The sequence below is a fragment of the Chiloscyllium punctatum genome, chromosome 6 (genome assembly GCF_047496795.1).
Source record: "Chiloscyllium punctatum isolate Juve2018m chromosome 6, sChiPun1.3, whole genome shotgun sequence".
Lineage (NCBI taxonomy): Eukaryota > Metazoa > Chordata > Chondrichthyes > Orectolobiformes > Hemiscylliidae > Chiloscyllium > Chiloscyllium punctatum.
The window spans coordinates 76129144-76273322 of record NC_092744.1 but is presented as its reverse complement, the minus strand read 5'-3'; the positions used below and the strand labels follow the sequence as shown (position 1 = coordinate 76273322).

General features: G+C 43.0%; 3 protein-coding genes across 4 annotated transcripts; 1 reads left to right on the top strand and 2 right to left on the bottom strand.

The window, feature by feature from the left end:
• Positions 1-23413: 23413 nt before the first annotated feature.
• LOC140478437 (probable G-protein coupled receptor 148) lies at positions 23414-24433 on the bottom strand. Its single transcript, XM_072571701.1, has one exon. The coding sequence runs from the start codon at positions 24431-24433 to the stop codon at positions 23414-23416; it is 1020 nt and encodes a 339-aa protein (XP_072427802.1).
• Positions 24434-33583: 9150 nt separating this feature from the next.
• On the bottom strand, positions 33584-109392 carry klhl6 (kelch-like family member 6). Of its 2 annotated transcripts, XM_072572976.1 has the most exons (9): positions 107844-109392; positions 94354-94440; positions 81162-81230; positions 68458-68623; positions 60232-60681; positions 50683-50920; positions 46858-47060; positions 44839-45052; positions 33584-35395 (listed from the first exon to the last, which is right to left on the bottom strand). In XM_072572976.1, the coding sequence occupies exons 4-9, from the start codon at positions 68617-68619 to the stop codon at positions 35094-35096; spliced, it is 1569 nt and encodes a 522-aa protein (XP_072429077.1). In that variant the 5' UTR covers positions 68620-68623; positions 81162-81230; positions 94354-94440; positions 107844-109392; the 3' UTR covers positions 33584-35093. The 2 variants fall into 2 exon arrangements, with proteins under 2 accessions (XP_072429077.1, XP_072429076.1); XM_072572975.1 differs by lacking the exons at positions 81162-81230; positions 94354-94440; positions 107844-109392 and adding an exon at positions 79199-79567.
• A 79-nt stretch (positions 109393-109471) lies between these two features.
• On the top strand, positions 109472-141691 carry klhl24a (kelch-like family member 24a). The gene is made up of 7 exons (XM_072572977.1): positions 109472-109768; positions 114319-115257; positions 116153-116337; positions 122134-122252; positions 129383-129571; positions 131561-131749; positions 133766-141691. The coding sequence occupies exons 2-7, from the start codon at positions 114338-114340 to the stop codon at positions 133961-133963; spliced, it is 1800 nt and encodes a 599-aa protein (XP_072429078.1). The 5' UTR covers positions 109472-109768; positions 114319-114337; the 3' UTR covers positions 133964-141691.
• The last annotated feature ends 2488 nt before the right edge of the window (positions 141692-144179 follow it).

Sequence of the window (144179 nt, the reverse complement as noted above, 5' to 3'; positions counted from 1 at the left end):
CATATTACGTTCTTCCTGGAAATCTCTTAACAGCTCTTTTCACCATTTTGCTGGACATGTTATCAAGCACTATCTTCCCCATTCAAGTGAGGCAGGGATTTATAACTACCTGTAAATCACCTAATATTCTGAATTTAGGAACCAACTCTTTTGAAACCATCAGGGAATACAAAGGCACCTCCCAAAAATATGAACATGTGGCTCCTTTACAATCACCCTTGAGGAAGCTGTTGCACTCGCGCAGTCCTCGCCCACACTGTGTACCTCTCCAAAGATGCTGAGCTGGAAGTTCTGCTTGCTTTTTCTCAATTAAATAGCCATGAACCTGTAGCCCACTCCACACTGAATTTCAGTCACAAATCAGAACCATTTGTCCATCATAAATATGAGGACATACAGGGAAGTACAGAGTTATCACAGGATGGGATATAGCTTTTATATAGCTTTTATACCTACTGTGTGATTTTTGTTCTTTAAGGACTGGTGGACTGTTATTCAAAGTTGACAAAATTCAAGGACACCCCATTGCAGCATAAATTGGCAAGGTTGTAATTGAAATCCAGGAATTGAATTGTCGAATGACTTTGGTGCACAAATGGTGCAGGCGTGATTTGAAAATTATGTTCCCAGGCAGCAGCATTGGATTTGGCACTCCCAGAATGCAACACCATATTGTAAAGTGAGCATAGTTTCAGGGATGTGTGATTCTGAAATCTACAACAACTTCAGTCAGATGCTCCTTGAGCTCATGGTGTTTCTCGCAAAATGTACTTTATGAATTAAACTTCTCAACAAATGCATTCCAAAAACATTTCAATTTGAAAATGACAGGATTTGCAAGAAAATTAACTATGTATGATTTGTAACAGCCTTCATACTGAGCAAATACTAATATGTAGCTCAAGGGCAAAACATTGCGAATTACAAAAAATGCAACAGATGTAAAATTCTTGTGACAATATGTTTTACTCTGTGGTGCCTGAATACATCTTCAACACTCTTGAATAACAATGTACACTCTTTGGCAGGCACATGGCCCAAGGGATGCTACAGTTCATAGCTCCTCCATGTACTATGGCTGAAAGGATCTAGGAAGCAATCTTTCACTATTGAATCTTTGCAGCTGTTGCTCCAAGCTTTAGCACATCCCTCAGCATTATTGGGCTTTGGAGTGTGCCAGTGAACAAGACAATGGACCGGAAGACCAGCAGGTTTCGGGGAAACCAAAGAACATCTTTCACTAAACAGATAGTCCTGCAGGTGCAGTTGATGTTCATCTCAGTGAGCATCCCTGAGAAGAGCCCTGAGTCAGAGTTACTCAGGATGAACTGCGATAAAAACCATTGCAGCTTTTCTCTAGTCCTTCTTCCCACTCCACAAAGAGGTGGCTAATAGTCTCTTGCTCACCACAGCCACCTCAAGGGCAACAAGCGGAGAGTGTGCAAAAGAGATCTGACAGGAAGGGCCTTTCTCACCACCAGCCAAACTACACATTGGTGTTCTGTTGTAAGTTCTGACAAGGAGGCATTTTGCTAAATGACCTTGATAGTCTGCTCATGGAACCATCCATAAGAAATCCTTCCACCACAGGGTCTTGAAGACATTAGGTGCCTACCATGGCCTGACAGACTTGTCAAGGAATTACTGCATAAACCTCTCCATGAGGGACAGGTAGCATTCAGGAACAGTGTGGCCTTCACAATCCCAAGGACGGGTCGAACCTCACCACATATTGAGATTTGGTGCCTCTGCATAACTTGATGTAGCCGTGCACAAAGTGGCCATCAGGATGAGGCCAATGCTGGGTACGTGCTTCCCCTCTTTACTTAGAGATTTGCACATCATGTCCCTGTGAACATAGCCTGCTTTCGAACTCTGGATAAACTTGAAGAAGCTAAGGTGATCACCACAGTGCAGGAGTAGGCAATAGGTCAGACCTGCACCATGTCCAGTAACACCGAGATTGCCTCTTTCCAGATTTTAACACATGGCACAGATCTTTTGAATTATATCCTCAACATCTTCAGGTAATCTGATCTGTCAGACAAGGGGCAAATGTTTTCTGAGCCCATTTCCCAAAGATAGTGGCCTCACTCTTCTTCTGATTTGCCTTGGCTCCCGCTGCTAGATTGAATAGATAGCAGATGCTAACCAGACTTTGCACAACAGCGGAAAATGGTGATGTTGTCCATGTTGGGGATGCATTGACCTGAGAACCTCCACTCCTTGGGATCGTTATTCCTTCTATGCTCATGTCCACTCTGAGAAATTTGACAAAAAAAGTTCTAGACACCGTGCAAACACAAACACACAAATCAAACAAAACAGGGGCAAGATGGCAACTCTGTCTGAATCTAGATTTGATTGGAAAATATTCAGATTCCCACCCATTGCTTGAAAATGTGCAACACCTGAATTTTATTCCAATCCTGACTGCTTAGCATTTCATTGAAAATCACTACTGGGGAGTTTTAAATAACAGCAGCTCTGCTGCTAAGGATCTCTTGTCTTTCTGTAATCAGAAGAAAAATTAGCAATAATCTACTTGGAGCTGTGGATGGCAGTTACTCATCATTTAGCTACAAGCTACAAGTACATTTTTTTTGGAGATGCTGTCTTTGGCTCACTGTTCAAGAAAAGATTTCTGATCAATGGTCTTTCTCAGCTGCATGGTTGTGCAGATGGTTTGAGGGACTGTGTGTGCTTATTGGCACACCAATGCCATTCCCAGCATTGACCTGTGGTTTTGGGAGTTGCTGCCACATTAGATCTCAAGAGAGCTGCACATCAGAAAATTAGAGAGAATGTATCTTTTGACCTCTTAGAAAAAAGTCAAATCTTTACAAAACTGAAAGGTAAAGTCCATTTTTCCTCCACTTTAGAACCTAAAATCTCAAACAATCATAATACATTAGAAAACCTCATCAAAAGGCAGCTTCCCTCCTTTCAGTGGACCCCCACCCCTGCAGTTTAGGTGACACCATCACCCTCAGGCCATTTTTCTTATACATTTCAAAATACCTTTGTGGCATTGATGCTAGTGTGAGGCAGAACAGAATCCAGAACCCCGAGATTATCTGAGCATCTGATTCCCATGATTTTGAAAATTCTGCCCTTTGTCAGTTCCTCGACACTGTTGGTACAGTAGACTCAGAGCTTTCCTTCTGCTTCATGAGAGAATTGTGTCTTTCCATTGTGAAGACTAAAGTGCAATTCTGGTCCCACAGACATAAAGATGGGGTTGCTTCAGACACACTGTGTGTGTGCAATGTTTATGACAGAGACTGCTTGTAGCTCCGAAAACCTCCTACAAACTGTGGCAGGTCCATTGCTGTAGCTTTGCAGCAAGTGAACAGTTTTCTAGTAGAAATAAAGAGATGGAAAGGGAACAGCATGAGGAAAGTCAGGCCATGTATCATCAGAAATCCTAATACAGCACCTTGGAAAGCTAATTGATTTTAATGAGTGAACACTAGGAATATTTGCATGACTTCCTGAAGTTTATTATTTGTGCCAAGTATAATCTTCACAGTAAAACTGGTAAGCACTTTAAGGAAAGTAATAAATAGATGAATGTCATGAAGACATTGAGTATTTGCTTATAGTAATCTCTTGGCTTTGCTTAGCCTTTCTTTACAGTGAATATAGAAGTGGACTCTGAAAACCAAAGTTGATTGGTTCAATAATGGGAAGAATGGCACCTCAAAAAAAGCCTCACTTGCTGTGGAGTTTCACAAAAATATTTTTAGACCTTAACAGAACAAGTAACAATCAGCTCAATTAGCAGGTAATAAATGCATGTTTTGTCTTTAAATCGGATAGCCGGTTGTTGTCAGGAAAACATTAGGGAAAGCGGAATGTGTGCGTTATCAGAGGTTGAGTTGTTTGTTTTTGTGTGACTAATCCATCTGTTCACTGCCATGGACCTAGCATGAAAACACATCCATCAACTGTAATGAATTAAAGAGCTCCACTTACGCTGGAGTTTCAGAGAGAAGAGGACGTTCCTGAGGGGTCTGCAGCTAATTGAGTTTGGATTGGTTGGGGGGCTTCCATGCTGTCATATTCAGAGTGAAAGTTGGCACACGATATTGGCTATTTGGATTTTGAGTGCAGTTATCCAGAGAGGTGCAGTTATCCAGAGAGGTGTAGTGTGTGCTATGTCTTCTCTCTCATAGTAAGACGTTTTGGACATCACACATCTGCTTCCCTTGGGAAATATGTGCGATATGGTTTGGAGGTTCATATGGAATGAATAATGTAACTGAATGAAGTTTGGTAAAGAAAAGAAGAAATTCTAATTATGTGGGATCACTTTCCCTTTGTCTAAAGGATAAAGAAGATAACTGATGTTTGAGAATTCACTAAATGCAGCAGGATGTCTCCACTTGACGCTGAGTGTACTTATCATTTCCCTACCAATGTCTCGTCAACAGGGCTCTCAAACTCTACCATTGCCTCTGGTGCAATTGCTGAAATATATTTACAATGGATTCAGGTTTTGCTGCACAGCCGAGCCAGGCTGATCATCATCCCTGCAGCTATCTGCTTCTTTGCGTCTTTGGTAGCCAGTCCGCTAATTCTGGTGGCCATTTTTACCAGCAGCAGCCTCTGCCAAGAACCCAGATACCTGCTGCTCAGCAACACCTTGATCAGTGACTTGATTTACTTGGTGATAAACTTCTGCATCCAGCTTTGTAACATTTCCCAGCTCAGCGCTCCCAAGTTGGTGTGTGAATTGCTGCTTTTTACTTTAACGACTGCGAGCTGCTGTGGCTTAATGACAACCACAAGCATGGTAATAGATACCTATTTAGCTATCAACTGGCCACTGCATTATATTGCACTCTTTCCCCCAACCAGGGCTGTTAGAGTGGTCATCTTTATATGGATTGTGGTTGCATTTCCGCAGTTCATCATCACCATAGTGATGCTAACAACTCAACAGTCTCCATTTTGCAAGCTGACATTCTGCGAGATAGACTATGTTTTCTTGATAATCCCACATGGTGCAATCCTCACCCAACTCTTTTATGGCTTGCTCATTACCCTGTTGTTATCGTGCGTGTGCTTGCTGCTGAGCTGCTACTTCATGTTGTACTGGAAGACGAGGAATTCTGGAATCTGGACAGGCTTTTCCTCCAGGGCAAGGCTCACTTTTCTCATGCACTCCATTGTCTTTGCCTTTTACTTCTGTTCGATGTTACTGATGGTCGTGGAAAGGATTTTTTATAATTGTGGCGTGGTCAAATTCAAGATGGTCATATTCATCACCCGCACCATGTCTAATATAATAATGATGGCACCAAAAGCCCTGGCTCCTTACTTGTATGGAATGAGGTACAGAGAATTAGCAAAGGTCATCAAATCTTTCTTCTTTTTAAAATATGTCAATCAGGTGGGACCCATACATTAAACCCACAAGAACACAACCTGTAAAGCCCCCTCAGGCCTGTCAGAGTGGAGCGAAACCCAACTATGATTGTCATGAATATTGTACAGTTATACACGTGTCTCATCGTCTGTTTTAAACACATTTGTTATAACTGATAATAAGTGATTATAAAACATACCAGCATCATCAAAAATGTAAGCTGACTCATATACCAGTGAATGTCTCTTGGCTTTGCTCATGGTAAGTTAGATTAAAAGAAAAAAAACTTGCATTTATATGGTGCCTTTCATGACCTCAAGATGTTCCATCTTACTTTATAATCAACTAAAGTCCCAAAACGAAGTTAATGTTGTAATGTCGTTAAATGAATGTCAATTTGCCCACTCTAAGCTCTCACAAATGGCAATGAAATAAATTACAAGATAATCTATTTTGGGTAAAGATAAAGTCACCATTGTCCCCAGCAGCCACAGGCTGCTGTCTCATCAGGAAGAGAGATGATTGGTAGTGGTTTAGCCTGAGAGTCGCCATGCCTCAGGCAATGGGTGCGTTTGGGAAGGTGGGATCCCTATGGTAACCTCAGTCAAGACAGAAACCGAACCCACACTGTAGGTATCATTCTGTAATAATGGACCAGTCATTCCTGATGATGGGCTTTTGCCCGAAACGTCAACTCTCCTGCTCCTTGGATGCTGCCTGACCTGCTGTGCTTTTCCAGCACCACACTCTCAATTTGATCTCCGGCATCTGCAGTTCTCACTTTCACCTAATCTAGCCAACTGAGTCAGCCAACCTCCTGTACTGTTTTAGGTATTGGTTGTGGGATAAATATTGGTAGCACACCAGGAGCACATCCCTGCTCTTTGAATATTCCCGTTGGGGGCCAGGGTGGTGACAATGTAAGTTATGAGCCACTGGGGAAAATAACCATGATATGGTTTGCCGTTTGTGGGGTTACACCATTTAAAAGGCATCTAGATGGGTATGTGAATAGGAAGGATTTAGAGGAATATGGGTGCTGGAAAATGGGACTAGATATAGGTTAGGATATCTGGTCAGCATGGATGAGTTGGACTGAAGGGTCTGTTTCTGTGCTGTACATCTGTATGACTCCAAGACTCTATTTGACCTGATATTTGTCAGAGAGATGCGTTTATAGTGTGTCATATAGTGTGTGAGATCCACATTGTGAAAGAGATGAGAGGTTGCTGGGAAAACAACATTGAACAGAAAATCTAGACTCGAAGGATCATTAGAAACCTGCTTAAGCAGAGAAGCGACTGTGATGGAAAATAATTTCTCTTGTTTGAGCATCAGACTTCCGTAGAGCTCCTAGGTAGAAACAATGACTGCAGATGACTGCACTAAACCAGATTAATGGTGCTGGAAGTGCACAGCAGTTCAGGCAGCATCCGAAAAGCAGTAAAATCGATATTTCGGGCAAAAGCCCTTCATCAGGAATAAAGGCAGAGAGCCTGAAGCGTGGAGAGATAAGCTAGAGGAGAGTGGGGGTGGGGAGAAAGTAGCATGGAGTACAATGGGTGAGTGGGGGAGGGGATGAAGGTGATAGGTCAGGGAGGAGAGGGTGGAGTGGATAGGTGGAAAAGAAGATAGGCAGGTAGGACAAGTCATGGGGACAGTGCTGAGCTGGAAGTTTGGAACTAGGGTGAGGTGGGGGAAGGGGAAATGAGGAAACTGTTGAAGTCCACATTGATGCCCTGGGGTTAAAGTGTTCTGAGGCGGAAGATGAGGCGTTCTTCCTCCAGGTGTCTGGTGGTGAGGGACCGGTGGTGAAAGGGGCCCAGGACCTCCCTGTCCTCGGCAGAGTGGGAGGGGGAGTTGAAATGTTGGGCCACAGGGCGGTGTGGTTGATTGGTGCGGGTGTCCCGGAGATGTTCCCTAAAGCTCTCTGCTAGGAGGCGCCCAGTCTCCCCAATGTAGAGGAAACCGCATCGGGAGCAACGGATACAATAAATGATATTGGTGGATGTGCAGGTAAAACTTTGATGGATGTGGAAGGCTCCTTTAGGGCCTTGGATGGAGTTGAGGGAGGAGGTATGGGCGCAGGTTTTACAGTTCCTGCGGTGGCAGGGGAAAGTGCCAGGATGGGAGGGTGGGTTGTAGGGGGCGCGTTGACCTGACCAGGTAGTCACGGAGGGAACGGTCTTTGCGGAAAGGGGTGGGAAGGGAAATATATCCCTGGTGGTGGGGTCTTTTTGGAGGTGGCGGAAATGTCGGCGGATGATTTGGTTTATGCGAAGGTTGGTAGGGTGGAAGGTGAGCATCAGGGGCATTCTGTCCTTGTTACGGTTGGAGGGGTGGGGTCCGAGGGCGGAGGTGCGGGATGTGGGCGAGATGCGTTGGAGGGCCTCTTTAACCACGTGGGAAGGGAAATTGCGGTCTCTAAAGAAGGAGGCCATCTGGTGTGTTCTGTGGTGGAACTGGTCCTCCTGGGAGCAGATACGGTGGAGGCGGAGGAATTGGGAATATGGGATTTTGTGATTCATGCATGAGGACACCCAGATCCCTCTGTATTCCTGAGCTACAGAAAAAGGCTCCTGTCATGGTTAGGAATACTGTGGTGACTGGCTTTCATTCTAGCTTCCTGAAGCATCTGCACTAACCACAAGCACCATGAGACTGGATTGTGATGGAGTACCATTTACAACTCAGATACTGAAGCAGTCCAACTCCAAATTTAGCCAGACTTGGACAATATCGAGGCTGAAAAGTGGCAAGTAACATTTGTGCCATGCAAAATACCAGGCAATAACTATCTCAAAATAAAGACAATCTACCCACAACCCTTCGACATTCAATGGTTTTACCATCAATAAATCCGCCATCATCAACATCCAGGGGTTAGCATTAACTAGCAGAGACAAGGAAGAATGAATTGTCAATTTGTTACAATCCTGGTCACAATAATTTATGTCATGATTTAGCCAGGGGCCAACATCTTTCATATTTAAAGCAGACAAAGGGTGAGATCAAAGTACCTGCTGAGGGAATGAAGTGGCACAATTCCAGGGTTTTGAACAAACAATAATAAACGTTACTGTACAAAGTTAGAACGGTCAATCTACTATTTATATAACTTATATTCCAATATTGAGAATTAACTTGAAGCAGATTGGGGGAACCTAACAAAATCAGCTGAATAAGCAAACACACAGATTCCTCAGTAAACCCCTATGTAACTGGACATGTTCTAGTGGTTCATCTTCCTTTCCCATAACTACACTGCTCTGGATGTTTGACACTACACTCCAACACTTATTCTTTTGCTCGAGTCCAGTATTCCTAAAAGCAGCCAGCTTCACAAAGCTAGTACCATCCCTGTATTCTGTTCCCTGAGCTCCAACCTTACTGATTTGCCCCAAGTAAATATTGTTTGAGGACTTTTGAGTGCCACTCTTGAGTAACTGAACTGTTAGTGGCACACACCCTGATCCTAACACCTAGCTCCCTATTGACTCAGAACTTCCCTGTGAATTTGGACTGAGCCAAACTATTTAATTGCTCTGGGACTGCTTGCTGAGCCCCAACCACACAGAATCAGTGTATTCATTTATCTTCTCAGCTGACCAGTAAATTATTTCTTTTCTTCAGGGAGTTTGCTTCTGTCTTCTAACTCTAACTGTGGAATTTGAACTACTGTTCATGGCCATTGAACTGTTTTCAGTAACCGATGAGAAACACAGCTACCTCATTGCAATGAAGGATTCAATGTAAATAACACATCTTGGAACATTAGATCCATTGTTCATAGGTTTCTGGCATTCACAGTATGAATTGGATCCAAAGAGACAAAGATTCCCTCACTTCTGTTCCCTTGGATGAAAGAAAGTTTTACTATAGTGAAGATTTCTTTACAGTGACTTTGAAAATACAACAGTCCTTATTATTGTAATCTTTCAGCAAACCGCTTGCAGGCTGTCCAGATAAGGCTTTCATTTATATATTTGCGTATAGCAAATTAACAAAATTCCAAAAACCTAACGCAAATAAAACCATGTACAGGTAGTTCTGCTATTAAGCGATAGTTGTGTTCTTTGCAACCTCGCACTAAATAAAAATCGCACAATAAAAATAGCACTTACAGAGTTAGCAATGCAATCGCGTTATAGCCAACATGTGTTTTAAAGGTTTGTGCTTTAGAAACAGCATCGCCTATTGATCAATCTCATTACAGCTAATTTGCATTGATGAAACATGCGTTATAGCAGAAATGACCTATATGTGTAGCAAGTTGGATTAGCAAGATTTCAACATCACAATATGAATATAACTCAATGCATGCATTCTTTTTCTTATACCCTTTCCTGGAACACAGACAGTGCATCAACAATTAAATTGACTTTCTAGCTAAGAGTTTTTTTAGTCACATATATCTAGAACAGTAATGAAAAGTAATTTATCACTGCAACCTGGGGTGCAATTTTGAGTTGCAAGAAAAGAAAGAAGTTGCACAAACAGAGTTCATCTTCTGTACAAGAGGTCCTCAAAAATAGTCCTAGGGCTTCTGCAAGGTCTCTGCGAGGATGTCCCAATCCTAAAGGAGTCCCCACCCTTCAGACGTACCACAGCCAGGAGTCCCCACTCTGGGCACCATCACTGCTGCAGCCAATGACCCACTGAGCACAGCCTCGGCTTCCCCACCACGTCAGAAGACAAAAGAAAAGAAAGAGAAAAAAAAGACAAGAAAGAGAAGGATAGGGCCAGCCTGGAGCAGACAGTTTGAGGAGCCTAAATACTGCTTACCGAGCTGGCAACCTGCAGGTTAGTTCCACCAACAACAAAAAGGGGTTAGTTTGATTAGTGTAGCATTCCTTACATCACATGATGTAGAGCTAACGATGTTCACCCTGGCTGATAACTGCCCGATGACATACAGGTTTTCCCCGCTGTCCAAAAGTAGATTGTTCCTATGAAGCCTTTTATAAGCTGAAAGGGCGTGAAGCAAAGAAGCAATTGCTTTTTTTTTTGTACAAGCAAAAATCCTCTTCGGATTTCTTTCGGTTAGTGAAAACAAATACTAATGTCGGTCTTTTATAAAAGTGAACTGGCGTAAAATGAACTTTCGAAAAGCAGGGGATACCTGTATATGTCATAAGCAGTTCAGCTGTGTGTCCCCAGCACTTCTCTGGAATGTGTTGCAACACCTTGTGTAAATTTCCTAACCCCCTCATACTGGCTAATGTTGTTTTGGAGGATGGTGGTTTGATTTGTGAATGAGAACTCTCCAGCTGCTAAAGGAAAGATGTTGTGAAACTTGAAAGGGTTCAGAAAAGCTTTACAAGGATGTTGCCAGAGTTGGAGGGTTTGAGTGAAAGGGAGAGGCTGAATAGGCTGGGGCTGTTTTCCCTGGAGTGTCGGACGCTGAGGGGTGACTTTATAGAGGTTTATAATATCATGAAGGACATGGATAGGATAAATAGACAAAGCCTTTTCCCTGGGGAGGGGGAGTCCAGAACTAGAGGGCATAGATTTAAGTTGAGAATGGAAAAATATAAAAGGGACCTAAGGGACAACTTTTTCACACAGAGAGTGGTGCGCGTTTGGAATGAGCTACCAGCGGAAGTGGTGGAGGCTGGTACAATTAAAACATTTAAACGACATCTGGATGGGTATATGAACTGGAATGGTTTAGACGGATGTGGGACAAATGTTGGCAAATGGGACTAGATTTATTTAGGATATCTGGTCGACATGGACATTTTGGAACAAAGAGTCTGTTTCCATGCTGTACGTCTCTATGACTTTATGACTATGACTCTGTCTCCTTATGTGACATCTCATTGTGTCCTTATTATCATCTTTCCTTTTTAATAACTGAAATATGTTCACTAATGTACAAGCTTCCTGGTCGCAATGGGTTTTCAGCATTTTTAAATGACAATCCCATTGACATTTACTTCTGTCTGCAGCACTAATTATATAATTTATCTCCTGGAGCCCCCTTTAGGTCCAATAAACCTGCCTTCTGGGACTCCACAAACAATGATAGAGACAACAATTTTTCATCAAACAAAACAGTTTGTGGTTTGGCTCAGCTACCTGTTTAGAAAGTCATTATTAAGAAACTGTAAAATGTTTCTACACTAAAGTGTAAGCTTTCAAAAGTCTTCCTTCAATCTTGGACACATAATCCAAAGAAATATTATTTTTTCTGGGCGTGATTCTTTCTTTATTGAGCTTTAATGGTTACAGCACTTAACGCCTATGGACTGGCTCAAAGGGACTAACTCATTAAATATAGAACAGTACAGCATAGGAATAGGCCCTTCAGCTACCATGTCCGTGCTGATCGTGATGCTGTATCAAATGTAGTGATTGGAACCAGGTGGATCTTATTGACTTTGAGATCCTGACGGGGCTGTTAACCTAGGCTAATCAGGGAGCCCTGGCTGATAGATATAAACAGTGGCTTCAGAGTCTCCTCACATCGGGAACTGACTCTGAGCTGGCTGGACACATGTAAATAAAGGGTGTGCACATGTAAATGAAGGGTGACTTGGTGACGGGATACCAGACTCTGTGCAATTATTTCACCAAACTAGTCCCATCTGCCTGCCCATGGTCTGTGTCTGTCAATCCTTGCTTGTTCATGTGTCTATCTAAATGCCGCTTAAATGTTGCTCCCTGATCTGTTCCTACCACCTCTTCTGGCAGCACGATGCAAGCACTTACCACCGTCTATGTAAAAAAAATTGCCATGCACAGCTCCTTTAAATTTTCCCCTCTCACCTTGAACCTATGTCGCCTAGTTTTTAGCAAGTCCAGCCTGGGAAAAAGACTCCGAATATCATTCCCATCCATGTCTCATTTACCTTTTCCATTCACAATAGGATTATCCCTCACTTTAGTAAATAAAAATGTAATTTAGACTATGGCATTTCATGATCAGCTATAAAGGAAGCAAGACCATTTTTCTCATCGTTTATGCCGTTCCAGCCTACAATCTATTGTTCATGCCTGTATTCTACAGTTGTGCTTAAGAAATGTTTCCAGAACATGTCAGCCCAGATTTGGTGTTACAGAAGGTCAGAAATGAGCATTTGCAGGGCATTCCAATTCATGTGATTTCACAGGATGCTGGTTTCCCAGTCTGCACTCAAACCTGTGATGGTGAAAATCTCTGATGCTGGAAATGAGGGTTGGACTTCCACATCCGGTTTATTTTGAGACATTAAATTCCAGCCCTTAGTCTTCATCTGAAGTGGGCAATAATTAAGCAGGGTGCATGGTCATAATTCCATGTCTTTACTAAAATCTCACAATATCCTGATTGAAATGTGATACATTGATATTATGTCATTAAGTATTAAATATGAAATCATATGATAGTTTGGTAAACAGAGACTAAGCTTTAGAGCACTTTTCCTATAGTACAGGTTGAGGATTATTGAGATGCAAACTGAGATATTACAGTGTTGGCAAAGGCAGAAAGCTGTAATTGTAGGTGTGAAATTATTATTAAAGTGATATTGTTGCCAAACTAGTAGTCCAATGACCAAGGTAAATGCCAGTCCAGTCAGCATCACCCACATCCCATGAGTGCATTAAAAATACCCAACAGGAGATGAGCAGTGACTTTCCTAACAATGTTTCAGAGGATGAAGTGGAACTGCACCAGCACCTTGTGGCCACATTCTGTGTTTAGCATGTAACTGGACTCTGCTTGGAGAGAGAAGTCCCATCATAACTCATTACATCGAACATAGAACATTACAGTGCAGTACCAGCCCTTCAGCCCTCGATGTTGCGCCGACCTGTGAAACCAATCTGAAGCCCATCTAACCGGCACTATTCCATTATCATCCATATGTTTATCCAATGACTATTTAAATGCCCTTAAAGTTGGCGAGTCTACTACTGTTGCTGGCAGGGCATTCCATGCCCCTACTACTCCCTGAGTAAAGAAACTCCCTCTATGCTGGTGTGGAGTGGGATTGTCAGCAGTCAGTAGGCTGGTGTAGAGTGGGCTGGCTAGCAGTCAGTGGGCTGGTGTGGAGTGGGATGGTCAGCGGTCAGTGTGCTGGTGTGGAGTGGGATGGTCAGTGGGCTGGTGTGGAGTGGGATGGTCAGCGAGCAGTGTGCTGGTGTGAAGTGGGATGGTCAGCGGGCAGTGTGCTGGTGTGGAGTGGGATAGTCAGCGGTCAGTGTGTTGTTGTGGAGTGGGATGGTCAGTGTGCTGGTGTGGAGTGAGACAGTTTGTGGTCAGTGGGCTGATGTGGAATGGGATGGTGTGGAATGGGATGGTCAGCGGGCTGGTGTGGAGTGGGATGCTCAGCGGTCAGTGGGCTGGTGCAGAGGGGGATGGTCAGCGGTCAATGGGCTAGTGTGGGGTGGGATAGTCAGTGATCAGCGGGCTGGTGTAGAGTGGGATGGCTAGCTGTCAGTAGGCTGGGGTGGAGTGGGATGGTCAGCTGTCAGTGGGCTGGGGCGGAGTGGTATGTTCAGCGGTCAGTAGGCTGGTGTAGCATGGGATGGCTAGTGGTCAGTGGGCTGGGGCAGAGTGGAATGGTTAGTGGGCAGTGTGGAGTGGGATGGCCAGTGGTCAGTGGGCTGGTGTGGAGTGAGACAGTCTGTGGTCAGTGGGCTGGTGTGGAATGGGATGGTCAGCAGTCAGTGGCTGGTGTGCATTGGATGGTCAGTGGGCTGGTGTGGAGTGGGATGGTCAGTGGTCAGTGGGCTGGTGTTAGTGGGATGGTCAGTGGGCTGGTGTGGAGTGGGATGGTCAGTGGGCAGCAGGCTGGTGTGGAGTGGGATGGTCAGCAGTCAGTGAGCTGTTGTGGATTGGGATGGTCAGCGGTTAGTGGGCTGGTATGAATTGGGATGGTCAGTGGTCAGAGGGCTGGTGGGCAGTGGGATGGTCAGTGGTCAGTGGCTGGTGTGGAGTGGGATGATCAGCGGTCAGAGGGCTGGTGTGGAGTGGGATGGTCATTGGTCAGTGGGTTGGTATGGAGTGGGATGGTCAGTGGGCTGGTGTGGAGTGGGATGGTCAGCGGTCAGAGGGCTGGTGTGGAGTGGGATGGTCAGTGGGCTGGTGTGGAGTGGGATGGTCAGTGGGCTGGTGTGGAGTGGGATGGTCAGCATTCAGAGGGCTGGTGTGGAATGGGATGGTCTGTGGACAGAGGGCTGGTGTGCAGTGGGATGGTCGGTGGTCAGAGGGCTGGGGTGGAGTGGGATGGTCAGTGAGCTGATGTGGAGTCAGATGGTCAGTGGTCAGAGGGCTGGTGTGGTGTGGAATGGTCAGTGGTCAGAGGGCTGGTATGCAGTGGGATGGTCAGTGGGCAACGGGCTGGTTTGGAGTGGGATAGTCAGTGGGCTGGTGTGGAGTTGGATGGGCAGTGGTCAGAGGGCTGGTGTGGAGTGGGATGGTCAGTGGTCAGCTGGCTGTGTGGATTGGGATGGTCAGAGGGCTGGTGTGGAGTGGGATGATCAGTGCACTGGGATGGTTAGCGGTCAGCGGGGTGGTGTGGAGTGGGATGGTCTGCGGTTGTTAGGCCCAAGCTTAGCGAAGCTGCCAGCGGTTGCAGGGTGGGGATAGAACAGCCAGCAGGCTGTGGGCCTACTTGGATTGGCCAATGGACAAATGGCCCAGTGTGGTCAGTCTATCTCAGCTCTCGAGCCCGGCAATGCTGGGAGAGTGAGAACACGTGTGGAAAGCCAACATCATGAAGAGACTGCAGACTATGGCAGGACTGTAAGCTTTACCTTTTAACTTGATTTCTTTTATCTTCCTAATTTACATTATGAAGAATTGTAATAGAGAATGTTTTAGCTTTTCTCTTTACTTCACTATTTTTGTACCTAATCTATTTTAGTACAGTCGGTTCTGCTATGACGCGTTTCTTCAACGCGAATTGGCTTTAATGCGATTGAAGAATTTATACTGCTATTTGGAGAATGTGAACCTCCTTACCTGTACTGGTGATAATGTGATTATTGCCCCATTAGTTTCAATGGGGTGACTATTGTGTGATTTTCTTATAACGTGAGATTGCACGTGAATGGAACTGTTGCGTAATATCAAAACCAAGATTTGTACCTAAGATTTGTACCTAGGTACTTTGTATCTAAGATGATGCCTTGGGTGGTGATGTATGTCACTGTACTTGTACTTGAGCACACATAACAGTAAACCTAATTCTAATTCTAATTCTACAACTTGTCTTTTGACTAACAGTGGAACAGTAATTAAAACCATGCTTCATGTGAGTAGATCACTTTGTTCAACTTAACTTAACTTTGAATTGTCTAGATCATGTATCCTTGACACAATTATCATATGGCCACTCAATTCTTCTCAGTTTTACCTTTCAAAATCCAGTCTAGATGGTCAAATACCTGCATTTTATCTCATGCTGTTACTTTGCCAAAAGAGAACAAACAGTTTTCCATTGCAACGGAAGTGAAGGGATTGCTCGTGTTTTCATTTACCAAAACAAACTGATGGGTTTCCTATCTCCAGTTTATGATGCTACACAATTAAAGACAACTCATTAGAATTCTAATAGCTTTTATCTCTGTATTTTTTAATGTGCATTAAAGAACATTTAATACAAAACATTTCCAATACCTTCTTGCCAAATCCATCTTGTGGAAAACTAGTCAAAAGATCCGAAAACCTAACATTGATATACTGTGTATTTAAGGAGAAAGTGAGGACTGCAGATGCTGGAGTATCAGAGCTGAAAATGTGTTGCTGGAAAAGCGCAGCAGGTCAGGCAGCATCCAAGGAACAGGAGAATCGACGTTTCGGGCATAAGCCCTTCTTCAGGAATGAGGAAAGTGTGTCCAACAGGCTAAGATAAAAGGTAGGGAGGAGGGACTAGGGGGAGGGGCGTTGGAAATGCGATAGGTGGAAGGAGGTCAAGGTGAGGGTGATAGGCTGGAGTGGGGGTGGGGGCGGAGAGGTCAGGAAGAAGATTGCAGGTTAGGAAGGTGGTGCTGAGTTCAAGGGTTGGGACTGAGACAAAGTGGGGGGAAGGGAAATGAGGAAACTGGAGAAATCTGAGTTCATCCCTTGTGGTTGGAGGGTTCCTAGGCGGAAGATGAGGCACTCTTCCTCCAACCATCGTGTTGCTATGGTCTGGCGTTGGAGGAGTCCAAGGACCTGCATGTCCTTGGTGGAGTGGGAGGTTATTTAGTCAACACTTACCATATGCCCAGCATCAATTATGTAATACTCCTTAACTGAGTACTTAAGATGCACTGGGCTTGTGTCTGCATGGCACAATATAGTCCAATTTTATTTGCATAATCACATAATGAGGCATTTTAAAAGATATTCTGACTGAGTAATCAATACATATTGTACTCTATTGTACCATACATCCTTGACTCCCACTACCCAATATGTTTTGATCCAACGCTGTATAACAAGTTGATCAATAACAAATTTGACATTGAAGAAAACAATGTTGTTGGTTGTCGAGTGGTAAATCTGTAATAACTGTATTATTGATGTCTTTACATTAGTATTGAAACAGAAAGACCTCTTGATGTCTGCCAGAAATGTCACAACCTGGAAAAGAATAACACAGAACTAAACCTTTCCTTTGAAGTTTGCAATCTATTTTAAACAAACAAAATCTTGAGGTGGGTTTCAGATTTTAGACAGATGGTATCCCTGACATTTCCCTCTCAGGTATTGTAGCATAACCCAGGTCAGTCATTTTTATTACCACCTCATGATCACTCCAATCTTTTCAATTTCTGTCTGGAATTACAAATGGAATCTTTTAGAAAGGCAAAATTCTAAACCTTTCAAAGGTTTCAAAGACTAAAAATAGACAAATAAAACCTCTCCAATGAGGCAGGAATGGAAATACCACAGTGTTGTAATAAAGATACATGGAAAAAAAAGACATTCAGCCGACTGTAATTGTCTGATCTTAGCAAGAGTTATTTTATCTATCTCACTCTCCTAAACTTTCCACGCAGATGTGAAATATTTCCTTTTAAAGAGTCTATTTAATTCCTTTTTGAAAGTCACCAATGAATCTGCTCCCAGAAATTCCAGATCATAGCTTAAAAGAATATTTCTCATTATTTTGCCCCTGGTTATTTTGCCAATTGCCATAAAACTGTATCTCCTGGTTATCAAGACCCTGTTCTCTCCACATCGCTGGAATCCCTTCATCCCTTGCACCATCTTCTCTTCAGCCACTTAGATTACCCCTCAGTTGTCTAACATCAAAGGGATACTAGCCATGTTTATGAAAACTTCCCTCAGAATATAACCTTTACATTCTGGTACCAGTTCATACTGAATCCTTCTATGGGTAACAATATCATAACGGCCTTCCTCAGGGAATGCTCAAAACTGAACACAGCACTCCAAGTCTGGCCAAGGCTCTATGGAACTGAAGTATAGCTTCCTCCCTTTTGAGTTGTCCCTTAAAGTAAAGATTCTGGCGATAAAAGAAGAATGAAGGAGAATCATTTTAATATATGAATAATAATGAAGGTGGTTTAACCCACAAATTCAGATGAAGTAGCGTGCACTCTCATCCTGCTGTCATGGAGGACATTCAGCCATCATCATGACTACAGAGCACAAGATTTCTTTAGCCTTCTCCACCTCTCTCGGGATTTCGAATCTGACAGCCCAGTTACCAAGAGAATGGTGCTTAGTGAATGGTTAACTGGACAAGAACCCAGCGACAGTTAGCTCACACACTGTGTGATTTAAAGTCTGTAGCGCAAGGTCTCTTTGTGCAGACAAAATGTGCACTAAACACTAACTAATGCAGAGATACCTCTAATGAACAAATAAACAGCTCAAGTAATCTTAATTATCTTCTTATCAGCCTGTTTTCCAGCAAAATAATAAAGATTTCAGTTTCAACCCAGGTGTGCTGCAAAGTATGTCTCTCCTTTTTCTATAGATCATCTAGTCAGCCATGAAATGTGATGGCCAGACTGCTAGGAAAGAAGGGAACTTGCTTTAAAGTGAGACAATGAAGGAGGATATTTGGAATAACAAAGACAAAGTGACCCCAATGAGAGTACACCCGTCTAAAAGAGACATGAGTAACAGAGTGACCCTGGGATCATGGAAAGAGCAGAGAATCTGAGATAACGAAGCACACAGAGAGTCTTGGATAACAGAGAGAGAGAGAAAGAGAGAGAGAGAGAGAGAGAATGCACATGGGATAAGAGTGAAAGAATGAGTTTGAAATAATGGAGCAAAAAAGGCTATGGTAAAATAGGGTCTGTGATCATGACGTGCAAAGTTTGAGATTATAGCAGAGATAGAATGAATCTGGGATGATAGAGAGTGTAAACTGAGGGTCAAAGAACTAGATGAGCCATCACAGCAGGAAAATTGAAACTGGAGTGACAGCAAAACAGATGGCAGATTGATCTCGAGAAAAGAAGAGGCAAAAAGCAGAATAATCCTGAAACAACAGAGAAATGAGCAGAGGTGAATCCAGAATAACACTGCGCAAACCTGGAATAAAAACAACAAACCTGGGTTTATGTTGTGTCTTTAATTAAAACAAAGGCCTCCAGGATGCTTCACAGAATTCAGGACTGAGACACTTACAGTGATATTAAAGAGATGAACATACTTCAAGTTAGGCAGTAACTGTCAAGAGAAACTGAGTGAACATTTTCTTTTAACAATGACATTTCATCAGAACTAGTTAAGATGATATTAACTCAGATCGCAAAACATTTGTTGAAAGAGACTGTTATTATGCAGTAAATTAACACCCAGAAAGGGAGATGGAGATTCAAGGAAGAAATTTCAGAACTAAAAGAACTGATGGCATTGCTGCCACGGTGGAAGCAATTAAAATTATAGAAGCCCAGACAGCTTCGAGGGTTGTGAGACTGGAGGATATCATGGAGGATCATGATGATAATGGAGAGATTTGAAAATGAGGATGGAAACTTTAAAACTGAGATATTGCTTAACTTGGGAGCCAGTGTTGATCAGCGTGCACAGGAATGATCATTTGTTTAAGTTGTTGTTCATTGTTCGAGTCGGGGGGCAGAGTTGAGTATGGTTGCCATTACAAAAGAGAAAGTGCTAGAAAAGCTAAAAGGTCTAAAAATTGATAAATTTCCTGGCCCTGATGGGTTACATCCTAGAGTTCTGAGGAAATAGCAGAGGCGTTGGTTGTGATCTTTCAAAAGTCACTGGAATCAGGATAATTGGAAAATCACTGTTGTAATCCTCTTGTTCAAGAAAGGATCAAGACAAAAGATTGAAAATTATAAGCCGATTAGCCTAACCTCAGTTGTTGATAAAATTCTAGAATCCATTGTTAAGGATGAGATTTCTAAATTTTTCGAAGTGCAGGGTCGGATTAGAACAACTCATTGGATTTGGTAAGGGAAGGTCGTGCCTGATAAACCTGTTATAATTCTTTGAAGAGGTAATGAGTAGGTTAGACTAGGGAAACTCAGTGGATGTTATATCTAGACTTCCAAAAGACCTTTGATAAGGTGCCTCATGGGAGGCTGCTGAGTAAGGGGATAGCCCATGGTGTTTGGGGTGAGTTACTGGCATGGATTGAGGATTGGCTGTCTGACAGAGGGCTGAGAGTTGGGATAAAAGGTTCTTTTTCAGAATGGCAGCCAGTGACAACTGGCGTCCCACAGGGTTCAGTGTTGTGGCCACAGCTGTTCACTTTATATATTAATGATCTGGATGAAGGGACTGGGGGCATTCTGGTGAAGTTTGCCAATGATACAAAGTTAGGTGGACAGACAGGTAGTACTGAGGAGGTTGGGTTGGCTGCAGAAAGATTTAGACAGTTTAGAAGAGTGGTCCAGGAAATGGCTGATGAAATTCAATGTGAGCAAATGCGAGGTCTTGCATTTTGGAAAAAAAGGATACAGCCATGGACTATTTTCTAAACGGTGAGAAGATTCATAAAGCCAAAGTACAGAGGAGTCTGGGAATGCTGGTCCAGGATTCTCTCAAGGTTAATTTGCCGGTTGTGTCCATGATTAAGAATGTAATGTCATTTATCTCAAGAGGGTTGGAATATAAAAGCACCAATGTGCTTCTGAGACTTTATAAAGCTCTAGTTAGAGCTGAAAATGTGTTGCTGGAAAAGCGCAGCAGGTCAGGCAGCATCCAAGGAACAGGAGAATCGACGTTTCGGGCATAAGCCCTTCTTCAGGAATGAGGAAAGTGTGTCCAGCAGGCTAAGATAAGAGGTAGGCTTATGCCCGAAACGTCGATTCTCCTGTTCCTTGGATGCTGCCTGACCTGCTGCGCTTTTCCAGCAACACATTTTCAGTTCTGATACTCCAGCATCTGCAGTCCTCACTTTCTCCTCAAAGCTCTAGTTAGGCCCCATTTAGAATACTGTGCCCAATCTTCAGCCCCACACCTCAGGAACGACATGCTGGCACTGGAGCATGTCCAGCAGAGATTCACACGAATGATCCCTGGAATGGTAGGCCTAACATAAGATGAACGGCTGAGGATCCTGGGATTGTATTTGTTAGAGTTTAGAAGGTTGAGGGGAGATCTAATTGAAACTTACAAGATAATGCATGGCTTAGAAAGGGTGGATACTGGTAAGTTGTTTCCGTTAGGTGGGGAGACTAGAACCCGTGGGCACAGCCTGAGAATTGGAGGGGGTCAATTTAGAATGGAAATGAGGAGACATTCCTTCAGCTAGAGAGTGGTGGGCCTGTGGAATTCATTGCTATGGAGCGCAGTGAAGGCCGGGACGTTAAATGTCTTCAAGGCAGAGATTGATAAATTCTTGATCTCGCAAGGAATTAAGGGCGACGGGGAGAGTGTGGTTAAGTGGAGTTGAAATGTCCATCAGCCATGATTAAATGGCGGAGTCGACTCGATGGGCCAAATGGCCTTGCTTCCACTCCTATGTCTTATGGTCTTATGACACAATTTAAATGAGGCTTCAAGGCTAGACAGGTGAGGCTTGTATCCTCTGGAGTTCACAAGGGTCAGAGGTGACTTAATTGAAATGTAAAGGATCCTGAAGGGACTTGACCGGGTGGATGTTGAAAGGATGTTCCCTTTTTTGGGTGAATTTAGAACTAGGAATTTCAGTTTAAAAATAAGGCACGTTATTTTTTAAGACAAGGATGAGGAAACATTTTCTTTCTGAGGGCTGTGGGTCTCTGGAATTCCCTTCCTCAAAAGGCTGTAGGTGTGGAATCTTTAAATATTTTCAAGGCCAGAGGTAGATAGATTCTTGATGACCAAGGGGACGGAAAGATCATGTGGGATGTAGAGTTGAAGTTAAAATCAGATCAGCTGTGACGTTATTGAATAGAGGAGCAGGATCGAAAGGCAGAGTGGTCTACACTTGTTCCTTTGTTCATACATTCGTGAGGTTGATGTCGGATAGTGCTTTGGAGGTGAAGATAAGCAGTCTTGGCGATGGCGTGTATATATGGTTGAAAGCTTGTCACGGGGTAAAACATAGAATTGGAGTTGCAAACAATTTGGTTCAGAAGCAGAGTTGTCAGAGACATGGATAGAGTCGGTGAGTAATGAATGGAGGCTCATGTACACGATTTGGGGACAGCACTGTGGCTCAGTGATTAGCACTGCTGCCTTACAGCACCAGGGACCCAGGTTCGATTCCCGCCTTGGGTGACAGTCTGTGTGGAGTTTGTACATTCTCCCCGTGTCTGCGTGGGTTTCCTCCGGGTGCTCTGGTTTCCTCCCACAATCCAAAGATGTGCAGGTCAGGTGAATTGGCCATGCTAAATTACCCATAGTGTTAGGTGCATTAGTCAGAGGGAAATGGGTGTGAGTGGGTTACTCTTCGGAGGGTCAGTGCGGACTTGTTGGGCCAAATGGTCTGTTTCCATACTGTAGGGAATCTAATCTAATCTGCCAGCTGGGAAATGAATATTTAGTACACAAACTTCCAAGGGAAGTATGTGTATGAGACCTTTCAGAAGTACAGTGTAACAAATGTAATAATGTATCAATTATTCTTATAATCTAGTAAATTCTGCCTCCCATAGATCACTCTGTCTCACAGGTGCAATGTTAAAATGGCATGTGATTCCGCTCCCACTCTCCAACAGCATTCACATTATATAATGTCAACAAATTCCTAATTGAATTGTCAATCAAACAAATCCAGCATTCAGATACTGTGACCTCACTGAGAAGTGACTATTATTAATTTCAGGGATGCACATTAAGTGGCCTGTTGGCCTGTACAACATGATACAGTTTTCTCACATTCACATAAAACTACTCACGTTCGAATTTGCCATGAGCATCGTGACAGGTGGTTTGGAGGAAGCATGTCTACCTTTGTCTATAAACAAATGAACCATATCTCCAGTAATTTACAAAACATATTTACATTTCAAGACCGTTCTCAACAATACTTCCAGTAAGGCATCGACTAATCTGTTCCGGACCTGGCCTCTGAGCAGAAGCACATAAGGCAGAATGGTTTCTGAACATTTCAACCCAGTCTGAATGCTGTCCATATTGGACTTGGCAGTTGTCCCAGGTTTTAAAGGCATGTTCCAGTTTGAAGAGAAGGCAGGAACAACAATATTAATAGGCAAACAAACAAAGTTGTTGGCCTAAAATGCCACTTGAGTCAAAGTAGAATCTCAAGAACATTGAGCACCATTATATGTTTAAAAACCTTTGCCATGGAAAGATAATTGATAATGGGGAATTGATCACCTGCTTTACTGGGCTCACTTGCGTCATTGACTGTCGATCTGAGAAAGATGCTATTACTTGGGCTCTAGCCAGACTTTCAGTCTCCAATTCAAGTAGCACAATGCACCTCATCATTCTGATGGTGGACCAGGCTATACACCACTGAGACACATATGCAGCAATGCGCAACCCATTCACGGCCCCTTTCCTGGCATTAGTAAACTGTATGGGACACTTTGCCACCCTTGAGTCAGCAGGGGTCTAAAGTTGAGACTTCTACAAAGACAAGGACAGCAGGTGCAATGGAAACAGCATCCCTTCCAAGTCAGATGACATCGACTATTCCCTGGAGGTACTTTGGGCTCCTATGTGTTTATCACATGTACGCGATGGGTTCTTATTGTAAGTAGCCTCTTGACTGCTTCTGCCAATTCCCTATACCTCAAACCATAAAGGTAAGGGCACAGCAATCGTGGGAGCATCATGAAAACATGAATGTTGATGGAGTGGAGCCATATTCTATCACTGAGGCTGATAACGTGTGAATTTCTGAACACAATCTCAAAGCTAAAAATCAAACAGGGGACGAAATACAGGAAGAGAACTATCCCATGTATTAGTAGAGTCATTCTCGCCCTGGATTTGACACTGTCCCAGATGCCTGAGCTCCTTGTTTTGACGTACAGCATGACGTAGCAATACAGTACCATTGGGAAAAAGAGCAAAATGATGCACAGAAGGAAAATGTTCATTTCGAATATCAGGTGGCGGTCAAAAGAGCTCGATTGTGGGAGCGGCAGCATGAGGCACATCTTGTGACCGTGAGTCAGAGCCGGTTGCTTTGCCAGGATTGCAGATAGCAAGATGAGTGGATACATTGATGCTAGAATCCAAATCAGGATTATAAGCTTGATGGTTCGTGACGGGGATATGAGAGACAAATAACGTAGTGGGAAGCTAACTGCCACGTAGGTATCAATCGCCATAACTGTGATGGTAATGACACTGCTCAATTCAGATACGATTCGTCCAATAACTGCGACATCACAGAGCAATGTGGGCATGCACTGCTGCGCTGATACGCTTATGGATATAAGGCTGTTGAGGAGTAGGAAAATAAGGTCTGCCACCAGTATGTTGGCCAGAAGCACGTATCTTGTCTCCTGGCGAAACCGTTTTGTTAACAAAATAAGCACCACCAGCAGTGGGTTAGCCAACAATGTACCCGCGAGACACAGAGTCACAGAGATGAGAAACATGTTTAAACGCTGTTGAAGCATGCTTATAACGGAGAAAGAGCAGACCTGGCTGGCATTGGTGGCATTGAAAAGCCTGCCCGGCAAGTTCACAGTGAAATTGGAAACACTGATCCCAAGGAAAACCATTGTGTTTCCAGTCTGATGGAAACAGCATTGGGAAATGCCAACTTCTCAGCTTGATGCCATAATCTCCTGCAGACTTCTCTATTGCTGATTCTTAATGTATTTTCTCCCAGCTTTGGGGCTTGGGTTACAAATTGGAATTTCAGCCATTTGCCATGATGCCCTTACATTGTTTGTTCCACTGTGCACTATTTTCCTTTCTTCGGGGGTCGATATCCAGATCTCATTCCATCCCAGATCAATAGGTGTATGGACATCTTCTGGCACTTGATTCTCACCTCTTGATTGCTGTAAATAAGCATTGGTTGAAATTTAACAGCAAAGTCGTAAGTCATAGAGATGTACTCTTTAGTCCAACTCATCCATGCCAACCAGATATTCTAAATTTGCCAGCATTTGGCCCAAATCCTCTAACCCTTTCCTATTCATAGACCCTTTTAAATGTTGTATTTGTACCAGCCTCCATCACTTCCTCTGGCAGCTCATTCCACACATGCACTACCCTCTGCATGGAAAAGTTGCCCCTTAGATCCTTTTCAAACCTTTCCTCTCTCATCTTAAACCTATTCCCTCTAGTTCTGGACTCCCCCACCCCGGGGAAAAGACCTGGTATATTCACCGTCATGCCCCTCATGATTTTATAGACCTCTACAAGGTCACTCCTCAGCCTCCAATGCTCCAGGAGAAACAGCCCCAAATCGGTACAAAATGCTCTCAAATTTCAAATCTTGTGGAAATTTTAAAGAGAGAGACTCAAAGACAAAATGGTAACGAAAAGTCAAAATTGCCTAAGTCATCTTGCCAACATGTTTCAATTGATTTATGTTCACTACTTATTTATAATTTCTGTTTAAAAAGTGCAATGATGAATCTGAGCACAGTACGTGAACTCGGTAGATCTTTGAGAAAGCGAGGACTGCAGATGCTGGAGATCAAGGTTGAAAAGTGTGGTGCTGGAAAAGCACAGCAGGTCAGGCAGCATCCAAGCAGCAGGAGAGTCGACATTTCAGCATAAGCCCTTCATCAGGAACTTTCATCATATAGATCTATGTTTATCAAGAGAGTTCGGGCAAACAGAGGTCAAGGTGTGCAGTGGGTGTGTCAGGACCTGATGGCCAAGGGAGGTATGATGAAACATGTTGAGCATTAACGAGCAAATCCTTCCATCACGGCCAGAGGTAGGTGATCAGAGGAGGAGTTTCCTGGTCGCACATGTAATAGAAAGAAATTGTACCCTCTATCCTCACTATCCATTGCTCCAGGCGACAATATGCTTGTACAACTGCATGTTGCTATAGCACCTTGGACTGCCAGACAAACTATAATACATCAGAGAGAAGAGGTGAGTAAACAGAGTTACAGTGGCTCAGTAGTTAGCACTACTGCCTCACAGCACCAGTGACCCGGGTTTGGTTTCTGCCTCAGGCGACTGTCTGTGTGGTGTTTGCACATTCTCCCCGTGTCTGCGTGGGTTTCTTCTGGGTGCTCCAGTTTCCTGCCACAATCCAAAGATGTGCAGGTTAGCTGGATTGGCCATGTTAAATTGCCCATAGTGTCCAGGGATGTGCAAGCTAATTGGATTAGCCATGAAAGGTTACAGGGATGGGGGAGGTAGGCGAGATGCTCTTCAGAGGGGCAGTCAATGTGGACTCAGTGGGCTGAGAGGCCAGCTTCCTCGCTAGGGATTCTAAGCACAGATCAACCAAGTGCTGAATGAATAATAGAACAAGCTCAAGGAGATATATCAATGACGTAGATTTTTACCAAAGGTTAGCAGGTTGACGGGTTATCATGGTCAGGTCAATCGAATGACTCACTGACTACCCCTGCCAGATATGACATGCATCAATCATTGGAAGCTCACTGTTTGTTAAAGAGACAAAATGGAGACCTGATGTGGGTAGCAGGAATTTAAACATCAGTTGTAACAATCTGGAGCAAGGTGACAGTTCACTGGCCTCAATGGCTTAGACAGGCCCCTCAATTTGCAGAAGCCGAACAGTCATTGCCAAGATGCGTTAATACTTACAGAGGGTGCTCAGGAATGTGCCAATAATGTACCTGGTCCTCAGGAGTCTGTCAGTATTTCCAGGGCATCCCAGAGAGTGTCTCAGTATTTGCAATTAGTGGAAGATGCCAATATTTTAAATTAACCAAAGTAACTGTTTGTTTATTTCTAGAGCATCTTTTCCATACTTAGGGCATCAAAATCCCATTTGACAGTCAATGAAGATCTAAGGAAGTGTTGAGATTAGTGTAATGTAGGAAAACAGCAGTCCTCAAGAGTAAATAGAAGAGTGAGTGGGACAAGCAGTCATTTACAACATGGCCAATGTATTAAGAAACTTAAACAAGGATTGATTTAAAGGATAATATATTTAACGTTCAACAATTTTCAAGTGTAATACTGTATATGCTATACACAGCACTTCTATCTATAGATGTAGGAACATAGTACTGCAGACGCTGGAATCTGTACTGAAAACAACAAATGCTGGAAGTCACAATGGGTCAGATAGCATCCATGGAGAGAAAGCAAGTTAACATTTCAAGGCGATCTCTGATGAAGAGCCCTCTACATTCAAAGTGTTAGCTTGCTGTCTCTGCATGGATGCTGTCTGACTCACTGCAATCTCCAGCATTTGTTCTTGACTGTATAGATAGTTATGTTTTGAAATCACCACATTTTAGGGGTGGCAACATTTCTCCAACACTAGTTTGTTAGTTTTTTTTTAAACTCTTTACCGTGCAGACATATGAAGTGTTTATCAATAAGCTATCGTGAATTGAAGAATTGTTTCTGGAAATGCACCATTTTCTAATTTCTCTGGATTTTGCTTTTCTTCATTTCTGGAATTCTAAAGTTTGATAGGATCCCTCTTATTTCAGTATATGTAATAATTTTATGTTGAATCCAAAACTGTGAAATTTCCTTCCAAAACCTCTCCACCTCTTAACTCTTGAGACGCTCCTTAAAATCCTCCTTTTTGACTGCCTGTCCTCACATCTCTTTATTTCACTTGGTGCCCAATTTTGTTTGAACACCCTCCTGCAAAGCACCTTTGGGCATTTTATTGTGTCAATGGGCACTATATAAATGCAACCCGTTGTTGTTGGGTCTTGTTTATTTGAATAACTGCACAATGAGTTTAGCTGACCGGATAGACAATCTCTCTTACTTTATCCTGAGCGTTTTGACAGGGCTTAAGTGAGGAAGTGGATGAAAGTTCAATAAGTGATTGAGTGTACACACAGGTGAACGAGAACTTTTCCAAAACTGGCTTAAGTTTTTCACCTGAATTGTTAAAAACAATTTTTCTCTCAGGTACATCTCCAGCTGCAAAACATGTTTGCATACAAGTGGAAAAGTAAGACAAACTTAAGAGGTGTTGAGGGGCATTGTCCCACTAGCGTAGCAGAAATCCAGGAGATTCTGAAATTCATAGCTTAGCAGTTGTTCATAGGAAGGGATAGTGACAGTAAAGAACTGACTTCCTCACTTCCCCCAGCACTCCCTCTCCTTCCCTATCACTTTCTGATTTCCAACTCTTAGTTAGTCTTTTCCACACAAACTTGCTGTTCTGATGAAGAGTCGCCGGACTGGAAATGTTAACTCTGCTTTCTTACCACAGATATTGCCAGACCACCACAATTTCTGGTTTTTTGTCTGCCACAGAAACTGTTGCGCTGACTGGTCCATAATTCGCACACGTTCACATCTCATTCCATTTTAAGCAGTAAGGTTATTAAACAAAAAAAAAGCGAAGCCCATTAAAAATGGAATGTTTCCAGCCAGTGCAACCATGCATTAACTGTACACAGAATAAATTAAGGTTTTCACTCACCTGACTGAACTGAGCTGGTGCTAAAGTGCTTTTAGAAATGGAGTCTTTGCTAAGTAAACCTCCCAGTAGCCAATCATCTCTTGGGTGGAAATGGGGCTACTTCAGTAAATATTGCTGCTATTGACACATTAGGAAATGAAGTGATAACACTATTGTCATCACACCTGAATAACCAGGCAAGGCTATCTCTGCCATAGTTACCAAGCAAATAAATATTACACCAGGTACCATTATGCTCATGTAAATTATTGCCACTGATAAGCACAGTTACAGGTGTGGAGGACAGCAAGGAGGAGTGGGATGGGGGAATTACAGACTTTAAAGGAATTGTGCAGACCACCAGTACAGCACCAACACTGCAGGAGAAGACAACCATTGGCAGCCATCTTAAAAACTGGTCATCTGTGCAAAGGTTCCCATGAAGATTTGTCAAACATTGACCAACAGGCAGTGAATAACACTTGGCTCTTTCAGCGATATTACCATGGAAATGTGTTTCCTGGGAAAAATAGATTTCAATACCTCTATTTCAACAACAACCTCTGTATTTGAATCTTTAACTTTGTGATAAATATCCATAATCCGAATTTGAAATAGCTAATGTTGAAGGTGTGTTGATTAAGGTTAAGGATATACAAGTGGAAGGCATCGATTAAGTGCCTTGAGCACATATAAAGAGCGACATGGTGGCACCGTGGTAGTGTCCCTACCTCTGAGCCAGGAGGCACAGGTGTTTTGATGAAGGCCATCAACCTGAAAAGTTAACTCTGTCCCTTCCCTCACCAATGCTGGCTGACCTGCTGTGTATTTCCACCACTTGATGTTCTTTTTCAGATTTCCAGGCATCTGCAGTGAGGGCAGATTGGTGGGTCAGGAGTGAGTTCTTACCAGTATCAGCTGTGAATCAATCAGTCACACTCTTGTCTCTAAATGAGCATATTGTGTGTTCAAATCTCACTCCGAAACTTGAGCAGAGAATGTATTCTGGTGAGAGTATTGCTCTGTTTAAGGTGCTGTTCTTATACGTGAGAAATTAAACTGAGATTCCCATCTGTCACCTCAGGAAAATATTAACAATACGATTCTACTGTTTTAAAGCAGAATAGAGGAGTTTTCCTGGTCTAATGTTTGTCCCTCAATGAGCATCACAAGAACAGATTATCCAGTCATCGTGGGATCCTGCTGTGCATAGACTCTCTGTTGGGTTTCCTCTACCGTCTGAGTGACCGGTACTCCGTTTATTGTAAATGACTTTGAGACATCACATGGTTCTGGAAAGCTTTGGAAAAATGCAAACTTTCTTCTTTCTTTACATTGAGAATGTTCAATATGTAGAACAGACTCTTCCACTGAGGCACAGAGGTCATGAGAGGTCATGGAGATGTGAAGATATTCAAGTAAGATATAGAAGTAGGGAGGTCTTGCTAAAACCATACAAAACACTATTTAGACGACAGCTAGAATACTGTGAGCAGTTTGGGACCTCTTATCTAAGAAAAAAATGTGCTGACTTTGGAGGCAGTCTGAGAAGGTTCATTAAGGTTGATTCTGAATATGGAAAGACTACATTTTGAGGGGAGGTGGAGTAGATTGGGTTTGTCCTCATTGGCGTTTAGAAGAATGAGAAGCAACCTCTGGGGCTTGCTAGGATATATGCGGAGAGGTTGTTTACCCCTATGGGAGCATCTAGGACCAGAGGTCATAACCTTAGAATAAGAAGTCATCCATTTAAGCCAAGAGATAATGAGGAATTTCTTCTCTCAGAGAGTGGTGAATCTGTGGAATTCTTTACAGCAGAATACTGCTGAGACTGGGCCGTTAAGTATATTCAAGCCTGGGGCAGAGACTCCTAATTGTTAAGGGAAATAAAAGAGTTGGGGGGAATGGCAAGTAAAGTAAAGTTGAGAATTAGCAGCAGCCATGCTCTCATGGAATGGTGGAGCAGACGTGATGGGTCGAATGGCCTATTTCTGCCTCGTGGCCTTATTGTCTCAATAACACGCTTATTCTCCATTTTCTGTTTGCCAAGTACAGGACAAGATTCACATTTATGTTAAAAATCACACAACACCAGGTTATAGTCCAACAGGTTTAATTGGAAGCACACTAGCTTTCGGAACATCACTTCTTCATCAGGTGATTGTGGAGGGCTCAATCTTAACACACAGAATTTATAGCAAAAATTTACAGTGTGATGTAACTGAAATTATACATTGAAAAATTGATTGTCTGTTAAGCCTTTCATCTGTTAGAATACCGTGATAGTTTCACTTCTTTCATGTGTAAATCATAAAATCTTTTTTTTAAAAGATTCTCGGGTTAGCTGTTAACAATGGTGATAGCTAGACAATATGTTGAAGGTGTGGGCCCCCTGTGTTCTCTGTCTATGCCATGATGTTTAGATTGATTCTAATCTAAAAAGTGAGAAAATGGAGTTTTACATGAATTCATGCAGTTTTGAGCAAAGTACAATGTAACCCTGCAAGTACAAATTCATCCCACAAAATATATGTGTGCATGTGGGTCTTTGTCTGTGTGTGTGTGTGTGTGTTTGTCTGGGTTGAGGGTTGTGAGTGTGAGAAAGTGTATGTGTGTGTGTAGTGAGTGCAGAGCATCTTAAGTCTGTGAGGGTGGTATTACGCATGGGGACACCTCCTACCTTGTACATGGCAGGTACTCATATGACTCAGCCAACATTGTCTATCTTAAACGTTGCAGGCAAGGATGCCTGGAGGCGTGGTACATTGAGGAAACCGAGCAAAGGCTACGACAACGGATGAATGGGCACCGCACAACAATCAACAGACAGGATGGTTCCCTCCCAGTTGGGGAACACTTCAGTGGTCCAGGACATTCAGCCTCGGACCTTCGGGTGACCATCCTCCAAGGTGGACTTTGGGACAGGCAGCAGAGAAATGTGGCCGAGCAGAGGCTGATAGCTAAGTTTGGTACCCATAGGGAGGGCCTCAACCGAGACCTTGGGTTCATGTCACATTACAGGTGACCACTATTGCACTATACACACACACACAGATACTCCTGCACACGCACACTCTCTCTCACACACACAGGCACTCCTATGCACACATACACATGGACACATAATATACACAGACGCACACACAGACAACTGCACACACAGACACCTACACACACCCTTACAGACACACACACTCCTACACTCACACATGCACCCTCTCATAGACTTAAGATGCTCTGCATTCACTACACACACACATACACTTTCTCACACTCACAACCCCCAATCCAGACAGACACACACACACAGACAAAGACTCACATGCACACATATATTTTGTGGGATGAATTTGTACTTGCAGGGTTACATTGCACTTTGCTCAAAAATTGCATGCATTCATGTAAAACTCTGTTATCTCACTTTTTAGATTAGAATCAATCTAAACATCATGGCATAGACAGAGAACACAGGGGGCCCACACCTTCAACATATTGTCTAGCTATCACCATTGTTAACAGCCAACCTGAGAATGCAACTTTTTTTTAAAAAGGTTTTGTGATTTACACATGAAAGAAGTGAAACTATCACGGTATTCTAACAGATGAAAGGCTTAACAGACAATCAATTTTTCAATGTATAATTTCAGTTACATCACACTGTAAATCTTTGCTATAAATTCTGTGTATTAGGATTTAGCCCTCCAATACCACCTGATGAAGGATTGACGCTCCGAAAGCTAGTGTGCTTCCAATTAAACCTGTTGGACTATAACCTGGGGTTGTGTGATTTTTAACTTTGTACACCCCAGTCCAACACCAGCATCTCCAAATCATCACATTTATGTTCATAGTGTCAGACAGCACAGAAGCAAACCCAACCAGCCCATGCCAACCATGTTCCCAAACTCAACTAGTCCCACCTGCCTGTGCTTGGCCCATATCCCTCCAAACCCTTCTGATCCACAAACCACCCAAATATCTTTTAAATGGTTGTGAGGGTATCTGCATCTGTTACTTCCTCCCACACACCCTCTGTTGCCTTTCATGTCCTTTTTAAATCTTTCTCCTCTTGCCTTAAAAATATGCCCCTTAAGTTTAAACTCCCCCACCCTTGGCAAAAGACTTTTGCTATTCACCTTATTTATGCTCCTCGTGATTTTATAAACCTCTATAATGTCATCCCTGAGCCTCCTATGCTCCAGCGAAAGAAGTTCCAGTCTGTCTAATCTCTCTTTATATCTGAAACCCGATCTCCTTGAAGTGTTGGGAGGGGGCTCCACCAGCCCCACTCTCCCCCCAGCAGGAGAGTGTTAATTGTAGACGTTAATAGCCAAAAGTAAGCCTGTTAGCTGGCCTTCTATTTCCAACACGCTGTTTGTATGTAGGTGGTACCTAATGTGTTTCACGATGTTTTTGCCGAGGGGTATCATCTGATGAGAACTGGAAAATGCCATTTCACGGAAACAGACCCTTCGGTCCAACCAGTCCATGCTGGCCATAATCCCAAACTAAACTAGTCCCACCTAATTGCGCTTCCAAACATTTCCTTTTCATGTACTTACCTAAATGTATTTTAACTAGAGCCGTACCTGCCACTCTCGAACCACTCTCCATGTAAAAAAATTGCCCCCAATGTCTTTTTAAAATCTTCCTCCTCTCACCTTAAAAATATATCACCTAGTCTTGAAATCCCCCACCCTCAGGAAATCCCCCATTCACCTCATCCATACCCCTGATGATTTTATAAACCTTTATAAGGTCACCACTCAACCTCCTACGCTCCAGTGAAAAAAGTCACAGCCTATCCAGTCCTTCCTTATAACTAAAACCCTCCATTCCCAGCAACGTCCTGGTAAATCTCTTCTGAACTTGTGAGGAAGGGTTTTGACAGGCTGGACATGCATCAGTTGGAGTCTAGACCTGATTGAAATATATATGATCCTGAGGGAACTTGGCAGAGTGGATGCTGGAAGGATGTTTCCTCTTGTAGCACCAGGGAACACAGTTTTAAAATAAGGGCCTACCATTTGAGATGGTAATGACGAAAAATAATTCCTGTCAGGTTTTGGCAGCCTTTGGAACTGTTTTTCCAAGAAGGAAGCAGAGTTATCAAATATATCTAAAGGAGAGATAGTAGATTCTTGGTGAACCAGGGAAGGAGAGGGTCTCAGCGGTATGAAGTTCAGTGGAGGTGAGACCATAGTCAGAGCACCCATGATCTTATCAAATGGTGAAGCAAGCTTGAGGGGCTGAATGGTCTACTCTTGTTCTTAACTCTTTGGTTCATGTGTTTTTGCATATGTCATCAGATGAAGACACAGCCGTCTCCTCAAAGGTAGGCAAGTTGTTTTCTTTATAAATACTTTTAAAAACTTTGAGCACTTTTTAAAACTTTTACAAACTTTGAAATACTTTTAAACACCATAATACTTTGCAAAACTTTTAAAAAATTTTCACAAACGTTGATCTCTCCCGGAACTTTCCAGATGAACCCGTAATTCTTCTCTGGTAACTGCTTGTTTACCAGCCCAGTTAGATTGCCTTTGAAACTTCATTAAAGTATAATGTTTTATATCTCTTGAGATGCTTGCACGCTTTAATTTTAATTCTATTCACTGCCCATGGTTTTTTAAATCTAAACTTCAGCCCAGCTGAAGTGGTTCCCCCAGGAAGCTCATGTCTCCCTCCTTCCTTCTCCCAGCCTCTCATCCTTTTTCCCCATGGTTGGGCTGCAATGGACCGATGAAGAGGACCAACAGCATGGGAGTCACTTTGGGCATCAAGTGCCGCGAATTGGGGCAACCGGGCACAAGCAGTGGAAATGGCTGTTGCTGTTAGACCAGGGCTGAGGCTGATCAAGAATCTAATGAAAAGATACGACTTCAACCCTTGCACCCAGACTCAACCCCACAAATCATAACCTGTGTGATAAACTCCAGCTGGGGTTTACAAGAACAGAGTCTGCGGTGCACAAGTAAGTCAGAACTCAAATTCACATGGAACCACATTGGTAATGTGTTATTTAAAAGGATCTGAAGTCCAATTAATCAGAAATTTAAAAACAAAAGTTTGGCAAATGGAACCGGAGGGAACATGTCACTGAGATATGTAACGTGTTAGAGGGTGTTATAGTATCTAACACATGGCTAATCCGTTCATCATCAAGTTTTACACCTGCTTATTTAAATAGCGTTAAATCCAGTGTTATTTGTGGGCAATCAGCCTAAATTCATTCAGTATAGGTCCCAGACACTTTCCAAAATAACTCAGCAGGGCCATCACCAGATGCTCTAGAGGAGCTGCTGAGTCTGTACTCTCCCTTTTCCACTCTTAATAGCTTCACTCTACTTAGCGTCACATTATATTTGACCCGTACCTTTTAGTTGAATTATTTCCCCACCTTGGTTCCTTAATACCTTGCCTACCAGCTTAGTCTATCCAACCTATCCCCATAATTTATCTCTTTTAGTCAGTGTTGACCTTCTCAATATCTCTCTGCTCCTCACATATTGACTCTACATCCCACAGTTTCCAAAGTGTTTCCATTACATCATATTGCTTATCCAATGTGCATTTTCTAGATCTAGTGTGTAGCTGCTTTCCAAACCAAAAATCTGCAAAGAATCTTTTCAAATTCCCAAATATTTTGACAAGACAGTGTTTGTCCCACAGAGTTCCATTGCAAAAATGGTGATCATTTCCCCAGTAACATCCAAAGAGAATGGACCATCAGAACAGGAAATTGGTTCTTAGAATGCATCCAAGTGGTGGGGTAGAAATTCAGGACAGTGTGGATTTTTGGAAATCCTTGAGTCAGGAATTGAGTAGGTTTCCTGCTGTCATACAGAGACGGCTCCAGGAACGATGCGGCGAATGTGTGTGTAGGACTTCCGAACAGTGACACTACCATGGTGCGAGACCCCACGGGGCAAGACACACTCCTCCGTCAGCTTCTGCTTCTCTGTGTCCCAGCACAACACAGTGGCAATCACCTCATTCTTTTCATCACGCCCTCCAGTAATGAAGAGCTTGTTGTTGCACGCTGCGATCCCACAGCTGGCACGTTCATGGCCAAACTGGGTGACCAGGCTCCACAGGTCTTCCACAGGGTCGTAGCAGTAGAGAGCCTTCATTGCGCCACCTTGAGAAAGAAAGAGAGAGAGCAGTTAAGAACAGCATATTAGAGATGGCCAAGGCTGAGCTTCCGAAAACTGAGGAAGGAGACTTGCTCCACAGATACTCCAGCTCAGTATTCAATAATGACAGTGCAATGAAAACTCAAGGGAGATCAAAGGTGCCCCCTCATGTACCACTTATCCCATCCATGATTACACCGATAACTCAGCTCATTCTCCAACTACAACCCCTCATCTTCTGACCACACCTCACCTTCAACTACCCAGTTCACCATGTTCCCTCACTCTCACTGACCCAGTTCACCATATCCCTCACCCTCACTGACCCAGTTCACCATATCCCTCACCCTCACCTACCCAGTTCACCATGTTCCTTCACCCTCACCTACTTCACTGTATCCCCCACTCTCACCTACCCACTTCACTGTATCCCTCACTTTCACCTACCCAATTCACCATAACCCTGATCCCCTTTTCTCACCAGAACCACATTAAACCCTGTCTTGACTCTATCCACACTGTCCATTTCAACGTCCTTCCGGGGTGACTTATTTATTAACATGATTGCCCCTTTTTGCTCTCTTCTGTCCTTTTGAAATTAGAAGTTACACTCCTGCAATTCAAAGTCGCCTTGTGAAAACAGTTCATACCGTCAGCCTGTTTTGGTTTACGAACCGATCCATCTGACAGTCACAAAGGAGTGAAACTGAGCCCATGAGATCGTTAAGAAGAAGATTCTTCAGGGACCGGAGATTGTCCACAGGATGGCGCTATTGTTCACACTAAACTGAGGTCCCATAACAAAGGCCAACTTTTCCAGCACTTATGGCTAAAACTGCCATTTTCACGATTGCCAAGTTCGGAAACATGGAAAAGCTGACATACAGCTTCAGAAAAATCTGATACAGCCCAAAAGGTCTGGCAGAAGGAAATGCAGGCAACTTATTAAGACCAACACAGGCTGAATTTTTCCAGCCCCCTGACAACAAAGAGTGAGACAAGACACCTTATACAATGGGGCCAGAAGACACTGGAGCAAGTGAGGAGCCCAATGTCTCCTCCTCCCTTACTCCCACCCCTCCACCACGGTATGATATTCTGAAGTAAAAGGCCAGAGGTGGGTGGACAACCTACAGCCACCAAATCCCCCAGTACCATTTTACCATGGACAGGATGGGCTCTTATCAGATGGGAACACCACTAAGTAAGACTGGAAACCTTCCAGATGGTATCCAGAGGATGGGGTGGGCAATGCTGAGCTTCCTTAAAGGCTACTCCATTGCGAATGGGGGAAGACCGAGTTCCCCCACCCTGACCTCCTCTGAGTGACGGTGGCTATCTCTGGGGCTCCTTTCGATGGAAGTTTAGACCGCCTTAATTGGATTATCCCTAAACTGTCTAAATGTAGGAGAGTATAAGTCAGGTTCATGAAGCCTGCCTTCACAATATCATCCTAGTATCTGGTATCTTCTAGTGGGTTCCCATCAAGTACTTTCCAAGGCTAAGATATTTATCTCAAGGTGAGACATCCAGATCTGGACCCACTACTTCAGATGAAGTCAGATCATGGCTCCATGCAACAGAAGCATCATTTCAGTCCATAAACACTGAACGTTAACACACTGGGGCAGCAGTTAATCAGGAAAGCTAATGGAATGTTGGCCCTTATTTCAAGGGGGTTGGTGTATTAGAGTAGGGAAGTCTTACTGCAACTGTACAAGGTGCTTGTGAGACTACATCTGGATTCTTGAGAAACGTTTTGTTCTCCTTATTTAAGAAAAGATATTATTCAATTGCAGGCAGTTCACAGAAGGATCCCTAATATGGAAGGATTGGCTTATGAAAAAACATGAAATGGATTTAGACTCTAATCATTGGAGTTTAGAAGAATAAGAGGTGATCTCATTGAACTATATCAGATGTTTGTAAGGAGTTTGACAGGGTAAATGCTGAGAAGATGTTTCCCCTCATAGGACAGTTTAGGACAAGCGAGGTAAGTGTCAGAACAAAAGGACACCAAATCTAAGACTGAGATGATCAGACATTTCTTCTCCCAGAGGGTTGAGAGTCTTCAGAACCGACTTGCCACAGAGAGCTGTGCGGGCAGAGTGCAGATATAAGACTGAGATAGATAGATTCTTGATCATTAAAGAAACCAAAGATTATGAGGAAAGGGTGTCAAAGTGGATGTGAGGACTGGCAGATCAGCTGTGATCCTACTGAATGGCAGAGCAGGCTCGAGGGGTCAAACGGCCTACTCCTGATCCTATTTGTTCTGGTTCTACGAGTCTTTGCATTCCAGCTCCCATGAGACAAGGATCACCATCAGAACCGTAGAAAAGGTATGGCACAGAATGGGACCATTCAGTCCATTGTGTCTGGGTTTGTTCCAGTGGGTTGTACTTCAACATGCACATTCTTTTCCACCTTCACAGTGTATCTTACCTCTCGGAAAATATTCCTGATAACCTTTGTTTTTAATGGAGCCAGAAGGGCATAGCGTCATGCTTTCTCACATTGAACACCATCCGCCCAGTTCTGTCCACATCTCAAACATGCTTCTTTCACTTTGCAACCTTTTGCTTCCAATTCCCTCTGTGGCCTGGACCTACTCATAGGCACATTGGCAGGTAGCAGACCCACAGGGAGCTGCTCTCATCTGTCACTCAATCCCATTTTGCTACAGCAATCTGAAAAATGTATACTATAGAGCTTGGAAACCTTAAGCATGTTTAACCTTGCTTGCAATAGTCAATTAAAATATATTTCACCAAATGGGTGTTCTGTTTGAGATATTGAATTAAATTATAAGGAATTCTGTTCACTGGAGAAGTAACATATTGACAATTAATATTCCACACTTTGCTCAGAACAGAGGCTCTGGTATTTTATCACAGAATATAATATCAAAGTTTCTGAGAAATGCTTACTTGACTGTTTATCAACTGCCCTTGTAGTTTTTTTCAGGTTAGAGATTTAATCTCTAATCTGCATGCCTCAAGCTATCTCTATTTTCATGATCACAGTCAGTCAAATGTGATAAGAATGATGCTCCCCTTAACAAATAGGTAATTCCTTATGTCAGTTCCACATCTGATACATGCAGATACAAATATCAGCAGAGGAACAGTCTGAAACCATTGTGTTGAGTAATGGCTTAAAGCCTCTTGTATTTTGACATGGATTTGTATGGGTTGTGATTTTACTTGTTATTTTAGTTAACAAGTACTTATCTACAACCCCAAGAGGTAGGATCCTTATTTGTTGAATTTGTCTGTCATTTAATCCGTAAGGGGCACACCTTATGAAGTACAGCATTGTTTGTGTCTCTCTCCACAAGAGCAGGAATGGTTTGCACTGCAGTGCCAGGGGTGGGTCTTAGTGGCGTGGGACCTGTGTTGTCTGCAACCTCTTTCACAAGAACCAGTCTCACTATGGGTCACCCTTGTCAAATGGGATTCATCACAAGGAACTTGTTAGCAGCACCCTGCATTTTCCACTGTTTGATCCAAAGGGTGTGGTTATCAACACATTGCCCAGCCATGAGTCTCTATTAGCAGGAGATAGAGAGGCCGTCATGGGGTCTTTTCTGCCACAGGCTTCAGGGTGGAAGTATGAAGGCAGTGGGGTCCCCGTAGCCAAAGTCTGTCCTGAATAAATTTCAAACGCACAACAGGGTGGAGGCCACTAATTTCTGCCCAGGATTGGAAATATTTGCTGAGTTTGAGAATGAGTTTGCCATCAACAACTTGCATTGAAATTACACCTTTAACGTACTGTCAGAAGATTAATAAGACAGAAAGTTGACACCAAGCAGGGAACAAAGACCCAAAGTAATGCATAGTCACAGTGATAGAGGAGTATGTTTTAAGTAGCACCTTAAGGGAGAAGGAATAGACAAAGAGGTTTGGGGATCCATCAGCGGACAGCCAAGTTTAAAACCAAGAATGTTGGAGGCACATCTGCCAATGGTAAGGATGAAAACGGCCAGAGTTGGAGGACTATAGAGATCATAACATTTGAAAACCACTTGAGATAGGACAATCCTTAGTCAGATGATTGTGCATTTTAGGAATTCTGAACCTCAGAGTACTGTAAGTGCTCAGCTGTTCGATTTGGCGATGAATAGCTTTCGGGGAGTGAAGGGGTATGGTTATGGGGTGACCCAGCAAAGTTAATGCAGAAATTCAACCGTAATCTCCCTAAACAGTGAGGCAGGTTCAAAGGTCCATGTGGTTTGCTCCTGTGGCTATACCTTCTGGTCTTACCTCGGAGGAGGAGGTCACAGGGAAAGGGTGAGATCGTGGACCAATTTTGAACCTGAGAATGCGATTTTTAAGTTCAAGATGTTGCCAGACAGGAAGTTTGCAAGTATAAGTGGTGATGGGTGAATGGACCTTGCAGTGTTAGGATACAGGCAGTAGAGATAGGGATGAAATCAAGCAAATGGAGGGGTGGTGATTGTGGAGTGGGGGGAGGCCAGAGAGAAGAACATTGCCTGAACAATGCAGAGCTAGGTTGGAATTATCAATCACTGGCTGATAAAATAAGCCTATGGTTGGCAAATGTGGCTTTCGAGTGTAATGGATGAACTGCTGGTGAGAGGTGATGGGAATTTCTGCATTACTAAAGGGCCACAACAGCCACTGAGATAGAAAGGAGAAGTGAAAGTGATTGAGCAAACAATAATATGCAGAAGAAATGTGATGAGACAATAATAATGTCACCGCAAGACAGATGTCTAAAAGTATTAGTCAACTCCGGCTTTAAGGCAAGATGTTCTGCAATGAAAACTGTAGAAATTAGGAAGTGACAGATCAAAATGGCCAGAAAACAATGAGGAAGCAGAGCAGTGTGACACATTCATCTTGCAATAAATGTCAAAGAGGCCTAAGTACGACTTGAAACTTTCAAACTTTTCCTCTGTTTGTTATTTATTCATTCATTCACAGGATATGGGTGTTGCTGTTTGGGCCAGCAATTGTTTCCCACTCCTAATTGACCTGTAGGAGGTGCTGCTCGGCCACACTCTTGAATTTCTATAATTTCTTTGCTGTTGGTGGTCCCACAATGCCTGTGGGGAAGGAATTCCGTGATTTTGACTCAGTGACACTGAAGGAATGCCAAATATTTCCAAGTCAGGATGGTGAGTGGCTTGGAGGAGAACTTATAGGAGTGGTGTTCCCAATATTTGCTGCTCTTGTCCCTCTAGATGGTAATAGAACATAGAACAGTACAGTACACGAACGGGCCCTTCAGCCCATGATGTTGTGCTGAACATGACGCCAAATGAAACTAATCCCTTCTGCCTGGCCTTGATCCATATCTCTCCATTCTTTGCATATTCATGTGCTTATCTAAAAGCCCCTTAAACACCCCTATCGTATCTGCCTCCACTATTTCCCTTGGCAGCACATTCCAGGCACTTACCACTCTCTGTGTAAAACACTTGCCCTTACATCTCCATTGTCTCCCTCTCATCTTAAATGCCTACCCTCTAGCATTAGATATTTCAATTCTGGGCAAACGATTCTGACCATCAACCCTATCTATGCATTTCATAATTTTTTAGACTTCTATCAAGTCTCCCCTCAGCCTTTGCTGCTCCAGAAAAAAAACAACCTGAGTTTTTCTAGCCTCTCCTTATGGTTCACAGCTTCTAATCCAGGCAGCATCCTGGTAAACCTCTTCTGCACTCTCTCCAAAGCCTCCACATCCTTCCTGTAACGTGGCAAGCAGAATTGAATGCAACACTTTTAAGTGTGGCCTAACCAAAGCCTTATAACGCTGCAGCATGACATCCTGACTCTTGCATTTAATTCCCCAACCAATAAAGGCAAGCATACCATACAATTTCTTTACCATCCTATCTACTTGAGTGGCCACTTTCAGGGATCTATGGGCTTGAACCCCAAGATCCCTCTGCATATCAATGCTGTTCGAGGGCCTGCCATTAACTGTATACTTTTCCTTAACATTTGATTTCCCAAAGTGCAAAACCTCACATTTATCCAGATGAACTCCATCTGCCATTTCTCAGCCTATACCTGCAACTGATCTATATCCCTTTGTATCCTTTGACAATGCTATCCATAATTCCACCAATTTTTATATCCTCTGCAAACTTACTAAGCCACCCATCGACATTTTCATCCAAGTCATTATATGTATCACAAACTGCAGAGGGTCTTATGTTGGATCTTATGTTTGGAAGGTGCTGCCTAAGGAGCCTTGATGAATTTCTGCAGTGCATCTTTTAGATTGTACACTTTGCTGCTACTGAGCATTGATGATGCAAAGAATGAATGTTAAAGGTGGTAAAGGGGATGCCATTCATGCAAGCTTCTTTTTCCCGAATGATGTTTAGCTTCTTGAGTATGATTGGAGCTGCAATCATGCAGGGGTATTCCAACACACCCCTGACTTGCATTTCACAAATGGTGGACAGATGTTAGGGAGTGAGAAGGGGCAGAATTTCCAGACTCTTGCAGCTCCAGTATTTACATGGCTGATCATGGCAAATCCAATATATTGATAGTGGGGAAATTCAGTGATGGTGGGGCAATGGTTAGATTTTCTCTTGTTGAAGATGGTCAGTCCTAGCACATGCTTGCAGTGAATGTTATTTGCCAACTATCAGACCAAGTCTGGATGACATCCAGATCTTGCTGCACATGGACAACATTGATAGCTTCAATATCTGAGGAGTTGGGAATCATGCTGAATATTGTGCAATGAACAAAGTATACCCAACACTTCTGACCTTATGGAAGGTAGATTATTGATGATGATGTTTGGGCCTAGTATACTCCCCTGAGGAACACCTGCAGAGATGTCCTGGAGCTGATATCTTTGACATCCAACAACCTCAATTCGAGATGCTGATCCCTGCATGCCTGTCTGCCCCGTTCATTGAATTCAGGGTTGATCCCAGGTTGATGGTAATGGTAGAGTGGGGGATATGCCACCTTGTGGCTGAACTATATTCTGTTACTGCCAATGACCCACAGCACCTCATGGATGCCCAGTTCTGAGTTGCCAGATTTGTTCAAAGTCAATTGCGTTGAGCACAGAGGTAGTGCCACACAACACGATCCTCAATGTGAACATGGGACTTCATTTCCAAAAAGACTGTGCATTGTTCATTCCCACAATTACTGTCATGGACAGATGAATCTTCAACAGGCGAGTCAGTGAGGTCAAGGTCATGCTGGCTTTTCCTTCTTGTTGATTCTCTCACCACTTGCCACAGACCCAGTCCAGCAGTTATGTACTTGAGGGACTCAGTCAATTTTTTAAGTAGAGGAGCTACTGAGCCACTGTGGGGGAGTCCAGATCTAGAGGACATAGGTTTCGAGTGAGCGGGGAAATGATATAAAAGAGACCTAAGGGGCAAATGTTTCACACAGAGGGTGATGCATGTATGGAATGAGCTACCAGAGCTAGTGGTGGAGGTTGGTACAATTACAACATTTAAAAAGCATCTGGATGAGTATATGAATAGGAAGAGTTTAAAGGGATGTGCCAGGTGTTGGCAAATGGGACTAGATTAGGATAGGATATCTGGTCGGCATGAACGAGTTGGACCGAAGGGTCTGTTTCTGTGCTGTACATCTCTATGACTCTATGACTCTAAATGGCTCACTCAGAACACATTCTGTAATCTTTCCACCACAAATGCTTCTCCCAATTGATATTCAACATGGGGAACAGATTCATCAGCTTACAGAAGCTGTGGGGGTGGGAGTGGGGGAGGTGGAACTGTAGGTGGTAATCAGCAGGTGGATTCCTTCCTATGTTTGACCTGATCTATGAAACATCATAGGATCTGAAATCAATTCTGAATACATCCCTGGGCATTTTATAGCTTTATTTCAACTGGAAATCAGTATGCTGCCAACTTCAGCAAGTCTGTCCTACTGGTGGGGCAGGATATATCCAAGAATGGCAATGATACTGTCTGGGATACAGAGCCATAGAGTTGTACAGCAAGGAAACAGATCCTTCGGTCCAACTTGTCTGCTCTGAATAGACATCTTAAATTGATCTAGTCCCATTTGCTAGCATTTGGCCCATACTCCTCAAAACTCTTCCAATTCAGTATACCCATTCAGATACTTTTTCCATGCTGTAATTGTACCAGCCTCCACCACTTCTTGTGGCAACTCATTCCATACACACACCACCTTCTGCATGAAAATGTTATCCCTTAGGTCCCCTTTAAATCTCTCCCCTCTCACCTTAAACTTATGCCCTCTAGTTTTGGAATCCCCTACCCTGGGAAAAGGACAGTGACTATTCACCCTATCCATGCCCCTCATGATTTTATAAACCTCAATAAGGTCATCCCTCAGACTCCAACATTCCAAGGAAAACAGCCCCAGCCTGTTCAGCCTCTCCCTGTAGTTCAAACCTTCCAACCCCGGCAATATTCTTGTAAATCTTAAATGTAGTCATGCTCACGGAATCATATCTTACAGACAATGTCAAGCTGATTATTGTTTGACTGTTTAATACAAGAGCTGCCCCAAATTTGGCCCCTAGATGTTAATTCTGAGGGTGTTAAATGGTCAACAGGGCATTTAAGAAGGAAATCTGCTGTCCTTACCTGGCCTAGTCCACATGAGACTCCAGACCACCATCAAGTGTGATGGACTATAACTAACCACCTTCTGAAATGGACCGCTCAGTGAAGAAGCATGACAAAAACAGGACTTTCCAGCAATGCCCATATCCCATGTAGGGATAATAAAAAACATACTGAGTATAATGTATCCACAACATAAAACATAGAAAAGTACAGCACAGAACAGGCCCTTCAGCCCACCATGTTGTGCCAAGGATTAATCCTAATCTAAAATAAAATAACCCATGCACCTCAATTAACTGCCGTCCATGTGCATGTCCAGCAGTCGCTTAAATGTCCCTAATGACTCTGCCTCCACCACCACCACCACTGGCAACGCATTCCATGCATTCACAACTCTCTGCGTAAAGAACCTATATCTGACATCTCCTATATACCTTCCTCCTAACACCTTAAAATTATGACCCCTCGTGGCAGTCAATCCTACCCTGGGGAAAAGTCTCTGGCTATCAACTCTATTCATGCCTCTCATTACCTGGTACACCTCGATCAGATCACCTCTCTTCCTCCTTCTCTCCAGAGAGAAAAGTCCGTCTGAAACATTTTCTTCCAGAAAGTGTCCTTTTGAATTTTAAGCTTGATAGATTTTTAATACCTAAAGGTGTCAATACTTATGGATCAAAGGTGGGAAAATGAAGTTCAAGTAAAGGTCAGCAATGATCTAAGTGAATGGCCAAATGCGCTTTTCATCTTCTGAAACATTCTCCTTAAACAGAAAGTTGCACCCAATCTCTTTATCCAGGTCCGAACACCTGCACTCACCACCCACCATCCCACAGTAAAGCAGCACAGTCCACATACCTACAACATAAATGTGATCATTGAATGTAACGGCATTGATGCACTTGGCTTCAACAGGCATTGGTGACTTGAGGCTCCATTTATTTACTGTCGGGTCATAGCATTGGGTTCTGTCAGTGGCCAACTTCCCATTGGGTCCTCCTCCAATCACGTAGAGTTTCTTCTTATAGGTGGTGGCTGCAAACGAACTCACATTTACAAGGAGTGGAACTACCTGCAGGAGAGGAAATCATTTGAGTCTTGCTTAACCAATGCCCAGAATGGAAGGACCCCTTTGGGAGTGAGCGTTGTAATTGCTCAAGAATACTTAAAGATTAAAAAATATTCGGTCTTTCTCTCATTCCTTCAGCTTCTTTCCATCACGCTTCTTCAGAGCCAAGTATTTCCCTGCCAAACCTCGTGACCACTCTACCCCCTCTCTCCCCTGCCAGGTCTGAGCGAAGTGGAGAAATGCCACATGATAGAAAAAAAAGTTTAATGCTCTGGCGCTGCAGAAGCTGGGGGCCACAAGAGAATTCTGTCCATTTGGGGCTCATGCCTTAAGTTACAGACTCAACCAAAGCCCCAGATAAGCTGTTCCAGTACAACTGCAACACTGGACTCTAATGAACAATGGATGTAGGTTTGCTCACTGAGCTGGAAGGGTCATTTTTCAGATGTTTCGTCACCATACTAGTTAATACCTTCAATGAGCCTCCGAATGAAGCACTGATGGTGTAGCCCACTTTCTATTTACATGTTTTCCAGGAAATGGCATCACCAACCCTAGGAAACTCAAACATATAAATAGAAAGTGGGCTACACCATCAGTGCTTCATTCAGAGGCTCACTGAAGATGTTAACTAGTATGGCGCCGAAACGTCTGAAAACAAACCTTCCAGTTCAGCGAGCAAACCTACATTCAGAACCTCAATCTGAGCTACAAATCTTCTCAAAACTCTAATGAACAATGATGAAAGCTACGTGAGTATGTCCTGTTCACAAAAAAAAAGGAAAGATCCAAATTCTACAAATGCTTAATCAATTTCCTTACAAACTTTGTTTCCACGGATACTGCCTAACCTGTTCTGTATTTCTATCATTCTCTGTTTTTATGACAGTACGTTGTTCGGTACCAACATCTCCTGATTCTCTGGTCTACCTGTTCAGCTACGGGCTCCACAGTGTGAAGTCTAGGCCTGGAAACAGGCCCAGACTAAATCCTGACCCACATCTCGAGAAAGGTTACAGAAGAGGAAACACTATTCTCATGTAACTCCAGTTTGTTGTCTTTCAGTGCTAGCAAAATGCTTTGGGACATCTTAAGATCACACTTAAAATACAATTATTATTACCTGAAACTGCAAACTAGTCACAATGTGTACTTTTGAACAACTTATTGATTTTATTTTCAAGAAACTGTTCTATTTTGTTTCAGGACAGTTGTGTTCACTCGGTCATTTCTGGGTCAAACAAATTGTAGGATCAAGTCTCTTCCCAGGATGTGTACACCTAATCTAGGCTGACACTTTGGTGCTGCATAGTCAGAGGTACTGTCTTTTGAATGAAATGTTAGACTAGGGCTTTAACTACCCTCTAAGCTGGACATAAAATATCTTGACCTACACAATTTGACTGCTGTGGCTTAAATTACTTTGCAATAGTGACTAAGAGGTACACCAATGGTTGTGAAGCACTTTGGCACATTTTTGAGGAAGCCTTGAATCTAATGATCCAAATGCGACCAAAGTAGCACAGCAGAAAAATTGTCATACCAGGTATAATGGGTGAAATAAACAGAAAGTGCACAGTCCATGAGAAAAATCGCATTATACTCAAGACTGATATTAACATTGACAATACGGCAGAGATGAAAACAAAATACTATAGATGCGGGAGAGCTGAAATAATAACAGAAATTGTGAGAGAAACTGAGCAGGTCTGGTATCATGTGAGGTCAGAGAGGAATACAGTTAACTTTTCGAGTCTCGTAAGACTCCTCGTCAGAATATAACACAGTTGTGGGGATTTTATAGATACCTCTGACCAGCAGTTGTGAAAGGGGTCGTATGCTTCCACACTGTTGAGACGTGAAATACCATCAAAACCGCCCACTGCATACACTTTGCCACTCAGAACTGCCATCTTGTGCCGCCACCTTCCAGTGTTTAAATATTCAACCTGAATCCACTTATTTAAGGAGGCATTGTACTTCCACACTTCATGCTGTGTCTCTTTACCACCTGCAAAGTGCCACAGAAAGAGAAATTTTAGTCTTGCAAACACTTAATTCTTGTCCTTTCTCTTTTCCCAAGATAATTTCTTTATTTTTCTATTTTATTCATAAGATCTATAATGCTAGGTTTTTTTATTTCTTTATTTTTCCAACCTTTTTCCCCCAAAATTAAGAAGCTGTACCTGGGTACCTTGTACCTAAGATGGCACCATAAATGGCGACTTGTAAACTCTTCCCCATTTGAGTACACGTGACAGTAAAGCTAATTCTAATTCTATTTCTGATTTCTCCTGAAAGGAATCTCTGGCTGTCACAGGTCTCGAACTTGGGGCCTTGTGGTTGAAAAATACATTGTATCCCCCAAAGAAAGTGAATTTCCTGGCCTGGCAATCACATGCTGAGAAATATCAGGCTCTTTCAACAGTCTACCACAGTGCTCCCCAATCACTTCCCACTGCGACCTTATTATGAGGTTTGAAAATTGTTGCAATCCCTCCCTGAGAGTGGGGCCTGTTAGAGAGAGAGAGAGAGAGAGAGAGAGAGATAAAGAGAGAGAGAGAGAGAGAGAGAGAGGTTGTTATAACTCAGTCAGGAGCTGCATAGTGGCTATTGCTGCCTCAGAGTTCAGGACCCCAATGGTTCAAGTCTGTTCCTCACTTTGGGTTAATCCAGTCCACCACCATGGTGCATCTTGAAATACCCACAATGCTGAAGACAAAAACCTAACTAATGTAGCTCAAGACAGTTGGACAACGCTTAGGATGTGGGTAATATCAGTGAAGACTTTACTGTTCAGTTGGAAAATATGCATGTTGCAGGTTGGGTCTGCGCAGATGCCTCTCCCTGTCCCCACAGGCCCTTTCCACCCACCCAACAATCAAGGTGCTAAAACTGACACAAACCCCACGACAATGAATCACAGAATCCCTGCAGTGAGCAAGCAGGCCATTCAGCCCATCAAGTCCACACTGATCCTCCAAAGAGCTTCCCACACAGACCCACCCCTGCATTTCACATGGACATCTGTGGAAAGGATGGGCAATTTAACATGGCCAATCCACCGAACCTGCACATCTTGGGGCTGTGAGAGGAAACCAGAGCAAATCCACGCAGACACAAGGGGAATGTGCAAACTCCACACAGACAGTCACCTCAGGATGGAATCGGAACCTGGGACCCTGGAGCTGTGTGAGGCAGCAGTGTTCTATCAAAGAGTTGACACAGGCAAACTAAGCTGAATAGCTTCTTTCTGTGTTCTATCATGCCGTGATTCAATAACTGATTGCTTGGATACCTAACCTTCTGTTTAGGAGGTTGTGAGTTGATCTGATTGAGGTGAGTAAAATGATGAAAAGATTTGGTTAGAGTAGATGCAGAGAAGTTGTGGGCTGGATTTTGATGCATCCCAAATCCAGCTAATTTCGCAGAGTTAATATAACCCTCAATTTCTTCCAGTGAGAGAACATAACCTTCAATTGAGAGCTTGGACATTCGGGAATGTAGTCAGGCAATACCACTTCACGCAAAAGATAGTGGAAATCTGGAGCCATCTCTTCAAAAGGTTTGAATATCCAAACATTGTCAAGAATTAGAGCAATGGATTTTTATTAGGCAAGGGTGTCAAAGGTGGATAAATAAGGTAGAGGTACAAATCAGCCAAGATCAGATTAGCAACCGGTTGAGGCTTGGTGTCATACTTGATCTTGAGGTGAGCTTCTGGCCACTGTACAAAGCCCTCCCAATTCCACCTTGTAATATTGTCCATCTCCACACATGCCTCTGCTCATCTATTATTGACTCCATCACCAGGCCTATGTTGACTTTAAACCTGACCATTATAAAATATAGCTGAGTTTGAACCCACTTCCTCCCTGCATAATTTGAATGTCATCTGAAGTTTTCTGTGCCAAACGCTGTTCACCCATCACCCCTGTGTTCACCAGTCTACATTGGCTTCCTTTTAATCAATGCCTTACTCTTAAAGTTCTTTTCCCTGTGTTCAAAACTATCCATGGCCTGACTTTTGCCTCGTCTCTACATTGTTCTCCAGTCCTACTACCCTCCAACTACTGTGCACTCCTCTAACTCTTGCCTTTCTCACATTCCTGATTTTTTAAGTCCCATCACCATTGGAGAAGTTCCCTCTGGTGCATGGAATTACCTCCCTAAAGCCTTACACCACTTTTCCTCATTTTCCTACTTCGAGATTAAATCTGCCGCTTTGACCAAACCTCTGGTCATCTGCCATGATATGACTCGGTGTCATATCTCCTTTCTCTTTGTGAACTCGTCTGTGAAAAGCTTTGCAACCTTTAGAGGGCATTATGGAAATACAAGTTGTTGTTGTTGAGTAGTAGAGCGGCACGGTGGCACAGTGGTTAGCACTGCTGCCTCGCAGCGCCGGAGACCTGGGTTCAATTCCCGCCTCAGGCGACTGACTGTGTGGAGTTTGCATGTTCTCCCCGTGTCTGCGTGGGTTTCCTCCGGGTGCTCCGGTTTCCTCCCACAGTCCAAAGATGTGCAGGTCAGGTGAATTGGCCATGCTAAATTGCCCGTAGTGTTAGGTAAGGGGTAGATGTAGGGGTATGGGTGGGTTACGCTTCGGCGGGGGCGGTGTGGACTTGTTGGGCCGAAGGGCCTGTTTCCACACTGTAAGTAATCTAATCTAATCTAAATCTAGAGCCAGATCAAGGAGCTGAATGATATACTTCTGTTCCTGTGCACTCCAAATTATAAGGGCAAAAGAAACTAGGGGATAAAGATAACTTTGGAAATGCATGGTGCCTAACAGCATGATGAAGGAGACTGTTAACAGTAAAATTCAGCTTTGGTTCATTAATATGTAAAATAGTGTCCTAAGCCAAATTTCCTTCTGTATTTCCATTTTCTATGTTGCTCTCAATGTTTTCCATCTCTGGCCAATTTGTTTGGAACAGCCACTGGCTTCTTTATTTTAAGAAGGCAGTTAAACTATTCACAGGGTTGCTGGAAACAGGAATCAAATACATGTTGCCTTTTTAATTTCTGAATCATTTTGTTTGTTGAGATGCGGGTTAATACTGGCTGATACAGAGTGCATCTCCCACTGCATTGTCCCACCAAAGACTGATAATGGAGCAGTGGTAATGGCACTTGACTAGCAATCCATTAATTCTAGACCAATGTTCCAGGAAGATAGGTTTGAATCCTACCAAGGCACATGATGGCATTTGAATTCAATTTTTAAAATCTGAAATTTAAAAAAAAAGTCTAAACAATTGCTTTTTCTGGTTTGTCCTTGAAAGAAGGAAACTGCCATCACTACGTCTGACCTACACATGTCTCTGGACCCACAGCAATATAGCTGACTTTTAACTGCCCTTTAGGCATTACGGATGGGCAACTAATGCCCATATCTCTGTGAGCGATTTTTAAAAATACAAACCAGGGAAAGTGCAGCTTAGGTACAGAGAGAAGCTCCTTCTATACCATCCCATCTAATCTGCACTGAGATTGGTCACAGGTTTGGGAAGGCTGGAAATGTGGTGATCCTTCCCCAACGGCTCACCTTGGTGAGGGCAAAATATGCAAATGTAAAGGGCCAACCCAGCAGGGGGTGATGAGCAGAAGGTTTGAAACTCATGGCTCACCTGAGATGTAGACTTCATTCCGAAATGTGATACAGGCAAACTCCACCCACTTCTTGTTCTCACTCTCTATCTCCAGCTCTGTAATGGGCAGCTTGGCTACCTCCAGACGGCTTCGTCGGAGTGGGTCTAAACAGGTCACCTCCGACACAAACTTCTCATCCTTGGTGCAGCCACCGATTATCATGAAGACCTCTGACTGGAACTCCTGCATTCTGGGTTTCGTCCTCTCTGAGATAATCTGCAAACCATTGAGAGGAAAGGCTGAATGTAAAAGCAGGGATATGCTTTGTTCAGACCCAGGTTACCATGAAACTGGGTCACTCTTCACTCTCCAAATCAGAGAGTGTATTGTGTATTGTGTGCAGTTTTGGTCTCCAAGTCCGAGGAAGGACATTCTCGCTATCGAGGGAGACCAGCAAAGGTTCACCAGACTGACTCCTGGGATGGAAAGGCTGACATATTAGGAAGACTGAATCGACTGGGCTTGTACTCGCTGGAATTTAGAAGAATGAGGAGGGGATCGCATAGAAACATATAAATCCTGATGGGACTGGGCAGTCTCAATGCAGGAAGAATGTTCCTGATGTTGGGCAAGTCTGAGACTAAGGGGTAAGCCATTCAGGCCTGAAATAAAGAAGAATTTCTTCTCTCAGAGAGTTGTGAATTCTCTCCCACAGGAAGTTGTTAGGGATAGTTCATTAGACAGATTCAAGAGGGAGCTGGACATTGTCATTGTATCTAAAGGGACCAAGGGATATGGGGGAGAGGGTGGGAATGGGATGCTGAGACTGCATGATAAACCATGATCATATTGAATGATGGTACAGGGTTGAAGGGCCAAATGGCCTACTCCTGCACCTATTTTCTATGTTTCTATTTTACAAAGGTTTCACCTTTAATCCCTGAGCTGATCACCTGAATAGCCTCAAGTATTGGCATCAGAATCGGTCTCGTGTCAAAGTCTGGTTCTGCCTCTGACCCAGAAGGCATGAGTTCATGTCCCACTCCAGAAGCTTGAACACACAATCTAAGCTAAAGACAATCATTTTGAGGGAGTGCTGCACTGTTGACAGTGGCATCCACAGTCAAGTACTAGACTCTACAGCATGTCTATACCAGAGAGAGAGAGAGAGAGATGTGCTGCCTCACAGAATGATATGTTTTATGATGCAAATAAAAGGAACTTTGCAGAAACCTACCAGAGTCAGATCATATCATTACTCTTAGGTAAAGGTAACCTTCCTCATACAGTCCCAAGTCTTATCCCTAGAGACATCCAAATAGTGGAACCAAAGCACATATCTTTAGCCTCGCTACTACTGACTATTCCAATGTTCCCCTCACCAACCTCACACCTAAAACTCTCTGTAAACTACAGATCCTCCAAAACCTTTGACCATTTCCAAATGCTTTTGAAATCCTCTCGCCTGTCACTCGCTGTGCTGGCTGAATTAATTGGCTCCTGCTGTATAGCGATCCTCATACTTAAATTCTCAAACAGGTTTTCTGTAATGCCAGCCAACTCTGAAGAAGAGTCAGACTGAAATCGAAAGATTAACTCTGTCTCTCTCTCTCTCTCCCCCCACAGGTGCTGCCAGACCTGCAGATTTTCTCTGTTTGTTTTCTCATCCCTCAATGGCCTGGTGCCTCCCTATCTCTGTAACTGCTCAAGTCCTATCTTAGGACTCTATAGAAATCCAACCATCCTAAATTTTCCTTCTTTAATCATACTATGTCGAAATTCCTTCCTTTGAAGTATCTTAGGGTATTTTGTGATGTTAAGGATGCTGTATACATGCAAGTTGTTGCTGTAATATCACACCGTACCTAACAGAAAACACATCCAACGACTCGAAAAAGAAAAGCAATTCTCTGGTGCACTATCAATGACAGTGCAGCCTGCAGCTAGGAAAGGACAATGCTGCATTATGGAGCATTTCCATCAAAAAGAGGAAATGTGTCCATCCACATCAATTATCAGTGATTACAGATGGGGCCAGAGATGGACCTGGGTGGAAAACATCTTCAACAATTTGTATTGGTCAATAATTTAAATGATTGTGAAGTCCCATTGCATAAGATACTTTCAGCATAGTCTCTCTGTTTCTATATCTTCACCTTCTTTTGACTGACTCTCCCTCTCTCTGTCTTTCTCACAATCTTTCCATCAATTGTTGTAAGAATTCCTATTCTGGGTTTCTCTGTGGTTCTCTGTACCTTTCTGTGATTGGCTGTGCACAGGGGTTGTTTCAGGGCCATGTTTTTAGGGCTTCCTGGTGTTAAATTAAGATAAAACAAACAAAGACGCTGTGGATTCTGGAAATCGGAAACAAAAACGGAAATGGCTGCAAAAGCTCAGCAGGTCTGGCAGTGTCTGTGGGGAGAAAGCAGAGCCAACGCTACAGATCCAGCGGCCCTTCTTTCAAATTTGAGAACCAGTTCTGAAGAAGGGTCACAGGACCAAAATGTTAACTCTCCTTTCTCTGTTCAAGTTAAAATATCCTGTTATTTTTTAAGGCTTGCTGATTATGAGGCTTTGAGGCGTAACACGAAGCCGTTTCAGGTCCCCACTATATTTAAGGCTATGCTGGTTTTGAAGCTTTACCTCTTTTGAGACTTCTGATTGTCAGCATCACAGACTAAAACCCCTATTCCAATGTGGTTAGTATCAGTTGAACAGCGTGACCTGCTGATATGGTAGTCATGCTAATGAAAATCTCATGCAGCCTTTGCTAGTAGGCCCTCAAAGTGCTGCTTTGAAATATTGTTGGTTGAACTTACTGTTTAAAGGCCGTGCTTGTTTTGAGGGTTTTTTCAGGTTTTGCCCATTTTGAGACATTGCTGGGTTTATTTTTACCAAAAGTCCAGTTTTGAATAACCCCAAATTTGTGTAATTTAAAATGTGTAGCTAAGTATCCTAAATAACCTGTGCAACCAGATATTTTGTTTACTCACTGATATCAGGAACACAAAATGGAGTCTAGTCAATACATACTGCGGCCAAACACCAAGCAGGGATTCCCTATATGAGGGAGGTCTGATGAGGAGTGAAGGCCAGCGTCCACAGGAGCACTGAACAATTGGTTTAAGAGCATCTGTACACTCATAGGCTTGCGCTGAGATTAATTTAAACACAAGAATCCAACTCTGTCCCGCTGTTCCATTTTTGTCCCTTAGCTGCTGGTTTTGAGCTCACATTTCATGCAGGCCATGATCCTGCCCACAATAGTTGACTCCTGCACTGCATCAGGAGTGATGTGGGTCTCCAGGGTTGCCCCTGTGTTGTTGGAAGCTCCTCTGCTTTATTGTAATCCCTCTTACAACTCCAAACAGGTCTTTAGATTTGGCCACAGATTTGGCCCAGCTAAAGGGATTGTAAAAGCTCTGAGTCTCGTCACTACCTGCACCATTTTCCAAACAGGGCAGAAACAAGAATTCAGCTTCTGTTCGGTGAAATCATTGCTATGGCATGGGAGAAGCAGTATAGTGATGTTGCAGCAAAAATAAATGTCTGATTGGATTATGGTTATCGAACTAATCTCCTTTAATGACACTTACTAACACCAAAGATTTTGCACACCCAAAAACAGGAATGAAGCTGGAAACTCATATAATAAATAATTTGCTGTTGCACTAAAAAATGACCCATTATGTTCTTTTATCTCTCATTTCTAGATTAGATTCCCTACAGCGTGGAATCAGGCCCTTCGGCCCAACAAGTCCACACCGACCCTCCAAAGAGTAACTCGCCCAGACGCTGTTCCAGCTGACTAATGCATCTAATACAATGGGCAATTTAGCATGGCCTGCACATCTTTGGACTGTGGGAGGAAACTGGAGCACCCGAAGGAAACCCACGCAGACACAGGGAGAATGTACAAACGCCACACAGACAGTCTGTCCGAGGCTAGAATCGAACCTAAGACCCTGGTACTGTGAGGCAGCAGTGCTAACCACAGAGCCACCGTGCTTTGTTCTATCACCTTGTGTCATACATATAAGGAGACAAACTGACATGTATTATCTTTAGTTTTAGGAGCTTGTTTTGGTTCAACCAATATCAATTTCCAGGCATGAGGTTCTGCTCTCAGTTTGTGTCAGTGTTTTGGCTTTTGACAATTGATCTTTATTTTCTGGTGTCCCTAACACTGGGTTAATTTAAAAACGCAAAGCAAGGTCGAAAGTATTGCTCAGGACCCTTATGCAATATTCATCTAAACGTAGGTGGACTGTTCAAGCCTCATTCCTGATGAAGGGCTTTTGCCTGAAATGTCAATTCTCCTACTCCTCGGATGCTGCCTGACCTGCTGTGCTTTTCCAGCACTACACTCTTGACTCTGATCTCCAGTATCTGCAGTCCTCAGTTTCTCCTGGTTGTTCACCATGTGTGTTCAAACTAGCTTTCGCAGATCCACATGATTCTAACCTGCGATCCTTAATTTACTGACAAATTTATTTGAATGTGTGTACAGAACATAATTTAGTTAGGATAGCTTGACATATACAGAAAGTATTGTTAGGATTGCTTGACATAAGCCAGAAATCTTCTGGATGAAATTGAGAGTTGCCACAGTTATAAAGAGATAAATTAATTCAAATATATTGGAAAATGTGAAATCATGAGCTCATCATGGTCAAGAAAAATATCCCAGAGAGATTTTAAGACAAAAACTAAACGTATCCCATAAAAATATAGTAAGAACAAGAAAGACAGATACAGCAATTGAGTAAAAATCAAACATGACTCAGTTCAGCTGCACTTGTGATTTCTCACACATGTCAAGTCAGATAATTTTCCTACTAGTAAAGGACCTCATAGCAGCAAATATGCAAAGGTATTTTAGGCTCGTGTGGTACAGTGGTAGTGTCTGAACCTTAAACCAGGAGGCCTGAGTTCAAGTCCTACATGCTCCTGAGGTGTATAATAACAGCTCTGAATAGGTTGATTAAAATAACAACAAAGATATCATTTGGTGTCTTGTTGCACCATTGTAGTGCCCCTACTTCTCGATCAGGAGGCCTGGGTTCAAGACTCACCTGCTCCAGAGATGTGTCATTACATGTCTGATAGGTTAATTAAAAATATCCCTAAAGGTGTCATTTACTTGGAATCTCAGTGTATTGTCAGTGATGGTATAGTGGCAAGGCTCATTCAAATGCACATGAGCTCAAAGCCCATCATTGCAACCAGCAGAATTTAAGTTCAATTCATCATTTTAGAATGTAAAGTCAGTCTCAATAATAATGGCCATGCAATTGTCACTGACTTTATAAAAATCCATCCATGCACTCAGGAAGGAAATCGTCATTCCGTATCTAGTCTGACCTACCTGTGACTCCAGACTCTCTGAAATGGCCTAACAAGCCACACAATCCAAGGGATAATTAGAAATGGGTGGTAAATGCTCACTTTGCTAGAGGCACTCATCCATATGCCATGAAAGAATATAAACGAACAATACTTCTTTGCTAATATATCACTGGTTCGAGTTTCTTAATATTTTGATAACTGTAGTTTATGCAACTACTTCCTCTAAAAGTTGCAGGAGCCCTTAGTCCCATGGTGCAATTATTAAAATTAAGCACAATGGCCAATTCTGGAAGATCATTGGACTGACCTCTTAGGCTGCAACAGTACCTTCTATTTCAGGTTTATAGTCAGCATTAATTACCCCACTTCCTTAATATCAAACAAAAAACTGCGGACACTAGAAATCCGAAACAAAAATAGAAATTATGAGAAAAATGCAACAGGCCTGTTGAGAGAAAGCAGAGTTAATGACCCTTCTTCAGAACCCTCCCTTTCTTACTTTCTGTTTTTTTTTCTCTAGCTCATGTATTCTCTCACAATTTTTTTGCTTTCTTTCTGTTTCTTGCTTTGTGCCTTTCTCTTACTCTTCCTCTCCAGATTTCCCATTGTCATTCATTCCTCATTCACCTACATCTTTTGTAGTTTCCCCAACTCAGTACATTTTCATTCTCATTTCTTCAAGCTGACCAGGCTCTTGAGATCGCAACCTAGCTTAGATTGGACACCTGATGAAGAAGCAGCACTCCGAAAGCTTGTACTTGCAAATAGACCTATTGGGCTATAACCTGGTGTTGTGTGACTTTTAACTTTGCCCCCCCCAGTCCAACACTGGCTCCTCCACATCATGACAATCATTCCTGACAAGCCACAAGGCAATATGATGTTAGTTTAGCGCTGATTTTTAGATTAGATTAGATTACTTACAGTGCGGAAACAGGCCCTTTGGCCCAACGAGTCCACACCGACCCGCCGTAGCGCAACCCACCCAGACCCGTTCCCCTACATTTACCCATTCAACTAACACTACGGGCACCTGAGGCGGGAATTGAACCCGGATCTCTGGCGCTGTGAGGCAGCAGTGCTAACCACATGCCACCGTGCTGCCCACTTCTGTTTTAACAAATTTCCTCCCAGCTTTCCTGAAGGTCCCTCCTGGATAACAACAGCCTTCAGCGATTTGTGAGCAAATGAACATTGTGTCTATGATGACAATGCCTTCAAAATAAGAACGTTATAAATTCTCAACAAATAAAACAATTAAGGGGTTCAGATATTAAAAACTAGTCACTGGAAGTAAGATATGTTTGAAAATCTAATGGAGTACCAGAAAGTTTAGACCAAGAGTCCTTTCAAATATCAAAGCTGGGAATCTTACCAATGAAGGCAAAAACTTCGGCTAAAATCTGATATTGATTCAAAGAACAAAGAAAAATATAGCACAGGAACAGGTCCTTCAGCCCCACCAAGCCTGTGTTGATTCCTAATCCTTATTTCGACCCACTACTTATTGCCCATATGTGTTTTTTATCCCTATGTTTGTCTCCTGTTCATGTATCTATTAAGATATGCCTCAGCGCTGCTAACATGCCTGTTTCCACCAATGGCAGTGCATTCCAGGCACCCACCACTCTCTGTGAGAAAGGTTTTCCCTGCACTTCTCCCCTAAACTTCACCCCTCTTGCCTTGAACCTGTGCCCTCTTGTAGCTGACCTTTCCACCCTGAAAAAAGCCTCTATCTTTGCCTTTCATTATGCTCTAGACCTCTATCAACCTCTGTATTTCCAGGGAAAACAACCTGAGTTTATCCAAACTCTCCTCATAACTAGAACCCTCTCGATCAGGCAACGTCCTGGTAAACCTCTGCATCCTCTCCAAAGCATCCACGTCCTTCTGGTCGCGTGGTGACCAGAAGTCAGATTGCAATCTAAGGAATCTACATTTCCAGCAGAAAGCTTCACCTTTTGGAAAATGGTCTTGGGAATTTGAGCTTGCACCCACTGTTACTTTTCAGTCTATGCTTCCTGATCACTCTGCATGATGGTGGCAGAGTGCTAAAGTCACCCTCCTCACAATGCTGAGAATCAGGGGTTCAAACCCACTGCAGCTGGTGGTGAAAGTAACATTCACTTCACGCATCTGGAACGAATTTATTCATGTTAATATCAATATGCAGGTGGACTGGGAAAATTGAATTGGGACAGCATATCACAAAAAAAGGAATTTGTGAGATGTCTATGAGATGGTTTTTTTGGAGCAGCTTGTAGGACAGCCCATTAGGGAACAGGCAGTTCTGGATTTGGGGATGTGTGATGAGGCAAGTTAGGGAGTTTAAGGTGAAGGAATCCCTATGGAGCAGTAACCATAATATGCTAGAATTCACTCCATAGTTTGAGAGGGAGAAGCTGGAATCAGATGTAACAGTGTTACAGTTGAGTAAGGGTAATTACAAAGACGTGAGGGAGGAGCTGGCCAGAGTTGATTGGAAGGGGAGCCTAGCAGGGAAGGTGATGGGAGCAGCAATGGCAGAATTTTCTGGAGTAATTTGGGAGGCATGACAGAAATTCATCTCAAGGAAGAAGAAATATACTAAAAGGAGGATGAGGCAACCATGGCTGACAAGGGAAGTCAAGGATTGCGTAAAAGCAAAAGAGAAAGTGTGCAATCTAGTGGGAAGCCAGATAATTGGGAAGCCTTTAAAAACCAGCAGAGGATAACTAAAAAAACAATAAAAGGGGAGAAGATGAAATATGAGGGTAAGCTAGCTAGTAATATAAAAGAGGATTGCTTTCAGTATCTAAGAGGTAAGAAAGAGGCAAGCATAGACATTGGGCCATTGGATAATTAGGCTGGAGAAGTAGTAATGAGGAGTAAAGAAATGTTGGAGGAACTGAATAGGTACTTTGCATCAGTTTTCATGGTGGAAGACATCATGAGAGTCAGGGGACAGAGCTGATTGCTGTGGATCTCACTAAGGAGAAGGTGCTGGGGAGGCTGAAAGGCCTGAAGGTGGATAATCCTTTAGAAGTGAGATGAGGAGGAATTTATTCAGAGGGTGGTGAATCTGTGGCACTCATTACTCCAGAATGATGTGGAGGCCAAATCATTAACCGTATTTGATACAGAGATAGATAGGTTATTGGTGAGTAAGGGGATCAAGAGTTAGTAGTCTCATGGCCATAGGAACTCAGGTTTGTAGAAACTTCCCTGCAGATTGAAGGACTGATGAAACTGGAACATTTGCTTTATTCTCTTTGGGGATGAGGGGTGTTCAAGAGGAGATATGATTCAGACATTTAAAGCAATAGAAGGAGCTAACAGGCTCTGAGGGGCTGACTTAATTTAGAATGGGGCCAGCTAAAATGGACCATTCTCCAAATGTTTCACCAGGCTACTCAACTGTGGAAGTCATCACTTTCAGGCCCACTCCTTTTCTGAACTGTCCTGTGCCAATGGGCACTGCCAGAACAAACCACCTAATCATGATCAGGAAGAAGCATACATACTTTGTCAAGATATATGGAAGTCAACCATAATCCTGCATCATTTATTCAGATGGAGTCAGTTTAGTCAACTCAGCATCCCATTTGGTGGTGATTTTACAACTGGACCATGGAGGGAGCTCATTTTAAGTCACCTCAGCTGACTGAATCCAGTTATTAGACCAGCCTTAAGCCTCGGGGTCTTGTGGTAAAGTGGTAGTGTCCCAACCTTTTTCTCAAAAGACCTGGCTTCAAGTTCTATCTGCTCCAGAGGTGTGTTGTAACATCTCTGAACAGGTTGATACTTAAACCTCTGTGGTTGTGGGTTCAAGTCCCACTTCAGAATATTCAACACACAGTCCAGGCTGATGCTGCAGTGCAGTCCTGAAGGAGTGCTATCTTTTGGATAAAGATTAAGCCAGGGGTCCGTGACGTTCAGGCAAATGTACAGATTCTAGGGCACTGTCTGGAAGAAGGAATTCTCCCTACTGTCCTATTTTAATACTTATCCCTTGGTCAATCGCACTAAGACAGATGATCTGGTCAAGTTTCTCACTGCTGTGCACAGTTGTGTTACATGATTCTTTAGTTGACTACATGTCAGTAACTGGAAAATGCTTTGGGACTTTCTGAGGTTGTGAAAATTGCTGGATAAATGCAAGTTCTTTATGTTTCCTTTCGACAGCCAACATCACAGACTAGCGCAATCTGAAAGTAAAGCGTAGGAATGACTGAAACAATCGTGGGGAAAAGGCTAACCTCATTGCCTGACAGGTGGTACATCCTAGCTTCTTGCAACAAATGGAAGACATCAGGGTTTTGCCGAACAAGTTCATCGCCCTCCACTTGCTCCACAAAGTACCAGGGGTCCAGGAGGGGGAGACGTACATGCCTGAGGACTTGGGGGAGCTGATGGCACCTCTCAGACTCCCGATAGCGCACCCAGCGCATCACTGTCTCAAACACTTGCTCCTCATCCGTCACGTACAGCTCGTCGCTCCTCAGGATATCCGAGAGAATCTCCGCTGGCAGTTCCAGGAACTCCTCGTGAGTCAGTACCTGAGGGAAGTTCTGAATGATGTAGCTCTGAACGCGTCTCCGCAGGCTGTCCAGGGAGTGAGTGTCGGCGAGCCGGAGGATTCCCACGCAGTTGTCCGGGTGCACTGCATCCATCAGGAAGCTGGCACAGGCATCCACCATCCGCAGGAACTATTGGACAAGGAAACAGCCACATGGTCAGTGGTAACAAAATTTCTCCCTTCCTATACCACCCTCACCCTGTGGACCAGGCTTTTCTTATCCTTAAACCTCTTGCCTCTCCTCTCCATACTCTGGGTGTTCCACTAACATAGAATCCCTGTAGTGTGGAAACAGGCCCTTTGGCCCAGCAAGTCTATGCCGACCCTCCGAAGAGTATCCTACCCAGGTCCATTCCCCGACTCTATTACTCCACATTTATCCCTGACTAATGCACCTAAACTACACATCCCTGGACACTATGGGGCAATTTAGCATGGCCAATTCACCTAACCTGCATATCTTTGGATTGTGGGAGGAAAACCCATGCAGACACAGGGAGAATATGCAAACTCCACACAGGCAGGCACCCGAGGCTGGAATTGAACCTGGGTCCCTGGTGCTATGAGGTAGCAGTGCTAACCACTGAGCCACTGTGCCATCCTCCTCCCTCCTTCACTTTGTCTTCAAGTTATGAACTCAGACTGTGAGGTGAGTCCCATCACAAATCAAACCTGATTCTCATGGCTATACAATATACAAGAGAGTGGAAATCCTTGTTGACGTTACTCCCAACCCCTGGTCTCTGAGGCCAACTAACTAACATGACCTCTCCCGTTTCACCTCGTCTCACAATGGCGAAACAAATCTTATTTGTTCAATAAAGCAGCAACTTCCAGCTTTACACACCAGTGGGGTACGCATTGAAAAGAAACAAGAACTTGCACTTTTCACTAGCTCAGTATATTCAAAAGGTGCTAGATAAAGACTTAAGGATTTAGGAAACACCAATTTAAAGCCTCTATCTGGAAAGCAAGCACCAACATTCCAGTCTTGAATGGAAGGACTGTTGCACTGTCAGAGGTGCCATCTCTGAGTGAAGACATTAAACTGAGGGTCAGTCTGCCTTCTCACACTATTTGATCAAATACTCCCCCAGTGCAGGTATATCATGGGCATGTGCAAAATATAACTTTCTCTGTATCAAATGTTTACTGCATCCAACCTGGGAATACATGACAGGCAGAAGAAAAGGAGTCTGCTTTGCACCTACCTGTTGCTGAACCTGCTCTGAAGTGCATCAGGTCTTGGTTAAAGCACAAACACCAATGCAGGTCAACTCTGTTAGAGGACTCTCCTCCAGGTGATACATTTAATTTCCAAGTGATCACAAAAGACCCATTGCACTATTTTGAAGAACTGCAAGGGAGTTAGCCCCAGCATCCTGGCCAATATTTATCCCTCAAGTAACATCACATTAATTAGTTTTCTGGTCATTAGCTCTATGCTGATTGTGGAGTTTGATGTGTCCATCTTGGCTGCTGCATTTCTGACATTACAAAGTTTTCGAAGTATTTCATTAGATGTAAAGTCCTTTGGAATGTCCTGCAGTCATGAAACATATTATCTAAATGCAAGCCTAACTATCTTGACTCTGTAGTAATCTACACTATACCTGCCCTGACAGTTTGATGGAATTATGGTAGTTCTTCTATGTTCCACGCACCCTGTTTAAAGCTCACTGGAATAGAAAGAGTTGTAGTCCTCGCCATTAACTTTTGCTGCTTCAAAATGTCACACAAACAAACCTTTAAACAAGAAACAAGGTGCAAGAGAAGGGAGGCATTGTGTAAAGTACTTGTTTCTGATCCAAAAAGCTAGCTGCTTGGTTTAATGATGAGAAGAACTGGAGGAGATGTGACAAGTACGTTTTGTAGAACGTTGAGGGAGGTGTGGTCACAATATAATATGGACTTGGAGTGGAGGATCCATCTTGACCTACTCCTGAGATTACCCAGCATCACGGATGCCAGTCTTGAACCAAATCAAATCACACTATGTATTGTCATGAAATGGCTGAAAGCAATGGATACTGCAAAAGCTATGACCCCAACAACATTCCAGCAACAGTACCAAAAAATCTGTGCTCCAGAACCTGCCGTGACCCGAGCTAAACCTCTCAGTACAAGTACATCATTGGCATCTACCACCAATGTTCACAAAAAGCAGGACTGGTGTAGTCCATTATCACTGCATCAGTCTAATCTTAATCGTTAGCAAATTGGTGGAAGGGGTAGTTGACAATGTTGTCAAGTAACACTAAGTCATTATTACCCACACTAAGTCATTATTAACTGGCTTAGTGATGCTCAGTTTGGGTTCTGACGGGGCCACTTAACTCTTGACCTCATTACAGCTTTAGTCCAAACATGGACAAAGACTAGCTCATATAGTGATGTCAGGATTAATGACCTTGAAGGCAAGGCCGCATTTCACCAAGTGTGGCATCAAGAAGTCCAGCCAAACTCAAGTCAATAGGATTCGGGGGAAAGCTCCTTGCTGGTTGGAATCATACCAAGAACAAAGGAAAATGATTGTGGTTATTGCTGGACAATCATCTCAGACTCAAGGATATCACTGACAGAGTTCCTCGAGGTAGTGCCATAGGCCCAACCATCTCCATCAAAATCCTTCCTGCTATCATAAGGTCCGAAGTGGGAAACATTTATTGATGATTTCACAATGCTCAGCATCATTCACAGCTGTCCAGATACTGACCGATGCAAAAAAAAACAATTTCAAAACACAAACCATTCAAATCCCAGAGCAACTTAATGGTATGTAATTGACAACAAATTACTATAAACTTAGCATAAAGGATCCATTTGTATAGTTTCTCTATTATACCTCAGCATCAAACAGAGTGCTCTAATTGGTCTTAAGGATCTTGTATCCCAACTTCAATCAATAATTGCAGCTCATCTCTTCAGTATTCTCAATGTTGCAGCAACTATGTTTACACACAAGGACTCTACTTTAAGATCAGCGTTTAAACTTGAAAATTGATCTGTACCCATAAACACCTTGGGCTACTAAGTGACAAGTAACATTCCCACCCCACAAGTGCCAGGCAATGACTTCTCACCAATAGATAGAGTCTAATCATCTCCGTATGACATCCACGGCATTACCAGTGATCAGAAACTGAACTGGACTAGCTCTATAAATAATGTGGCTACAAAAGCAAATCTAACTAGGAATTTTGCATGGGACACCTGACTCCTGATTCTCCACTTAACCTGGGTGAATGCAGTTCCAACAACAGTAATAAAACTCAGCACCATCCAGACATAAAAGTAGCTCACTTCATTAGCACCCACTGTCTTCTAGACGCACTCTTTTCAATGCCAACTCACAATGGCAGGAGTGTATACCATCTACAAGATGCGGTGTAGTAATTAACTATGGCTGCTTTGACAGCAGCTTCCAAACCCTTTCCCACTGAGAAAATCAAAGGCTGCAAATACATGAATGGAATGCCATCACCTGCAAGTTTCCTTCCAAACCACCCAGCAGACTGATTTGGAATTGTGTCAGCCTACTTTCACTGTCACCGAACCGATATGCTGGAACTCTCTCTCTCCTTAATAGTGCTGGCGGTGTATTTACAGACTAAGGACTGCAACAGTCAAGAAGGTGGCTACCCACTACCTACTCAAAAGCAGTTAAGGATGAGCAGAAAAATGGTAATATCGTCTGCAATTCTCACATCCCATAAAAGAATAAATGAAAATAATAATATTGGATATGGCCAACTATGAAGGAATGCGAATAAAACTTTGGTGAAAATGATTAACAAAGAAGCAGAGCAACGATGTGTCAGTTTTAAAGGAGCAAAAGCAACATTTAGAGTAAATATTTTTCACAAAGTAATAAGAAAACACTAGTCATGGATACGTACATTAATAAAGGGGTGAGGATAAAAATGAACCTGAAGATTTGGACAAATGCAAAGTGAAAAAAAACAACACAGGGAGGATGACAACAGGAAATGTGATAATCTCAGGAAAAAGACAAAGAGGAAATAGGAAATGGAAATATCCCAACTAATTTTTTTTAAAAGGCATAACACATCCTAAAGTGACCACAGTAGAGGAAAGATAGTGTCGAGCTACTGGAGACAATATGGGTTGTTAAATAAATACCATGCCCCAGTTTTCACTAAAGAATTTGACAAAAAGGAAATGTTGGGAGTAGCAGGAAATGAGCTATTAGAAAAGTTAAGGTCGAAAGAAAGGAGTTTGTTACACAAATATAATGAGCACAAGATGCTGACAATGACTGCATCTGCAAATAATCGAAGAGGAGATAGCAGAGGTAGTAACATAAATGTCCTGCATCAATATTCAATAGGACAAGTAATAGAGCCTAAAGACAAAATTGCAAATATAATTTCTGTCTTCAAAGGGGAGATAGACTAATTTAGAGAACTTTGGCCAGTTAGCTTAATGCCCATTGTGGGAAAGATATCCTGTCACTAAAAATGAACTATACTGTGTGCAATAATAATCAGTATAGATTTCAGGAAGCTCAGAATCAATCGATCTTATTGCCTTGTCTGAAGGAATAGCACAAAGTGTAGACAAGGCAATGTAGTGCATGTGGTGGGCATGGGCCAACATGATGCCTTTGATATTAACAGCCGCATGATAATTGTTCTGGGCTAGCCAGTTAAGGATAATTTAGCAGACAAGAAGAAAGTGAAGAGTCATGTCCTGCAGAAATCCATGCTGACATCATTATTGTTCACCATATCCAACAAAGATGTTATTTTCATTCATTCACAGGATGAGGGCATCACTGACTGGGCAGCATTTGTTGCCCATCTCTAATTGCCCAGACAGCAACTAAGAGTCAACCACATTGCTGCGGGTCTGGAGTCACATGTTGGCCGGACGGGATAAGGATGGCAGTTTCCTTCCTTAAAGGACTTTAGTAAAGCAGAAGGGTTTATCTAACAATTGATGATAGATTCTTGGTCAAATTTTAGACTCTTAATTTGGCCTCAAAAACTTGAGAATTGGTGCAAAATTTGAAGTTGACACCAAATTCACTAATAAAGTGGAGGAATGTACAAGAAAAGAAGACTTAAACTGGCTTGCAGACTGGATAAATGAAGGGGACGAATAAACAGGTAGGCACTGATAAAATATAGGGAACCTTAGTTAGAGTACATTTGTTTGCTGTTCTAATCTCCATACTGGAAAAAGATTATTAGAAGTGGAGAATGTGCATGAAAGATTCCCAATGATGCTACCACATTTAAGAGGTTGCAACAATCAGAGAGTTTTGAGCAGGAAGCTCACTTTTCCTGGAGGTGATATAAAAGAGCAGACATTTCTCAAATTATTAAGAGTTGGAGAAGATGGATTTTGAGAACTGGCTCCCCCATGACTATGACTATGTCTGCATTGAAGAGGCATGTATATATGGAAGCCACTAACAATGAACCAAAGCATTTCTTTATGCAGAGAAATGTGGTAAAGTGCAGGCCACTGTCATATGAAAGAGTTCAGACAGATGACATTGATGCATTTGAGGGGATGCAAACAGGAGGGAGAAGGGAATGAAGGAACATGGAGACAGAGATAGAAAATAGTAACTTGGGCGTGGGACTCTCATCTGGAGAACAAATATGGGCACAGGCTAATTAGACTAAATGTGTTGATACTGTGCTGCTGAACTGATGTGGGTTTCAGAGTAAGAGAACTACAACAGAGACAGCAAAATGCACTGGTGTGAAAACCACACCATCCTGCTGTTTACAGACAAATCTGGACACGTGTTTCTGTGTTTTGAAACCATAAGGGAATAGCTTTCTCAGACAACTGATAAATAACAAACAAGCTGTGCTCTTCAGAGCTGCAGCACCAGCTGCCCAGCTCATACGGTAAAGATAGTATCAGTTTCAGGGTAATTTGAGAGGCCTGAACCCATGTTGTATTTTCAAATCAAATCAGAGTGACTGCAAATGTGGAGAGGGAGAAGCTGAGATGTTTATCGTTGATATCTGTAATATGTTTTATTGCTCCCCATACAGACAGAAAGTGTATAGTTTGTGGTGAGATGCAAATACTTCAGTTGGTGTCTTAGATTCCGCATGTTGGAATCAATCATGTGTACACAACAGATATTTTGCTTTAAAATTGGAGTCAATCACTGCCAATGGGAGATGTTGGGTGGGGGGCATGTTGGGGGATCTGCCAGCCTGTGCCACCTCACTCCTCATGGGCCTTCAAACTTGATGATGGCAATCAACTATTGTACTTGATAATCAGCCATCAGTTCATTCTTTGAGGCAAATGAGCTGGCTTACATCTTCAGTCTCTCTGACGAGTAGAGATGGTTCCAGTTCTTTAAAAGACTCTTCAATGACCACTCCAGCTTCCCTTAAGGTGTTGATGAGAGTTGAACCTTTAATGATGCCTTTAGCTGGCTTTACTTCATGGATATAATTTGCTTTTTATGCATTGAGAACTTTAGCAGGTTCCCCCTGACGGGTCAAGTGTGACCAGTTTTCTGCTCTAAGGCTTATTTCATAGTTATTCATAATGCCAGATGCGACATCAAACTGGTGCCAAAAGAGAAAAACAGCAGATGTCTGACTTAAATGAATGAACTGTGAATTAAGTGAATGAAAATTGGGAAATACATATTAGGAAGCTTACGGAATACTGTTAGAAAGGGATCACAACTGCTGGTTTGTTTTCAGTAAGACTGAGGGAGCAGGTGAACAGGCCATGAAGAGATCCCTAGAGGCAGGTACATGTCTGGCAAAGTACAGGAGTAGTCGAGCCATGTTTTGTTACTGTTAATGTGGAGGCGGTGTTGTGGGAACTGCATTGCAAGGAATATAATCCTCCATAACACCCCACGATAATATTTTCTTCAGTCAGCATTGCAGGAAACCTGCAATGAAATGCACACTGGGCTTAGGTTACATGGTGGCTGTAGGAATGATCACAGTGAATGATGCAACTCAGTCAGGCTCTCAGCTACCTCAGTTGACTGAACTCTGTGGGCTTTGCCATAGGAAGATGTCCCAGCATCCCCAGAGGTAGGCGGCAACACCTTGTCAGCTGCGATTGTGGCTACAGGAAAATTTGGAATGGGATTCTTTCTAAACATATCATGGGAGGTAAAGCACAACCTGTTGTGATAGAAGTGTACCTCTGGAAAACAATGTAGGTCAGATATTCACACATCTTCATGATAGCTCCCACGTTCTGTTGTTACATTTTACTTTGTGAAGGGGAAGTTTCCGTCGGTACGTGTGTGCTAGCTCTGGCTGCAGATGTGGGTGTCCGACAGACAGTGTGAAATCTCTCTCAAGCAGCCTAACCTGGTGCAGATTACCCCCCTCTTCTGAGCAAAATTATCCCCAAACTTCAATATGGACTATCTAATGCATAGTTTGATGAAAAGCAATCTGTGGAATGTGTGCAATTCAATAGCATCAGTTCCAGTAGACGCTTGAGGCAACAAACCACAAATAATAATTTCGAATAACTGTCACGAAGACTCATTGAAAGCATCAGTGACAGTTAGAAGAATGAAACAATAGGGGAAATTCGGTTAACAATGAAGGGCTAAGGAAAGTTAAGCTATCCAGTCCTGAGCAACCCTTTGGTTTCATGGGAACAGACTGTTCTTGACATGGTACATCTTCACCTCCGGCACCCTTTCTCAACATCAGTTTTTCCATCCGTTTTAATATGGAAGTGAAAGCCCGGGCTTCTGACGATGGGAACTTCCAACACCTCCCATTACCCAACTCCTCCATATCTCCAAGGGCTCAAATAGAAATCCCCTCCAATGTAACACCATATAATATCATGTTGCCCCAGAGTACAGTGACAAAACATGGAAACAACTGTCCCCACAGTGGAAGGTCCGTTAGCTGCTAACCTGAAAGAGACTGGCAGCTTCCAAGGTCGCCTGGACATTCTGTCTGGTGATAGAAACTTTGCTGGTGTAAGTGTACTCCAGTAACATCTGCATGGTATCTGCATCGACCCCCTTAATCACTATCTTTTCTTCATGCTTTTCTTTAAGATCATTGCAAAACATCGCCCTGGGAGAGAAAAGAAACCTTGCATGAGACAATGAATCATTAATTTCCTTTGTCCTTTGCCTGCTCTGTCTTCCCTCTTGTTGAAAGCAGATCATTTGGAGAAGGTGAGACAGGTTCGAATATAGATTTCTTCCTGGGTATTGTTAAATTCCACCCTGTGATCAAACAGCATATCCCACAGCACACAAGCAGCTCTTCAGGTCATCCTACCTGACCCACGGTTTGATCAATCTGCTCAATGAGTCCCACATCCAATCCTCCTTTCTTGTAGAGCTGTACATTTCTCATTTTCAATATATATCCAATTCTCCTTTGAAAGTTATAATTGAATCTATTTCTAAATCATCACCATGGCTGTGTTAAAAAAAACTTCCTTTCTTTTGATTTTTTTAAGCTAACTATCTTAAATCTGTGACCTTTGCTTATCAGCCCTCCAGACAGTGGAAGCAATTCTTCTGCCCTTATCTCATGATTTTGAACACTTTTATCACATCCCCTCCTGACCTTCTCCAGCTGCTGTACGGCAAATCCCAGCTTCACCAGTTTTTTATCCCCATGACTGGAATTTCTCATCCCTGATATGCTCGTCCTCTGCACTCTTCAAAATGTTCAAATAACAAACAAGATGGAAAGAACCCAAGGGGACACAATTTACTCTTAGAAATGAAGATCAACTGCCAGATCTCCCCTTCACACACCAGCCAAAATGAATGCAATGTAAAATATGTTTTGCAGAAGACTGTGGATTTGATCTCCCTCTGGGAATTGAGTGCAAAAGTCAATACTGCCCCTCCCCATCTCAGAGCTCCGGTGGAAGAGTGTCGGAGGAACAATTTGGGTGTTTGGCTAAACAACTGGATCCCCACAGAAAAGCTGCCTTGCTAGAGTACCAATAAGCAGACCCGAGCCAACTAAAAGCATTCTGGGAGAAGTGAAGTATTTTACAGGTGACCTTATAACTGCCTTTTGAGGTGATACCTTCAGTCTGGGAAATCACTTGTATTTTTAGCACATGGACATTTATCTGAGTTTGTAATTTACTGGCATATTTTCCATGGACTGGAATATATATGAAGGATCAGTGGCAACCCAAACCTTCTGGAGTCCTTAGTTGCCCTAGGTCTGTGGCACTTTATTTCAGCTGGTGCCATCAGCAAATATTAGGCACTTTGCCTGCTCCCCATGTTGGAATCCCAGAGGACATGGCCTCTTGAGGCGAGCACCTGCCAACCACAATTCTTCCCAAGCCTTACTCCTTCTGATTTGATGTAGTTGTGAGCGACAGACTCTGTTGTTGAAATAAGTCTAACTTTGAGTGAAGGCATGTACAGTTAATGGGCTGCATTTTAAAATATAACAGGTCTTCCTGTCCTTTCCCTTCTTCTCATTTCACTCTAATGTGTCCTCAGTGAACATAGCAAATCAATGAAGTTCTAGATTGAACAGAGAATGGGATATTTTATGCTGGATTATTGTGAGTTTGATGAGTATAACGTAAATTGTTGGTATGGTAATATCAGAGTGGGAAATCAATTCAATCTCCCTCAAATTATTGTATTTGATTTTCAACTGCTGGTAGTCTCTGGCTGAAGAAATCCAATTGTTTTTAGTGTACTGGCTGCCTTGCTGTAGTCATGTGATCTCCTCCTCTGCAGCAAGTCTGTGCTACCATTTCACACATCACTTGAAACATGGAGTCAGGAATGGTGCCACTAAAAATGTGTGGATTTTCAGTGCTGGAAGAGAGCGATCTACCATAAAACAGAAACAGCCATGAATGTCGACCTACAAATGTGTTTTCAGCCTGAAAGAAAAGATGAATGCGCTGGAAAAGAAGGCAGCAAGGCTGGTACAATTGCAACATTGAAGAGGCATTTGGATGGGTATATGAATAGGAAGGGTTTGGAGGGATATGGGCCGGGTGCTGGCAGGTGGGACTAGATTAGGTTGCGATGTCTGGTCGGCATGGACAAGTTGGACCAAAGAGTCTGTTTCCATGCTGTACATCTCTATGATTCTATGACTATGAAAGTGACAACCCCTACAGACAGGATGATCAGCACGGCAGCAGCGATAAAACCTGGAAAACTGACACTGTGTGTTATTCCAATGGATCTCAATAAAGCTAAGAGGGATCATACCACTCCCAAGCCACCCACTGAAGAAATTCTGACACAACTTTATTTCTCTCAATGCAAAGGATGGTAGTGGCAAATGAAGCTGCAATTCTTCAACTACATTCTGGACCCATTCCGGAGATACGGATGGTTAATGTGTTGTTTGGTGTTTCCATGACAGCATCACTGCAGACAGCATGAGGTAGTCAATGATCTTCCCGGAGTGGAAGATATTGTGAGTGATTTGTTGATCTATGAAGGAGGGGACATAATGAAACAAACTATCATAGACCATGGCCAGAATCCAGTATGACGTCTTAACAGAGCTCCCCGGCTAACCCTCAATCTGAACAAGAAAAAGATACGATTGAAAATGACAAACATCAAGTACATAAATCACGTATTGACAGCAAAATGACTTTGCCTGAATCCCGACTCAGTAATAGCTGTAGTACAGATGCAGTGACCAACAAATGTGAATGCAGCATAATGATTTGTTGGAAGATTGAACTGTTTTGCAAAGTTATTAGAGTGTGAGCCTCCATGCAAGCTCACTGCTAAGGCTGTGCAGTGATATTGAGGCACAGAACAAGATGGCGGTGGTGACTGGGTAGGTAGTGTTTGGGCTCCTGTGGCAGCAGTTTGAGCGATGGTTTCAGTGTCGGCAACTTGGTGGGTCTAGTCTGTCCCTCCTTGCCATGGTGACAATGTGGCAACTTTGGTGTTGGCAGTGTGCTGGGTCTGATCCGGAAATCCCAGCTTTGGCTGCTTCGGTAGTGTAGCCACTTCAGAACCCAGGAGCCGTGGAGGAAACAAAAGATGAACTTTACCTTAACTTTGTCTCAATTATTTCTTTTATAATTTCTCTAATTAAAATGGAAAGCGACTTATAGACATCTCACTGTATTTTCATAAATGCAAGTGACAAATTGCTATCCTGTGGTATACTAAGAAGCAGAATTTACTAGCATCAGACAATTACTGACAACAATGCCAATGCTGAGAAACATCAATGTTTATGATGAAGTCACCTTGGCATAATTACCTACATCAGGCTTCTACTTATTGACTACAGCTCCACCTTTAACATTATAATGCCAATCCAAACTAATCTCCAAACTCTGAGACTTAGCTCTCTTCTCTGCCTTCTGCAACTAGATCCTCAGCTTCCTGACTCATTGACCACAATCAGTCGGGATAGACAACAGCACCTCCTTCATGATAATCCTCAGTACTGGTGCCCCGCAAGGCTGTGTACTCAGCTCCTTATTGTACTCCCTGTACACCCATGACTATGTGACCAAATTTCATTTGAACACCATCTACAAGTTCAATGATGACATCACTGTTATAGGCCGGATATCAAACAACGACAAGACAGTATACAGGAAAGTGATAGAGTGCCTGGTGGCATGGTCTAAAGATAACAATCTCTCCTTCAGTGTCAGCAAAACTAAAGAGCTGATCATCGACTTTAGGGAGCAAGGAGGAGGACATGCCCTTATCTACATTAATGAAGCTGAGGTGGAGAGAGTCGAGAGTGTCAAGTTCCTGGGAGTGACAATGACCAAGAATCTGTTCTGGACCACCCACATTGATGCGACAGTCAAGAATGCACAACGATGCCTCTTCTTCTTCAGGAGGCTAAGGAAATTTAGCATATCCATGAGGACTGTCACCAATTTTCATAGATGCACCACAGAAAGCATTCTATCTGGATACATCATGGTTTGGTATGGCAACATCTCCACCCAGGATTGCAAGAAGCTACAGAAAGTTGTCTGCACAGACCCAGTCTATCATGCAAGTCAATCTTCCATCTATTGACTCCATCTACACTTCTTGATGCCTGGGAAAGCCAGACAACATCATCAAAGACCCCTCCTACCCCAGTTATAATCTCTTCCAAACTTTTCTGTCAGGCAGAACATACAAAAGCTTAAACACTTGTGCCAACAGGTTCAAGAACTGCTTCTTCCCCAGGAAGGAACATCACTGTAGGACCGAGCAAGTGCCAGAGAAATTGCAAATGGCAAGATGCATGTGTGCCATTAGAAGACATCCACTATTGAACAATTGTGTATGCAATAGTTGTGGAGAGACTGACAGAAGTGGAACTGACTAGAGTTAGCACACAGCTAACTCTATGAATGATCATATTCTTTGCCTGTTGCGCAACTTGGGTAATTACCAACTGCAATAGTACATTTTTCGTTTTGTCTATAAAGGTGGTTGTTTGGAGAAATGCAATTTCACTTAGTGCATAAGCTGGTTTCCAGTGCCTTAAATTGCTCCACAGGTCATTGTAAAAAATCTCGTCTGCACATTTATTTCATGAAACACATTCTTGGGTGAAATATACTGCAACATCTGGTATTGACAAAATGTTAGAAACCACAAATGTACATTCCAACATATGGGGCAACATAGTGATTCAGCGGTCAGCACTGATGCCTCACAACACCAGGAACCCAGGTTTGATTCCATCCTCAGGTGACTGTCTGTGTGGAGTTTGCATATTCACCCTGTGTCTGCATGGGCTTCCTCCAGGTGCTTCAGTTTCTCTCCCACAGTCCAAAGATGTGCAGGTTATTAGACATGCTAAATTGCCCATAGCATTCAGGGATGTGCAGGTCAGGTGGATTAGCCATGGGAAATGCAGGATTACGGGGACAGGGTGGAGTGTGTCTTTTTAGAGATTTGATGTAGACTTGATGTACTAAGTGGCCTGCTTCAACACTGTAGGGATTCTATGAAAACTCTAACTCCTTATAAACTAGCCATCAGGAAAACCTGACATGGAAAATCAGAGTGAGCCCTTAATGGGTACATCTTGCTGTCTCCTCTGAGTTACCTTTATCTTTCCCAGGAGCCAAACTGTGGAGCAGAGTGTGATCAATGTGCCACATACACCGTTCCACTGCAAATCCTGGCATCAAACTTTCAGTGACCCATTGCATCACCATAATGTGTTGGCAGTGTGCTCTGCAAGCCCAGACTTGCAACATTGCACCCCTACATTGAGTACGGTCAGCAGTCCATGTAGTGGATCAGGCCACCTCCCTGGGCTACTGCCTTGCACCTGGTGCCTAACAGTCTGCTCACAACATCCATGGCCCTAGCTCGCCCTGCTCTAACTTGCATTTGTGATTTGGTGCAGACACACAAACAGACAGATGGCCATGCTAGTAACCCAATGTTCAGTCAAGGGTGTCTGCATCATGAAATATATCAGTGTGCCATGTCTGTCTAGCACCTATACCACATGGCAGCAGCGCTGGCAACAAATATCCACCATCTGCAGCAATCAGGGATGGGACATATCTGAAAGTCTTAGAGGAGTTGACCTGAACAAAGTCCAGTAAAGTCTGTTAGTATTTGGGGTGTCTGACCCACATGCTTAGTATCACACTGACGATGGAATTTATATTATACATTGCTTATACATGTGAAAAGCAGAACATCTTTTTGACTTGTGGATCATATCAAACAACAAAACCTTTTGGCTGTTCACAATAAGTAAGGTACTGACTGTACACAATGAGCCTGTGCTTGCAGCACTCCTAGCAGAGTGTCCAACATTAGATGTGATTCTGCAATTGGACAGCATGTGTTGGATAATCATCAGTGTGTGATAACTGGTTTAGGATTGTCAGCTGGGTTTGCAACGTGACACTTTTGCATGTACTGAAATTGTATATAACAATTCACAGAGCCCTGTGCTTTGCACCCAGATGGAACATGTACACTGTGCTTATTTCAACTTAACAGAGTAGTTGATAGATGTTTCCTGGTTCAATTTTTAGGACCTTGACCAATTCGAGTCAACCTGCCTAGTTTAAAATTTAAACAAAGTTTGGCAATTAACAGTCAGTCATAATTACCTGGTGTATTCTTCATGGCAATACCTCTACCAATCAGAACTCTTCTCTCAAACAGAATAAATATTGAGTTCCCTGACATTGGCATTTTTTGTGGATTGTCCTGATGAGTGCAAGATATGAAACATTGTCAAAGCGTGCCTTTTATATCTAGTTGAGTTTTTTGAGAACATAAAAATTATGATTAATAATGGTGAACCAATAGATGTAGTATATTTGGATTTCTAAAAGACAATCAATAAATGCCCAAAACATTGACTGCACAGGCTAACAGTTTGTGCTGTAAATGATATTTTGGCATATAAAATGATTGGCAAAGACATGGGAAACAGAATGTCGGTATAAATGGGTGATCTTCACACTGATAAATGTAATGCTGCAGGGGTCAGAGCTGTGGTCTCAGTTACTTACAATCTAGATCAGTGGTATGTGTGAAATTTGCTCAGATAGAACAGCAAGCTGTGAGGAGGGTACAAACAGTCTACAAAGGGCAGTAGATAGGTTAAATGAATGGGAAAAAAAATGTCAACAGATGAAGTATAATGTGAGACAATGTGAAATTGTCCACTTTAGCAGGAAGAATAAAGAAACAGAATATTGTTTAAATGGAGACATATTTTAGAATGCTGCAAAACAGAGGGTTCTGGGTGTCCTAGCACATGACTCACAAAATGTCAGTGTGTAGGTATAGTAAAAAATTAGGAAGTCAAATGTCCTTTATTTTAAGTGGGATGGAGTGTAAAAATAGGAAAGTGTTGTGGCACCTGTACAAGACATTGTTAAGACTGTACCTGAAATAAAGTATACAGTTCTGGTCTTCTTCCATAACGAGACCAGACTTGCAATAGAAGCATTTTAGAGCAAGTTCAATAGGCTGATTCCTTGGCTGAAAGGGTAGTCTCATGAGGAAATATTAAATAGGTTGGGCCTATGCTCATTGGATTTTAGAAGTATGAGAGGTGGTCTTACTGAAAATAAGATTTGGACGGTGTTGACAGGTTCTTGCTGAGACACAGTTTCCTCTCATGATGACATCCAGACCAAAGAAGCAGCTCTAAAATAATCATTTGAGACAGAAATATGAAGAAATTTCTTCTTCAGAGGATAACAAATCTTTAAATTTCTCTTCCACAGAGAGCAGTGGAGATTATAATTGGAAATGTTTGAGGCTGAGTTAGAGAAAATTCTGATTGACAACTGGGAAATCAAGGTTTACAGGGGATGCTGAGACATGTGGAGTTAAGACCACTGTCAAATCAGCCTGATCTTATTGAAAGACTGAGTAGGGTTGGTGGGCTAAATGACTGACTCTCACTCTTAATTCTTATGATCTCAGGTGTGACCTACAATTCTGAAGTGGCACTCTTACCTGTGAGTCTGAAGTCCATGAGGTGAAACACTGCAAACAGTGTGTATACTGGGCTGTCACATCAATGTATTACTGTTGGGCTGCTGGCTTTTGATTGAGATGTTATATTTCTTGGGTAGACATAAAAGATCCCACGATGCTATTGGAAAAAGACCAGGGCAGCTCTTCCGAGAATCCTGATTAATATTAACTAACATTATGAAAATAGTTAACCAGATCATTATCACATTGCTATTTGTGGGACCCTGATGCTGCATTTTCAACATTTTCAACAGTAACAGCATTGACTGTACAAGGATGAGGGCATTTTGAGATTGTCACAGGAACTTTATAAAGGCAACATCTCTCTTTCTTTCAATAGTGACTCCTAGCATTACAACATTTCCCTTTAGGTTTCCTTACAAAGCACTCTATTTTCCACTTGCAGGATGATTCTGCAACCCTGTCTAATGAAGTCAAAAATCACACGACATTGGGTTATGGTCCCACAGGTTTATTTGAAACCACAAGCTTGTGGTTTTCAATAAACCTGTTGGACTATAACCTGGTGTTGTGTGATTTTATTTTACTTTACCCACCCCAGTCCAATACCGGCACCTCCACATCTTGTCTATTAATGTGTTGGGCCTGGTCCTGTACTGAGAATGGTATTGAGGATGGGGTTAAGCTCTTTCTTGAATGGTTTCCCACGAACAGGAATAGGCTACAGAAGATGCTAACAAATTTGAGTTCTGGGTCACGGCACTGCAGTGTGAATTTAGATTCGCTATGACTTGTATTTTCTTTTATTGCATACAAAAGTACTTTGGTATGGGCTGCACCACTAATAGGTTTTACATCTTTCAGCATCTTTTAGTAATTTTAGGAGGTTCCAGTGATTTATGATGCTTGTTCCAGTGGAGCTGGGACAGGATTGTGTTATTGATCTTGTCATAGTGTACCATGCAGCAGTAACTATTCTCCAGATAATGAATACCTGGAGGTCTGTAACCCACACAATAACCCACAGGGAATTACTCACGAGTCAACATTCACCCCAAAATAAGCTGCTGAGAGTGCCATGTAAAGAATCAGTGGCACCATTTGACTCTGAGTCAAATGATAAGGGGTTCAAGACCTAGTCTAGGTTTGTGGCCATAAACTGTGTGCAGTACAAAGGGAAACAACATTAATGGAAGTGCTACCTTTCACATGAACTGGTTCAACTTGAAGAAGATTGAAGGTGTCCTCCAGGTGCCCTGACCAATATTCATGCCTCAACCAAAACCAGCAGTGACTTCTGTGTGAAATTGGTTACATCAATTCAATTGCTAATTTTTAACACTTTCCCAGACTTCAAATTTAGGAGTAATTTATAATTTGTGCTTGGAATAAATATGGATATTTATTTTTTGTACGACCTCGCAAAGCCAAAGATTGTCTCTCAAAAGTGAATAAATGAGTCATTATCACATTCGGCCTCTGTTTATTTGACAACAAAGTTCTTTGCAAGTTAACAAAAGCCTAAATGAATACAGCATCTGTGACCACTACGTTTCTATATGGCAGGGGGACCTGGACATTCCATCAACAAAGAGTTCACCGCATTCTCCCGATTTAATGGGAGGACCATCAAAGGAATGCTAGTGTCTCTCTTGAAGCTAGTTCCACAAGCATTCAGAGGAAACCTCTTGCAAGATGAACTGAACACTGTGTCCACCCGGATGGCTGAAATTTTCTCACTTGCCAGGAGTCTTCTTAACTTTTGAATGGTCGGTGTTCCGGAGAGGGAAAAGAACACCCTCCAAAGCCTGTCTGAAAATCTCCTTGAGGCACAGTAACACTAGCATCAATGACATGTAGAAACTTGTTTCCATGTATTCCAAATGGTGACTATCTGTCTCTCAAATTGAATCACATTTTGTATCCAAACACCTCAGTGATGAGGCAAAGTGGTGGCAGAGAAGGAAAGGAAAGACAGTAAATCCTGCACTCCAGATCCCGCTGTCTCATCTGACCAATGTACCCAAAGATCTGCAGGTTGACAATTGGCCTGTGAATCATATTAGGACCCAGGCCAGAAACCCACAATCATACATTGACATCACCCTCAATTTGAGGAACAGGTGGCAATGATCTTTCTGTGCGCAAATTAGCTTCTTCGTTTGCATACACACCAAAACACTTCGCAAAGGTACATCATTTGGCATTTTACTGCTTTTGAAATTTCTGATGATGTAAATATTTATTAGGCAGATTATTTATTTATAAATTTAAAGCAAAAACAGAACATAATGCATGCAGTGAAAAGGTATGAGTCGGCCTGTCAGCTAGATGCCTGTACCCAAACACACATCTTCTTAGGTGCTCACTCCCCACAGTCTTTTGCATCTTTACATGGGCCTGTAATTTTTCGCACATTTTGAGTTGCCAACTTTATTTGCACATATTCCTGGATCTTTTGTCACACAATCGTCACCTTCCAATAGCTCTATATCACCATACAGCCTTTCTTTCCTTTTTAAATGTCTCTGCATTTAATAAATGCAAGTAAATGAATGAATTGATGAAAATAAATGAGGCGTTTTTTATTGTTGCTTATTGCAGAGTCTGGACATTAACAAATTTTGCTCATCCTCCCATTTCCTTGATGTTCTGTCCTAATAATCACAGACAACAAGAGGAGACCACAGTGGGACACCAGGAACAACCTAGTAGCTGAAGCCATCCTTATTTGTCAGCCGTGGCAATTAAACAGCGAACAGAAAGAAGGGTACAGAGTTTCACTGGGTAAAAGAAAGTTAGTCACACAACATTGAACATCTGGAACATCATTAATGCACATTCTTTACCTCTTTATTTTAGTCTACAGGCTCCAGCTTAAAGAAGAGATTGTTATGGAATGTCTGTGGCGACACTTACCTCAAATATCAATGACTTACGTTTATGTAGTGCCCCCAATACAGTAAGTAAAGATTTGGACTCTCCACAGGAGAATTATCAGACACAGATTTAACACAAATGAGATATTAGGGACAGTGAGTAGAAGTTTGGTCAAACAAGGAGGTCTTAAGGAGCTTTCTAAATGTCAGTGGTGGACAGGCAAAGGCACTTAGAGATGGAAATCAGGACTTCGGGCCTAGATAACTGAAAGCTGATGCCAGGCCGAAGGAAATATCAAACAGTCTCGGCAAGTAAACAAAGAAATGATGCTGTACTTTCGGCCTACCTGAAGTAACTGCTGGCAGCTGCCAGGACAACCCGGTGGCAGGAAAATTCTCTTTTATCCACACACAGGACAACATCAGTGAGGGAGCTGTCCAGCCGGAGGTCATCCAGGCCGCCCTGCAGGATGGTGGAGAAGCCAGCATCGTCGAACGTCACCGTCCCATCAGATGATCCTTCCCTCAGCCCCTCAACGGTCCAGCTATGTTTCCCAGCCTGGCAGCTCGAGCCCTTGTCAGTGCTGTTCTCCACCACATCGGCCATTTCGCATGCTACTGTCTGATTGCTCCACTCCTCGCAGGCTGAAGCAGCTTTTTTGTGGTTTCAGAGTTGGTTGTAATGTTGCCCTTTGACGGATTTCCTGCTCATGACTCGCTTCTTATCAGAGACCAACACACATGTAGAACAGGAAGAGCTGCACTTTCTCATTTTTTTTCATCTTCGCCACCCTCCCCACCCCATCCCCCCAATTGCTGTCACTGATACGCAGTTAACTTAGCACACTGAATGATCATAATTAAATGCTTTGCAACTCTTTCAAGTTTCCTTTCTGCTGTACAGGGAATTGAATGTTACTTTACTGGATGCAGCTCTAGTAATGTAAGAAAGTTAATAGCAATTGTGTGTTAGAGTCAAACAGGGGCTTGGATGACATAAAATAACCATGGAATTGCTTAATGAGAGTATCTAATCTGAATCCTCAATGTGACAGTCAGTTCCTATCCTAGGATGCCTTCCCCAGAGCAAATTATTTTCCAATCGGGACAGTCCACAACCAGATAGCAATGATTTTCCACCATGCAATTCCTTTAATTTTCTGCCATTTCTCCCAGAGGACAATGGTGCTTGTTGATGTTTGATGTTATGGGCATGGAAAGTTCACTCATTGGTGTTCCAAGGTGCAAACATGCCTCGCTCTGTGAGTTCACAAATTCTCACAGTTAGTGCAAAGCTGTATCACTTCAGGATGAGGGGATCTAGTGCAGCAAATGTGACCAATAGAACAGGTAATAGATCCCATTGAAATACAGTCATTAGATTGATGGGCGTATCAGCATTAATCACTCTCATTATATGTAACTTCAGCGTAACATGGCAGTCTCTTGAAGCCATCAGTGCAACCTGAATATCGCCACTAGAATAAAGTGAGGCAAGTCTACCAATAAATGATGCTTTTTGGGTTATAGGATATCAGGTCAAATGGAGGAATTTTCCACTTTTTAGCACTTGAACTTTATCAAACTGTCCCAAGCCAGGAATCACATGTATGGGGGTTGAGGAAAGCTTCTTCCACGCTGTGCCAGCAAACATTTCCAGAGTGTTAATTACAGCGTAAACCTCTCATATAGTCTCATCAAACACTACCTGGGCAGTTACAGCCAAGGTTGACATAAAATAAAACTCCTTCTCTGCCTTGTCATGTGTTGCCAAGCTAAGTATAAAATTAAAGACAGAGTAAAGCTGACTCTGTAAAATTGAAAAGTTCTCAGGTCATGCGCATCACTGTTGGGTACAAAGTATAAACTGTTCTATCAAACTCTCCCAGAGGAAAACAGCACAGGTTGAATACAGAGTAAATCTTCCTCTACAGTGTTCTAGCAAGAAGTAGAAAGTGATGAACAACATCAGTGAGGTGCTTTACACCAATAATTCGATCTCAAACCAACCTCAATGTCACCTCCTACTAAACAGTTTATCATCATGACTTTTCCAAGGGAGATTGTCAACTGCAAGACCATTTTGAATTTGTACCAAAATGTAATTTATTGGCCGATGATGTCCATTAGAAACTGTTCTAATACAGGGCAGATTAAACTTATTAAGCATTTACAAACATCTATCAAATCGGCCTGGTCTATATTTCCAACGTGGAGTGAAGGGAGAGATCTAATGAACTGTGGCAATAAATTTGCATTGGTTGTTTCAGTCCTGCTCATTCATTAGAGCATTTCCATGACGCCACATACCTTTTTGAGGGCAATGATTGCCAGGGAAACAGCTGCGAGTGTTTGAATGTTCTGTGTATTTAATTTTACCTGCAAAAGCAGAGAAAAGAGTCTATTTATTTTAAGCAAATTGTGACATGAAAATAAGGAAGTAGTGCAACACTTACAGAGTCTTGGTCAGATTCCTTCCGGAGTATTGTGTTCAGTCTTGGAGCACTGCTTCTCAGGAAGAATATATTGGCTTGATTGAATGTACACAAACACTCCCAGAATGATACCAGGTCTTAAATGATTAAATTATTAGGACAGTGCTCATACAAAAGGCACACTCTCTCAAATCCCTCAGCCTCAAATAGTGAGGCCATGTCAGATTTTGGAACTTGCTGACTTTCAGGGGAAAAAATTGGCATGTGTTAATTCAGATCAGGATCCAGTCAATATGAAACCAACAGAATTGTAAATTAACCACCATGTTGCTGCTGATATTAATTCAGTTCACACAGCAGTGGGTGTAATGGCTCCTTCACACCTCTCCCCACTTCCCTACATTGGTCAACTTATTTAAATTAAGAACACATCAGTCAAAAAAATGTTTAGTTTAAATGTGAGTGATCCTGTATAAATGTACACAATTATGATTTGGAGATGCTGGTGTAGGACTGGGCTGTACAAAGTTAAGAATGACATAACACCAGGTTATAGTCCAACAGGTTTAATTGGAAGCACTAACTTTCGGAGCACTGTTCCTTCATCACCACCTGATGAAGGAGCGGTGCTCCGAAAGCTAGTGTGCTTCCAATTAAACCTATTGGACTATAACCTGGTGTTGTGCGATTTTTAACCTTGCACACAATCAGTTCAATTTATCACACTGCTTAGGGTCACTTAATATTCTGGCTGTTATCCAGGTCATTGGATCTGTTGTTATTTTGCGTCAGAGGAAATTCACTTTAAGCTCTGCCGTCCATTTTCCTGTTTGCTGAATTCGGCCTATTGTTCTGCAGAAAGATGTGCTTCACTGACTATCATAGATATCCATCTCACATTGAGGTTTATACCCTTCCGCTCAGCTATGCCTTTTCCAATGGGACATCTTAAAATTCAACCTTTGCTCAGCTTTCATCCATCAAAATTGAAATAAGAGTCTAAAATTTCAGGATATAATGGACAATTTTTGTCCTCTGTGGAGATGGGGTGGCAGGGGTTGAAGTTTATAAGCTCAATTATCGTCAAAAACATTTTCACAAAGTTTTACTTTTTCTTTAAACATATAACACATATTAAACATATTTTTAAAACACATTAAAAAAAACTTTAAACATATCATCATTATCACATTCATGCATTTTGACAATATGGAACACTATGGAATGGTACATTTTCTGTCCATTACTTAGGAATATTGTGTTACAAAAAAATCATTAACTTTAACTAAGTCTCGTCTCCCCTCTCTCTCACATCCCTGGGAGAACTGACTCAAACTAGAACAAAACTCAATGAGTTTTCATCCTATTTTGTTCAAATTATTTTGTTACATGTGCAACCCTAGACTTTGGACACCATCTGAAAGAAAAAAATGTGCATTTGTATAGCACCTTTTTGCTATCTCAGGTGACTGCCCAAAAGTATTCACATCAACTGACGTACTGCTGAAGTGTTGCAATGTAATAACCGCAGTGGCTTGTTAATGCATCATGCTCCCACAAACCACAATTAAATAAATTGTCATTCATTTAGAGTCACATAGTCATATAGTCATAGAGATGTGCAGCACAGTCCAACCTGTCCATGTGACTAAATATCCCAACCCAATCTAGTCCCACCTGCCAGCACCCAGTCCATATCCCTCCAAACCATTCCTATTCATATACCCATCCAAATGCCTTTTAAATGTTGCAATTCTACTAGCCTCCACCACTTCCGCTAGTAGCTCATTCCATATACATACCCCCCCGCATGAAAATGTTGCCCCTTAGGTCTCTTTATACATTTCCACTCTCACCCTAAACCTATGCCCTCTAGTTCTGGACTCCCCCACCCCAGGGAAAAGACTTTTTTTAATCCTAACCATGCCCCTCACAATTTTATATAACTCTATGAGGTCACCCCTCAGCCTCCGATGCTCCAGGGAAAACAGCCCCAGCTGTTCAGCCTCCCCCTATAGCTCAAATCCTCCAACCCTGGCAATATCCTTTTCTGAACCCTATCAAGTTTCACAACATCTTTCCGATAGGAAGGAGACCAGAATTGCACGCAATATTCCAACAGTGGCCGAACCAATGTCCTGTACAGCCGTAGCATGACCTCCCAACTCAATACTCTGACCAATAAATGAAAGCATACCAAATGCCTTCTTCACTATCCTATCCACCTGCGACTTGACTTTCAAGGAGTTATGAACCTGCACTCCAAGGTCTCTTTGTTCAGCAACATTCCCTAGGACCTTAACATCAAGTATATAAGTTCTGCTAAGATTTGCTTTCCCAAAATTTAGCACCTCGCATTTATCCGAATTAAACTCCATCTGCCACTTCTCAGCCCATTGGCCCATCTGATTAAGATCATGTTGTAATCTAAGGTAACTTTCTTCGCTAACCTCCAATTTTGGTGTCAGCTGCAAACTTACTAATTAAACCTCTTATGCTCACATCCAAATATGTATATATATGATGAAAAGAAGTGGACCCAGCACCAATCCTTGTGGCACTCCACTGGTCACAGGCCTCCAGTCTGAAAAACAACCCTCTACCACCACCCTCTGTCTTCTACCTTTCAGCCAGTTCTGTATCCAAATGGCTAGTTCTCCCTGTATTCCGTGAAATCTAACCTTGCTCACCAGTCTCCCATGGGGAACCTTGTCGAATGCCTTACTGAAGTCCATATAGATCACATCTACCACTCTGCCCTCATCAATCCCCTTTGTTACTTCTTCAAAAAGCTCAATCAAGTTTGTGAGACATGATTTCCCACACACAAAGCCATGTTGACTATCCCTAATCAGTCCTTGCCTTTCCAAATACATGTATATCCTGTCCCTCAGGATTCCCTCTAACAATTTGCCCACCACCGACGTCAGGCTCACTGGTCTATAGTTCCCTGGCTTGTCCCTACCACCTTTCTGCAACAGTGGCACCACGTTAGCCAATCTCCAGTCTTCCAGCATCTCACCTGTGACTATTGATGATACAAATATTTCAGTAAGAGGCCCAGCAATCACATCCCTAGCTTCCCACAGAGTTCTAGGGTACTCCTGATCAGGTCCTGGGGATTTATCCACCTTTATATGTTTCAAGACATCCAGTACTTCCTCCTCTGTAATATGGACATTTTCCAAGATGTCACCATCTATTTCCCTACAGTCTATACCTCCCATGTCCTTTTCCACAGTAAATACTGTTGCAAAATACTCGTTCAGTATCTCCTCCATCTCCTGCGACTCCACACAAGGGATGCCCTAATCTCTCCCTAGTTACCCTTTTGTCTTTAATGTATTTGTAAAAACCCTTTAGATTCTCCTTAACTCTATTTGTTAAAGGTATCTCATGTCCCCTTTTTGCCCTCCTGATTTTCCTCTTAAGTATACTCCTACTGCCTTTATATTCTAAGGATTCATTCGATCTATCCTGTCCATATCTGACATATGCTTCCTTCTTTTTCTTAACTAAAATCCTCAATTTCTTTAGTCATCCAGCATTCCCTATACCTACCAGCCTCCCCTTTTACCCTAACCGGAATATACTGTCTCTGTTCTCTTGTTACCTCATTTCTGAAGGCTTCCCATTTTCCAGCGTCCCTTTATCTGCAAACATTTGCCCCCAATTAGCTTTTGAAAGTTCTAGTCTAATACCGTCAAAATTGACCTTTCTCCAATTTAGAACTTCAACGTTTAGATCTGGTCTATCCTTTTCCATCACTATTTTAACACTAATAGAATCATGGTCGCTGGCCCCAAAGTGCTCCCCCACTGACACCTCAGTCACCTACCCTGCCTTATTTCCCAAGAGTAGGTCAAGTTTTGCACCTTCTCCAGTAGGTACATCCACATACTGAATCAGAAAATTTTCTTGTATACACTTAACAAATTCCTCACCATCTAAATCCTTAACACTATGGCAGTGTGAGTCTATGTTTGGAAAGTTAAAATCCCCTACCATAACCACCCTATTATTCTTGCAGATAATTGAGATCTCCTTACAAATTTGTTTCTCAATTTCCCTCTGACTAATAGGGGGTCTATAATCCAATCCCAATAAGGTGATCATCCCATTCTTATTTCTCAGTTTCACCCAAATAACTTTCCTGTATGCATTTCTGGGTATATCCTCCTTCAGTACAGCTGCAATCCTATCCCTTATCAAAAATGCCACTCCCCCTCCTCTCTTGTCTCCCTTTGTATCCTTCCTGTAGCATTTGTATCCTGGAACATTAAGCTGCCAGTCCTGCCCATCCCTGAGCCATGTTTCTGTAATTGCTATGATATCCCAGTCCCATGTTCCTAACCATGCCCTGAGTTCATCTGCCTTCCTTGTAAGGCCTCTTGCATTGAAACAAATGCAGTTTAATTTATCAGTCCTACTTTGTTCTCTGCTTTGTCCCTGCCTGCCCTGACTGCTTGACTCGCTTCTGTTCTCAACTGTATCAGTCTCAGACTGATCGCTTTCCTCACTATCTCCCTGGGTCCCACGGCCAATTCCAATTATCCAAAAATGTGAACCTTTCTCCCATACACCAGCTCCTCAGCCATGCATTCATCTGCTCTATTCTCCTATCTCTGCCCTCACTGGCTCATAGCACTGGGAGTAATCCAGATATTACTACTCTCAAGGACTCCTTTTTAAATTCCTGCCTAACTGTCTGTAATCTCCCTTCAGAATCTCAACTTTTTCCCTTCCTAAGTCGTTGGTTGCAATGTGTATAATGACATCCTGCTGGTCCCTCTCCCCCTTGAGAACATTCTGGGACATCCTTGATCCTGGCACCAGGGAAGCAACACACCATTCTGATTTTTCGCTGCTGGCCACAGAAATGTCTGTTTGTACCTCAGACTAGAGAATCACCTAGCACAATCAATCTCTTGCTCTATTCTTGTTTATGTGCTCATTTTTGGTGGAACTAGTCTTTGCTAGTAACACACGATGGTCTCTTAGCAAATCAGCAACATGTTTTATACCATGACCAGTTGAAACCAGCAGAAAAGTTTCAAAGTGCATTATTAGCTCTTGTTTGGGATTCCCTTTTGTGTTAATAGCTTGAAACATTTCAATCCCCATAATATCTTCAATTCATGCTTAGCAGAGCAAGGACTGCGCAGTGGACAACAGAGAACATCACTCAATGAGCTGCCAACCATCCTGATCACTGTTATACTTGAAGATGGTATCACCACCAATAAATTTGATATTGGAAATATTTCTAATGCTGTGGAACAGGAAGCACAGAGCACAATACTGAGCAGTCCTGATTAAATAATGGTGATGTATGGATTGTTGAGGTTTCAGCTGTATTTTTAATTTCCAGAAGTACTCCTACACTTTACTGGTGGTGTGTTTTTCAAATTTATTAACCATCACCAGTAAAACACCATGATTCCAATTAAATACTTTCTCTCCAAAGCCTGTAAAGGAGGGCAATAATTGTATCAATTATATATTCAGGTGGAGGGCATTGTTTGGATGGTTACTTGAATATATACAGCTAATATGTGAGTAGAGTGGAGTCAGGAGCTATGTACCTACAGGCATATATTTCACTCTGTGAATAAATCATTTCCACATTAAGATTTGTTTATGTTTCTTTTTCAACTGACTATCAGGAGTACAGCATAGGGGACACTGATTTCTAATTTTGAGCAAAGGGGTACATGAGCAGGAAAGTTTAACAGCAAGTGGTAATGAACTGGAACTCACTGCCCACAAGGGCGCTGGAAGCACAACCAATGATTTCAAGCAGAAATTTGGGGAAAGAAGGACCTGAGGGAAATAAACATGCAGAGCAATGGAATGGAGCAGGGGAATAGAACCGATTAGTTTTCTTCACAGAGGTCTAGTAGCTATTCAGTTGGCCAAATGGTTCCATCTGCGCGTTACGACAATAGAGAGTGTCAGAATGTAAAGCATGTGTTGAACAATTATATGGCTCCTGGGAGTATAGAATTAAAGCAACTAGATTCAGTCAAAATTGATCTGCATTCCAGGAAGAAATCGGCATCAAGAATAGTAATGTGCATGATGTCTGAAACATCACATAGTCACTTTGAAATGAGGACCTGTGCAAAGAGAAAATTTTGGAAATATTTGTGAGAGGTAATCAAGGCTGGCTGATGTTGGATTTGGTTTCATAAAGCCAGGAGATAGAGACAGTGTAGGGGTTTAGAGAAATAGGTCCTCAGCAATGGAAAAATAGTGGTTGACAGCTCTGCTCTGCCTCCCCCCTCCTCCCCCCCCCCCTCTCCTCCCCCCCCCCATAACGGGACAACATGGGAGCTAATTGGTAGTAAACCAGCACTGACGAATGGAGGGCAGGAGATGGAGGAGGTTGTAGAGGTATATAAATGATATTTGAGAGGGAATTACAAATCGGGATGAACAATATGAAATCAATGAACTGGGGTGACTAGTGAGATGGGCTTAGCTTGTGACAGAATGGGGCTGTGAACTCCAAAAGATGGTGTACACATTAAGTTGCAATAGTCGCACCAGATTATAGTGATATTTTGTCATTAGAGACAGTGTGATGACTAGTGATGGTTTAACCTGAGGGTCACCATGTCTCAGGTGAGGAGAGACATTGAGAAGGCCAGATCTTCATTGTAACCTCAGCCAGTGTGGGAACTGAACCCACACTGTTGGCATCACACTGCATTGCAAACCAGACATCCAGCTAACTGAGCTAACCAAAACCCTAATGATTGTAAAAGATGGAGATAGAAGACTTCTTGTTGGTAGCTGATGACCTCAATAGCATGAACAGATGTTTCAATGATGGCCGTTAAACAGAGATAGACAAGAGTTAAATCAAGGAAATCAAAATGGCTTTGGTTTGTAATGGGCATGAATGGGGGGGCTGTATATTATGATTTTTGGCTAAGTTCAAATTGTGGCAAGTATTTTTAATGGAATTCGCACCATGAGGCCTTGCAGCTTGTCTCACAGTTTCTGACCAAGCTCACTGCATTAGCTATCTGGTTCTCCCTTATTCAGTTCCTCTTGTCTATTCAGGCACCAGCTTACCATGTGGCATTCCCAGAACAACTCAACACTCAGCAGATATCTCAGAATTCATTGCCATTCCATGTGACTGCACCATCTTTAATAGCCACGGTGCACTCTAACAAGTGCTGTCAGTCTGCAGCTGCCCTGTACTGTTCCTGACATTTACCCAAGACATGGTAGTTAGGGAGCAATCAGTGCACTGTTTCTGTGGGCAGAGAACTGGAGGCACAGCTGGATGGGTTCGCCGAATCTCCTCTTCCTACACCCCCCCCCCCACCCCACCCCTCACCAGCCATGGAAGCCACGACACTGGGACATAGCAGCTTTGTCTGAGGTGCCACCTGGATTATAGCAATGTCAGCCATCTGGAAGGTGCCACACTCTTCTTTCCAATACCTCACGCTCACTCTGTCTCTGCTCCTGTCCCCAACCCTCCACCAAGGCTTGTACTCAACCACTCTGACTATTGCCTGAACATCTTTCCTCGCTCACTGTGACCCAGCCCAACCCTGGGCACCAGGAGCTCTGCATGCCCTCTGTGCTGCCTTGTCACTCTCCACCTGCACTGAACGCAAGAGCTATTCCACTCATTTTCATCTCACTTAATACCTCCCTGTCTCTCACTTAAAGGAAAAAACAACAGGGTAGTGGCCTGCCCAACATTCAGTTCCTCATCTCTTATGAGGAGAGCAGTCTGACCAACCCCAAGAAGCTGACTGACCATGTCCAAGTTCTTAACACTAACATCAGCCTATACTAACATCAGCCCTCGTGTATGTCCTGAAGAAGGGTCACTGGATCTGAAACGTTGACTCTGCTTTCTTTCCACATGTACTGCCAGACCTGCTGAGTTTCTCCAGTAATTTTTCTTTTCATTTCAGATTTCCAGCATCCATGGGTTCTTTATTATAGCTCAAGTATATTGGCATTGATTTTCCCCAAAAGCAGTGATGAGGACTATCAAGTGCAAATTGTCTTCCTCCAAACAAATTGCTCTTAGAAAGAAACAGGAGGATGCAATGTCTTTGAAGTTTCATGGGATAGTTAATCCTGATTGTTTCTAAAAATTCATGGAATTAGTAGGTGGAAGGATTTCACTCATGCTCGTCTCTGTGCGTCAAACTGCATTAATGGTTTTTGAAGCACTCCCTCTATTGCTGACCAATATATGGATGACTGATAGAAGTGACTCAGATATAGACAATGGGGTTGACATATTGCACTAGCCTAAAGTATTGTTTCCAGTCAAGGCTCCTCCTGACTCGAAACCAGCTCAACGGTGCTGAATTAAAATCCTACCCATAACTGCCACACCTACAAAGGACTTAAGTGAAAAGTTCCCAATGACTGTAGGAGGATCAGATGTCAGATTAGCAATCCTTTTCAGGATTATTTTGGGAAACCTGATAAAAATTACTCAAAGAAAATGTTTTCTTCAGGGAAGGAAGTGAAGGAGATGCGCATGTAATAATGAAGAAGGATAGTCAAAGCATTTTTTGTCTTGTCCAAATTGTTAATTGAATTGTGGGAGAAATGGATATGAGTATTGGGTTGGCCGGTATGAATGGGATACAACTGACATTTAGCTTGGTTTAGTGAAAAGGACAATACTTAAAGATGTGTTAAGAAGGTAGATAAGCGAAATCAAAACTTATGCCTGAAACATCGATTCTCCTGCTCCTTGGATGCTGCCTGACCTGCGGTGTTTTTCCAGCACCACACTTTTTGACTCAGACTTTCCAGCACCTGCAGTCCTCAAGTTCTCCAAGTGAAAGCAATAAACCTGTTAGGCCTCATGAGCTTTGTTTATTTCTGACAATTTGGCAATTGTCTGGGGTGGTAAGTACATGATCACAAGCTTGCTGTTGCATTTGACCTGAACATGAGCTTTCAACCACAGATCCACAGAGTAGACTGATGGGACAACAATTGACCGGGTTGGATTTGTCCTACTTTTTGCGGATAGTCATACCTGAGCAAATTTCCAATTGTCAGGTAATTGCCAGTGTTGGAGCTGTACTGGAATAGCTTGGCCAGGAATGTGGTTATTTCTGATACACCAGTCTTCAGCACAATAGCTGTATAGTGATCCGTAGATATTACCTGATTTTCTTTTTTCTCACCCAAAGAGTTTTGGTGGAAGCTAACAATAAAAGCTGGATCTTATCTAGTCTGTCAGTTACAAAGACACCATCCTTCCTCATAGATTTCTAGCACTTTTCTTCAATAATTCCCACTTTGGGTGGCATGGTTGCACAGTGATTAGCACTGCTGCCTCACAGCGCCAGACACCTGGGTTCAATTCCCGCCTCGGGCAACTGTCTGTGTGGAGTTTGCACATTCTCCCCGTGTCTGCATGGGTTTCTTCTGGGTGCTCCGGTTTCCTCCCACAGTCTAAAGATGTGCAGGTTAGGTGAATTGGTTAGGTGAATTGCAGGTTGCAAAATTGCCTGTAGTGTCAGGTGAAGGGGTAAATGTAGGGGAATGGGTCTGGGTGGGATGCACTTCAGAGGGTCGGTGTGGACTTGTTGGGCTGAAGGGCCTGTTTCCACACTGTAGGTAATCTAATTTAATCTAATCTTAATCCTGACCAGCGTGCTTACTGTTAATTATATTCTTACAGTTTCACAATCATCAGTCTAAACACCCTGAAACATAATTTAATCTCACATACTACATGCACCTGCACAACTTTATGTTGTGGGTAATGATAGATAAATTCATTTTTGTCTCCTCAACTCATTTAGTTCTATTTAGCTGGTTACAGAGAATGCTTTCATCATTCTCAAAGTCATTTATGTACATGTTGTGGTTTAAAAACTGAACCAGAAGACACTGCTTAAAAATACGGGGTAGACCATTTAGGACAGAGATGAGGAGAAACTTCTTCACCCAGAGAGTGGTGGCTGTGTGGAATGCTCTGCCCCAGAGGGCAGTGGAGGCCCAGTCTCTGGATTCAGTTAAGAAAGAGTTGGATAGAGCTCTCAAGGATAGTGGAATCAAGGGTTATGGAGATAAGGCAGGAACAGGATGCTGATTAAGTATAATCAGCTATGATCATATTGAATGGTGGTGCAGGCTCAAAGGACAGAATGGCCTACTCCTGCACCTATTGTCTATTGTCTAAAAAGCTAATTCAATTCATTTGACCTAATGCTGGCTAGAGTGACACAATTCATACCAGGTGACCCAATAACATCCAAGAGCTAAACATCAATACTGTACCACAATGTTCTACTTTCACTGCTGCTGTGGGCATTCACAATATTTGTAATTTCCTTTTCCTGGAACACTACCTTGACCCAGGTTCCTATCAGGCAACACTTGGCTGTTTAAGAGTCATTGGGTTGAATTTTAATCCGGAGCAGTGCATAAGCTTGGCAAGGGGTGAGGGAAATTAAACCTTTGTAATTGACAAAACACATGGAAACCAGTTTGAACGCATAATTTCTGCACTTTGCTCTTGTGCAATAGGCCACCTGTCTGTGACTACCTTGGGACAGGCAGATTGTCAATTACCACATATTAATTCCTCAATTAGAGCAAATTTTCATCACACTTTTGAGCTTAAAATAATCTTCCATCTATCCTGGCCTCCCCAAGATTCACCAGTGGAAGCAAAGTCAGTACACAGCCGTGGCTGAGGCAGCTCAGTTACAAATAAACAGTAATTTTTCTTCAGTGAAAAGAGGTATTTTGCTTTGCAAAGATACCCCCTGAGAGTCCTTCACTGACAATTTCTTTCATATGAACAAACCCCGATAGTAAAATAATAGGTAGAATTCTGTAGGTGTATGAGCAATGCGGGTTATGGCAAATATTTGTGGCAGAGTTGGGCATGCGGTCCCAATGAAGCCTATCTTAATGTTTGAAATAACTCCACAGAGGCTAGTATCCCGTCACCAAATCCCCCTTTATTTACATTTGGAGGGTCCTTGACATGGATTCAATTCCCTCAGAGCCAGCTCTCAGATTGAACAGAACCTCTGTCACACCTGTTTATATCTGTCAGCCAGGGCTCCCTGATTGGACCAGGTTAAGAACCCAATTCAGGGAACTCACACTCTATGAGGTGCACCTGGCTGATCAATCACCACATTCCCCCTGCCTAAGTCTGAAGATAAAGGCCAATCTTTTTTCTTATAGCTCCTCTTGGGCCATTTTAGCACCAGGTCAGGTCTTTCCAATTCTGTGCCAGATTTGAACAGCATATAACATTCATTAGCTTGCATCTTGCATCCAGAGCATCTCGGGAGAAATTCATTCTCTTCTTCCAACAGCAAAGACATCAATGTGGCAAGACCCACTGTGCCTATCTCACATTCAGAGGTCTCTCCAATGCTTGCTGGAGGAGCACCCATTCCGACTGATCCGAGGAGCTGGCCACATTTTACTCCCACACAGTTTATGTGTTCGTGGCTTTCATATGGTCCAAATGCTTCTTCAGGATGGTCACTCCTACCCATACATTATACCTTACATCGACCAAGCCTCTTACCCATGCAGGGTCATTCCTGTGATTCTCACATCATATAGCATCCCCTATAGTAAACGGTCTCTGTTGCTTGGTAGAGTTTGGCAACTGGCACTGGCCATTCCTGATCAGTTTCAATGTTGGGAGCAACCTGCTGCGTGTTTTATGCATTTGTCAAGCACCCAGATAGTTTCTCAATCAGCAGTAGCGGATTGCTGATTCAAGGAGATTATAGTTTGTTGAACACTCTATGAATGGCTCATCATACCTCATTAATATTCGGCATGCTAACTCACCAAATGTGCGAAACAATCCAAATGTCGAGAAATATCAACATGGAAGACAGAGTGGTAACTGGCAAACATCAGCTCATGTCTGCATGTTAGGGCTGGGGTGCCACGGTGGCTCAGTGGCTAGCACTGCTGCCACATAGCACCAGGGACCAAGGTTCAATTCCAGTCTTGGGCAACTGTCAGCATGGAGTTTGCACATTCTCCCCGTGTTTGCATGGGTTTCCTCTGGATGTTCCAATTTCCTCCCACAGTGAAAAGATGTGCAGATTAAGTGGATTGGCCGTGGTATAGTGTCCAGGGATATGCAGGCTAGGTGGGTTAGCTGTGGGTAATGCAGGGATAAGGATGGGTGTGGGTGGGATGATCTTCAGAGGGTCAGTGTGGGCTGAATGGCCAGTTTCCACACTGTAAGGATTCTAATCTATCCTATGTTGCTCCATTGGTTGAGTGGTGAGTTGTTCTAGGAATGACTTGGTAAGATGGGACTAGAATCGGACATAAGGACACCATAGAGGCAGGGAAGGTAGTTAATGAGGTGTGTTTAGTAAGATACACGGAGAAATCTCTCCAAAACCCTCCAAAACATTTGGCACAACTTGCATTTAACAAATAAAAAAACTGATTCTCTCAAGCTTGCCTTTACCTATTCCTTGTCCAACTCTTGTTCTCGCTCTCTCCCTCTGGGCTTCATCTCCACCTATTGTTTAGTCCTTTCCCTTCCTCCACCCCTTCTTCAGCATATGTACCTTTCCTAGCTATAATTGTTTCTGAAGAAGGGTCACTAGATCCAAAACGTTAACTCTGATTTCTCTCCACAGATGCTGCCAGGTCTGCTGAGCTTTTCCATCAGTTTCTGTGTTTGGCACCATACCAAAGTAGTGTATGATTCAGCCCACTGTCTTTCAAAGCAAGGACAGTTCATTTAGAATGCCATTTGATACGACAAGAACTCATCTCAACATTTTTTTGGCACCTCTGGATCTTAGAAGGTCCATTCACATTTCCTCTGACTTCAAACCAGGGTAATCATTCCTTCTGAGGCAGAAACACACTTGCCTTCTGGAACCCTGCACTAAAACCTTGAATGTGTTCTGAGAAGCTGCAAAATTTCTCATGTTCCTCCAATCCTGCATTATCTAGAAAAGGAATTCCTTAGCTCAACAAAAAAAATTACACCTCTTTAAAAGTGAGTAGTGGCCCTTTAAAGGTAGTTGCCTCTCTCATTTCCTACTCACCTAGCCATGATGCCATTTGCCAAGTGGCCTGTACCCAGTTTCTCCAGCATTCTCTGTGTTTGTCATCTTGTATCCATTTCCCTTCAGCTGAAAGCATATTAGAGTTCACAAGATCAGATAGAGAACAATGAATTCTGAACTGTGTTGCAAACCTGATTTTAATCACATAATTTGCATTAATTATATGTGAAATAACAGACACTTGGGAATAAGTTACTAGATGAGATCTAACTCATGGTTAGGTGATTTACATACTTGGTGCCTGAGGGAGATTTATCAGCCTGAATCTTACTGAGTATTCATAGAAGCCGAAACCTAACACAAGAGTCTGTTGAGCTTTTTAATGTAGTAAGTGATACCTGGGAGTGCTTACAGGCTGGTAATGATCAGGGGCTGTGGAGAATTGATAACCAGAAAAATTAAAACTTATGATGCCATGTTTAACTCCGAATGCCTGCAGGGTACAGGGGGAGAACATGCTAGAGTTGGGAAGAAAGTGATTGCGGTTTTAACCTATTAACTTCTGACCCCAAGCCAGGAAGCTCTTCTTTAATTTAAATCATTTATGAATAAAATATATAACATGGAGGCCCATGTTCTCTAACATGCTGTTATTATTTCAGATCTTCAGCATCCACTGTAATTTTTTTTCATTAACACAGAAACTGTCTGTTTTTTCTAAATGAACAGAGACGGGGGAGGGGGTGGTAGGATACGTACTGGGCTTTAATGAAGCAGCCAGGTATCTTATATAAAATGGCAGTTACCTCAGAATGTGTCACAGGCTTCAATCTGAAATAAAAACTTCAATAGAGTGGCATGGTAGCTCAGTAGTTAGCACTGTTGCCTCACAGTGCCAGGGATCCCAGCCTTGGTGTACTGTCTGTGTAGAGCTTGCACATTTTCCCCATGGGTGCATGGGTTTTGGCTGGGTGTTGGGGTTTCGTCCCACAGTCCAAAGATGTGCAGGTGAGGTTGATTGGCCATGCTAAAATGCCCGTTGTGTCCAGAGATGTGCATGTTAGGAGGATTAGCCATGGGAGGTGTGGGGTTACAGGGATAGGATAGGTTAGGTGGCTCGGTATGGGCGGGGTGGTCTTTGAAAGGTTGGTGCAGACCTGATGGGCTGAATGGACTCTTCTTGCACTGTAGGGATTCTGTAATTGATTTCAAATCATTACAGGGATATGGGGGTAGTGCAGGAAATTGATGTTGGGATTGACGATAAGCCATAAACTTGTTGAGTGGTGAAACAGGCTCAAAGGGCCAAATGGTCTACACCTGCTTCTATTGCCCACATCCCATAGCAAGCATTCCATTTCAACTTTGTTGTGTTATGTCTTACAATAAGTATGTCAGTATACCTTAACCAGACACAATATCATAGCATGTGAAACACACACCATGGGAGCAGCAGTGGCTGTCTGACTTTGTTATCTCAGTGGAAAATTAATTGAAGACCAATAGTAAAACAGCTTTGACAACAGAGAACTTGGAGAAAGGTAGAGCTCCTCTGCCTCCAGCAGCATCAGACAGCTGTGAAGATACATCGATTAGATTCCCTGCAGTATGGAAACAGGCCCTTCAGTCCAACAGGTCCACACCGACCCTCCGAAGAGTAACCCGCCCAGACCCATTCCCTGACCCAGTACTTACCCCTGATTAATGTACCTACCACTGTGGGCAATTGAGCACAGCCAATTCATCTAACCTGCACATCTTTGGATTGTGGGAGAAAACCGACGAGATACGGGGAGAATGTGTAAACTCCAAGCAGACATTCGCCTGAGGCGGAAATCGAACCCAGGTCCGTGGCGCTGTGAGGCCGCAGTGCTAACCACTGAGCCACCATGCCACCAACAACAATCGCTACTAATCACCAAGAAAACAGGGAGAAAGTATTTTTGATTAGAATGTAAGTTATTTCAAGACAAAATAAATTTGTAGGATTGCCTCCATTAAGAAAAATAAATCAAAGGATACACCGCTAGAACACAAGTGCTAGAACACAAGTCTACGCAATGCAATACAATGGTCAGACACTAGTATGCACAGTTCCTGACAGTTGTTACATAAGTAACACGTTTCACAACAATAGCTGTGAAGTATGTGTTCTGAAAAAAGGAATTATTTTAAATTACAGAAACCTCATTACGAACTGGGCTTCCAATAACACCCTTACTGAATTATCCTGTTTAAACAACATATTCAGTCTACTTTACAGTTCAAATCATAGATCATCCTGAGAAAAGAGCTTTACAAATCTTGCTTGCCATTGGCAAGGAGTGGTTTCGCAGAATTAACAAATGCCGTTTTTCCATGGACGATCAGAAACACCCAGAAGAGATCTGGGAGGTTCTCAATGACCAGTTCAGGGGTTAGATTTTTTCTATTCAATCATGAGACATGTGTGCCGCTGCCTGGGCCTGCATCTATTTTATTACCCTAGTTGCTGTTGAGAAGGTAATGGTGCCTTCTTGAACTGCTACAGACCACATGCTATAGTAGTTCCACAATGCCTTTGACCCAGCATTGCTGAAATATTCCCAAGTCAGGATGCTGAGTGACTTAGTGGGGAAATTGTTGCTCTTGTCCTTCTAAATGGAAATCCTAGTGGATTTGGAAAGTGCTGTCTAAGGATCTTTGGTGAATTTCTACAGTGCATCTTGCTGCTACAAAACGGTGGGAGAGGGAGTGGATGCTTATGGAAGTGACACCAGTCAAGCGGGCTGCTTTGTCCTGAATGGCATCAAGCTTCTTGACTCTCGTTGGAGCTGTACCTATCTAGGCAAGTAGGGAGTATTTCACTGTACTCCTGCATTGTGCCTTATGGATGGTGCACCCATGAGTTCCATCTAGAACTCATTTCCTTAAAGACAATAATCCTTAGAGTCTATTGGCCATTTTGTCTTTCCAAAGAGGAACTGCTAAAGATTAGTCATCACCTCTACACCAGCTACAGCCTTTAAGAAGGATCTTTTGGCAATTCACCAAGTGGATGCACCACAAAGAGGCCTAGGATCTTATCTCTTGAAAGACACAAAATGTATTGCCTTTGTTTGGCAAACACTGTCATCTGCCCAAGCCAACTTATCCAATATAGAGTGCAAAACACCACCTCATGTATTTGGCATCTTACAACTTCACAATCATTTGTTAAGACATTCACCATTGAATCCATTAGAGATGATACATCGCAAACTGCTAACTCCCACCTTTGCATCATCTATTTGTCACAAGTAAGTACGTGACTTTGAAATGAGCTAGAGGCCAGGTATCATTATTATTATGGCTAAGTAGATTTTCCCTATTCCCCAGCATAAGAATGCTCAGGAGGTAAATGCAAGTAACCTTATCCAGCAACCAATTATCTAATCATTCCTGCTGATCTACATTTTTATTTTTGGAGATCTTGATGCTGAAAACATTCTTAATCATGATCCGTTACACATTGGCAAGGGCCAGTGTGAGGCAATCAACAACTGCTGAAGGTGGGCTACTGCAAAGAGTCGCAAAAGCTTGTTATCCAGGAATGGCCTGACAGTATCAAAGAGGTACCTCAGATTCACTCATTTTTGGAGATGAATGTGTGTACCACAAGTCTTTTTCAAGGGGAAACAAGTTGTAACTCCATTACACTAAGATGGCATGTCCCTGCTCCACCAGGGATACAAGGGCATTGAAACCGCCAGAAGGCTAGCACGTGAGTCTGTGGACTAGCCAGGAATAAATTAAGATTTTCAACAACTTGTGAATGCATACGAGAAATGTCAAATGTGTTAATCCAGCAACAGAGGGAGCCTCTGCATTCACACAATGTTCCCTCCACTCTTCGGATAAAAGATGCAACAGCGCTATTCGCAGTGCAAGAAGAAGATGACAATCATATGATAAATTCCTTCACTAAAGTTTCCATTGTTTAATGACTTAGCAACATAATGAGTACAACTGTTATTGGCACGGTGAGTGCTATTTTCAATTTATTCAGTGTTTCAGATGAGACAACGTCGGACAATGGACCAAGTACACTGACACACCATTTCAAGACATGCACCAAGTAGGGCATACATCGTCATCATACTGTTTATGCTCAAATAGTCTAAAAGAATGTTCTATATAAAAAAAACTCAATGGTACTCTGGTTAGCAAGGTTAGATCCCATGGAATACAGGGAGAACCAGCAATTTGCATACAGAACTGACTCAAAAGTAAAAGATAGAGGGTGGTGATGGAAGGTTGCTTTTCAGACTGGATGCCTGTGACCAGTGGTGTGCCACATGGATCGATGCTGGGCCCACTGCTTTTTGTCATTTACATAAATGGTGTGGATGTGAACATTGGAGGTATAGTTAGTAAGTTGCAGATTACACCAAAATTGGAGGTGTAGTGGACAGCAAAAAAGGTTACCTCAGATTACAATGGGATCTTGATCAGATGGGCCAATGGGTCGAGAAGTAGCAGATGGAGTTTAATTTAGGTAAATGTGAGGTGCTGCATTTTTGAAAGGCAAATCAGGGCAGCACTTACACACTTACACACTGGGGAATGTGGCTGAACAAGGAATCCATGGAATGCAGGTTTATAGTTCCTTCAAAGTGGAGTCTCAGATAGATAGGAAGTGAAGAAAATATTTAGTAAGCTTTCCTTTATCGATCAGAGCATTGAGTGTAGAAGTTGTGAGGTCATGTTCCGGCTGTACAGGACATTGGTCAGGCCACTTTTGGAATATTATGTGCAATTCCGGTCTCCTCCTATAGGAAGGATGTTGTGAAACTTGAAAGGGTTCAGAAAAGATTTACAAGGATGTTCCAGGGGTGGAGGGCTAGAGCTTTCGGGAGAAGCTGTATAGGCTGGGGCTGTTTTCCCTGGAGCTTCGGAGGTTGAAAGGTGACCTCATGAGGGGCATGGATAGGGTAAATAGACAAGATTTTTTTCTCTGGATTGGAAGAGTCCAGAACTAGAGGGCATAAGTTTAGGGTGATTTAAAGTGGACTTAAGAGGCAACTTTTTCACGCAAATGGTGGTGCATCTATGAAATGAGCTGCCAGAGGAAGTGGTGGAGGCTGGTACAATTACAACATTTAAAAGGCATCTGGATGTGTAAATGAATCGGAAAGGTTTAGAGGGATATGGGTCAAGGGCTGGCAAATGGGACTAGATTAGGTTAGGGTATCTGGTCGGTATGGATGAGTTGGACTGAAGGGACTGTTTCTGTGCTGTACATCTCTATGACTGTATGACTCTGTAACAGACCAAGTTTTGTGCTTTGCATCGCTGCCTTTTCACCCAACACCAATGGAGAATAAGTTAATATTTCCAGCAAATGTATGCTCAGGAGGTAAATGCAAATAACCTTGTCCAGCAACCAATTATCTGATTATTCCAAGACACAGAACATACTTTTCCAAAGTGAATGAAAGAGATACACAAGCAATATGCAGTTGGAAACTGTACAAAATTGCACATGGGACAGAGTGTGTGAAATAGAGGTCCAAACACAAATTGCTGGATGCTGGCAAAGTTTCTAAATTATGTAACTATCCCAGATCATATGAAATCATTACTGATCATGGTGTTATATTGCAAATGAACAGAAACAAACCCAGACCTCTATATGTCACATCAATCATATGAAAAGAGTTGGGGAAGAATATTCCAATCATGATTTTGCAATGAGGTTAAGTGGCAGCAACAAGACAACCACGTTTCTAAACAAATGCAATAGACAGCAATGTGCATCTCACGAGACATTGATATGGTCACCGGATCAGGACAAGTTGTCAAAACTTCAAAACATTATATTAAAGCTTGAAATTTTCGTCTTGTACTCTGTTTTACCCATTTGTATGGTTATCACATTGACAAGATGTGTCAATGTACAACACTGTTTGGAATAAATTATTACCATTGGGAAAAATAGTGGATGCTTTGTTATGTATCATAGTCAGTATATCCCCACATACCTTTCAGAGACATCCCCATGATATCATGGCAACATTGTGGCATGCAACCTGAGATTACAAAAATCCCATTTTCCATCTTACCTCAGGTCATTTGAGGCCTGCCACTTCAGTGGAAGCATTGTTCATCTTTTGTAAACTGGTAACTTAATATTAGCTCAGAATTGAAGATACTGGAAGAATGTAATATTTACATATCATACTTGGTTGTAATAAATGTCTGTTGAACTCTTCAATATCGGAATATCTGCACTTAATTTCTGAATTGTCAGATAAAACACTTTGTTGGAGGCAAAAATTTAACCAAACTTTAGCCACCAAAACATCCAAAAAAAATCAGACAATATTCAATCCATCAAGCATCTGTTCAGAGAGATATTTTTCCAGTTCTAGTGCTGTACACAGTGCCACCCAGTGGCTGCAACCAGTTTAGTGCAGGATTGCTGCCTTCCAGTGAGGGCCATTGTGCAGGCCCAGCTTTGAATTAACAGCAGCAGCAGTCTGTGCTGAAAGACTGAAAGGCACCAGCAAGACTGCTGGCAGAGTGCCCGATGTGAGAGCATGAACACGTTAATCTGAGTGAGGAGAACAGGTTCATGCTCCATGGTGGCCCCTGAGATGGCAGTTCAAAATTCCTCATAACCAGCTGGAGCACAGACTGCTGGGCTGTTGTGCGAGCCTGCAAGTCTCTTTGCAGCAATGGCTTCCAGCACCACCATGAGATTTCAATGTGCTGGGTTCCCACCACAGCAGTGAGATGTGGAGTGGCTTCTCTTTATGCTGCAATGGAAGCTAAGACCACATCGACTGTTTTGAAGGCCTGCAAGTCTTCTCCCAGAGCTTCCATGTAGAAGATGATGGGCTCCAAGCTCAGTGTGAGGTCATGTGTTGAATGGGAGCCACAATCCTCCATAGCCCTTGACAATGACAAGAGTGAGTGTGGCAGGCCAGTCATTGCATCAACCAGGCCCACCAGCCTTTTTTTAAAATTGGTCCCTGCCCCACCTCAGCTGAGTCTTCTATAATAGAACTTATGTATGACATTATACTTTCCTGCTTGGCCTGAGTTTAGCCCTGCTTATGCCTGCTAATCTACCACATGCAATATCCTCCAAATTGTACACACTATCATTATATGAGCTGGTACCTCAAGCATCAATCAAACCACTGGCATTTCATAGGTACCACAAAGCATGAGCACGCAAGGGCAGGGCTAGATGAAAGAATGGAGGAAATCGAGAGATATGTAGTTTCACAACCTGTAAATTGTAAATGATAACAGATTGTAGGATGAGGATGAAATGGGCTTTGAGAAGGTGCATTTGGAAAGATTATAACATTATCTGTGAATCACTTAGTTAGCCACATCCTCAGTGATGGCTCCAATAATTTCCAACATTGTCTCCTCTGAGGGTGGGCAGCGGAGAGAGTGGCTGTCTGCACATGCAGCCATGATGGCCCTGATTGGTTGGGAGGTTATAGGTCATTTTGTCCTGTAAAAGGGATGGGGGGTTTCATCAGTGAGTGAGATTTATGGTTCTTCAGTTTCGAAGAAGTGTTACCCGATCCGAAACATGAACTGTACCTTTACTCCACAGGTTTAGATGAGAATATAGAAGGCATGATTAGTAAGTTTGCAGATGACACCAAAATTGGTGGCATAGTGGGAAATGAAGAAGGTTATCTAACATTACAAATAGATCTAGATCCATTGGGCCAATGAACAGAAGAGTGGCAGATGGAGTTTAATTTGGATAATGCAAGGACTTAAACAATTAAAAATAGGGCCTTGGGTAGTGTTGTAGAACACCTAGGGATTCAGGTACATAATTCTTTGCATTACATATAGACAGGTTGGTTAAGAAGGCATTTAACACATGTCTTCATTGCTCAGACCTTTAAGTACAGGAGCTGGGACGTTATATTGAGGTTGTACAGGATATTGATGAGACCTCTTCTGGAGTACTGTGTCCAGTTCTGGTCGCCCTCTTATAGGAAGGATATTATTAAACTGGAGAGGGTTCAGAAAAGATTTACCAAGATGTTACCAGGAATGGAGGGCTTGAGAGATAAAAAGAGGCTGGGACATTTTGTACTTGAGCATAGGAGATTGAGGTGTGATCTTACAGAAGTTTATAAAATCATGAGAGGTATAGATCAGGTGAATAGCAGGTGTCTTTTCCCTAAGGTGGAGGATTACAAGACTCGGGGGGCATATTTTTAAGGTGAGAGGAGGAAGATTTTAAAAAGACATGAAGGGAGTCTTTTTACACAGAAAGCGGTTCATATCTGGACTTAACTTCCAGAGGAAGTGGTGGCTGTGGGTACAGTTACAATGTTTAAAAAACATTTGGATAAATACACGAATAGGAAATCTTTGGACGGATTTGGGCTAAGCGCTGGCAGTTTCGTTTGAGATTATGGTCAGTGTGGACTGGTTGGACAATATGCTGCCAGAACTTGCCAGATTTCACCAGCCATTTTAGTTTTTGTTTTGGATTTCCAGCATCTGCAGATCTTTAATTTGTAACTGCTGGAGTTGGTTAAATGACTGTGCGTGCAAACTGTGAACGTGAGCTTTTCAGCAGTGCTCTGTGTGTAAGGATGAGGTGGAGCAATATGAATGTGAGGTTTAATTCATAGGAGGCACAGAATGTCAGAAGTGGATGAAGATCATTGACTCATAGAGTCATAGAGATGTACAGCATGGAAACAGACCCTTTGGTCCAACCTGTCCATGCCGACCAGCCCATATCCCTCCAAACCCTTCCCATCCAAATGCCTCTTAAATGTTGCAATTGTACCAGCCTCCACCACTTCCTCTGGCAGCTCATTCCATACATGTGCCACCCTCTGTGTGAAAAAGTTGCCCCTTAGGTCTCTTTTATATCTTTCCCCTCTCACCCTAAACCTATGCCCTCTAGTTCTGGACTCCCCAACCTCAGGGAAAGACTTTGCCTATTTATCCTATCCATGCCCCTCATAATTTTGTAAACCTCTGTAAGGTCACCCCGCAGCCTCTGACACTCCAGGGAAAACAGCCCCAGCCTGTTCAGCCTCTCCCTGTGGCTCAAAGCCTCCAACCCTGGCAACATCCTTGTAAATCTTTTCTGAACCCTTTCAAGTTTCACAACATCCTTCCAATAGGAAGACCAGAATTGCATGCAATATTCCAACAGTGGCCTAACCAATGTCCTGTACAGCCACAACATGACCTCCCAACTCCAGTACTCAATACTCTGACCAATAAAGGAAAGCATACCAGACGCCTTCTTCACTATCCTATCTATCTGCGACCCCACTTTCACACTCTGGACACTATACCGCGGCCAATCCACCTAACTTGCACATCTTTGGACTGTGGGAAGAAACTGGAGCACCTGGAAGAAACCCAAGTAGGCACGTGGAGAATGTGCAAACTCCACAAGAGTTACAAGAGGGTGTATTGAACCCAGGTCCCTGGCACTCTGAGGCAGCAGTGCTAACCACTTATGTGCTGCCCACATAATTACTTATGTGCAGCCAATGAACTTCTTCAGACACTGCATCTAATTCTTTAGGGCTACATTGGTGGAATCAACCACTATGGCTGACCCTTCTACCTTTCTGGATGGCTTGCTGAACCCTGAGGAAAGAGAACCTCTCTCCTTCTATCTGGCTTTTGCACTACGGCCTCCAGCTTGCAATATTTTCTATCTTATAGAGGTTTATACATACTTATCATCAATGTGGGCTACAAATCTTCTCAAAAGTCGCTAGGTTTATACAAAGTCATGAGGAGTATGGATAGGGCAAATTGACAAAGTCTTTTCCCCAGCGTGGGCAAGTCCAGAACTAGAGGGCATAGGTTTAGAGTGATAAGGGAAAAATTTAAAAGGGACCTAGGGGGCAACTTTTTCACACAGAGGGAGGTGTGTGTATGGAGTGAGCTGCCAGAGGAAGTGGTGCAGGCTGGTACAATTACAACATTCAAAAGGCATCTGCATGGGTACATGATTAGGAAGGGTTTAAAGGGATATGGGCCAGGTGCTGGCAAATGGGACTCGAGTAGGTTCGGATATCTGGTCGATATGGATGAGTTGGACCTAAGGGTCTGTTTTCATGCTGCACATCTCTGTGACTCTATGATTCTAAGTACTTGCTGCTTCAGGTTTGATTTGAATTCATTCTTGCAGCATTCTTCTGACCTGTTGTGGGCCTTTGTTAAAATAGAATTGTTAACATAATAATTTATTACTGCTTCCCCCTGCAGTGATCACACCTCATACTTTTGACTTTTAGCCAAAAAAGGCTCCAAGGCTATTGTGCAACATCCCTGTCTGTTGTTGAATTGTTCCGGTGTTGTTGTTGGAAATGACGGGTAGATGACCGACGTGGCAGCTTGTGTTGGGTGAGGGAGCAGGTTTGACTGAAAATCAAATAACTTGCAAATAATCACTACACCGGTTCGTACGTAATACATATGTGGAAGAGCAAAGCAATAGAAACCAACTGATGTCAGTGAAACTCTGTCATAGAGGGAGACCAGCAACTGGAGAAGAGGAGAACATTGACGAGAGAGAGAGAGAGATAAATTTGCACTTTACCAATCAAAGATGCAGCATCAAAGCTAACACAGGCTAGGGTATGAAGCCACTAAATATAAATTTGTGTTACAAAAGTACAACAGTAATATACTGGACCCAATATACCGGCCACTACAGCGGACAGCTGGAACTGACAACCGGAAGCGGCAGAGACAGGCCACTATAAATGCCGGAGGAAACAGCACAGAAGCGTTTCACAGGAGGCTCCCAAGCAGTGAGGCTGTCACCTACACAGGGGACGAAACGTTTGCAAGACAAATTCCCAACTCGGCGAACAGAGCCACAACAACGAATCTACAAATCTTCTCACAAACTTTGAGTACAACAGTAAGCATTCACTTGATGACGAAATATGACAGATTCTGTGCTTCCTACAATGTAAGATGGTTTCTCTGAAATGACTTATATGTTTTGCCTCAAACAAGCACTGAGTTAAGATCTCCACCAGTTCCAACAAGAGGGCCTGGAACACTGGCTGCTGACAGATATTTTCCTCTTATTGTTTTCTGTATGCTGATGACTTCCACATAAACTATCCCTCCAGCACACAGTGTAGTTTGCCACCAACCCTTAATTGATGCCAGAATCTTCTCCCTTAGATTATACTCAAAATTAGAAATTAAAAGACTGGGGCATTAAAAAGTTATAAAGTCTAATAATGACATCACAAGCTCCAATTCAAATCTATCACTCAAGCAGAGTCAGGTACAGAATACAGCATTTTCTATACTGTCACAAATACAATGGAGTCAGGTACATTATGGGTTAAAAATGCACTGTGAAATATTAAAATTTAACCCACTGTCCCAGCCAGTCCTGGAGTGTGAAAGGGTAATAGCAGCATTTAAAAAAAAAGTTCTCAAGTAACTCAGCAGTGCTGGTGCTGTCTCTGGTAACAGAAGCAAAATGAGGAATCTTCCAGCCTCTAAATGACATAGACTATAGCAAGAAATTTGGGAAGATTAGGTGAGATGCCCAGTGAGGCCCTTCTTAACATTACATTTTCCAACTAAGGTGAAATTCACGCTTGTGAGCAATGAGAGGCTATTAGTATGGATTATTGCTCATTATCATCCTGTTAGTAACCATTAGTATGCAATCTTCAATCCTCCCACACACTGGACCAGAATTCCTGAGATGAAAGGCAGAGCTTGTGACTCCAGCTCACCGCCTGGTCCTGAGGACTTCCACACTGGACACGAGTCACCACCACCACCATTGGTACATCTCTGATCTATTTACGATACCAATCTGCACTCTAATGCAGGAGTTTGGAGTACATTGGCATTTTTCATTGCAACACTGCTGCAAGGACACTTTGCATGTGGGGCCAGGAGACTATTTCACAGACTGGACAAAGAGCTTAGGTCTGTTCACTCACTCACACATCTTACTGCATCTTTGCCTTGCCTTCGTTTGCACTGCCCTTTTGTGCTTTGACCTCTCAGACTTAACTAACAGGCTCACAATGCCTCTATCCTGAATTGCCTTTTAGTGCAGAAACAAAGCCAATGCCATGAACTGGGCAGCTCTGGACTGCCAAAGGTTGACCAATTGCACAACGGCCTTTTAAGTATGGAGTCAGGAATCCCTGGATGTCTGGTAATGGTGAATATCTTCATTCACAACAGCTGGCAGAACTGGGCTAGCAACGGACAAGAGGGGAACCGCATTGGCATGGCACATTGTTAATGAAGTGAATTTTGAGAAATAGTATGGGAAAACCCACCAGGGTCTCTTGGCTGATAAATCCTTCATGAAATGCATTTAAAATGACTTAGCTAATTTCTCATAAAATTCAGCCCAATGTTAACATTTCCAGTCAGATATAACACTTTGGTGGAACCAGAAACAGAGTTAATATTTTAAGTCCAATATGACTCTTCTTGAGATCTGCTTATTTTGGATTCAAAATATTAACTATGTATCCCTTGCCACAGATGTACCAGACCTTCTGAGTTTCTCTAGCACTTTCCATTGTAATTCAGAACTCCAACATCTACAGTATTTGGCCTTTACATCTGATTCATTACACCACTCAGTTGGTATGCCCACAACCTGAATGAGTGGGCAAATACATGGCAGTTGCAGTATTACATGGATAAGTGTAAAGAATGGCAATGTATTTTTAAAATAGTGATGGATTGGAAAATGTTGATGTACAAGGGCACCTTGGTATCCAATTGCCCCACGAAAGCTATGGTGAAATTGAACAAACTGATGGTACAAAGATAGAATCGATCTACAGAAAATGAAGATATTCTTTTCAAAGCATTTTAACACAATGCATCAGGCAGCATGACCTTTTGATGAGTCAATGCAATGTTTATATAACTGTGATTAAAACTATTACACAGCATCCAACTTTCTCCAAGATTGAACTGAAAGTGAAAACATGAGTTTTCATTGCATTAAAAAAACTAAATGCATAGTATTTATTAAGTTTGTGCAGTCTCTAAACAATGACAAAGACACATTGGATATATAATTGCTTATCGTCCAAATGCTACAAAATCATTTAGCGCTCATACATCTATTAATGGTTTGGTTAGGCAGAGTTTGATAAATGTCCAAAGTAAATTTGCTTAATTTATACATAAAACATCTTGGTATGTTCTGTGGCAAATTCTTCTCCTGTGTCTATCCTTATGTCAGAAAGGGTTACTACTTCCATTGTAAACTTATTTCAGGTTCAAATACTGACCAGTCCCTGCTAGAGACAATAGCTTTATCAAGACCACTTTGTCAGCTGCACTTTACATCACTTTTACAGTGGCTCTGCAGTGTAGTGATCCTGCATACACCTTCAAAAGTATAGATTATTCTATTCTAGTGTATATCTGACCAAAACCCAGGATTATTTTCCATGCACCTATCCTGCATTGTTTTAGGTCGTATACCTCAGCCTGCCATTAACTCTTGCATGATTTTTCCACATACTTACAACATTCAAAGTTAAACTCATTAAATTCTGAGTTTCTTGTCTCATCCCACTTTGAAGGAAGAGTGGGCAGTCTTTCTTTCCCATACTGCCTGTCTTCCACCACAGGACAATTAAGCTGAAAAATAGTACATTCTGCACTCCTTTTCAAGATGTTAATTTGCAATTGTAGTCCCATTTTCAACTTCTGTGTTGCTTTCAAGAGGACCTCATGAACAGTAGAGCTGGTTGATTGCAGCAATTCCCTGTGAGAAATCCAATGGGAGTGGCCTTTTGCACATGATGAGGGGTGACATTCAGAGGTAAGGATTTGGAGAGACAGGGCCAGGTCTTGCCAAGCAGTTACTGCACAGGCAGCTACCGAATGCCACAATGTTACTACTCGGAGCTCCAGGGACCAGCAGACTCTAAAAGGTCATATAACAGAAATAGGCCATTTAGCCCATCCATCTCCAGCTCAATCAACACTTCTATCCCTCCATTCTCTCCCCCTCTTATTTGCTTGTCCAGCTTGCCCATAAATGCATCAATGCAGTTCATTTCAACCACTAACAAATGGTCACAAAGTTCATTTTCTTGCCACCGTTTGGGGAAATAAAGTTTTGTGCAAACTCCCTACTGGATTTGTTGTTATTGTGTATTGTTATTGTGTACCCAATAAGAGGAAACATTCTCTCTGCATCCACTCTGGGCAAACCTTTCATTATTTTAAGGACCTCTGGGTCACCGAACGGCAGTTATTTTTCGAAGTGACCCAACCTGTGAATCCTTTCCTGATTTGCATACCCACACATTTCCAGTGTCACCCTTGTATGGCTTGTCTGAATCCTCTTCAGTGCGTCCATACCATTTTCATCAATCAGCCAGGGTCACATGCTGCCTGTGTATATTCTCACCAGGGCTCAATTTATGCTTGGAATAAATTCCCTAACTTTCAAATCTATTCCTCTGCAGATAAAGTCTTGTGCTTGGTTTGCTTTTTGTATGGTCTTGTTAACTTATGGCGCAGCCTTTGTCAGAGATCCTTCTGTTCCTCTATCCATTTCAACCTGCACATTCTAAGAGGTCTCTCTGTTCTTCCCAGCAAAATGTACTATTTCGCATTTATCTGTGTTGAACTTCATTTGCCAACTATTTGCACAATGCGCAAGTTTCCCGGTGTCGCAGACCTCCTCTGTAATAACTATTCTCCCCTAATTTGGTGTCATCCGCAAATTTAGACACAGTGCTTATAATTTCTAAATCCAAATCGTTAAGGCAAATTGTGGAACACCAGTTTCCAGCCTTCATTTCCCTGGCTACTTTTAACTTCGAACGCTGCGGGCCGCATCCTTTTCGTTTTGGAAATCTGAAAGAATCGCTGTTTTTCTTTTTTGTTGTTGTTGTTTTGCAATTGGTGACAGCTTAATTTGCAGAAGCGATTCCATTTCGTCGTGTTTGAGTCCAGACAATACTGACAACTCTGCGTTAACAGCCGCAGGGAAACAGCTCATTGTGTCTGTGGAGAGGGAAACAGGTTTACCTGCCAGCCCACAGGCTCCCTGGGAATCGTAGTCTTTTTTGTCCAGCTCCAGCCGGACATGGAAAAGTCGGGGGCGGTACTCAGTGTGGAAAACTACAACTCCCAGCCTGAGCTTGCTGATGCAATCTGAAGGTGCTGATGTTGGTGCCCTTTGTTCAGAGTGAGAGTGAGAGGAGGGAATGGGAGAGGGGTTTTGACTTATGAGTGGCTGTGACATTGGAAACGGCAGTAAATTGTGCCAACACCAAACAGAGAGCAAGAGGGGAAAACAAAACCATTACAGAGTGGAACCATCTGTGAGCAAAGAGGATTTACATTTCCGTTAAATCAATAGCTAAGCACCAGGAAATTCAAGAGGAAATTTATCAGACTCTGCTGGGGACAGAACATCGTTTCTTTAAACTCGGTAAGGAAAGAATATTATTTACAGATTTACGCCTAATATCTACAAGTGAGTGAACTGTTACAATACATGTTGCAAATCGGGTGTTTTGAGTCATAAAAGGGAGAGGATAGTTTGGTGATTGCAGAGATAAAGTTGGATTTTTTTTCTCTCTCTCTTTCTCTGTAATGCATAAAATCTCGACTCTCACAAAAAAAGAGGAACAGACGTGAATTGTTTAACAGTTTGCCGGATCTTCGAAGTTGGAATGTTAATCCTGTTTGGATTGATTCCCGGTGAGAAAGAGAGAGAATAACCTCTGGTTCTTAAAACCTGGAAGGTGACTGTCCTGGTAACTGCTTGGATGTGTCACTGGAAGTGAGGGTTGAGAGCGGGGCATATTGTTTATCTGTCTACATTCTGGCAGGAAAGACACAGGACAGACAGTAAAGATGGTGCTAACGCCGAATGTTTATTGTCGCTTCCATGTGATCGGGTGCGTTTGTTTACATTGTGTGGAAGAAGACTTTAAATAGAATAACACAAACCCCGGGGTGGATTAAACCATGCAGGAAGGGCTAGCACCCAGGAGCACACTTCTTCACACAATAATCCGTCTCATTTTTTATTTTGAAAGTATCAGTAGGTTTATGAACGCGATCGTTTTCAAAAACAATAACAAAGCGAATGCTGCCAGTGGCATTCCGGCTGTGACCAAGAGAGGGCGCGTCGTCTCTGCTGCAATTTACATTGTCGCTTGTTTACCAGCTGACTCTGAGTTTCCAGGCGGATGAGATGGTTTTTTTTTGTGTTTGCATATCCTTTGCTGACGAGAGTTCGCCCAAACAGCTGATGCCTTGTTGCAGCCTGGTATCAGCTGAGCCTTGAGTTAATATGTCCCGGGAACACTGCAGATCCTTGGCGAATCTCTCGCAACTTCTCAAAACCGGCTTAGGTTTTGTTGTGAGGATTATTTTGTTGCGAGGGCTGTCAGTGCTGAAGGACATTAAAAAAGGAAATGCGATCCTATTTTTGCCCCTCTCCGAGAACCAGACACTGAGTTGCAATGGGGTGACAGTAATTCTGAAAGTCAGGGAGTTGTACTGTTTAGGTTTCCCCGTCGTTCTCCTGGCTGACTTAATTCTCAATGTCGGCGAGATTGACAAATCTTGGGGGTGTGCTAAATGCACAGTGAATGTAAATATGGTGCTCAACATTTTAGGAAGCCGTGCCTGACATGAACACAAACATAACTCTACACAGAACTATGTACAGAAAAACCCAAACATAAGCGAAACACCAACAAGAGCACACACATACACCAGCCTTGGAATCACATATCCGTGAAATGTTGGACTGATCTTGTCATAAACTTGTTCCTATGTATAATCCATAAAGGGGTCTGTGGAATTATATTTAAATGCAGTTCTGTTTGTGTCATGGTCTGATAGTTCTATGTATGTAGTTATGTTTGCATGGACTGTGTGTAACCTGTAAATATGTGCATGTATTGTGTGTGTGATCTTATTGGTGTAACACTTATGTGTGGGTTTTTAATGTACATAGGTCTGTGTAGAGTTATGTTTGTGTGTCATTCTGTATGTGGTTCTGTATGCAGACATTTTTGTTAGGTCATAGAATGTGGCCATAGCTGACCAGACCCCCAGCATTTATTGCCCATCCCTAGTTGCCCTGGAGAAGGTGGTGTTGAGCTGCCATCTTGAACTGCTACAGTCCATATGTGTAGCAACACTCACAACCACATTAGGGAGGGAGTTCTGATATTTTGAGCCCACAACCTTAGGAATGGTGATGTTTCCAAATCAGAATAGTGAGTAGTTTGGAGGGGGTGGGGGGCACTTGCAAGCGGTGGTATTCCAATGTATCTGCTGGTCTTGCTCTTATGAATGCTGGTATTTGTGGATTTGGAAGGTTTTGTTGAAGAAACCTTGGTGAATTTTTGCAGTGCATCTTGTAGATAGTAAACATTGCTGCCACTGCATGCCAGTGGAGAAGGATGTGAATATTAAAAGGGTGCATGTGGTGCCAGTCAAGTGGGCTGCTTTGTCCTGGATGGTGTCAAGCTTCTTGAATGTTGTTGGAGCTGCATTTATTCAGGCAAATGGGGAGTATTCCATCACACTCCTGACTTGTGCCTTATAGATGGTGTACAGGCTTAGGTGTAGTTATGTTTGTATAGTTGTGTGTAGTTCAGTATGTAGTTAAGTTTACATGTAGTTGAGTGAGTTCTCTGAGTGTATATTTTTGGGTATGTATCTGTGTGTGTTTGTGTGGCTTGTTTCTTGTGTAGTTTTGTATACAGTTGTGTGTGTAGTTCTGTGTGTAGTTATGTTTGTGTATAGTTTTGTGTGAATCATTCTGTGTGTAGTTATATTTGTGTATATATCATCTGATCTGTTCCCAGTTTGATTGATGTTGTGGTTATAATGTCAAGCAACTGCATGTCACTAGAAAAAATTAGAGCAACTAAATTACATACTTTTGTACATATCACCATAATTTTAACTGAAACAAAAGACTGCCAAACTATACACCGCACCATTGTAGATCCTGGGCTATAAGTCACACCCTAGTAATTAATTTATGTAAGTGTAAACAAGTATTCTACTGGTTCTTCATTTATTATGGTACATTGTTTGGAAGTTTATTTCCTGTTTCGAAACACCCTAGTTATTTTCCTTTTTCTGGGGACTGATTGCAACAGAATAAACCCCACCTCCAGTACAAATGCATACATTCCTTTTAAATAAAGTAATACTTGTAGGTAACATCCCACAAAAAAGTGGAGTAATCCATTAAACAATCATACAGTTTCACAATGTAAAAAAGCATAAATGAAGACTTTCAATCAATGAAAACAGCTTGGTTGACATTGTTGAACAGCTAAGAGTGTCCTGGGTAGAACTAAATTGATAATTGAATCATGGCATGGATTCAATGCGCATAATACAAAGTACGCATCAGAAATAGGTGAAGCCACACAGGAATGGCTGCTTGAACTGTTGCCCCCTCCACGTCCATTTAAAAGGTGACAGCAAGCCCAACGAAGGCTACTGATTGACTTTTAAATTAGTTCTGTGTGTCTGTCTCTTGTCTGCTGCTTGTGCAAAGCCTCTACTTGAAGGCAAACCTATTCCAGTGAAACTAATGACTTCTGTTTTGGAAACTGTAATGAGTCCCCAATGCTGCTACAATGCGGGGTCAGGACTCCCAAGTGTTCCTGATACTGGAATGAGAGCCTGACCATAAAAACTAAATCAGGATGTTGGATAATGCTGCCCCATAAGGAGAAAGTGAGGATTGGAGGAAAGTCGAAGAATGTGGTGCTGGAAAAGCACAGCCGGTCAGGCAGCATCAAAGGAGCAGGAGAGTCGATTCTCCTGCTGCTTGGGTGCTGCTTGACTTGCTGTGCTTTTCCAGCATTACACTCTTCAACCATAAATCTGTGAGTCATTGTTTGCAGAATACATTAACAGTGAATGGGAACCCAGTTGTGGTTCCTTGGTTGTGGTGGTCAGATACAGATTCAAGAGGGCAAGCAGCAGCAGCAATCTGCTCAGTTCACTTGTACAGCTGCTATCAAAGGTATAAGAAGGAAAATACACTCATTACAGCGAGGAATGCGCTGTGATGTTCCAGTGGAGAATCAGTCCAGCACTGTACCCAATGGGCAATCGATATTACTCACACTGAACCTCAAGGGAAATCAATCCCTCCCACGCTGTGCCCAATCAAGAATCAATCCCTCCCACAGTGCACTCAATCAAGAATCAGTCCCTCCTAAACTATACCCAATAGGGAATCAGTCCATCCTGCACCTTAACCAATCGGAAATCAGGCCATTTCCACTATCCAATAGAGAGTACTCTCTTGGATTGTACCCAATGGCAGATCAGTCTCTCCCAAATTAATATTGAAGACATACTTCAGAATTTGCCACTCCTGTAACCAAGCTGTTCCAGTGCAGTTGCAACATTGGCAGCTACCTGACAATGTGGAAAATTGTCCAGGTGTGTCCAAAACGCAAGACAAATGCATCCACCTAATTACCCCATCAGCCTACTCTCAATCATTGTAATGGGATGGAAGGTTTCATCAACAGAACTATCAAACAGCAATAATTTGGTCAGTGATGCCCAGTTTGAGTTCTGCAGGGCTATTACAGCTTTAGTTCAAACATGGACAGAAGAACTGAATTGCAGAGGTGAGGTGAGGTGAGATTGATAGCCGTTGCCATCAAGGCAGGTGTAAGGTATTGCACCTGGAGAATTACTATCCTCATCAATTTAATAATCTTCCTGTCTTGGAATAATTGTTGTTCTTTGTGTAGTGTAAGGTATACAAATGTATTATACTATTCAATTAGTCTTAATAACATTGTCCTTTGTACTGGTCTTATTCCCTCTATATTCCTGATCATATTACCCGTGTATACAGGACACAAGAAGTGGAGGAATAATATCCTTATTGTGTAAAGTGTAAATATTAACATTAAAGTTTTAATTGAATTTGCCTTCTCCTACTCAGACTAACACAGTATTGTCTCATTGCAGTGAGTGGTCAGACGTAGCCATGGTGCTGATTCTGGGACGACGCATTAACAGGGATGATAACCATTTCCGTGACTCACCTCTCAGCAAACGCAAAGTCCTTGAAGTGGACCAGAAGCCGGTGGTGAATCAAGACATTTTTGATTTCTCCTCAGGCCCATCTCATGCTGAGAGCATCCTTGAATTGCTGAATGAGTTCAGGGCCAGTCGTCTCTTCACTGATGTGGTCATCTGTGTGGAGGGCCGTGAGTTTCCTTGCCACCGCGCCATCCTGTCTTCCTGCAGCAGCTACTTCAGGGCTATGTTCTGCAATGACCACCGTGAGAGCCGGGAGATGTTGGTGGAGATTAACGGCATCTTTGCTGATGCCATGGACCAGTTCCTGCAGTACGTCTACACGGGAAAGGTGAGGATCACCACGGACAACGTGCAATACCTGTTTGAGACCTCCAGCCTCTTCCAGATCAGCGCCATCCGCGATGCCTGCGCCAAGTTCCTGGAGGAGCAGCTTGACCCCTGCAATTGCCTGGGGATCCAGAAGTTTGCAGACACACACTCCTTGAAGGTGCTGCACTCCAAGTGTAGATGCTTCGGCTTGCAGACGTTCTCCGAGGTTGCCCTGCATGAGGAGTTCCTGGGACTGGAGAAGGATGAGCTCATCGACTATGTCTCCAGTGATGATCTGGTCGTCAGCAAGGAGGAGACGGTGTACGAGTCCGTGATACGTTGGGTATATCATGACATTGACCGCAGGAGGCCCATGTTGAAAGAGCTGCTGACTCATGTCAGGCTACCCCTACTGCACCCCAATTATTTTGTACAGACGGTGGAGGGGAACCAGCTAATCCAGAGCTCTCCTGAGTGTTACCAACTGCTGCATGAGGCTCGGAGGTACCACGTCCTTGGCAATGAAATGATGTCACCACGGACGAGGCCTCGTAGGTGAGTGGGGGAAGCAAAAGCCTTCTTTGAAAAGTCACTCTGTCCTGCATTTTGCTAAGCTGATCGGAGACCTAACCATGACAGAAATATTCAGATTGCCATTTGTGAGGTGAGGAATGACACCTGAACGTACTGGTGGCAGTGGATGGCAGGTGGCAGCACAGAGACCTATGTAGTTAGACCATGTCAGTCCTGGTTATGAATAATAACGTCCACACTAATCAGGCAACCCTTATTGGCTGGTTGCAATTTGGCAAAAGCCTCATAGGCCTTGGCTCAGAATTGGGCCAGGATTGTTTACAGGATCTCCGAATGGGAATGCCCACATCTTGAACCCTGACTCCTTCAGTCCACATAAGTCACATAAGTTTGACAGGACAGTACTGTCTCTCAAGGCGATAGTTAAAAAAATCACACAACACCAGATTATATTCCAACAGGTTTATTTGGAAGCACTAGCTTTCCAACAACTGTTCCTTCATCAAGTAGCTACCTGTTGGACTATAACCTGATGTTGCGTGATTTTCAGATTTGTCCACCTCAGTCCAACACTGGCTTCTCCATATCCTTTCAATGAAATGAGTAGCAAGTTTGGTCAATTTATTATCCCTGAAGGTCGATGAGCCTTCTGGTATAGAAAACTTCGACTTGTAGTTGAGATTATAACAAGGTTCGAGATCATGTTTCTCAGTTCTATCTGTTGCCATAGTAACTTTGCCAAAGGACATGACACCTGGCTCACTATTGGTTCCAAGATGCATCAAAAACCCTTAGATACAGGACAGCAGATGCACAGCCACATTTGACGAGTCAGTGTTTTATAGTATTTTGCTATCCAATGCCAATACCCACAATGCCTTTCTGTTTTCACCTCCCCTTACCCCACCAACCCCAGGTCCACAGGTTATTCCGAGGTAATTGTGGTGGTGGGAGGCTGTGAACGAGTGGGAGGCTTCAATCTCCCTTACACTGAATGCTATGACCCAATGACCGGAGAGTGGAAGTCGCTTGCCAAACTCCCAGAATTCACCAAATCTGAGTATGCTGTTTGTGCCCTGAGGAATGATATCCTTGTGTCAGGTAAGAGAACCCATGGACACAGAGATTAAGTGGGTTAGACACTGTCCTTTCACACGGTGGGACTGACTGGGACAGTGGGTCAGACATTGTCCTTTCACACTGTGGGACTGACTGGGACAGTGGGTCAGACACTGTCCTTTCACACTCTGGGACTGGCTGGGACAGTGGGTCAGACACTGTCCTTTCACACTCTGGGACTGGCTGGGACAGTGGGTCAGACACTGTCCTTTCACACTGTGGGACTGACTGGGACAGTGGGTCAGACACTGTCCTTTCACACTCTGGGACTGACTGGGACAGTGTGTCAGACACTGTCCTTTCACACTCTGGGACACCCACTGTCCTTTCACACTCTGGGACTGACTGGGACAGTGGGTCAGACATTGTCCTTTCACACTATGGGACTGACTGGGACAGTGGGTCAGACACTGTCCTTTCACACTCTGGGACTGACTGGGACAGTGGGTCAGATACTGTCCTTTCACAATCTGGGACTGACTGGGACAGTGGGTCAGACACTGTCCTTTCACACTCTGGGACTGGCTGGGACAGTGGGTCAGACACTGTCCTTTCACACTGTGGGACTGACTGGGACAGTGGGTCAGACACTGTCCTTTCACACTCCGGGACTGGCTGGGACAGTGGGTCAGACACTGTCCTTTCACACTCTGGGACTTGCTGGGACAGTGGGTCAGACACTGTCCTTTCACACTCTGGGACTGACTGGGACAGTGTGTCAGACACTGTCCTTTCACACTCTGGGACTGGCTGGGACAGTGGGTCAGACACTGTCCTTTCACACTGTGGGACTGACTGGGACAGTGAGTCAGTCACTGTCCTTTCACACTCTGGGACTGGCTGGGACAGTGGGTCAGACACTGTCCTTTCACACTGTGGGACTGACTGGGACAGTGAGTCAGTCACTGTCCTTTCACACTCTGGGACTGACTGGGACAGTGGGTCAGACACTGTCCTTTCACACTCTGGGACTGGCTGGGACAGTGGGTCAGACACTGTCCTTTCACACTGTGGGACTGACTGGGACAGTGGGTCAGACACTGTCCTTTCACTCTCTGGGACTGGCTGGGACTGTGGGTCAGACACTGTCCTTTCACACTCTGGGACTGGCTGGGACAGTGGGTCAGACACTGTCCTTTCACACTCTGGGACTGGCTGGGACAGTGAGTCAGTCACTGTCCTTTCACACTCTGGGACTGACTGGGACAGTGGGTCAGACACTGTCCTTTCACACTCTGGGACTGGCTGGGACAGTGGGTCAGACACTGTCCTTTCACACTGTGGGACTGACTGGGACAGTGAGTCAGTCACTGTCCTTTCACACTCTGGGACTGGCTGGGACAGTGGGTCAGACACTGTCCTTTCACACTGTGGGACTGACTGGGACAGTGAGTCAGTCACTGTCCTTTCACACTCTGGGACTGACTGGGACAGTGGGTCAGACACTGTCCTTTCACACTCTGGGACTGGCTGGGACAGTGGGTCAGACACTGTCCTTTCACACTCTGGGACTGGCTGGGACAGTGGGTCAGACACTGTCCTTTCACACTCTGGGACTGGCTGGGACAGTGGGTCAGACACTGTCCTTTCACACTCTGGGACTGACTGGGACAGTGGAACAAACACTGTCCTCTCACACTCTGGACTGACTGGGACAGTGGAACAAACACTGTCCTCTCACACTCTGGGACTGGCTTGGTCAGTAGTAAATAGTGTTTTGAGTTTTGATCTTATGTTTATACCATAACGGAACTTGTGGAGCACATTTTGAGTTTAAATCTCTGTTATCATTAAATAGCTGTTGTCTCCAGCCTCTGTCACCAAAGTCTTGCGTAATCTGATTTTGAATGAATCCACTAATCTGGCAATAATGCCACAAACAGCCATTTCCAAACTTTCAAACCACCTCCAAAAGAAAAGTTCAAATGAAAGATGCGCTAGGTTTGCTGGATGCCTAGCGGGCATATGAGGAAGTATCATAAGAACGGAACTAGGCCATTCAGTCCGTCATGTCAGTTCCAGCATGCACTTAGCGTCTGGCTGATCTGCATCTCAACTCCATTGTCTCCTGCTGCCTCCTTTCACTTCATTCCCACATCCAACAAATATCTATTGATCTCAGCCTGGAAGTTGCAATTTCACAGCACCCAAGACTCTTTGGTTAGGAAGTTCCAGATTCTGATTACCTTCTAAGTGAGAAAATGCTTCTTTATTTCTCTAAATGACCCAGCTCAAATTTCAAACTTATCGTATTCAGTGATGATAACATGCATTACTTTTCTTGAAAAAAGTCACCTAATATTGCGGGGCATCTTATCATCCAAGGGTTATTCCCAAAACATTTCCTTTCAAAATCCCATTGCCTCTTATGATCCAGAAAATATGGTATTTCTTCATGTTGCAATCAGACTAAATAGCTTCTCTGTATCTAGCCTTTATAATCACAAGCAAACTTGAATTACTGCCAGGTGGCAGTTATGAGATCACAATTGATCAATGATCCTGGAGTTCAAATTTTGGAGGAAGTCTTTTTGGTGGTTGTCAACAATTAGAAAATCTCAGTCTATTTTGCATAACAGTTTTTGAGAACTGTGAAATTATAAACTGTTGAATTTGCCTTGGGGCCTCTTCTGGGATTGACAAAGGACATAAGCAGTTCACCCTACTGATCGCTTCCCAGTCATTGTTTTTATTTTTGTCCAGTTTAAGTGACCTTTTCCTCCTTCCTGTTTTCAGACCAACAGCAAATTGCATTTCATGTAGTGCTTTTCACGTGGTTTAAACAACCCAAGGTGCATCACAACTGTGTTATTTCAAAATTAATCTGCTGCTGAAGGACACAAGGAAATATTAGACTAGGTGACCATAGTGGTCAAAGAGCTAGGTTTTGAGCAGTGTTTTGAAGGTGGAAAAAAAAGATAGAGAGTCTGAGAGTTGTGGGGAAGGAATTCCACAGCTTAGGCCAGTGGGAGCTGAAGGCACAGGCAGACATGGTAGATGATGGTTTCAAAAAAAAGATTTACAGTACTAGGGTATTAGGGAGACTAGAAGGTTTTAGTTATAACGAGAGGCTGGGAGTTTTTTTTTAACTTAGAGCGTAAGAAGCTGACCTTGAAGACGTTCATAAAATCATGAGGGGCAGAGATAAGAGGAATAGTCAAGATTGTTTCCCCAGGGTAGGGAAGTCCAAAACTAGAGGGTATAGGATTAAAGTGAGAGGGGTATATTTAAAAGAGATCTGAGGGGCAACCTTTTCACACAGAGGGTGGTGCGTGTATGGAGCAAGCTGCTAGAGGAAGCGGTAGGGGTGAGTATATTCAAACATTTAAAATACATTTTCACAGGTACGTGGATAGGAAAGGTTTACAGGGATGTGGGCCAAACACAGGCAAATGGAATTAGTCCAGTTAAGGAAACCTGGTCAACATGGGTGAGTTGGGCTGAAGGACCTGTTTCCGTGTTGCATGACTCTGTATCTGGATCTGAACGTCAGAGAGCGTTGGGGCTGTAGGCAATGGCCAGGCAATGAGGGGTTTGAAAATAAGGATAAAACTTTTTTTGGGAGGGGTGGCATGTAGAGGATCCCAACAGGATCTGCCTCCATCTTATGTAAGACTGTAAGACTCAAATGGCCTGTTTCTACTCCTAAGTGAAATATGACGCAACACCAAGTTATAGTCCTGTGGAAGCAGGATCATTACCAGAATCAGTCTGACCCAAGATTGAGATACAGACAGAGTCTAACCTCACACCTTTAATGCATCGTCTGAGCTGAGATGTCACTTTTTTAACAAAACATTAAGTTATCTTGAGAATGTGACTTAAAAGAAGCTCTGGGATTTGGATATTAATGAACCAAAACCTACAACCCGTTCTGAAAGATGAAAGACTTAACAGCAATCTAGGTTTGTTAATATTATCATTTCAGTGGCATGACACTATGATCTTTTGCTATAAAGTCTGTGTCATATGATCCTGCCTAACTAGCTACCTGATGAAGGAACAGTGCTCCAAAAGCTAATACTTCCAGATAAACCTATTGGACTATAACCTCGTGTTGTGTGATTTTTAACTTTGTCGACCCCAGTTCAACACCAGCACCTCCACATCATACTCCTAAGCGCACATTCTTCTGTTCTGATTTTCAAATCAAAGCTTTATTTAATCAGGAGCCAATGTAGGTCTCTCACCACAACAGCAATGGCGAACAAGGGAACAGGCAACAGAAATTTGGATGCTCATACCCAAATGGAGGATGGATGGTCAGTCAGCACATTGAAATAGTCATGCCCCAAGGCAACAAAAGTATGGATGAGGGCATCTGCTGTCACTGATGAACTGAGGGCTGGGTGGAATCGTTTGAAGCTGTGAAGATAGAAATAAAATGGATATGTAGTTTGAAGCTCATCTTGGGGTCAAATTAGACACTGAGTTTGCAAACAGTCTAGTTCAGCCTGAGACAGTTGCCAGGGAGAGGGGTGAGATCAGCAGCTAGGAAACAGAGTTTGTGGCAATGGCTTTGGACTTTACGATATTTGTTGGTGGAAATCTGCTGATCCAGCACTGGATGTCAAAAGATGCAACACAATAAGACAGAGACAATGGATGGGTTCAGAGAGGTGTTAGTGAGATACGGCGGATGGCTACCATTATGTGTGTGTGTGGAGCCTGAAGTGTTTTTGGATGCTGTCACCAACGGGGAGCTGCGATAGGGTGAGGGCTAGCATATTTAGCGTAATAAATAAGAGGCGGATAGGAGACATCCTAAGGAAACACCAGAGGTCATGATGCAAAGGAAACTATTGCAGATGATCTTCTGACTACAGCTAAATAGATAAAAATGGAACGGGTAACAGCATTCCCACTCAGTTAGATGAGAAGAGGAGTGGCATTTGAGGAGGATGGTATGGTCAACAGTGCAAAAAAACTGCAGACAAGTGAGGAAGGATGGGGTGGGATTGATTACCATGGTTGCAGTCACATTGGATGTCCCTTGTCAATTTATTGAGAGCAACTTCACTGCTATGGCAAGGCAGAAGTGCTGCACAGTGGGCATACCCCTGCCTAATGTCCAGTCCCTATGAATTAAGCCTAATTGCCTTTATCTGAGGCACGATCCACCTCTCAAGCTGAGAAGCTGCCAGCAGCATTGGGCTCAGATCCATTCATAGTCTTTGGGTGGCCACTTAAAAGGCTGAATTGGCAGAGGCATAGGAAGGTCAACCTTGGGTTTTCCTGCTTGGAACCTCATTCTGGTGGAAGTGGGAAGGTGATGTGGGTTTGTTTATACCATCACTCCAGCTACTTAATGGTTCTTGCTGCCTCCAGTGATGGATTGCACTAGATTCTGCTCCACATTCAAGTCAAACCAAGGCCTGGGACAAACAGTCTGAAGATTTTCTGTGGATTGCAGAAGGGTTCTAAAACTTTTTTCTTGGTTTGCTGGCGTTTGGTGGTGGCCTTTCTCAAGAAGTCTGTACATCTTACTGGCAATACAGCTCAAAAATGCAATCCACTTTAAATCTCCTCGACTTGCAACTGGACAGAATCCTTGAATTGTTTCTTAGCAGCTTCTTCACCTTTTCCATGGGTAATGAACAGCAATCCAGATTTCAACTGAATGTACATGTTAAAAATCGGGCAAAGGCCTGTCATTAATTTCAGGTCTGTGGTCTTAGACATAGAATACAGGCCCGAAAACAAATTAAAAGCAGTACACGTTCCATGAACAGATGAACCTCAAGTCTGGTGTTTAGCTTCTCTCTTTGTGTTGAACAGGTGGCAGAATCAACAGCCGTGATGTGTGGATGTACAACTCCCAGCTGAACATCTGGATGCGAGTGGCCTGTTTAAACAAAGGCAGATGGCGCCACAAGATGGCTGTCCTTCTTGGCAAGGTAACAGGAAACGTAAAATTAACCTGAAGTTCAGACTTTGACAAAGCTAAATACCAAATTAAAAAGGATAAAAGCTTTTCAAACCTGCTGAGTATCTTGATGAAAAGCAATTGAAGAGTTAATTCAAAAGATGTGCTGATTCAAATAAATTAATGTTGTGGTGGACGATTGAACTTGCTTCTTTTAAAAACAACTCTGAAGTAGTTCCTTTGATGACCTAGCAAAGAGTGCACTGACTAGTGCAGAATACAGCAACTGATTCCACTGTTGGGTTTCAGTTTGTGCCTTGTCCCCTCACTATTGTTGTAACCTCCAACAGTGTAACGATCCTCGTTTCCTCCAAGCTTGCTATTTCTCCAGCTCTGGCCTCTTATAGGGCCCCGCTTCTCCAAATATGGGATGGCCATCAGTCGGAGAAAGTGAGGACTGCAGATGCTGGAGATCAGAGTCAAAATGTGTGGTGCTGGAAAAGCACAGCCAGTCAGGCAGCATCCGAGGAGCAGGAGAGTCTACGTTTCGAGCATAAACTCTTCATTAGGAATGTGGGGTTGGGCGGGGCGGGGGGGAGGAGTTGGGGGGAAGGGATCTGAAACATATATGGGGAAGTGGGGCTGGGGGGAAGGTAGCTGGGAATGCGATAGGTAGATGATGGTTGGGGTGATGGTGATAGCTCAAAGCAAAGGGTGGAGCGAATAGGTGGAAGGAGAATGTACAGGTAGGACAGTTCAAGAGGGCAGTGCCGAGTGGAGGGTAGGATCTGGGATAAGGTTAGGGGAGGGAAATGAGGAAATTGGTGATATCAACATTGATCGCATTTGGTTGGAGGAGTCCCAAGGCATAAGATGAGGTGTTCTTCCTCTAGGTGTCGTGTGGTTAGGATTTGGCAGTGGACAAGGCCCAAGACCTGCATGTCCTTTGTGAAGTGGGAGGGGGAGTTCAAGTGGTCGGCCACAGGGTGGTAGGGTTGTTTGGTGTGTATGTCCCAGAGATGTCCCTGAAACGTTCTGCAAGTAGATGTCCTGTCTCCCCAATGTAGAGGAGACCACATTGAGAGCCCTCCCCTTCTGCATTCCCTCACCAAATGCTTCCACTTCCGTTTCATTCCATAAAGCTCACTTTTTGGCCAAGTGTTTGTGTATCACTCCAAATTCCAGCCCAAGATTGATGACACATTCCTCCTAGATCATCTCAACACCTTCTAGAGTCACTTTGAGAAGAATTCGGCGGAGAGGTAACATCTATTCTGACAAATGCTGATGAACGTATCCCAACAGTCTCTGCATCAGAGGTCAGATCAGTTTTCCTTCATGTGAATCCAAGGAAAGCGATGGGACCAGACAGAATACCAGGCCGTGCACTCAGAGCATGCGTGGATCAACTGGCAAAAGTCTTCTCAGACATCATCAACCTCTCCTGCAGCAGGCCACTGTGCCTGCATGTTTCAAGAGGGCCAACATCATCCCTGTGCCTAAGAAGGCTCATGCAGCATGTCTCAATGACCACTGCCCTGTGGCCCTAATTTCGGTGGTCGTGAAGTGTTTTGAAAGGCTGGTCATGGCATTAGTCAACTCCAGCCTTCCCACTACTCTTGACCCAATCCAATTTGCCTCTGGGACCAACAGATCCATGTCAGATGCCATATCACTTGCCCTTCGCTCCTCCCTAGAACACCTTGACACCAAGAACAGCTACGTAAGAATCCTACTCATTGACTACAGCCTTCAACACTATTATCCCCTTGAGACTGATTACTAAACTTAGTGATCTTGGACTAAGCCCTACTCTCTGCAACTGGACCCACAGACCACAATCAGTGAAGAATGGGGACAATATGCCATCCTCACTAACACTCAAAACTGGAGCCCCCCCCCAAAGGTGTGCGCTCAGCCCCCTACTGTACTCACTGTACGCCCATGACCACGTCGCCAAATATCAGACTAATGCCATTTACAAGTCCGCTGATGACACCACCATAGTCGGTCAAATCTCAGGTGGCAATGAAACAGACTACAGACAGGTGGTGGTCGACCTGGAAAAATAGTGCACTAAGAACAACCTAGCTCTCAATGCAGCAAAAGCAAAGAACTCCCCAACACATTAACAGCACAGAGGTAGAACGAGTGGAGAGTGTCAAGCCCCTGGAAGTGGTCATCCACAACAAGCTTTCTTGGACTCATTGTGTGGACAAACTGGTTGCAAAGGCCCAACAACGTCTCTTCTTCCTCAGGCAGCTGAGAAAATTTGGCAAGAAGAATACCCTTGCCACTTTTATAGGTGCGCCATCGAGAGCTTTCTATCTGGATGTATCACTACCTGGTATGACAACTGTACCATTCAAGATCGGAGACGGTTATAGAGGGTGGTGAACTCGGCGTGGACAATCACAAAGGCCAACCTCCCATCTGTAGAATCAATCTTCCAGGCCTGCTGAGTAGGAAAGGCTTCCAGCATTCTCCAAGATCCATCCCACCCTGGCAATGTTTTTCTACAACCTCTACCATCGGGGAGAAGGTACAGAAGCCTGAACACATGCATCAGCCGGTTTCGAAAGAGTTCCTACCCTCCTGTTGTTAGAATACTGAATGGACTCACAAACTCTTAACATTCATCTGTGCCTGTGTTTTTGTTTTTGCCACTGTTTATGTATTATTTACTTATCTATGCTACTTAACTCTGTGATCTGCCTGTAATGCTCACAAGACAAAGCTTTTCACTGTGCCTCAGTACACATAACAATAAATTAAAAGGAATGGAAAGGCAGTGGTATGCTGGTAATGTCACTGAGCTAATAATTTAGAATATCTGGTTAAAGTCCCACGGCCAGAGGTTTGAATCCTACCAGGGCAGGTGGTGAAATTTGAGTTCAATAAAAATCTGAAATAAAATCTATCTACTGTCCATTGTATTTAAAAAAATCTAGTTCACTAATCCCCATTAGATAAGAAAATCTTGCCTGGTCTGACCTACATGACCCACAACAATGTGCTTAACTCTTAAATGCTCTTTAGCTAATTAGAGGTGTAGCCAGTGACACCCACATTTGTGAATGAGTTTAAACAAGAATTTGGAAGACTGGATATGGGACCATTCTAGAACTGTCTGGTACTTTTGTGACTGTGGCGGTAAATTTGAAAGGTGTATGATGTGCTAGTTGATAGTCTATCCGCAGGAAATGAATTGGATTGAATTGAATTGAATCTATTGTCACATGTACCGAGGCACAGTGAAAAGCTTTGTCTTGCGAGCAATACAGGCAGATCACAGAGTTAAGGAGCATCGATAGTAAATAATAGGTAAACAGCGGCAAAAACAAAAGTACAGGTGAATGCTGAGAGTTTGTGGGTCCATTCAGTATTCTAACAACAGTAGGGTAGAAACTGTTGCGAAACTGGCTGGTGTGTGTATTTAGGCTTCTGTACCTTCCCCCTGATGTCGAGGTTGTAGAAAAACATTGCCAGGGTGGGATGGATCTTTGAGAATGCTGGAGGCCTTTCCTTGACAGCGGGCCTGGTAGATGGATTCTACAGATGGCTTTTGTGATCGCCTGGCCCAAGTTCACCACTCTCTGTAACTGTCTCCGAACTTGAAAGGCACAGTTGCCATACCAGGTAGTGATACATCCAGACAGCATGCTCTCGATAGTGCACCTATAAAAGTTGGCAAGGAGAACATGTCAGGGAATGATTCCCATGGCATTCCCTATCTAGGTATTGATTAGGAAGCACAGAATGAACCAACTACAGGCAACTCTTTGGAATCCTCACTAGTGTCATGGGGGCTGTTAACTGAGAAAAGAGTGTGGAATTTCTGTACCTTCCTTCTTGACTGCAGGACACTCCAAAGCCTCTAAGAGACGGAGATTCTTTTCAAGTGTCATTCGTGTTGCAAGAAATGTGACAAGCAGAGAACAGCGAGGTGACAGTTTCCATGTTGTGTGACTGTCTGACCAGGTCATCTTGTTTTCATGATGTTGCTTGATGGAGAAATATTGGCCAGGGCACTGACAGTGACTCCATGTTCTTCAGTAAAACAGTGCTGTGGGATCCTTCTATGTATATCTGACATGGCAGACCAGAGCTCGGTTATAATCTAGTAACTCATGGCCTGGCATCAGAAAAATAATAAACATTGCTCTTTGGATAAAGGGCAGCGTGAAGATTGTGGTTAGGAATTGCAATTGAAGCAGACTGGAGTTCAAATCTCACCATGCAGATTAAGTATAAATCCAGTAAGGAGAAAGTGAGGACTGCAGAAGCTGGAGATCAGAGTCAAGAATGTAGTGCTAAAAAAGCACAGCAGGTCAGGCAGCATCCAAGGAGCAGGAGAATGGATGTTTTGGGCATAAGCCCTTCATTTGAAATTCCTGATTAAGGGCTTACGGCTGAAACGTTGATTCTCCTGCTCCTCGGATGCTGCCTGACCTGCTGCACTTTTCCAGCACCACATCTTGGCTGTAAATCCAGTATTCCATGGTCTGGCAGCAGGAAAGCTGCTATTTTAACATTAAAACTGAACTCGTTCACGAATGTCTTCCAATGAAGTGATCTTTCCTCCATTACCTGGTATGGCCTGTATGGAACTTCACTCCTGCACTGTCTGGTTGACTCTCAGGGTGGCCAGTCTGGACACTCAATTGTAGCACAGTTGCTTCAAGGAGGGTCAGCATCACCATTGGCCTAGGTGTGTCACCTGCTGTTCACCGACCACTTTAACAGGGGCAGCTTGTGCTGCTGGTAAAACCAATCTCCTGCCTTCAGCTCCAGCTCCTGTTGATTTAATTTGCTTTGTTATTGTCACATGTACCAAAATACAGAGAAAAGTATTATTTTTCTTGTTAACCTGGTGAATCATACTTTACATAAGTACATCAGCGTATGTCCTGCTCTCCCGAGGCAGTGGGAAGTGTAGACAAAGTCAATGGAAGGAATGCTTGCTTTCGTGATGGACTCGGCTGCATTCTCAACGCTCTCTAATTTGTGATTCTTGTTGGGACAATAACATCGGTGTGGGGAGCGAGCAGACATCAAATGGTTAAAACTTGCTGTTGTGAAACCGGACGCTGAAGCCAGCCATAAAACAAGCAGCCCTTCCTTCTCTACTTCTCCTACTCGTTCGGTTAATCTGCTTCCCTGTGTTGGGCCCAGTTCAAAAGGCAGCAGCAAAGGTTCAGGTTGACGTGAGCAGGCCAGTGCAGGTACAGTAAGTGAAGAGGTGGGAAGTAATTAAAGTCTAACAGGTAAACCTCAACGCCTAGCAACATGTACACCAAAGCCTCCCTGATAGGATACTGCATTATCCAATCACAGATAGCTTTATCACCTGGACTACTCTGGGTCCTTTTGGTGAGATAAGTTGTGTAAGCCTGAAATTCTAATTGGTTCAAACTGGTTTCAGTGGCTTAAATAATTGTATGTATTCCAAGAAAGCATGCCTACCTTGTTCTGTATTGTCTGTTTGTCTGATTGTCTCCAGACCCTCCCCGCACTGTGTTGACATTACATTGTCTTTAGTGACATCTCTCATACATTCTGTTGATCCTGTCTTTGTACTGCAGCCTCAGGTATTTCCTACTTGCTGACGTAGAGGGAGTGTTTAATGGATAAGGAAGTGTAGGAGACATTTCACCTTGTATTGAACCGCTGCTGTATTTAAAATATAAACAGAAAATGCTGGAGAAACTCAGCAAGTCCAACAGCATTCACGGAGAGAGAGAAAGGGTCAACATTTTGTGTCCTCTTTTTCAGAACTGCTGTACCTGATCTGGGAAGGGAATGTTAGATGGTTCGAGTGTAAGGGTCATCCACATTCTTTACCTTGAAGTTTAGAAAAAAAATTAAAATAAGTGTTTTGTTCCTATTGTGTTTTTTTCTTTTGAAAGCTTTCCATAAATGGTAGCATAAAAATGTGGCCCAAAGGATCCATTCAGCTTGTCAGTTTGAGATATCTGCTGATATCTTGCTTTCTGTCCTATCCCCCACATCTCCTTTGGGATAAAAATAAACAGAAATCATTGGGATTTAGCCATAATTAGTGTAGTTGTATTTTCTTTTTAATTTAAATGATAGGACATTTGACACTTCAGTGATGTAGTCATTTGATGATGCAGCACATGTGGCTTCTATGTGTGTTGCTGTGGTAACCCACCCGCAACCCTCGATATTTAGACAGTGCGAGGCACCTCACCTGTGCTTTGGTTTAACTTGGAGGAAAGAGGATACGCTGACATCTGTTCCCATCATCAGATTGCTTTGTGCCTGCTCCCAGAGGGTTAGCATACCAGTCAGCAGATTAAACTGTAACAAGATGTCAACTGCGTCTGTCAATTGTGCCATGACAGTCCAGGAGCAAAAGTGCAAAGAACACAATTGAAAACTCTTTCATGTTTACAGGACGTGACAGCCTTCCTTAGCTGTATCAACATAGAAGCCCCTGATCAGTAGTGAAACAAGTCACACTCTCTCTCCAACACTAAGGGAGTACAATCCCAACACTAAGGGAACATAAGCCCCCTCCCCAACATTAAGGGAACACAGACTCCCTCCCCAAATTTGAGGGAACACAAGCCCCTCCCCAACATTAAGGGAACACAAGCCCCTCCCCAACATTAAGGGAACACAACCCCCTTCCCAACATTGAGGTAACACAAGCCCCTCCCCAACAGTAAGATAACACAAGCTCCTCCCCAACACTAAGGAAACATAAGCCACTCTGCAACAGTAAGTAAACACAAGCCCACTCCCCATTACTAAGGGAACATAAGCCCCCTCCCTGACTGCACCTGTCCATGAGCCCCAACCCCACAGAAGCAGCCTACAAATCTCTTTCCCACTTGCACTCGAACATTATCAGCAATACAGAACCACAAGCTCCTTCTGTCAGTTTGACAATAGTTAGTGCCTGGCTATTGTGTTAAAAAAATCTCCTCACTATTTGACTGCAGCCAGCAGCAGGTGTAGTTTGTTTGCTAAGAGCTGTAGGGTTATAATCTAAAATTCCTGATAATTACATGAAATAGGAGTTGGGGTAAAGAACCAACAGCTGTGTGCGTTTTTTTTAGGGACCCTGGTGAAAGCTCCTTTGAAATGTTTCCTGTTTCCTTGAGCATGTTTCTGTACTGTGCCCTACTCCAGGTGTATGCAGTGGGAGGTTACGATGGTCAGAATCGGTTGAGCAGCGTGGAGTGTTACGACTCTTTCTCAAACCGCTGGGTCGAGATTGCGTCCCTCAAAGAGGCAGTCAGCTCACCAGCTGTCGTCAGCTGTGTCAGTAAGCTGTTTGTGATTGGAGGAGGCCCTGATGACAATACGTGCTCTGATAAGGTATCTGGCAAATGGGGCAGGAATCACTGTTTATAGAGTTATGCAGATGCCAATTAGGCATTCAGTGTTCAATGTATCACCATTTATGGAATAGTTTGTTTTAATTTGCACATTCAAGTCTAGACTCACACATGCCCTCATTCAGGAATCAAAAACTTACAACCGTGCATTACCCATGGCTAACGCACCTAAGCTACACATCCCTGAACACTATAGACAATTTAGCATGGCCAATCCACATAATCTACATATCTTTGGACTGTGGGAAGAAACCAGAGCACTCAGTGGAAACCCACGCAGACATGGGGAGAATGTGCAAACTTCACACAAATAGTCACCCAAAGTTGGAATTGGACGCAGGTCCCTGGCACTGTAAGGCAGCAGTGCTAACCACTGAGCCACTGTGCTGCCCAGCCGACAACAATCACACACAAATGTAAATACTTACACACACATGCAAAGATGCACAGTTCACATGCTCATTCATTTATGCTTCCCTACACACTCATGTTCATGCACGCACATACTCTCACACAGGAGAGATAGTGATCAGACAGTGTCGGTTTGGCTGAGTTCTCCCCTCTCATTTGCCAAAGACTAAGCAAATCATAATACGATCAGCTGAGAGACTGGAGATCATCTCTTTGTTTTTCCTGTTATTTGAATGTTTGGATTGGTACCGTTTTCTCTTGCACTCTCCCTTCAGCAGCCTGTCTTAGTCACTGGAGCTGCCTTTCCAGGTTGGTGCTATTGTTTCCGAGCCTGAGACGCTCACTGTACTGACCAGCAAATCACTGGACACCCCCTTTAGCTTTGCATCTATGAATGGAGAGAAAACCATCAGCTCTGGTAATTACCAGCAGTTACAGAGCTACAAATGAATGCTGTGATATACTATGACCAGATAGCATACTGGTAATTCAAAGGTGTAGTTTGATCTAATGACATAAGTTCAAATCCAACAAATAGTAGATTAGATTAGATTACTTACAGTGTGGAAACAGGCCCTTCAGCCCAACAACTCCACACCGACCCACTGAGGCGCAACCCATCCATACCCCTACATTTACCCCTTCACCTAACACTATGGGCAATTTAGCATGGCCAATTCACCTGACCTGCATATCTTTGGACTGTGGGAGGAAACCGGAGCACCCAGAGGAAACCCACGCAGACACGGGGAGAACCTGCAAACTCCACACAGTCAGTCGCCTGAGTCGAAATTGAACCTGGGTCTCTGGCGCTGTGAGGCAGCAGTGCTAATGACTGTACCACAGTTCCGCCCACGGGGTAGTTGGGGTATAAGTTCTGTTAATTAAATAAATCTGGAATAAGAGCTGTATTATGAATTGCCCAAATTGACATAAAGATCCTGATGTCTCACGACCATCCTTGAGAGAAGGAAACCTGCTGTCCTAGCTACATTGGCCTCCATGTAACTCCAGACCCACAGTAATAGGTTCACATTTTGCCTGTCCCAACAAGCAACCTAACAACCGCCTTCTTCAGGACCTTTAGAAATGGGCAGCAATTAATTTTTTAAAATGTGAGAAATGAACATTGTGGTCCTGAGTTATAAGGATCAAGAACAGCCCTGGTTTCATCTGCATAGGCTATTGTAAGTCAGTCTTAGAATGGCTGGCTACAATGTGGTCACAATGGGTTGTCCTTAATGCCCTTAGACTAGCACTAGACAATCAGTCAGGCTTCCTATCCAGATCACTATTCTGTGCAAAGGGCACCTATTTCAATTCGAAATTGTACTCATATGTTTATTACATTGCATGTTTGTTTTCATGTACACTTGGCCTGAACACACTTTGTTACTACACCTGTAAATGATGTCATAACTGTTACTGTACTTTATGTAAATATTTATTTTTGTTCCATGCACATGTTTATTTGCTTTTGTTGCAGTCGATTGATATGTATTTCGATGCTTGTTATTGTGAGTGTGTGGGTATTGACTTCCCCGTTGCTCCCTGATAGGTTCAATGTTATGACCCAGCCACTAATGTTTGGTTGTTGCGAGCACCCATTCCTGTTGCTAAACGATGCATCACCGCAGTGTCCCTGACCAACCTTATATACGTGGCCGGGGGCCTGACCAAGTCCATCTTCTGCTACGATCCAGTGGAGGACTATTGGATGCATGTGGTGAACACCTTCAGCAGACAGGTAACTGTGAACTTCTCAGTAACTCCATTGTGAAAGTATCCACCACCATTAGCCTCACTGTCTCACAATCTCACTGTCCAAGAAATAATCAGGAATTGAAATGTACAGCTGCTCCATACAGGGTGGAGTGGGTATCAGTTCTGTCCATCGAACTAATGCCAACCTGGTAATTATAGACCAACAGAATTGGGGAATTGACGGATGTAATTTCCTACATTAGTTTTCCTGGTGAGTGCTGGGAGAATAAAATTCAGGCACTCCTGTCTGCGATTTTTCAACCATTTCTTTCAGTACTAAGAATATCAGAGATGGACATTGCAGAGTTTCTCAGTATCTGCTTCCTGAGCACGCTGAATCAGAAAATCCCACTCCAAATTCCAGAATTAGGGAGCAGAAACCCAACCAAAGTTCCTTTGATCATTGACCTGGGAGTCTGTCATAGAGAATGCAAATAAGCAAGATCCAGGCTAGGTCTCAAGAAATCAGTCTGTCACAATTGACTACCTATTCATTATATTTGTGAACAGGTCAGTGAATAAGACTGGATAAGAGTGGGAAAGAGAGTGACAGGGATAGGCACGCGAAGGTGAACAAAGATACATAAAGTCATTTAGGGTGTAGGTTTGCTTGCTGAGCTGTAGGTTTGATATCCAGACGTTTCATTACCTGGCTAGGTAACATCATCAGTGGCGACCTCCAAGTGAAACAAAGCTGTTGTCTCCTGCTTTCTATTTATATCTTTCTCCTGGATGGGGTTCCTGGGGTTTGTGGTGATGTCATTTCCTGTTCATTTTCTGAGGGTTGATAGATGCCATCTAGATCTATGTGTTTGTTTATGGCATTGTGGTCGGAGTGCCAGGCCTCTAGGAATTCTCTGGTATGGCTTTGCTTAGCCTATCCCAGGATAGATGTGTCCCATCTAGCCTGGGACAGGCTAAGCAAAGACATACCAGAGAATTCCTAGAGGCCTGGCACTCCAACCACAATGCCATAAACAAACACATAGATCTAGATGCCATCTATCAATCCCTCAGAAAACGAACAGGAAATGACATCACCACAAACCCCAGGAACCCAATCCAGGAGAAAGATATAAATAGAAAGCAGGAGACAACAGCTTTGCTTCACTTGGAGGTTGCGACTGATGATGTTACCTAGCCAGGTAATGAAACGTCTGGATATCAAACCTACAACTCAGTAAGCAAACCTACACCCTAAACCTCAACCTGAGCTACAAACCTTCACAAACCTTGCACATAAAGTCATGGTCAAACCAGAGGGTCAGATTAAGAGACAGAGAATGAGAAGGACTTTGATGAATGATTTCAGTAGCAGTTTATTGGATCAATCCAAAGAACTGCACTGAATTATTAAAGCCTCTGCCTTCCTGTTCTAATTTTTTCTTCCCATTCACTTTTCTTAGAATGTATTTGTTTTACTGAGCTCACTGAGTGACAAAGCCTTTGAGATTAAATTTCTCTCAGTTTCGGCTGATGTTAATTCAGTTTGTCACACTATGACTCAGTGATCCCACATGCCAGCAGCAGGGTCAGGAACAGAAATCCCAGGCTCCTGGCCCTGCCCCTGACCCAATCACATGGTCTGTCTCGAGCCCTAGGCTTCAGTTATTGGGGTCTGATGTATCCCACAGATACAGGCCCTGTCCAGCCGCTTGTAGCACTGACTGTATACCTACTGATGCTAATCCAGCTTCCTCAAAACCTCACTCAATAACCCCTATCTGCAGCACTGTGGGGTACTGAATATGTTTACCAATTACATGTGGCTCAAATTCTCCAGTGGCCAATGGATGGTTAATCATTGCAATCATCGCTTCAAACTTGAATCTTAAAGAAAGATAAAATGATAAGAAATTCTAAAATCGGACTGTGAAGTGTCAATATTGACCTGTTGGTGCATTCACTGTTGCCTGGGTAACAGATAGGGAAAATACCAAAGGGTCAAGTCTGTTACATGATTGTTTATAATGCAAGTTCCTCTTTCTGTGCCGTGCAGGAAAGTTGCGGCATGTCTGTGTGTAACGGCAAGGTCTACATCCTCGGTGGCAGAAAGGAAACGGGAGAGGCTACTGACACTATTACATGCTACGACCCAGCAACAGGAATCATCACAGCAATGGCTGCCATGCCGAGGCCCATTTCCTATCATGGCTGTGTGACAATTCACAGATACAATGAGAAGTACAGACCTTGAGCCAGGGATCTCCAGCACCCACCCAATACTGAGTGGCAAAGAGGCACAACCACACTATAACATTCTGTGGAGGGACCAGAGGCAGCCTCTGCAGGTTCTATATTAGATGACTTTACTGTAGCATACTCTTCAAAACATTGAGCCTTTTTTTTAAAGAAACCTTTATGACAACATTAGAGTTATAGATCAACAGTCAATGTCTTGCATAATACGAAAGTCCCAGTGATAAGAATACCAAAGCTGTGGCATTGCAGGCAATATTATGCCATTTGCACATGTTTGTGCATCCCTCAGATAACCGTGGACAGTTAATGGTGCATTTAGGGTAATACTTTCGGGTCTGAGACCATAATCCAGAAGGAAATAGTTGTTCACTTTCTGGTGTAATTAGAGAGTCACAAAGTGAGAAATGCAAGTGGAAAACTTTTGTTGAGTCAGCTGGAGGTGTCTTGGAATCATGGAGACTGAGGCACTGTCCAAGGTCAGGACTGAAACCTTCATATTCGAGCATCTACGTCACTTTGACATCATTCAGTGGCTGCTTTGTGGCCACTCCTAGTGAAGTGCATAGATGTTTTCGTATACTGTGATCCCAGTTATTGTCCTAATTTTTCACCTTTTGGTATCTATTAAGGTTTATGAGGAACAAACACTTTAACTCCTGCAACGTGACTCAGTAGAGGTCAAGGATAAGATGTCTTGGCACTGGTTGCCTTGGGTTGGAGATAGAAAGTCAGAATTAGTCAGCTATGATCTCATGTGTGAGGCCAGAAAGAAGACCTTCCAGATCGTTCCTCTTGGGTTTTAATCCCCCCAACTCACTGCAAAAACCTTTGTCAAAAGGATTTTTTTTATTTCTGACATACCTCTCTGGCTGCAGAGATGCTGTAATACATCAAATGCATCAAGGATTGCTACAGCCGAGTTCTGGAAAAGCATCAGCCTTTTTGACAAGAGTGGCAGTAAGTGTTTTTTTTTCATTCACTTATGGAAGAGGGCATGCCTCCTGTTACTTGTAACAGCTCATATTGGTCCCCAGCTCGTGTGTCTTTTGGATTTTGTATTTTTAATATTGGTGGAAATTTGGTTTGTGCAAGCAATTTCGATAAATGCACTGCTAGTCAAATACATGCCTGTACTTTCCAGCCAGAGATCACGAGAACAGATTTCAACTGATCAGATTGAACAGGTCACAGTGTTGTTAGTGTTGGTACTTATAAAGAAATGTTCCATAGACAGTAATTTAGCTACTTGACTTTGAACCCTAAGACTTCAAAGTTATGCCTCTGGCAATTGGATTGTCAGACCTGGTTGAAGTTCTGGTTTAGATCATAGATCCAATAATTGAAGTAAGTGTATGTGGGTAATTTTCCAGACAATGTTGAGCCAAGTTGGTTATATACTGTGTATATATATCCCACAGTGAGTGGGTTATAGCCCAGTAATATGCAGTGGCAGTTTATTTATACCATGTATATTTACCCATGCTAGATAGAATGTGAATTATTCCCAATTCCCAGTTATGTATATTGCATCAAACAGTGCATATTCATGGGATGAGAGATAAAAGCTTTGGTAATTATAAAGGAAGTGATAGAGGTATAGTGCTGACTGTTAACCCTTGAACATCAGTTTGCGCATTTAGAGGCTATGTCATTGCATGAGTGAGAGTCACACCCTCTATTTGAAAATGAAAGTTGTTAATGTCCCTAAGAGAATAACATTCCATTGTAGCTTTTCCAAAGTGAGTCCCTTTGCTAACAGTTTCTCCTAAAAGTGGGTTGGAGTAGGGTGAGGGGGTGGGGGTGAGTGTACATAAGTCCCATTCTATCCACCCCGGGGGTATTTTTCATGTATTTGCTGGAAGGCAATAGATTGGTGTGTAACCACCAGGCCTGATCCAGGCCTTGGCTCACATGGACACACATTTGGGGGAGGTCTTGACTTTTGTGTGCTTTTGAAAAACAATGGAAAACAAGGTTGCTGGTTAACCATCACTCATTTCGCACTAATGTACAAAGTCTTTCCCCAAGACTTTAAACTACTTAAGTCATGATATCTGGGTAATTTTGCAAGAATGTGAGATTTGAGGGGGTTAAAGGATTGAATTCTTTGTGGCATTTATTGATACAGTGTAAGATATGTCGATCTGAACTAACTCAGTTGGGATAGCTAATAGCATAATACTACTGTCAGTGGATTAGCAACCCAGAAACCAAGGATAAGGCTTTGGGAACAGGCTTCAGATTCCACCACAGCAGCTGGTGGGAGTTAAATTCAACTAATTCATGATTCTTAAGTTAAAAGGTGTTGTCATTAAATGATCATTGATTATTACAAAAACCCATCTGGTTCACTGTTGTCCTTCAGAAAAAGAACTTTGCTATTGGTTCACCAAACTTCTCAGCCGGGCCTGCAGGGGCCAACCGGATCTCCCAGTCACCGTTTATTTGAATTCCCCTTCTCACGTCCTTTCCAACGTGACCATCCTTGGCCTCCTCCATTGCCACAATGAACCAAACTGCAAATTGGAGGACCACCACCTCATCTTCCACCTGGGCAGCCTTCAGCTCGGAGGACTCAATATTGAGCTCTCCAAATTCAAATAACCTCCTTTCTCATCCCCTCTCTCCCTTCCAGCCCATACCTCTCCCTTCCACTCCTCCTTGTCACCACCCGGATTCATTCTCTACCTGTCTTCACCTACAGCCACTTCACCACTCTGCCCTCACCACCCCCTTTATCTGCAGCTCCCCCATACCCACCCCTAGTCCTGAAGAAAGGTTACACCCAAAACATTGACTTCTCCACCTCCTAGTGCTGCCTGGTTTGCTGTGTTCTTCCAGCATCCTGTCTGCCATCTTTTCCTGGCCTAGCCTGCATGTGATTCCCAGAGGCATAACAATGTGGTTGACCTTTAACAATCCTCTGTCGTCGCAAATAAACCATAAGGCTGTTCAAAGGCAATTAAGGATGGACAACAGATCCCGGCCTTATCTGCCCACCACCTAAATCCATGAAAGAATAAATAAATTTCACTTGTTCCAAATCACTTGATTATTTTCTTCAATTTCCTGACCGTAAGTTGGAGATATTTTGGGAGAAAGAAATTACTACTGCGATAAAGTTAATTGAAAGTCTGAGGCATTGTGAATTTTAAAACAATTGCAGCATTGGACCTCAGAATGTAAAACCAAGATGTTACAGGTTGAGAAGTGTATCGAGGGGGTTAGTGAGTTTGAAAGGTGGGTGAAAATTGGTCGATTCGAGAGTGATCAGGGTGGGTGGTCAGTGCACTGGCACTCTGGGCTTATGAACCCTCTTTTCAGAAGGAGGAAATCTTTATTTTCCAAGATATTTCCTCTGTTAAACTGGATAACTTTAGTGCTGGGAAGCGAGGATGTGCCAGAACATTCCGTATCAGGGACAGGTTGACAGATCTCAGACGATCTGGTGAGCCTGTGTTCCCAAAAGCCTAGAATGGGACTAGAATGATGTCACATCAATCAATTTGATTAACTTGGATCATGATAGCTTGTTCACGATTAAGATGTCCTGGAGCCAATCTAAAAAGCACAAAGCTTTCCCTATGGCAAAAACCTCACCAAGTTAACATCTGTGTTTATCTGAGTGGATTACCTTAACCTTGCCACTGGTAGGGTGCGTATGTTTCAGCCTTCCCTCCCTAATGTAGCATCCCCTGTTCTGTCAAAGAAACGCCCAGAGTGTACTTCGTTGAGTATACTGTTGACTTCAATTTTTCTTGCTCTTCATCTTAGTTATTTGATGCATTTATATGAAATGGCTTCTTTTTTTTTACACAATAAGTTACAAGACTATTTTGCTGTAAATAACATACTTCGCTATTTATTCTTATGTCCCTATGTTTCACTGTAACTGTGAGCACCATTTGCTGAGGCAACACAGGTTAGAGAGCTGGCACTGTCCTAAGATCTTCACTGAGGATGTTTTGAGAGCTGGTTACCATGTAAGCTTCACACTGGTATGAAGGACTGAAGCCAGCGTATGAATGAACAGGTTGTGAAAGCCATCGGGGATGTCATTCTTGGGAAATAGCAACTAGTTTCCTCCGTTATCTTTCCTTTCACTGAAGGAAAGCTGCTATAGGAGGAAACCTTTCTTGAATAGGGATAAAACATCCATCCAGTTAATGGGATGGACCCTTATCCAAACAAGGAAGCATTGAGGGGATTGGTCCCTCAGCTCAGATCAGCAGCCAATAAACCAATGAGGCATTAGACAGGGTCTGGATAATCAGCTATAACAGGGGAAATGTCAGGACAAAGAGGATTGGTTAAAAGGGCAAGATTATAGACTGAGAGCAATAGACATTGGAGGCAGAAGAGGTTATGCTGTGAAGTCATTCACATGCCAGACTGCCGTGTCGTTTCTGAGCTCAACCAAGTACAGGAAGCAACTCACCTTCAGTCCCATGGATTTAATGAGGGACTGTCACCACTGCAAGGAATGCAGGAAATGACCATGCTTCCAATAAGGCATTTATTCTCTTGCTTATCAGTGAGAGAAAGCTTTTTGTAATTCCCAGAACCAGGCAGGTACTGAGGTGAATAAGGAAGATGGGCAGAAAAGAAAAGTCAGGCAATGGGTGACATTAATGCCACTTGGTCATCGCTTTAGCCTTTGTGATGACACACTAAGCTGCTTTCAATCATGTTTCTGTTCCTGGCATACCTTGAGTTTCAGATATATGACTGCAATTTAAAGTACTACAGCAAGTGCCTCCCAGTATTTCTCAAACCACCAGAAGTCAAGGAGAGAGCAAGAACTCTACTGTGGTCAAACTCTCCATGGAGCAGCATGACAGAATAGTATTACTGAGATCTTGCTACAACGTCTTCACCAGTTGGTAAAATATGGAACAGTAGAGGTTTTACTCATGGACCCTGAGACAGTCAGTCTGACTAATAACTGCATTCACCCAGGACTACTGGAACACTGAACTGAAAACAGAGCTCCTGGGCTGAACAAGGAAACCTCCCCTTATGAGAGCAGCCACATTCATTGCCAATTCAGGACTGCATGAGAATAATGAGTATTTATACATTTTCTGTTGTTGTAAACTATGCTTTTGTTAACAAATCTATTTATTCTTTAAGTATGTCCTTCAAAATCATTTGGCAGAATGAATGTTGCAAGCTTTGAGGTTTTGCTGTGTACCGGATACACAGGAGAAGAGGACGTGGCAAGGGATCTCTTTTGATGCCCATTCTCAGCGATGTGAACAATATATCACCATGTGTATTGGCCGAGCTCATTCATGGGCCTGTGAGTTAAATCAACCACGCAGGTAGCCACCAGACCTGTCAGTAGATATTATTTAAAAACACAGGGGTAAAAGTGTGTGGTGCAGCCACCTATGTTAAAAGTTGTGACCCTGATCAAAGAGATTTAGAAACAATCCAACTCCTTGTCAAATGGTTTCATGACAAAATCCAGTCTGTAACTTACTGCCAAATATCCATATTTTTACAAATTACCCAAACTTTTTTTTTTGAGATTTCAACCTACAAAATGACCCACCACTGTAACAGTATTTTCTCCGTGTAGTGTGCTTGAGCTACACAATGAGGACTTTGACCTGGTTCCTGGTTTTGATCTGTACATTGAGGAGCAGTGAGTGAATAATTTTCAGTCTGGTTGAGACATTTTTAATGCTGTAAAGTAGCTGGCATGCTTTTTGTTTGTAATTACATAGGTGTAAAGTGGTTGTGTTGTTTTTGTAAAATTTGGGTTGTCCTGGAGACAAAAGCATACCTTCCTTTTGATTTCTGCTTTAAGTTTTACAGTGCGAGCTGCATATAAACAAATTGTACTTGAATCCAGGGAGATATATCATTTTAAAAACTTGATCACAATTATGAAATGTATAGACAACACAGTTCATCAAAATAGTGCTGTATGAAATGTCAGCAGTGACCCTGGATGACTGAGAGTTATGGTGAGTTGAGTTCTCTGACTGTGTGGTTTCCTCTGTTCTTTTGTTGTATGAGCTTCAGAATTCCCGAGACACCCCAGCTCTTGAATTCACCCTCTTCTTTATCTATTTAAACCAAACTCTATGCCCAAGGAATTGGACTATACATTCTCATACTGTTTGCCCCTTTTGCTCAATGTCAACTTTTTGTTTGATTACACTCCCTGGAAGTGCTTTTAAAATGCATATTATTGTTGTATTTGGACTTCAGGGATGCCTAACAGTGGGTTTCAGATACAGTCATCAAGACCCCCAAAACAAAGGACAGGCCACAAGAGAAAGTGCACACTATGGAATTTCTTATGTGTAAAGCAGTGATGATGCTTGATGTCAGCACATTTGATCTTCACTTTAATATATAACTTTAAAACTATGACCACAGTTCAAAACTATGGGTAGATATGATGAAGTAAATCAGAGAAATTGTTTTCACTGGCAGAAATGTTGAGAAGCAGAGGACGGATTGGCAAAAGAATTAGGGTTGAAAAGCATGGCGCTGAAAAAGCATAGCAGGTTGGATAGCATCTGAGGAGCAGGAGAGTTGATGTTTCAGGCATAAGCCCTTCATCAGGAATGATAGAATGTTTATGCCTGAAACATTGACTCCCCTGCTGCTCGGATGCTGCCCAATCTGCTGTGCTTTTCCAGCACCACACCTTTTCGACTCTGACTCATCAGCATCTGCAGTTTTCACTTTCCCTCAAAAAATTAGGGTGTATGGGGAGGGGGCTCTGCCTTGCTGAAAAAGGTGATGGAAGCAGATTCAGTAGCACCATCCCAGAGGGAATGAGGCATAAAGAGGGGAACAATTGAAACGGTGTGGGAAAAAGAGGTAAGGGAGCCAGAACAAAGAAATGCCTGATTTTAATTTGTATTGTACTGAGCAAAATAAATCGCTTCCTATTAGATTAGATTCCCTACAGTGTGGAAACAGGCCCTTCGGCCCAACAAATCCACACCAATCTTCCGAAGAGTAACCCACCCAGACCCATTTCCCTCTGACTAATGCACCTAACTGTGGGCAATTTAGAATGGCCAACTCACCTGACCTGCACATCTTTTAACTGTTGGAGGAAACCGGAGCATCTGGAGGAAACCCACACAGACATGGGGAGAATGTGCAAACTCCACACAGCCAGTTGCTCAAGGCCAGAATCGAACCTGGGTCCCTGGTGCTGTGAGGCAGCAGTGCTAACCACTGAGCCACCGTGCCATACCATTGGGAGAACAATGGTATCCGTGTCAACCCTGACCAATCTGGCTGGGCTATTCCTGTAATATGAGTAACCCGAGTGGGGAGAATGTGAAAGCAAATTGTAAAGGGCACAAGTTAGAGGAAAAATTCAAATAATTGACATTAGAATGTCCAAATCTATATGCCGCTTGATTAACATCCATCTCAGGTTCCCTCTTGCCCTAAAATGATTGCCACAAGTTGAATTTTTCAACCTACATAAATATGTTTTTTTCCCATTCTTGAGTTGGCTGTCGTGTGAGTGTCCTTTTTTGAACCTGGAAGGAGGAGTGCTGATTGAAGGACTGACTCAAATATTTCACACATTCACCAATCAACAGGTCTTGTCAAATGTTAAGACAGCAGTACAGCAGTACCAACTTTGATTGCGTGTAATCATTGTGACATGTAAATGATTTTAACTGTGTGTATGTGTTGTAAGTTAGTGACTTTTAATAAAGATTCTATTCTCATCAAACTATTTGTTCTATATTTGTGTGAATGTGAATGGACTGGATCGCTGGAACAGAACTGAGAAGCTGAGGAGATTGGGGTCTATGTTCTCTAGAACGAAGGGTGATCTCATTGACTGCTACAGATAGAGTAGGAAGGATGATTCCCCAGATGAGAGTGATCTAGAATCAGGAGACACAGTCTCAGAATAAGGGGTAGACCATTTAGGACGAAGATGAGGAGGGATTTCTTCAATCAGAAGGTATCTCTTTAAAATTCTCTACCCCAGAGAGTTTTGAAGTTCAGTCTTTTTGACGATCAATATATTTTTACATATTAAAAATCATGGGATATGGGGATAGTGTAGGGAAACAACATTGAAATGGATGATCAGCCATGATGTAGTTCAGTGGTGGAGCAGGCTTGATGGGCCAAATGGCTTGGTCCTTTTTCTGTTTCCTTTGTTCCAAATTTAATTACTGCAAGCCCCAGCTAGAAGCGAGGTGGTGGTGTGGCATTGTAGAATCAGGAATACTGTAGAGGCAAGGAGCTTGTCAACTCACCCATTTTTAATCATGAGTGGTACGACCGAGAACAGCCTTCCCACATGGAGGCCAACTAAGGTCATTAAATGGACAAACAGAAGTTTTACAGGGACCTACAAAACAGAATAAAAACAGGGCACAGCACAGCCAAGGAAAATTAACAAAAACGTTGAGGACCACCCTTCATTTTAAATGCCCTCCTTATCCAATCCAATAATGCTGACACCAGCAAGTTCAAACTACTATACTTACCCTTCTTTTGTCGCGTTTCAACGTAAAGTGTGACATCATACATATTAACTGTGCCCTCAACTCACTTGCTACATTCACAAGATTTATTTCATTGGAACATCTGCAAGGAACATAGAGCCTTCATTCCTGCTCCATTTCTTTAGTCACACATGAAGAAAGATTTAGTGAGTTTGGCTTCCTGATCAGTGGGGTTAGGTGGATTCTCCAGTTGCACCTCCAGTGGCATGGGCATCCAGCAGCAATATTCAAATCAGGTGACCTTCCTCTGAGTTCTTGCAGTTCAGAGATCGTTCAAACAAACAATGAAAATAGTGAGAGAGAGATCTGCATAACCTGTTGAGTTTGTCACCCATTAATAAGTTCCAAGATGACCATGAACCCTAGAATCAGAGACTATGGGCCCAAAATTAGAGGATGGATGGTGCACAGATAGATTCTCTTGAACTGTTTTACTCAAAGAGTTGTGAACGTGAGTAATGGGTAATAAAGGGAGGTAGAAACATAAAGGAGAATTTTATTGATATTTAAGGAGGTAGGTGACTAAAGATTCTGCCACGCTCCCCAAATGCCTGACAAAAATACGGCATGCAGGTAATTGAAACTAGGCAGTATTGCATTCAGCTGGTCTGTGTCATTTTCACAGGCATGTTTTGGGCAGCCAAAAACATTGCATCACGACTAGGCAAAGACCTCGTTAAGTTGTAAATATGAGAGTACAGTAGTATCATTTAGACTGAGACACATTTTATTTGAGGGCTGTATGGTTTGTAAAGGATGACAGAGCCCATTTTCATGCATGACAAATATAAAACAAAATGCGCGTCATTGGGTCATAGAGATGAACAGCATGGGAACACACCCCTCAGCCCAACTTGTCCATGTCAATCAGGTATCCTAAATTAATCTAGTCCCAGTTGCCAGCATTTGGCCCATGTCCCTCTAAACCTTCCTTATTCATGTAACCATCAATTCCTTGTGTAATCTGTCAAGCTATGACTTCTATTTCCACTGTTATGTTTGTTGGACCTATTATGGTAAGATCTCCTGTTGTACTATCTGAACCTTTTGTATTCAACTACGTAATCATTTTCTGATACAAGAGTGATTTCTAGGCCCCCGTGATTAGAGGTTATACTGCCCTTTTTTTACTCACCACTCGTCCATCCTGTTCTTCCATGGACTTCACTTCTTAGCCAATATCCAGACCATTCAACCAATATAAACACTTGCCAGTGTTTCATGTTCTCAATTGTCATACTTCTCCATTAATTGAAATATATGGCATTCAAATACCCAGTCAGGCAACTGGTCTTTGGATGCGATAGGTCTGTCACAATGTCATGGCCTATTCACATTTCCACTATCCACCCCTTGATCTGCTGCATTCTGTTCTTCAAGATCTTTATTATTAGACACATCAGCATGCAAGGTACAGGGAGAGTCAATTCCTTTGACAAGTTGCTTAGATTTAGAGATGTGGCTCTCAATGAATTGTAAAAGAGAATGAAGTTTAACAATTGGATTGTCTTGATTGATAACTACTATCTTCCTGTTACAGTCTATTATTTTACCAGGGCCTTTCTGTTTGCTATGATACTTTCTTTTGTCCTGAATTAAATTCTGTCTCAGAACTGTTTGGATTTTTTCTGAGACTTCAAGAGTTAATTAAATTCTGATTCCTTGCAAGCAACGTTTCCAATGTGCAGCAAAAAAGAA

Bases quoted from the DNA above. Each gene is read 5' to 3' on its own strand.
- klhl24a (XM_072572977.1), top strand. From the start codon at position 114,338: ATGGTGCTGATTCTGGGACGACGCATTAACAGGGATGATAACCATTTC. The intron at 115,258-116,152 runs GTGAGTGGGGGA...CACCAACCCCAG, and splicing joins CCACGGACGAGGCCTCGTAG to GTCCACAGGTTATTCCGAGG. The intron at 122,253-129,382 runs GTAACAGGAAAC...GCCCTACTCCAG, and splicing joins TGGCTGTCCTTCTTGGCAAG to GTGTATGCAGTGGGAGGTTA.
- LOC140478437 (XM_072571701.1), bottom strand. From the start codon at position 24,433: ATGGTTTTCCTTGGGATCAGTGTTTCCAATTTCACTGTGAACTTGCCG.
- klhl6 (XM_072572975.1), bottom strand. From the start codon at position 79,458: ATGGCCGATGTGGTGGAGAACAGCACTGACAAGGGCTCGAGCTGCCAG. The intron at 60,682-68,457 runs GTTAGCAGCTAA...CTTGTCCAATAG, and splicing joins AAGCTGCCAGTCTCTTTCAG to TTCCTGCGGATGGTGGATGC. The intron at 35,396-44,838 runs GTATGTGGACTG...TTCTTTCTCAAG, and splicing joins TGATCACATTTATGTTGTAG to GTGGCGCAATGAAGGCTCTC.